The sequence below is a fragment of the Chroicocephalus ridibundus genome, chromosome 19, assembly GCF_963924245.1.
Source record: "Chroicocephalus ridibundus chromosome 19, bChrRid1.1, whole genome shotgun sequence".
Lineage (NCBI taxonomy): Eukaryota > Metazoa > Chordata > Aves > Charadriiformes > Laridae > Chroicocephalus > Chroicocephalus ridibundus.
The window spans coordinates 7,254,818-7,392,999 of NC_086302.1; the positions used below are offsets into that span (position 1 = coordinate 7,254,818).

The following is a 138,182-nucleotide window of genomic DNA, read 5'->3' on the forward strand; positions in this document are numbered from 1 at the left end:
CTTGCACTCCTCGCTTTGCACAGCCAGGATTTGCCCTAATTTGGTGCCAGCCAGCTCCACCAGCAGTCCTGTCCCTCCCACGGTGGGTGCCAGCCCCACGGCGGTGTCCAGGTCTCCCAGCAGCAAGCTCAGGGGCCAGCCAAGCCATGGGGAAGGCACACGGGGCTGGCCGTGCTCACAGAATCACACAGAATCACAGAATCATAGGGTGGGAAGGGCCCTCTGGAGATCATCCCGTCCAACCCCCTGCCAGAGCAGGGTCACCCACAGCAGGTGGCACAGGAACGCCTCCAGGCGGCTTTGGAATGTCTCCAGAGACAGAGACTCCACCACCTCTCTGGGCAGCCTGTGCCAGGGCTCTGACACCCTCACAGCAAAGAAGTTCCTCCTCATGTTTAGGTGGAACTTCCCATGTTCCAGTTTGTGCCCGTTGCCCCTTGTCCTGTCGCTGGGCACCACTGAGAAGAGCCTGGCCCCATCCTCCTGACACCCACCCTTTCAGTATTTAGAAGCATTGATAAGATCCCCCCTCAGTCATCTTTTTTCCAGACTGAAGAGACCCAAATCCCTCAGCCTTTCTTCATCAGAGAGATGTTCCAGTCCCCTCAGCACCTTGGCAGCCCTTTGCTGTCCCCTCTCCAGCAGTTCCCTGTCCTTCTTGACCCGGGGAGCCCAGAACTGGACCCAGCACTCCAGCTGTGGCCTCCCCAGGGCAGAGCAGAGGGGGAGGATGACCTCCCTCCACCTGCTGGCCACGCTCTTCTTGATGCACCCCAGGATGCCATTGGCCTTCTTGGCCACCAGGGCCCATTGCTGGCTCATGGTCACCCTGTTGTCCACCAGGACTCCCAGGTCTCTTTGCACAGCGCTGCTCTCCAGCAGGTCACCCCCAACCTGTCCTGGTGCAGGGGGGTTATTCCTCCCCAGGTGCAGCACCCTAAGCCTGTGCTGGGCCCTGTGGAGCATTAGACCTGCTCAGCTGAGTAACCCCCCACCAGCAAATTACATTAAATCCACATTTTGTCACACTGGGGCCATAGTTAGGATCCACTGAACCCGTGTCCCCTTAGCAGCAGGTAGGTGCTTCTCCTAAATCAACTTTCAGGCTCTTCCCAGGGGCTGGGACATCAGCACATGGTCCGATCTGTCACCAACACAGGTGGGCATCGATCCAGCCCTAATTGCCAACAGTAATTGGCAGTGGCAACTCCGAGCTGTGACTGCCCAAGTCTCCCTCCTCACCCCCTGTTGGCATTGGATGCTGATTTGATCCACAAGTTGGGGATGTGCTGGGGAACAGAGATTTCGCTCGCAGTGCTGGGATGGGCATAAGGACCTGCCCGGGAAGCCACTGCTGCGGCGAGTTTGCTGGTGCTCAGCTGGCCATGGTGCATGCAGTGGGGAGATGCCCTCAAAGCAAACCAGCCGCCTGCCCCAGTCACTCCCTCGGGAACAGGGGATTTAGTGTTAATCCGGATCATTTCCCTGATCTGGGTCACGGCTCCACAGACACCCACGCTGACGCGCTGGAGGGGTGTCTGAGGGCAGAGGGGGTGGCACCTACTCGCCCCTGGGTGGGCTGCGGATCCATCCAGCCCCCACTGCCTGATGCTGAGCATCCTGCATGGGACTCACAGGCTCTGTGGGACCCCCAGGCGCAGCAACCGCTGCCCAACAAAACCCTCCAGGACCCAAGGCAGAGCCCTCCCTGCTTCCCTACAGATTCCTGGGTTGGGAAACAGAACCCTCTTTTCTTCTTTTAAAGGAGCAAGATTGGGAAACCGCAGGGTTATCATCCTGGCACCGCTGGCTCAGCCCCAAGAGTCTTCCCTCTGATGCTTGGGCATATATTCAAATGAAAACATAAACCCTCAGGGATTACAACAATGTCTAATTAAGCACTAAAAAAAAGGTGTGCCAGCACCCTCTTTGCCCGCCAGCTCTCGGCGAGGGGACAGAGGCACGGTGTCGGTCCTCAGGCGCAGGGCTCCCATGTTGGTGGCTCCGGGGAGGTCCATCCCAACCCACGGCATTCCCGGCTGGAGTCCCAGCTCTCATTTACATGCGTTTCAGGGCACGTTATTTAATACTCTGCAGAGTTAAAAATAAATCTTCCCCCTTCTTCCAGCTCTCTCCGCCCGCCTGTTCAGCTGAAGGGTGATTTGTTTGCGTTTAGAAACATCCATTCACCGTGATCCGGCGACGGGTCTTCCTGTGTCTGCACCATCACCTCCCCGACGCCTGGCTCCAGCTGTGCCCGGGTCCCCCCGTGGGGACAGACGGATGTTGAGGGCAGTGGGACAGGGATGACCGTGGAGTCCCAGGGCTGCAGCAGCCATTCCTGCGGGCTCCTGCCTGCCATTCCCGCTGGGAGTCGCGGAATGATGGGAGGTGGATGTCGGCAGCAGATTGGGACTAGACCCGCTCTGGTGAAGCTGATCTTCCCTAGATTTGAACCCGGAGTTCTGCTGTGTCCGAGCATTCACACCTCAGGCTGGAATCCACCACCCACGGATGACGAGGATCAGCGAAGGAGACACAGTTGGGATCAATGGTTTCCCGTGCTCTCCATCCCCAGCTGCCTGCTCCCAAAGTCACTTTGGCTGCGATGATGCAGGAACGAGGAGCGGAGACCAGCTCTGCTCCAGCCCCAAGGGCTTCAAGAGGAACACTGTGCTGAGTGAGGTCCCGTGTCCCCACAGGATACAGACAGCCTGCAGCCATCTGCTGACAGGACATGGCTCAGGTGAAGAGGACTGGGGACAGTGCCACACACCCCAGGAGACATCACCCTGCCTCCCAGGGAACACAGCCACATCTCCCTGCCTCCTTAAAAGCTGTTTTGGCCCCAAGAGTGCCATCCTCCAGCTTTTTTCTTCTGCCCACAGCAGGGCAAGACACGCTCTCAAGGGGACCCTGCGCTTCTTCCCTTGTCACTGCACAAGCCGTACCCATTTCCCACCTCTTAAATACCTGGCGGCCGCAGCAGAGTCCTCCTGGTCAAACGCTGTCCATGACTGCGCAGGACAGTCCTACGGCACGGCACCGCTGGGGTGGGAGCATCGCGTGTCCACGCTCCATCCTCCCAGCTCGACTGCAGCCCTCTGGTTTGGGGCAGAAAGGCAGCAAGAGGTGAGAAACGCTCGATACAACCTGAGCCAAGGCAGCAAACGGGGTGGGGGGAAAAAAAGGATGAAAAGTCTAACAGCTGAGATGGACACAAGAGAGACATGCAGCATGTACTCTTCATAGCAAGTTAATTAACATCAGACAACGAGCTGTGGCGTGGGGAAGCCCCCTTGTGTGTTCCCACAAAGACCAGCTGAAGCTCAGCACCGAGTCACGGGCTCGAGGGCAGTTTCAGCCTTGGCTAAAAAAGTCAGGGCAGAGCATTCCCTTCTGCAGGAGCGCAGCAAGCAGAGTCAGCCACGCAGCAGGTACAGGGCAAGATTTGGCAGAAGCAGCCCCATAAACCACCCCCCTGAAGCTGAGGCAGGGTGCGGGCACCCTTGTGCTGTCCCAGCAGTCGGACACGGGTCTATGAGGGACAGATCTAACCCGCCCGAGGATCTGCCACCAGCTCGTACCACCCTCCTGCCAGCCTGCTTCGGGAGAGGGGACACGCAGCCCGGCCGGTTCCCCCACTGCCGAGCACCGAATACACTGTGCCCGTCACAGAAGACTCACTCCCTTTACATTTATTTACAGCAGGAGGCTGGATTTTACTCAAAACCATGAAAATAGGATTCAGCAATAGCCCAATAATTATTTCAAGTGTGGTCATTTTTATTGCCATGAATAAAAAATAAAGCTGCTCTTCTGAAGTTAAGGTCTATGGTTTCCCCGGGTTATATACGAGGGAGGGCCTTGATTTAGGATTGTATGATAGAGAAGTAAAACAGAACAATAAATCCCATCCACACAGTTCTTGTAAAAAGCTATCTATTTCAGTTTTGACCGTATAAAAAAAACCAACAAGAGAAAACTCGACAGGGAATATACAAGACACATGTGGAATTTAAACAGATTTTACCAATTTCAAGTGATCTGGGTAAGGGTATACTAGTCGGTGGTACAGCCAAAATTAAAATCTTTTCAATTCTAAGTTTTCCTTCCTCCCCGAAGAAGGGGGGGGGCGTGGTGGAAAAAAGCTGTACAGCGAGACCACGCAGACACCGCAGCCTGCGAGAGGGTGGCTTGTCTCATCAAGCTGCTTCAACATTTTCCCACTGCTACAAGGGCGGGGGGGGGCGGGCTGGCACCAGTGAGAAGAAAGTCAATCCGACTTCTGTAAACCAAAGACTGCGAGGGCACGAATCCCACCGTCGCCTCGTCGGCTTCACTGGATCTCCCCCATATACAGTCTTTTGTCGCTGGATGCGGAGAGTACTGTGGGAGAGAGAGAGAGGGGGGGGGAAAAGGGAGGAATACGAAAATTAACCGCGACAGTTTAAGACCTCCACTAACGACACATCATTTGAATTGAACTACTCATTTCGCTTGCTGTAAGTGATGTAGAAAGCCAAATTTCATGTGCTGCCCAAAAACACTTCACGGAATTACTACTCCGACACCTCATCACACGCTGTGCGTCGTGGCTGCCATTCCCCTGTCCCAAGACAGGCATAACGGCGTACTGCCTGTAATGTCTAAGCATTAAAATGGTAAAGAGAGGCGTATAAACACGCTGTTAACGCTCTCAAGCATCCTGAAGTGTTATCTCCATCGCAAACGGCGTTCAGATTGCAAACCGGGCACTGCCGTCGGGACCGCGTGCCGCTAGAGGGCACAGGCTGGCCAGGAAAGCCTCGCCGGGACCACATTATTTTATCAGAACAGGCAAAATGCAGCTGGCACCCAACTACAACAAGCCAACGAACCACCGTAACTCAGAAAAGGCTCTTCAGGCAGACACAAGCGTCAAAATGACGACCCAGAAACGCTGCTCTTGACACTGCCAATGGTTTCAATGAAGCCCAGGAGAGATTTGGGGGATTTCTAAATGAAGGTGCAGACTGGTGTCTGTTATCTTGCTGCATTTTGCCTCCCCATGCACCCTCCCATGCAGATGAGTACTGCGGAGCGGGTGCAGCAATTTACAAGATTAACATTCCCAGATGTTAATAGAAATCAATTGCATAACTCGCATGCAACGCCCGGATAGGTTTTTAATTTTTATTTTAAGATGAGTGATTGATTCACAAAGAGGAGCTCAGCGGATACAATTGCAAACGATCCGCTCCAAACCAGAGAGGAGAGATCGCGCTGCTCTTCCAGCACAGGCTCCGATCTGAAGACAGGGCAATGAATAACCAAGGAACAAACCCATAACTCACTGCCCTGCTGCAGAGACTGTCACCCTCGGCGCAACTGAGCTCTTGGCTTCACTTCGGGGTTGACTCTTGTCAATTTTTGGCTGGAGCAATGCGGTGACCTGGCCGATGGTGCAAGTGTTTCCATAGAAACAAACAGCACCCTGCGGTCCTGCCTGGGCCGCACACTGCACCAAGGAACTGATATGAAATCTGGTCTCAGCTGATGCACGGTGGTTAAAAACATTCTGAAAAACACCACCACAAGCATTGTCTCACCCAGCCCTGATACGTGGTGCCACGTGCTGGACACCTCTAGAATGGGGACAAAACCTGCTGCACAAAGAGCTGCCTTTACTTCCTACTTTGCATAAGAGATCCCGGGCTGGAGACATGCTCCCAGGTGGTCACTGTCCTCATCTGACCACTAAATGTATGGTTATATCCCTGGTGTCCAAACCAAGGTACCCCCAAATCTTTTTTGCACAGCCCTTGGGAAGTCTGGACGAGCCCTAAGCAGCGGCAGCCAAGCCACGGCTCATGGCCACCCACAGGTGACCAGCAGCCCGGACCACCAGCCACCCTGCTGCTATACAGGTGCCCCCACCCAGGTCTCCGCCTGGGCAGGACACAGCAGAGCCCCTGCGCTCAGCCCAGGACCCCAGGGTACACCCAGCCCAACTCCCGTCTGTGGGAGAGCAGCAGGCAGGAGTCCGCTACCCCTACATTTGTCTCTGATACTCGGGGCTCCAGGTCACAGGCAGTTTTGGGGCTGTTTTCCACAGGATTGGCAGTTCAGACAGCCCTGAAACTATTTCCCCGGCTGACTTGAGGTGGGGAGGACTTACTGATGGGTTCCTCCGGATGGAAAGCCAATTCGTTCACCGACCCGGCGTGACCTGGCAGCTTGTACAAAATCCTTCTGGATGTGGTGTCCCACACGTAGACAAACCTACAAGAGAGTCATTATGAGCGCAGGCATTTGAGAAGGGAAAGCAGCTGCCCCCCACACCAACGGCTTATTCCTGCAGCGGTTCACCGCCCGGGCTGAAACAGATGCAGCTCCCAGTGAGGATAAACAAGGAGCCTCTCAGGAGCAAAATGCTGCACTGCCCAATCCAGAAGAGCAGCAGTTTTAGCAGGTAGGAGCTCACATGTCAATTCGGTGTCAAAAGCCTCATAGCACAGTAGCCCCGTTTCACCTCTCGTGAAACGGGATTTGGAGACGGATTTGAAACCGTGAGGCCGTAGAGACCTTCAATACAGCCCCAACACAGTGGGCTAAGGGAGAAAATTAGTGTTGGGAGTGGGGTTCTCGCCCCTGCAAATACCTGCCTGCACGCCCGGTGGTCACCCTTGGTTTGGGCTGGCTGGCAAGCAGCGAGGAGTAGCCCAGGTCCTCGCCCAGCCCCTGCGACAGTGTAATCCCTCACAGCCAACAGCCTTATATACGGATTTCTTCCTGCTGTGCCATTAAAGTCATAATCCACCTCCCAGCTTTTATTATCAGATTGCGCCGAGCCCTTTGATTAGCCTCCTGCAGGCCTTGCCGCGGGCCCCCACCGCTGCCGGGTCCTGCCTGAGCACCGCACCTTGGCTGAAGGGCCAGAAGCCACTGGGATCCTTCAAGCAGGAGGTCAGAGAGACGCTGCTGGCACCAGGCACAGACGAGCTTTCAGATAACTCTCATAAAAGATCTCAGAAAGTGGGGGAAACGGTGCCTTGCTATAAACCACACTGTAGCCGAGATCACTGGTTGTCCCCCACGGGTGTCGACTGCTGCCTGCACGGTGGGGTGGCTGCGCACAAGCTCCGCTGGGAAGCAGAGCGATGCTTTGACCCCAGTTACCGTGAGCACCCGCGGGAGCGACTGGGATTTTTTTAACATATCAAAACGAGAAGAGCCCTGAGCGACACCCTACAAGGCAGTCAAGGCAATGCTGCACCCCACCTGCGCAGGGACGCCGCATCCTTCCCTTTCGAACACAATGGCCTTGCCACATGAAGTGGCATTTGTTATGAGGTTCACAGCTCCGCAAAAACACTCAGGCTAGCTGCCAGTTCTGGACTACACTCACTCTGCCTTCTCGTTTTACTCTGCAGGGAGGTGACTGGCAGCTAAAACAAAATCTGATGGGTCAGAAAAGGGAAGCGTGAGGGCAGCTCTGCTGCCTACATGCCCCAGAGGCATCACTATGGCTATTTACAGGGGACTGCAGAGGGTGAGGGCCCATAAAACACATGTAAAAATCAACCTACTGCATTACAGTCCTCCAAAGGAAGGTCACTGCGAATGCCACTGTGCATCCCCATGTCTCACCTGCACAAATTCAAACATGCTGGGGGTCAACAGCCCTTTCATCAGCCCCACACGCAGCCCAAGCTCTGAACACCAAGGCCAGACTGTTTCAGGTTTATGCAACACTACCAACAGCGGGTTCCTCAGCTTCACCTGTTCCTTTCTGTTTGTCAGGGCTTTGCAGACCGTATGAACAACATTTGCTTGTACAATTAGCCCGCCTTTTAGTAGAAATAGAACTGAGCTTCTTTTCCCCCCAAAAAAGCACTGAATTATTTATAACACTTGCTGGCTAGATAGAGAGGACACTGGATACCAACACAGGGCAGACCTGCTTTGTCAGGAGCGTTCATTTTTTAGGCTGGTGCTATTCTTCGACTTATTTTCTTTAAACACATGAAAGGGAAAAATGCAAACCCGCAACTTAAGTCGTGAATGTTACTTAAAGCAGCATTTCTTTAAGGACAACTGTTTTATCTAGCAGGCAATAGCTGTATTGAATGCTTTCTCAAAGCACTCTACTGTTCTGTTTTTAATTTGGTATTGCAAAGCAGGCAAGCACTTTAAGTAGTTGATTTTACTATAACCTGAAGAGCTCAGCGGCATTGTCAGGTAATTGTCCCTCCAACATACACAAACACTCCACATAATGCAGAAGGAGAGAGTAATCATTGGGGAACACTTTTGTACTCAGACAAATGAAACATTTGTTTGATCTGGCTTTGCTTTCCCAGCACATACTCCTCAAAAGAAAAAAATTAAAAGCTCAGAGACAGCAGAAAGATTTGAGTGGCCTTGTCTAACCTGCCCCGGGGTCTGGCTCTTCCCCACGAATGTCACAACAAAGTTGCTGTCAGACCACAGAGCTATGTCAGCATCTGCAGAGCTAACCTAATGGCCTACGACTTCCAGCCACTCTTTGCCACTGACTAGATCAGCCACAGCCTCGGCAGACCAACACGCAGGCGTTCCTCCACCGCCAGTGCTGCCCAGCAGGACCGGAGGGTCACGTCTCAGCCACTTGCTGTGACAGCTGGCCTCACTATATCTGGACGGTGAGAGCTAAAGTTCTCCCTATCCTCTATCAGAAACTCATTAATTTGCTGATTACTACTGCTCCATGCCCTGGACTCCAGCCTGCAGGAATTCCTGTCTCGATGTCACTGAGAGTGTGTCTGGATCTGCTCCAGCGGAGGTTGGTATCCTTCACGGTGACCTTCAGGGTCTGGCATGGACCTTCTGCTGGCTTCCTCCCTCTACCCGTTTTACTCCTCAGTTGCCTTAGTTTATAGAATATCTCATTTAAAAGTCCAATATGCGCTAATTTAGTCAGATCTTTATTTCTTCTTACTCATTAATTAAAGTAAGGCACAAGAATGACCCCTGGAACACCACTGGTGCCTCCTGCAAGCTGCCACGCAGCAATTTAACCGGTATTTGTGGTCCTTATCAGTATAGCCCCTCACTACACGCACTTCCCCAGACTCCCTGCTTCTCAGAGACTCTCACAAGCATCTGCTGATATGACTGCAGGGTCCTAGTCCACCAACAACCACGCTCCTGTCACCTGCTGGTCCTAGTGTTGGATCCTGCGGTTGAACATAAGCAATAATGTAGATCTCTACTCAGCTTTTGACAATAATAATAATAAGATTTTACAACTATATGGTGTTCCTCCACTGTCACAGTATAAAGACACCGCTATTGCAATCAGGGCAGAGAATGAAGGGGGTTGTTCGGGTCTTCACACCTCTACGCACAACTCTGAGGCTTCATTTTAGACATGATCCAACTCATTTCAGGAGTGCTTGCAAAATGGTTTGGGATTGATGGTAACAGAGAAACGCAGTGGCAGCTCACCTGTCGGCAGATCCCCCTGCGATTTTACTCCCATCCGGGGACCAAGAGCACCTCAGGAGATTCTAAAATGAAAAAAAGAAAAGTCCACAGATCTATTTCCAAAGAAAGATTTAGTTTTCCCCTTCTACTTGAATTAAAATCGCCATGAGACTTTAAATATCGTGAGCACCACTTTAATGATCTTCCTTCAGAAGTGAAGATGGTAATTACAGTTTTTATTTCATTGCTGGAAACATCCAGTGCATTGTTATTTTACACAAAGTAGATAGTAAATGTAGAAAATACTTAATTTACAGCTAATTATAGCTGAACCGAGCAAAGAAATCTTGTTACTGTGGCTTTAATTGGAATCCCACTTCGTGCATTAATCTTTCTTTGAATTCTTATTAAAGCCTTTCTGGTTTAAACTTGAACTTAAAAAACAATTTACAGAAAAGTTAACAGCAGCAGCATTTTACAAACAATCATGTTTTAGCCTGCAGTCCACTCACCTTTTCAAAATTATGTACGTTCCCCTGGAAAATCTTTACACATCTCTCTTTAGGGGCAAACGGTCGCACATCCCAGATGCGAACTGCAACAGAGAGCTCACAGTAATTAGCTGAAGATGGCAGAGGCACGGGGGCAAGGTCAGCTTCTGGAAACCTTTCTTTTCCTAAGACACGCTGCTAATGAGCAGACCTGGTCATGCTCCTTCTCTTTATACTTAGCTTTCCTCAGAAGCAAAAGGAAACCAGCAGCTTTCCCCCACAGAAAGCTTTGATATGAAGGGTCAAATGCAGAAATTTATAATTACACCAAGACCACTGCCAACGCGAGGGGAAAAATCCAAAACAACTATTACACAAACGAGCCACCGTCTCCTTATATGAGCATTTGCTTTATTCTAACACACTCCCTGATCGCGCTTCTAATCAGATCAGCTTCGCTGAGCACCTCCACGCAGGAGACAGGCAGTTTGGAAACTGTGCTGTCATTCCCTGCTGCCGGGAAACAGCCAAACCGCCCTGACAAGAGCCAGACCGAGTGTGCGTTCAACTGTCTGCGCAAATAACGTGTGCCATAGCATGTGTCCTCACTGCCCTTCGGGAGATGTGACAAACCCTTCTGATGCAGCTGCTCCCTCCCTGCAAAGGACGTGACTGTCACCGGCATAACAAGAATTCAAGCTTTATCTCTGGAGCCAAAGTCCCTTCAGCCTATCCCCATGTCTGGCTCTTGTTTTCCTACGTCAAACAATTTGAGCTGTTCCTTCCTAAACGCCATGCCAAGCTAGCATGAGAGAGCAGCGCCCCACAGCTGTGCTCTCGCATCAGGTAGGACGTACCTGTGTTGTCCATTGCGTTGGAGAGCAGGTAGGAGCCTTCCGAACTGAGACTGAGGCCTGTCACCGAGTCCGCGTGTCCTCTCATCGTGTAAGTGAGCTTGTTCTGGCGAAGGTCCCACACCTTTCAGACACAACATTGCGGTTTAACAAAAAGACAGCCAAGACTGTTGGAACTGCTGCTTCTGAAGCATTTCACGCTGGTAGTGATCAGTCATCTGACAACATCAGCTTTCAGTTTCAGTTAGTGGAGTCTGAATGGCTAAAATATGAGGCTAGAACTGTATTTGTGCTGAAGGAAAAATGGAATTTGCCCCTTCTAAGACTCCTTACCGACCGTGTCCAACCACCAAGGAGCGAAATGTCAGCAGCCTCATACATGCAGGAATCTCTCTCTACCTGACTATAGCTTCCACAGCTCCCAGATTCCACTGATTGATGGCACAGAGCCAAAATCCCCAAATTTCATGCTGTTCTTTCCCCGAAGAGGGGCAGTCTTTCAAGGGGCAGTCGGAACAGATCTCATGTCAGTGCTACACCTAGCGATGGCTCTCTTGACAAGCACATGCTCCCCATGCCTAGGTAATGCTGGAGCCCAAGGCTAAAAGGACAGTAAGACAGACTGAATCATACGCCTATCAGGAGAATCTCAGTTACCAGCTGAATGAAACACTGAGCTCGCTCTTAAATAAAATCTTTCCACACTAGCAGGTGATAAAGTAAGTTGCAAACTAGAGCAGAGGGCAGAGAGCGCGGATGTGTCACCACATTTTCTTTAGTTTACCTCATATATGGCTCTAGAGCCTCCGCGACAGGCACAGGCTGCCAGGAGAGCCAGCATACCGTATCGGCTCCAGCGGGTGACAGCAGTGCTGGGACGCCTGGCCAGGAATGCCAGGGCTGCCCAGGCTGTCACGTGGCAAACAGCCCTGGAGCAACTCCCTCAGAGTTTATTGGCCCTACATCAACAGCGAGGTCAGGCACAGCACATCCGCGTGGCTCTCGTGACTGTAAAATTAACCAACAGGCTTCCACATTTGTCCTTGACCAATGCGAGACGTGACGGGATGGAAAAGGCGTGTGCAGTCAGAAAGGCACATGGGGAAACAGGCATCCTACCTTAATGTCGTTGTCGATGCCTCCAGATATGATCTGATCACTGGTGTCATTGAAAGTCACAGCCAAGACCTGGTACGTGTTCTGAAACGTCTGGACGGCAGCTTTTTTCCTGATATCCCACAGCTGAAAAGACACGGCAGTTGTAGAAGTTGCACAGAGACATTTAATGATAAAATTACAAGAAGTTGCACAGATGCTTGGCAAAGACTCAGAACCCTCTCCTGAAATTCCCTCTTTTAGGTCTCAGGAGATCTCTATAAAAAACATAATAAAATTCTGGTGTGGTCGGAGCACAGGAGCGCAGGGGAGGGAAGAAGGGGCTAATGTGTGAGATTCCATTAACGGCTTGCCTTTCTTGTGCTTTGTTAATGCAGCTCAGTGGAAAAAGTACAACTGAGCGGATGAATCTTCTTCATCTCCCAAAAGAATTACAGAAAAATAGCAGCAGTCAAATTTTATTCCAAATTTTTTATTTCTGAAATCAAAGTTATTAGATAATGAAATTCTAAGGGTAATGAAAGGCTGAATTTAACCCACTTAAATCGGAAGACCCCAAAAATTCTTTCAAAGATCCTCTCTTACTTTCATTCCAGACTATCTCTTTATGCAATATACTGACCTTCACTGTCCCATCATCGCTGCCTGTACAGACAAGCTGGGGTCCTCTCCTTGCTGGGTAACAGGAGTTAACGAATGATGTATGGCCCTTCAGTCTCTTCACTCTCTCTCCAGTCTCACTATCCCACACGGCCACGGTTTTGTCTGTGGATGCTGAGAAGAGCATGCTGCGGAAAAGAATCTCCGTGAGGTTCAGCATTTTGGCAATATTTCTCCCCTCCCACCTTTTTTACTCTTAAGTTATGTGATCAAAACTGGAAATAATCAGTGGGAGAAGAATCTCCCCATATACCGAGACAAAGCTGGCGTTTCGGAACAGGCTGACTGACAGTGGGGCAGCTACACTGGAGGCACTCCCATTAAACCCCATTTCTAGATACATATAAATTCGTTTTCTGCCTCCTCAAACACTATCTGGGATGAACACAGGAAGGAAAGCTCAGTGGCAACAGCTCAGATACAATAGTGGAATAGCCTTTTATATTAACAAATATCTCACTTGGTTTCTTTCCCTCCCCAGTGCCCCCCAGATGACTGAGACTAACTTTCTGCTGTTCCTCAAGATTGAAATCAAGGGCTCTGGTGGGTCACGGGTGACTCCAGATCCTTTTTCTTAATCTCAAGCAGGCACCACTCTCATCTGGGAAAGCCACACCACAAGCATTCGCCGTACGTGGACCAAGCAGGGGCACCAAGGTGCTCTGAAGGACTCAGGCCAAGAGAAAGCACCTTCCTTCAGGAAGAGCCAGGCCTGAGGCCAAAAGCCATCGGCACGCCACTTACCTGCCATCCGTGTTATAGTGCAGCTCCATAACCGCCCCGCTGTGTCCCTTCAGGGTGGCGTAGTTATCGCAGTCCCCGTAGACATTCCACAGCACTGGGAGAAAGAAAGGGAGAGGTAAGTCCAGGACACACCTCCGGGCTGCGGATGGAGCGATTCTCCGGGAATTCAGCAGAATGAACTGTGTACTGTCACCACTGTCATCTCCAATCTCGGCTGACGTGTAGCCATGAAGAAGCATCATACGAGCCCCAGAAGGACAGACAGCTGTTTTGAGCTGTTTTATGCTTTCAAATCAAACTGAATTTTTAAAGGAAAGTAATAATCTTCACCTCAGCAAGCCAAAGCATTAAAAGTTGCACGTCTGCAGACTGCTGCAGTCCGACACAGGCAGACGGTAACCTGTGTGAGGGACCTGGGAACACAGGGCTGTGACCAGCAAAGTGTGTTACCAGTCCCGTCTGAGGATCAGCAGAACAGTGACCTGCCAGAGGAGCTGGAAGAAGCTTCTTCCTCCCCTCCTTGTGAAGCACTTCATGCTCAGGACTACACAATGGCCTGAAATTGTATGAGCCCCAGCCCCGCGCAGTGCTGGCTGGGCCAGGGCAGCCTGGTACTCACAGATGAGCCTGTCGAAGCCAGCGGAGGCGAGGGTGTTGCCGTTGGGGTGGAACTTGCAGCAATACACCTCTCCTTCATGCCCTGACAGCAGCATGATGGGGGCCTGCAGGGAGGAGCAGCGCGGTGGGCCCTGCGGGAGGCAACGGAGGAGCTGGGTGAGGTGATGCCATGGAGAGGAACAAGGGGCAGCCCTGGGGGCATATCCAGTGTGCCAAGACACCCTGCCCGTTCTCATGAGCCATCTCCCCCCACTTTTTCACACCCCCTGTCCCCCGGGGCTTCTTCCCCCTACTAATCCCCACACGGGCCTTTTGCCCCAACACTCCAAGCCCCACCATCCCCTCAGAGGCTTTTTTCCTCTCGCCTCTTCACCCCCGCCCAGGCCTTCTTTCCCCCGCCATCCCCTCACAGGCCTTTCTGCATCCCCAAAACCCACCATCCCCTTACAGGCCGCCTTTCTCTCACCCCTTCAGCACCCCCATCACCCCCCCCAGGCCTTCTTTCCCCCACCATCCCCTCACGGGCATTCCACGTCTGCCCCGAACCTCACCATCCCCTCATAGGCCTTTTCCCCTCATCCCTTCACCCTCCCTGGCCTTGTCCCCCCGCCATCCCTTCACGGGCCTTTTCCCCTTCTCTTCCCCAGCCTTTTTCCCCCCGCTATCCCCTCACAGGCCTTCCCCCCCCGCCCGCCGTACCGCCTGCAGCAGGGCCCCGGGGGGGGGTTGCCCCGCGCCGCCGCCGGCGCCCGGCGCCCCGGGCAGGTCATGGCGGGGCCGTTTGGCCGCTGTGGGGACGAGCGGGAGGTCGGGGGCGGGGGCGGCCCCCGGGGCGGCGACGGGAGTGGGGGTGGGGGTGGGCGCGGGGCCGGGGCCGGGGCCGCCGCCCGGGACCTTCCGCTTGTGCTGCTCGATCATCGCCGCCGGCCGCGCGCGCCCCGCCGCTCCGCCCCGCCCTCCCGCTCCCCCATTGGCCAGCAGTCCCGCTTCCCGCCGCGCCGAGTGGCGGAGCGTGACCGGATGGCCCGCCCCCCTCTGACCTACTTCTGGCGCGCGGGTGACGAGTGCGAGGCGCCGGTCTCTCCCCGCGCGGATTGGCTGATGGCGCTTGGAGGGCGGGCTCCACCTAGCACAAGTAACGCTGATTGGCTGGAGGCTGCCACTCGCTATTATTGCCCTCGGCGATTGGCGGAGTGAAGAGGTGCCGCAAGGTGAGGGGGTGTGTGGAGGGAGCAAAATGGCGGCGGCCGGAGGGGGCGAGTGATGGCGGCGGTTGGGGGGTGCCGTGGTGGGCGCTGACGGGCCCCGGCTTCCCCGCGGCCACCGTCTGGTGTCCTCCGGCCTCGCCTACCAGGGTTGGGCCTGTGCCCGGCACCGCGACCTCCGGCCCTAGGCCGGCCCAGCCGCCCCCCGAGCCGGTGAGAGCCGCTGGACCCCGCGGCGTATGGGCAAGGGGCGTCGGGGCGGGCTGTAGCCTAAGTCCAAATTAACTCCTCGCTGTTGGCTGCTAATAAGCCTGGCCGCAGGTGGCTTCCTGCGTTAATGAAATATTTCTTTTTAAGGTATCGCTCTGCACTCGGGTGGCCAACGTGCAGGAGCCCGGGGTGAATTCAGGTGGTGTTGGCTGGACCGTGTCTCGCCTGGAGCCGGCGAGGGCTGCGGGGATGGAGGCGCTGCCCGAGCTCTACGCCATCTTCCAGGGAGAGGTGTGTGGGGCTGCTGCCTGCAGCCGGCCCCTGCAGGCGTGCTGTCTGCGGCGTGCTGCTTTAGCTCTTTATTTTGTTGTTTTAGGCACGGCTTAGTTCAGTGGCAGTTTGGGTAACTCATGGTTCTGTTCCACGTATGTGCACACGTATACTTGTGTATTTGTGTGTTTATGTACATAAGTATATGTATATACACACACATGTAAGAAAGATGCTTATCTGAGTAGTGTAGGAGCGGTTGGCTGAGCGCACGTATCGCACCTGCTCCGGAGTTATCAAGCATGGCAGTGTCTGACCTGCTTTGAAATCTAGAACTGAAGGAAAGCAGACGGTGTAGTCTTTTTGTGCATGTTCTTGCCCCATCCCTGGAGGGGTTCAAGGCCAGGTTGGACGGGGCTTGGAGCAACCTGGGCTGGTGGGAGGTGTCCCTGTCCAGGGTGGCGGGGTGGAACTAGATAATCTTTAAAGTCCTTTCCAGCCCAAAACATTGCATGATTCTAATCCATGTTTTATGAAGGGCTTTTCCTTAGGTGGTGCGTTGATTTTCTTTGCAGGTTGCTACAGTGACGGAATATGGGGCATTTATAAAAATTCCAGGCTGCAGGAAGCAAGGTTTGTTTCTCTTACTTTGTTCAGACGTTGTTTCATGTTGGCATGTTCAAGCCAAGCAGTCATCCTCTGAATTAAAGGCCTGCTAGCTTTTAGAAAAAGCTCGGAGAATGGTGGGTTTTTTTCTAAATTAGGAAGGAATTGAGGTTCTCGGAAAGTATTTAGAATATGATGGTAAGTTTACATGAATGCCAAAAAGACTCAGAGGGCTTTAGGATATTTTAGAGAATCATTTTAAGGCCATAGAAACTTTCTACCGTTAGGTGATTTGTCCAACTTAATTCTTTTATGACCGATACAAATAAAGCTCAAATAAAAAAAATAAATCAGAAACGCTGGCTTAAAGCTCTGTCTACGTTTCTGGGAAACCTCCAGTCAAACTAATTTATTTTACAAAAGAAGCAGCGTAGGGTGGCTGTTCTGCCAGATGCTGGTACGCCACAAATAACCCCTTCTCTGCTCTCCCCTTAAAGTGCCCAGTCACTGGAGTGCCAGTTCTAATAAAAGTTTGTGGGCAGACGCGTGGCTGCTGGAGGGAAGTCGCTTTGAGACACAAAACGAGCCCTGAAATACGAGCTTGAACAGCAAGGTGTGTTTCCATATTTATCCTCCCTTGTGTAACCCTGTAGCCCACGTGTCATTTGTGCAAATTAAAAATACAGTCTTGGGGCTGTGTCACCTTGCAATTACAGGAGATCAGGGCAGCCTTGGTGTTTCATGCTTTCGACTTTGCCAGCAAAGTATTGTGTTGCTGATGCGTGAAATGGACTCTGTTCTCCAGTGCTTGGGGTGGCCTCAGAGGACAGGCAGGAAGGGAGAGGTGTTAGTGCCTGCTATGGTTTTCCTTGTGGGCGTCTGATATTTTGGGTAAAAAGAGAATGCTTTGGGGGCCTGCTTCTCTGAGTTAATTTGGAGCAGATCTTGATGAACTTTTATATGTTTGATTGATGCAACTAGTTGATTCTCAGCTGCATAATGTACTGGAGGAAAGAAGCAGTTAGTTTTGCTTAGGGCAACTGCTGAATGTGTTCCCTGTCTCCCACAGCAGTGGTCTTCAAATGCTTTCGATTCTCCACCCCCAGTGCACGGTCAGTTAAAATCAGTTAACCCTATCAGTTACAAAAATTTTTGAACACGCACCCCTCAATGTGTGTATATTTATTTATAAATTGTAGACATGTACTACTGTCCTAATGTTATGTACATTATAAAACATGTTCCTAAACAGAAATTAAAAAGAGGTGAGCTAAAGATGAAATAAGCACTATTACATTTTCTTTATTTATTAATGGTATGAAAATAATTTCTTCCCGCACCCCAAAGGATAGTCTCGCATCCATCCCACTTTGGAGACTGCTGTCCTATAGGGCAAAACTGAAATTCAGGGAAGATTTGTCTTTATTTTTTTCCCTTTCTTCTCTTCTAACCCCCTGACCAGGCCTTGTCCATAAGACTCACATGTCCGCCTGCCGCGTGGATAAACCCTCAGAGATAGTAGACGTTGGAGACAAAGTATGGGTGAAGCTTATTGGAAAAGAGGTAACATTAATTCTTGTTTTAGTGCTGTGTAGGTAAAATACATTGCAAAACCTCTGAGAGCTTCTGCAGACAGAGGCTGTGTGTTCCTGTCGCATTGTCAGGGTTTGACGGGCTCTGTTTTACGGATGGGTGAATTCTCTGTACCTCCAGACGTGACTTCGGGCACACGGCTCGTCTGACTTGCAACAATGCAGTTCAGAAAAAGGGAATTCGTAAAAACTTTTCGCTTGAAAGCATCAAAACACCTCCCTTTCTTCCCCTGTGCTGCCCTTCGCAGCTGTATCACTGTAACTGTGTGATTTAGTGGCTAAATAAGCAATTTGAGATGCTTCAAAGATAAGAACTGATATAAACACAGCTCACTGTTTTGAGAGACAGGTGCATTCTCAGAAGAAGCCGAGATTTATGTTCGTTTGTTTTGCTTTCTAAAAAGTATCAGTGTCAGTGAATTATGCCCAAGAGAAAATACAGAGGCTTTTTGTTTGTTTTGAAGTGAGAGGACTATACGTTATTTTTCCCCCCCTCTACAAGATACATTGCTTTTTCTCCTGCAGAAAACGTGACGGTAGGGTATATCATCTGTATTTAAAGATTACTTGGAACAAAAACTGAATGCTTGCTTTGGTGAGCCGTGGAAGCAAAGCAAGCTGACTGTATTTTGTTGGGATCAAGGTGGAAGCATTCAGTTCAAAGTTGCATAGGACTTGGCCATAAATGCTTTGCATTTTTTTTGGAAGAAGATAATCGGGTTGGTGTACGAAACAAGGATTCATTCTGTGTGAGATGGGGAAATGGATTGAGAAACTTTGTCTTATTTACGCAGTGTAGAAAAACTATGAAAGACTTTACAGCTTCTTTTTAGACATCTGTGGCGTGCTTTTTAAGATTTTGTGGTGTGGTGTTTTTTTTTTTCTAATGAATTTTTATTAAGCCACTGTTTTCTTTATTTGGAATGCAGTTGTTGGCTTCCTGGCTTCCTTGCTTTAGAGGCAAGGGGCAGAAGAGTGTTGGAAAGGTGGACAGCAGAACAGTTCATTGTTAGATTGCCTGCAAATAACTGCATAGATGTCATAAACAGACAAAACGCCTTCAACAGCAAACCCCTTCAATAGCAACACTGGTGAAAATGCAGAAAGTTGGAAAAAAGGCTTAAAAAACCCCCCAAACATTCAACTTTTGCTTCTAAAGTGATAATGTGGCAATCAAGGACTTAGGGGCTTACTCTTTTGTGAATCCTAATAATAGAGATATTTAAAACATTTTTAGTCTCCTAAGAGAATCTAAATGGGAAAAAGGATATAAAGTTTTATTTTTTTTAGGATGCAAGTTGGCCAAAGTACTGGTCCAGGGAACTGCATTGGTGGATGACTTTGGAGTTACAGCCAGGCTTCCAAACGTGTACTTGGGTTTGGTCATGTTGAAAGCAGAATATTGACCTGAACGTGTCTTATTACTGACATAGCTGCTTAACAGAGGCTATTTTATTAGCTAGAACACTCTCAAATGTAAATTCAGCTATGAAGTAGTAGAAGAAAAGCACGTAGTGTCTTGTAGTGCTGCTCTTCGCTATCTGACAATTTCCTTCCTTCTCTATGGGCCTCCAGGCACAGTGTATTGATGAACATCGTTGTCATTTATTCTTCTCATTCCATACCTTTCTCTTTCAGATGAAAGATGACAAACTGAAGCTTTCCCTCTCCATGAAGGTTGTGAACCAAGGCACAGGAAAAGACCTTGATCCCAACAATGTTTCTCTTGAGTAGGTACATCTACTGAACAGAACAGATCAGACAGGTCGCTACTGCCTGCCTTGCGTTCCTGGCTTTCCTGCCATACGTATTCCCTAGGTCCCCCCCCCCTTTGGAGGATGAGGGGGGCTCAGAGCCCCCTGCTGATGCACTGGCTGGCTTGAGGGTCGATTAAAGGCTCTCCCTTGGTTACGCTGCCGAGAGGCAGGCAGGAGCTGGTGGAGGGCTGCAGGGAGTTGCAGCCCTTCACACCGCAGCAGGACTTTCATTCCTGCACTCTGGCCGTGTGCTTGTGCTGGAAGGACTGTTCATTCCAGCTGGGATTTGTCTTACCTACACGTACTACAAAATCAAATCTTAACTGTTTGGATGTTGCAGAGCTTCTTCTTTGCCTATCTCTTTTTTTTTTTTTTTTTTTTTGGTTATCGCTTGCAGGTCAAATAAAATTGCTTTATTTTCATACTGGGCAAGTGTATATATGTGTGTGTAATCACGTACAAAATACAGATATTAGTATAAAGGGTGTAAGTGATTCTGTGAAGTGCAGCTCCCTGCATTCATCTGCTCTGTGTAGGGAATGCTCACGTTAATCTCAAAAGTAGAAATGGCAGGTAATACGCTGTTAATGATGTGGTTTATTCTAAGGAGCAGTTCGTCAGCTCCGTTCTTTGGTTTAGCTAATGTCCTGGTTTGAGGTAAAACAGAACCAATTTTCTGATTTGTAATTTTACTTTTTAGCTGGGCCTCTTCTAACTGACCAAAGGCTGAAATTAACAGCATATTGTTCAGAAACTGTTCACTCTCAGAGTGATAAGTGGTATTTTTAGAGCAACATTTGCGAAAACTTGTGTTTAGGTTCTGTCCGTATAAATATACAGGGTTAAAGATGCAAGTGGATTAAAAATGGGACTGTCCTTGTCTTTCTAGTCAGGATGAGAGGAAAAAACGCATGTTCAGAGACTACACGAGTCAGAAGATCACGCTTGAAGCTGTCTTGAACACTGTGTGCAAGAAATGTGGTTGCAAAGGTACGTTCATGCAGCGTTGTCTTGTTCTGTTGATGTAACCTTGTTCTAACCAGGTAGTGACCTGAAGGTAGGATTGTATGGACATCTGTCTCGTGGCTGCGTATAAGGACTGAATTTTGCTTCCACGTGTCTGTTTTAGAGGAGAGCTACATTTTCTGTCGCTTGTTATGAAATGGAAGCACTTAACTGATCTCCTTTTATAAAGGTTTGTTTCTTAAAATCGCATCCCTTTGAGCTTCCTGTAAAGATCCTTCCTCCTGAGTACGGGTCCAGTACAGCTTCCCTTCTTGCAGTATTTGTGTTAATGTGTCTTATAGCAGAGGTCCTGTTCCAGTTTTGCATTTTAGGAAACAAAAAGACTTGAGATGCCCAGAACATATCAAATAAATCCACAGTTGTGGCTTGGTGTTCTCACTAGTGATGAATGAGAGCAAAGAGAATATCTGTGACCCGTACGCTCAGCATCAGGAAAGTGGCGTCAAGGAAGCAGCTCTTTCTGTGCTATTTCAAGGCTTGTTTCCTCTCCTTGGGCACACCACGTAGCACAACCTGCAAAAATAATGAATATATCCATCATAAACAACAAAACGTTCAGCTCCTGTGGGAAGGTGCGTGTTCAGCTTGACCTTGCAGAAAGTGTGCTTATAATAGTAAACACGGTAGAAATAAATCTATGCCTCCACCGGATCCTTTCATTCTGAAGAACCATCAGTGGAAATTACATTACTGATCAGCTGTTGGGAGCACAGTGTTAGCTTGTGAGCAGTGTCTTAGAGCTGAAAACAAGCGTGTGGGGGTTTTTTTTTGGGTGGGGTGTGGTGAAATGTTTGTGTTTTGCCTAGTTCAGCAGTAGGAAGCTGGCTTAGGTGGTGTCTTTTCAGTAGCTCTACGCAAGTTGCTGAGGCAGTGTTTTGTACATGGACTTCTTGCTGCATCCTACTTGTCTTATGTTATTTAGCTGTACAGTAAGCAGTTAAGCTGGAGTTAATGCTGTTCTGGAGAAGGTTAATCATGAATATGGTTCTCTGTAGTGGTAGATAACTATCTTTAAAATACAACCCCCAAAGGTTTAAGCTGGATTCTGTGTATTTCCAGTCTGATTTTTAATGATGATGTCTACTCCTCATGGGCAGGCAGATGCTATCTCTCTGCAGTTTCCACTACCACTGTTAGTAGGTCAGCTTTGATGTCTCCAGAGCAGAAAGGGTAGAACCGGAGTGAACTGATTTCCTCTATATTTGTGGTTTTGATCTCATTTACCAGGTGCCTATCACACCAATTTACTCCTTTTCCCATACACTTTTCCGTGCTTTTTAAGCCCTTGTGCAGACACGTTTCTACCAATTGCCCTGTTCAGACAAGAGTGTCTTAGTTTTTGCCTGACTAATCTTTCCAGAATGCCCTGGGTTGCATTTGCTCACCTGGCCTGTTTAATCAGGCCGTGTTAAACTAGCTGAAATGCTAGGACAAAAATGTACAGTGTAGATTCTCTTATTGTAACTAATAATAAAAAGATCATTGAGGCACTTCATGTGTCTGAAATGCAGTTGTTTAAAAAGATTGCTCCTTGAAACACTATTTTACAGGTCATTTTGCCAAGGAGTGTTTCGTGCAGCCTGGAGGTACCAAATATAGCCTCATTCCAGAAGAGGAGGAAGAGGAGGTGGCAGCAGCAGGACGTGAAAGAGATAAAAAGACCAGCCTGGCTGACGAGTCTTCAAAAAAAAGGAAAAAGGTACGAGGTGCCCTACTGCTAGCCTGGAAAAGTGAGCCAGATAATTTGTTCTGTGTCGTTACACCTGTAATTTACTACAGCAATGTGGTTATGAGTAGCCGGTTCTGGGCTGAGAAAGTGGCTCAAGTTTGTGCAGGCTTTGTAGAAAAACCAGGAATCTCCTCTGCAGACTTTTTAGTAATTCTTACACTTTCTCCCTGTATTCTTCTTAAAGTGTCTTTAAGATGCGCGGTCTCAAAAGATATTCCTTACAGTGAGAAATTGTGGTTGGTTTGTTGTTTTTTGGTTTGTTTTTTTTTTTTTTTTCCCTGGGCTTTGTGAGGCTCTACAGAAATTGCTGCAGTTTCCTGAATTTCTGTGGTTCTTGCCAATAACCCTGTTTCCCTGCCCTTCCCGCTGTTCTTGCCCTAACAACTTTCTTTCATCGAAACTAAATGCCCTGCTGCCTTGCTACAGGGGGTATCCTGACCCAGCCAGTGCAACGTGAACTAGGCTTATCTGCACATGGCAGGGGAAAATCGCTGGTTGTATTTGCACAGGGACCATACTCTGTTTCCAGGCCCTAAAACAATTTTTGTCTATGTGAAAACGTCAAGAGATAAGAGACCTCTTCTGTCCAGTGGTTGAACTCTGGCTTCAGTCCACGCTGCTATAAAATGTGGGGGAGACACGAATCCAAAATGGGTGCGTTTGGTGGTCAGTCTGTTTATACAGCAATGAGTATTCCAATTCTAGACTTCAGTAAATAAACTGTTTCGTCACCCCCTTTACAACTGGAGTCCAACTTTGATTACACTTTCAAAGCCCCTTTTTTCTTTTTTTTTTTTTTCTTTCTTTTTCTTTCTCTTTCCAGCTCTGTGGCCTGTCTGTATCCGTGGAGAGGGGCAATGGGCCGGAGAGGTGGTGCGTTTCCTTTTTACAGGAGAGGGACAAGGACGGTGTTAGCAATTGCATAGTGAGAACCAGCTTCTGAGGGCTTAGTTCTCCCAGGCTCAGTGGGGAGTTGCAGCAGTATTAGCGCTATAGGAGAGACTGCGGGTGGTGGTGACAGGGAATGGAGGAGTCTGGTTTCATTGCAGTACTTGGAGCAGTCCAGAGCGACACTGGTAGCTGAAGTCTGGCTTCCAGTCACATTTTTTCACTGTTTGTCTGGTTTATGGCACTTCGATACGCTCTTATTTGAGTAAGAGAGGAGTAGCTGGGGCTGTTTGGGGGATTGTAGGTGGCGACTGCACTACAGTGGAAGAGCCAGGTGTGTTGTGACTTTCCTTGTGTCGCTCTCTGCCCTGCGGCATAACTGCTTCTGCCCTACAGTCAGTACAAAACGAAGTTGGTGTTAATTTGGTGTCTAATCTGCAGTTCTCGCTTGCCCAGTGGTGCTCTGGATAGCTGATCCAGTAGCGGGAACAGGATCTCTCTTGGCTGTAGATCCTGTTGCCTGGTCCAGTCCTGAGATGTGCTGTGCTTTGCTTCCCCGCTAAGTAGGCTCTCACTCAAGAGTATCTTGGACTTGTCTGCCAAGTGTTGTTACGCTGCAATAGAAAATACACATACTCTTCTTTCTATTCTGATCTCGGAAGCACGCGATTGAACCAAGCCGTCTCTCAGATCCCGGGCTAGCTGCGACTCTGACCTTTCCGGGCTTCAGGCGTTGGGCTTCTCTCTTGCCGCAGAGCAGTGTGAGGGGCCGTCGGTAACACCCCAGCAGGGCTGGCTTCTCCTGCCTTGGGTTCTGTTCCCTCTAGCAGTGAGGATGGTTTGTCTGGTAAAGGCTTGTGTAACTGTTATTTAAATGCTGTGGGGAAAAATTAACACTAAGAGGTGTGCAATTAGCTCGTTATCATATCGGTGCCCATCCACGGGGCGGGGAATCCCTATGGAGTCTTGCCCTGCTGAGACTACAGGATATGTGGGTCACTGTCCTGAATTTGTCACTAATTTTTTTGGGTCTGTGGATTAACAGCCTTCCTTTAAATCTTGCTTGTTCCTTTGATCTTCCTCCCTCCTCAAGGAGGAGATCAAAAGTTTTCAGATGTTTTTCAGTGCTGGAAAATGAAACTTTGAGCTTTTTGGAGGCAGGATGTGGGATCCTCGAAATGAATAGCTCCCTTGTTGTCTCCAAGTGCCTGCTGTGATCTTGTCTGGGAGCCACCATGTGCTTCCCCGCTTGCCTGGAGCCCCAGCGGGATTTACACAAAGTAGAAATAGCTCAATCCACCTAGTAACGATTGCCGTGCTGACCCCATCCCATCTGATGTTTGTAACAGAAATGTAGAGCTTATATTTTTAAGGATGTAGGGAACTGCTATCTACCAAGCATCTGTTTAGTGTCATAGCAATGGTATTAACATTTTTCGTTGTTCTTGATCAACATCTTCTGTTTCTTTGATCCGATGCTTCCTTGCAGTCTCCACGTGCTCTTCGCTCCCCCCAGAGACTCCTCTCCCTACAGAAATATGCCAGGGTCCTCACTCCCTTTTTTTCTCAGCTTTCCTTCCCAGTGGTTTCCTCGCTTTCTTCCTGCCTGAGCCCCACAGCATTTACAGGATTAAGAGGAAGCTGGAGGCTTCGAGTCTCTGCACTAGCCCAGGCTTCTGGTGTGACCGAGGGCACAAGTCTTTCTAGTGAGAGATCCCCCTGTTAGTGCTCTGCACACGAGAGCACTGTCCTGCCTCCCGTCATCCCTGAGAAAATCAGTGACTTGAGGGAGAAGCGGGGATGCTGCTGTCGCGGCACTGTGCGGGAGTACCGGGGATCATCTGAGGAGTCGCTGGCAGCTGCGCAGGCACGGGGCTGTGTCCCTTTTGCTTTTACTCCTGGGTCGCAGGGTGAAGCAGCTCCTATGGGAACGCGGCAGTGTGCCTGTTCTGAGCCTGTGTGGGAGGGAGGCGTGCTGAGAAGAAACGGACCTTTGGAATTTTCTCTCCTGTCTGTCTTTCAGGAAGAGATCTGCTGTTTTGACACTAGGAGTAACCCCTGTAATTTGAATTCCACAAAAGCATCCCATGTTCTGCTCAGACACTTCCTTATCCCTGGGGTAGTTTTGTGACGGTCATTGGAATCGCGTAGTAAATGTGATGGCTCTTTTGGCAGACTTTGCTGCTCTTTCTCCTACTGTGTAGAAGATTTTCATGCTTGCAGATGTTGTCTCTTCATGTCAAAACCACACCTTCTTAATTGTTGTTTGTTCAGTGACCTGTAGTTCATCAAGCCTTAATCCATCCTCACTTGTACCTGGTACTTGTTTTACAAGTTCTTAAATGGCATTAGCTTAGGGCACAGCTCTTCACGCACTGTGCTGTTCTCTTGCTGTTCTTGTCTGTGCTTTTCTGAACTTCGCTATATGTATTTAATGACCATAGACCAGATTCCTCTCATCAGATTAATTCCAACTGGTCCTGAAACAAGGGATGCAATAATACTTTCAGATTTACGTAATGAATCTTGTTTGGATTTAAATTAGATGGTGGAATTTTAACTTTTTTTTTTCTTTTTAAGAATTAAAAACCCCTAGAAGGAATACTAGCACCTCTCTGGAGATGCAGAAAGACACATGTCTGGAAATCCGTTCTAATTTTTCACAAGGACAGACATAAAGTCTCCAAATGAGACCATAACACCAGAAAAGGGTCTGGTGAAAAATATTTAAACTTCTTGGAGAGTTCTGGGCACTCCCCTCTTATCTAAAAAATCAAATACCTTTAGAAGGAATGAACTGTTGTAACATTCTTAAAGCGTAGCCCCGAGCAGCTTTGCTTACAAAGGACAGGAGGGAGCCTGGTGTGCTAATGTGGTCCCCTCTTAGTGTCGGCTTTTTAAAAATAAAGTAGGAGAAACCAGCACTATCAGGATCTAGCCCAGCCTGTTGCTCTTCCGCATGCCAGCTCCCAACACGGGTTTTGTAGATGAGAGATTTTGAAGCAAGTTTGTTCTGTTTTCGTTACGTAAATTGGCCAGGGTGTGCAAGGAACCGTAATGTGCAGGTCTTCATCCTTGTTGGCCCTCTGTATCTTTACGCTGAGAGTCTGCTTGGGCAAAATCCGCTCAAAATGTTTACTCAAATGCGGTGTTTGCAGTTTTGGGGGAGTGCCTGGGTGTGCCTGAGAGCTGAGCTGAGCTTCATCCATCAGCAGCCATTGGTTCCGGAGACCAGTTTGAAGCTCTGGGTGCGGCAGGGCTTTGCTGATGTTGCTGGAGGCAGAAATCTGGCCTTTGCCTTGGCGCTGCCCTCGCCCATACCTGAGCTAGAGAAACGCTCCTGCTTGCGCAATGGTGAGGCTACTGGTGAGCAGCAGAGTGCTTGTCTCCCAGTACCAAGATGCTGGAATTTAAGGAAATCTGCCGTCCAATAGAAGGATGCTGCTTGTGCAGAATGATTTCACAGCAGCACTCCCTCCTGCTACAGAAAATGTTAAACTCTTTTGTCGCTGGCTTGCGCCCTGCAGCATTTGCAGTCTGGTGTGTGCTTATGCTGTGGTGGTGCTTGCAGTATTGCACTGAAAGTACTTTTTGTCTGTTGGTGTGAGCAGTTTGGCTGTTAGACGTCCCCAAAAAGGAGAGCGTGAGGTTTGGTTGTGTGGGGTTTTTTTGTTTTGGTTTGTGTGTTGTTTTTTTGTTTTGTTTTGTTTTTTTTTTTTCCAGCCATCACAATGTCCACGTGTGTATTTTTATTTCCCCTGTAATCCTGAAGGGACTGGTGTGACATCCTGTCCTGTCTTCAGCCTTCACGTGCTGAGAAAGTTTCCCAAGCTCCGGAATGAAACTCTGTTAGTTGTTAAGGTCTTGTCAAACTTTCTCACCATGTGCACAGGCTGGAAAAGCTTGAGAAAGTTCTCCTTGCTGCATCCCTTTCTCTAGAAGATTTAACTCTTCACCATCCTCTTCTAAAGACAGTTATGATTTGTTTCTGCCCTTGGTCTGCGGGTAGGGGGACCTTCAGCCTGGTATTATCTCGCAGCAAATTGTAAACACTCAAATTTTGGGTGACATCAATGATCATAGGGCTGTTGTGAAGCTACAGAAAACTGATACCTGTCCAGGGTCTGCTAGGTGTGGAGTGAACTCAATCGTCTGCTCTCTTCCCTGGAGTCCCGGAGGACTCTGCTTGATGTTTCGCTCCAAGCCACGTGTTTTCTTTGCTCTTCCACCTCCCTAGAAGAGTTGTTCTGTTTCACATTAAATAAGCTGCTAGCTCCCTTCCTTTGTTGGTCCCTAATTGATAGCCTGTATCTGGTGCTACAACACACAATCAATGCTAAATTGATGTCTTTAGCTGGGCCTTTTGTGTCCCCACTCTTACGGGAGAATATGTTGGTTTAAAATGAAATGTAGACGGGCTCGGCCTGTCTTCCCGTAAGCCAGTGTATTAATCTTCACGGGGAAACTGCTCTTGTCTGGAAGTGGCTGAAGCTAATGGAAGAAATGTCTCGTGGGGAGGAGCCTTCTCAGTGCTCTCCGCCTTGGGGCACTACTTCTTCCCCAGGCAATTTTAAGACAATTTATCCTTCAGGGGAAGATTGTGGGTGGCACTGGAGGGCTACCAGTAACCCCGTGCCCTCGCTGTTAATGCATACCTAGATACAGGGCTGGGCTCTAACATGCTGGCCTGCCTTGGTGAGCTACCTGAGCACCTCCAAGCCTGCAGCAGATGATGCAGAATTGGGATGTAAAAGTCAGTTACTGCAAGGGATTTTTTTTTTTTAACCCCTCTTTGCCTCATTTTTCATGCTGTGCTTAGCAGCTCCTTCTGGCTTCTGTTTCAAACAGATGAGTGCTGGTTTCAAAGCTTGGAGTCGTCTGGGTGAATATGCACATGCTGCAGTGTCTCAGGCTTCCTTCTGTGAAGCGAGTTTTCTTTCCGTGGATGCTTTCCAATCCCTTTCCAGCCAGGCTTGTTCTTTTCCCCTGGGGAGGGGTGGGTGCGTAACAGGCCTAAGGCAGCACCTGTGGGTGCCCAAGGGAAGAGTGAGGATCTCATGTCGGACCCATGAAACCGGTGTCAGCCCAGTGCCGCGCTTGGTTGCGTTGGAGCAGGTGGAAATACTTGCCCACACCAATCATTCTGGTTTTGTACAGGTATCTGTGGCTGATTGCCGCTGTTCCCTTCATCTAATTGTGCATTTTCTATCCCTTGGCTTAGCCTCTAGATGTCTGCAGCAACTGGCCAAGGAGGGTGTCCTCCCTCGGGACTTGTCCTGCCTGTCCTGTGACTGACATAACTGTGCCCTTGGGCTTGCTGCTGCTTTCTGCTTCCTCCTGAAATGAGTGCATGGCACCAACAGCCCTGCCAAGGCGGGGGTGACTTACAGCAAACCTTTCCCAGTAAAACTCTCTGCAAGCCCAAGAGTGGCCTTGAGGTCATTTAGAACACTCTTGGCAAAGAAAATAAGTGGAGTTGTTGGCTTGGGGGCTCCAGCCTTCTCCCATTACACTCCCTTCCATAGCGGAATGTAAAACACGTTTATGTGTTATGTTTGGGGCTGTCATTTGACCACTGTCTGTCTCCCATTGTGCTGCTCCCCAAAGCCTGTGCACAGCCACGCTCTGAACAAGGCGTCATTCAGCCTCTTTAAATTGGGGGAGGGGGAGCCTGGGACACATGGCTTTTTGTCTGGCTGACCAAGAGCCCTTCTCCTGGGCTAGTGATGCCAGGAACTGAATGCCCTGGGCTTCTCCCACCCATTGGCGCAGGCTCAGCAGACTCATTACCGCTGCTAACGGAGAGCTCAGCCCTCCAGAGGTGGCGGTCAGCATAGAATTGCCTGGGTTGGAAGGGACCTTTCAGATCATTGAGTCCAACCATCAGCACAACACTGACAAAACCCATCACTAAACCACGTCCCTCAGCACTACGTCTGCCCGGCTTTTAAATACCTCCAGGGATGGCGATTCTACCACTGCCCTGGGCAGCCTGTTACAGTGCTTGATAATTTTTCCTACTGTCCAATCTAAACCTCCCCAACGCAACTTGAGGCCGTTTCCTCTTGTCCTGTCGCCTGTTACTTGGGAGAAGGGACAGATCCCCACTTCTCTACAACCTCCTTTCAGGCAGTTGTAGGGAACAATAAAGTCTCCCCTGAGCCTCCTTTTCTCTAGGCTAAACGTCCCCACTTCCCTCAGCAGGAGGAGTTAGGAATGCTCCATGAGAAGCGTTTTCCAGGAGGAATTGGAAAGGCCCATCTCGCTGCCTGCTGCACGGGCAACTGCTGGACGCACAATACCTAAAATAAATGAGTTTTCTTTCCTCATTTTGCTGTTTAGTAAACAGCTCCTCTATGCCTTTCTACTATGGCAGTTGAGGTGGTGCCAGTGAATCATAGAATCATAGAACTGTTAGGGTTGGAAGGGACCTTAAAGATCATCTAGTTCCAACCCCCCTGCCATGGGCAGGGACACCTCCCACTAGATCAGGTTGCTCAGAGCCCCATCCAGCTTGGCCTTCCAGGGATGGGGCTTCCACCCCCTCTCTGGGCAACCTGTTCCAGTGTCTCACCACCCTCACGGTGAAGAACTTCTTCCTAACGCCCAGTCTGAATCGACCCATCTCTCGTTTTGATCCATTCCCTCTAGTCCTACCATTACCCGACATCCTAAAAAGTCTCTCCCCAGCTTTCCTGTAGCCCCCCTTAAGATACTGGTAGGCCACTATGAGGTCTCCTCGGAGCCTTCTTTTCTCCAGACTGAACAACCCCAACTCTCTCAGTCTGTCCTCATAGGAGAGGTGCTCCAGCCCTCGGATCATCCTCGTGGCCCTTCTCTGGACACGCTCCAGCACGTCCATATCTCTCTTGTAGTAGGGGCTCCAGAATTGGAGGCAGTGCTCCAGGTGGGGTCTCACGAGAGTGGAGTAGAGGGGGAGAATCACCTCCCTCGCCCTGCTGGCCACGCTTCTCCCGATGCAGACCAGGATACGACTGGCTTTCTGGGCTGCAAGTGCGCGCTGACGGCTCATGTTGAGCCTCTCGTCCACTGGCACCCCTGAGTCCTTTTCTTCAGGGCTGCTCTCAAGCCAGTCACTGCCCAGCCTGTATCGGTGCTTGGGATTGCCCTGACGCAGATGGAGGACCTTGCACTTGGTCTTGTTGAACTTCATGAGGTTGACATGGGCCCACCTCTCCAGCTGATGAACACAGTACCCGGGGTGAGGGTCCAGCCGGGGGAGCCCAGCGAGCACCTGAGCCCGGCTGCCACGGCCATGGCTCCTGCCCTGCTTCAAGAGCTCGCTTTGACCCCAGCTGCAACGCTGCTGTGCTGTCTCAACCGAAGGGCACGTTTTTACAAACCCAGGATGACACCAGTCTAAAGTACGTGTAGGGGGAAGGGAGCTGGGCTGCGACTGGGAGATGACAAAGCCTCATCCAGTGCAGCTGGCAGCAGTGTGTGTATCCCTGGCACCTGACTGCGTGGTTAAATTATGGAAGAGAATAGGATGCTGGTTTGCAGCAGGATTGGGAAAGATTGTCTCCAGTCTTATGGGTGCACCGGTTCCAGAGCAGCGAGAAGGTGCAGCTTGTTTTAAGCACAAATGTTTAAAAAATGGCTTAGTCAAAGCAGCAAGCTCTGCTCGCTGGGTTGCGTCCCTCACTGGTGGTGTATCGCAGGCAGTCGCGCGGGCTCGCGTTGCCTTGCTGGGGCATCTCTGCTTCTTGCAACCCTCTTTTGCTTCTTTCCTCTTGTTCTCTTTCTGGCCTTGAATGGGATGAAGGTTCACGATAACCGTTTGCGCTGGAAAGTCTCTCTGGTGTTGATGTGGCCATGGGAGAAACTGGTGGATCCTCATTGGAGGCCAGGGTTGCTGGACTTAGATGGAAAACTGGGGCTTTACGTTGAAGCATATGCAAAATATTAAAATTATTTTTAGGGCCTCACTCGCCTGCACGCTGCTTTCCTTTACTTCCCAGGTCCAAGCAGTGTTAGGGAAAATACCACATGTTTTTGCAGGACAATTGTTTTTTGGTTTTGTTGTGGGTTTGTTTTTTTTTTTCTTTTTCCAAAGCATCTTCCTATAAAATATACCTGAAAAAAGAAAAAAAAAAATCTCCCGTCTTGTTCTGAGAGTTGGTCTACGCGATAATTTTGTGGGTATTCAGGCAGTTGTAAAGGTGAGTTGAGCTGGCAGCGGATTTGGGTGTTGGTTTATTCATGCACAGAAGCTGACGACGCTGGCTCATCCCTTCTGAGCCGCTTCCAGGACCGCTCACCCTGGCGCTGGCTGCCCAGTCTGCCTCCAGCACTGGCCGGAGGGTGGTGTTTTACCCAGCCGTGGGCTCGGAGGGCACGGCCGGCTCCCCAGAGCCGCTGTCAGCATTTTTCTCCTCCTGCTCCTTGCTGGAAGAGGGGTGAAGCGACGGGCAGAGCGGGGCTAGGGGCTGGGCTGTGTGTGCCGCCGGCACGGGCGGGTCAGATCCCCTCCCCCAGTACTGCTTCCTAATTAAATATACATCAGTTTCTGTACTGCAGCATTAAAGTCTTTATCTGTTGTGGGATGCTGTGCCCGATGTGATTCCGGTGGAAGGTGTACTGCGGTACTGATCTCAGGGTAATCTCTGCTCGGGAGTTACTGTCAGATGCCTCAAAATGGAGGGTTTCGCTCCCTTTCGGAGTTCCTTAGGAGCTTCATTCCAGCACCAGCTGTTCTTACCCTGCATCTAAACGTCAGGTCTTGACCTCTGCGGAGCTGTTGCTTCAGGGCTTTGCAGAAACCCCAGCCCGGGGGGTTCAGCGCTGCCCCCGCACTCTGCCTGTGCGGGGCGGAGGGTGGGACGCTGCGAGGGCAGGAGGGTGCGCAATCTCTTTGGAGATTGTGCAAGGAGCTGCTGCTTGCAAAAGGGCGCTTTCCTCATCCCCGGCCCGGCTCCTCCCTGGGGACGGCTGTGAGAAACCCTGACTGGCATCGCTTGGGCTTTCCTGCAAGGAGAAGGGTGTGTTGTCCTTAGCGCTCCAGCGCATCAGCGTTCGTTTCCTGGCACTCCGGGGGCTGTTGATGGGGTGGGGAGGCAGGGATGGTGCTCGCATCCAGCTGCCTATTCTAGAAACCCATTTTGTTGGCAAAAAGGCTTCATCCTGCCAATCTCTATTAATAAAGAATAGCCTTAAATAATGGAGTACGCTCTGCCCGTGGAGGGGACGGCAAGGGCTCTCTTCTTGTGATTTGACTAAAACTTTCAGGCCTGGATTTCCATTTTGTCTTTTCCATTCCCTGTGCTCTGATAGCTGCCGTACCCTGCGCGGCGCAGCTGCGGACCGACAGGGGTGGGTAAATCCTGACGTGCCGGGGCAGAAGCTGTGTGCACCTTCCGTGTCGGAGCAGGCTCGCTCCTGTCACAGCTTGTCAGGCGCTCCTTACAGAAAGTGTCTCACTGCCCTGGTTGAGCTCAAGTGACAGTTTTCCCGCGTGCAGGGCTTTTCATTTATTTTCCTTCATTTGCTAGGAGAAGAAGAAGAAAAAGAAGCACAAGAATAAGCAGTCCTCCGAGTCGGACACGGACAGCTCAGACTCAGACAGCGATGGGGCTCAGCCGGCCAGCAAGAGGACCAAGCATTCAGGGAAGCCCAGCAAGTCTCAGAAGAAGAAGAAGAAAAAGAAGCATAAGAAGAAGCCCCGGGACTGAGGGGCGGGCAGGCGGGGGTACCGGCGTCGTGAGTCCCTGCCGCGCACCACGAGGAGCGCACAGCACTGAATCAGCGCGTGCCCCTTGCTCCAGGGACAAGGAGTTTCCTTCTCCCGAGAGTAACGCTCGGCGTGTGGTGTTACAGGTGTTGACTTTGAGACAAGTTGTCCTCTGTTACCTCAGGCGCGGGGTGACGTTTTCTCTCACCAGTAGGCTCTCCTGCCAAAACTGGCTAATTACACCCCTTCGTCGGCACCTCTCCCATCCTGTAGCCTCATGTTTTGCTGGGGAAGCTGCCAGCCCTCGGTGGCCGCCCTGGCCGGCGCGGCCAGCTGCCCCTAGCCTGCATGACATCAGCCCCCGGCCCGTTGCCTGTAAAAGTTGGACCTGCACAGCCGCGCTCTCCCTGCCCGTCCCCGCACCGCGCTCGGGGACAGGGGTGGCTGTTGATGAGCCCCGCGACGGGGCTGTGTCCTCCCAGCCGGTAACGGCGCAGAGCCTTGCCTTTGGTCCGCAGACTCTTCCCCCAGCCTCACTCGTTTTGTCTGCAAACCTTGGGAGTGGAAGAGTAAGAAGCAAATGGGGGAGTGGAGATATTTTAAGTAAACATTAGCTGTGGTGTGTTTGCCGCCTTGGTAAGTGGTGGAAAATAAATCTCTCCGATCTCCAGTTGTACTTTGTACTGGGTCTTTTCTTTTTGTATGCTCCACGCTTCGTCTTGGGCCGTGGAAAGATAAGGCTAGCTGCATGGGAGGGGGTGACCTGCATGAGAGGGTTTTGTAGGGTGGTTTTGGTTTGTTTTTTTTTTTTTTTTTTGAAGTCCTGGTTGTTTTCAGAGGTTCCCCGGGGCGGAAAGGGGGTGTGTGATGAGGTGACCCCTACGAGAAGCCTGGTGCCTTCTGGTAAGGAGCAACTGGAGCATAAATCTTGTAACTGGAGCTGAAGGTCAGGGGGAAGGGATGGCAGACGGCCGGGCTGTGCTGCACCGGCTGCGGGGTTGCTCGGGTCCGCAGTGACCGCAGAGGAAGTCTGCGGGGAGCAGCTCATCACGGCCAGGGCAGATGTGCCGAACGGGGGGAGCTGAGTCACTCCTGGTGCCCCCGGCTCTATAGGGAAGCGAGAGTGGGGCTGGCGACTGCCCGTTGGCGTGGCGGGGGAGGACTCGGTGTTGCTGGAGGCAGCCTGCCCCTTCTCCCTCCCCTGGGCCCTTCCCAGTGCTCCTCCCCCTAGTTCCCCATGGCCGAGTCCCCTCTTTTGGGACGGTTCCCTTCCCAAACCCAGACGTGAAGTGGTTGTGACCTTGATTCCTGGCTCGTCTGCTGCCGGGCGTGCTCCATCAGCTGATGCTTTGGCAGAGAGCGCCCGCCCGTACTGGTGGCGGAACGGTCGCTCTCCCCGGGATGGAGCGTGCCTGCGTGACCCATGGCAGAGCTGCGGCGGGAGCAAACTCACATTCCCCCCCGGAAAAGCACCTTTCGAACTGTAACGAACTCTTTTATTTCCACAGCTCAGAGAACCAGCTGAGATGGGCTACTGGGATCGCTGGTCATTTAACCCCATCTCTGCCGGGGTGTCCGGGCTGGATTTAACCCCCATGCTGCTCCCCGCAGCCTGGCTGAGACCTGTGTGGCTCGACGCTATGGGTGAGCACGTGCCGAAAAAACCTTTTTCCAAGTAAACTGATCCCAGAGTTGTAACAACAGGGCCTTTATTCTTTTTCCGTGTGGGTTTTCCCATTATTTAATAAAAACAAAACAAAACAAAACAACCCCAAACCACCACCCAAGCCCCAGGCAGCTCCACGAGGCGATGGGGGCAGCGGGCAGCCCCGGCGGGCGCAGGGGGCTCCGAGCCCATGGCAAACTGTGCCCGGCACGGGGCGAGGATGGAGGCGATGCGGGGGGCGCACGCGGCACCGGGTGACGGGCGGGGGAGCCGGGGACGGCGTCTATGTCGCCTTCTCGTAGGTGCGGGTGGAGACGACGTTGCCCATGGTGAGAGTCTGGTGGCAGAAATGGCGGTGGGGAGGTTAGTCGTGCCGAGCCGGTGCGGCTCCCGGCTTGCCCTGTTTATGGGCTGATTCAAAACCATTTTTAAAACCATTTAAAACCATTTTTATTTCCTTACCAGAATTAACTTCCCGTCCTTCAGCTCCCGGACCAGCGATGTCTCTTTCCCCTCCCACTTCTGCACATGGACAAGTTTGCCTCCATCCAGCGTGACCACGGACTGCGGGGAGAGAGCAGGACCTGCCGTGACCCTCCTCCCTGGGATTTCATGGCTCTGGGGGGCTTTGTCCCTTGGAGGGGACAATGCTGTGCTCTCCCCAGAGCCCCACAGGGCTCAGGGTCAGGCTGTGGGTTGCCACCGTTGGGATGCCCACCTGGCAGCATCCCATTTCATTTTGTCAGCCCGGTTCAGCCCAGGCCGGATCCTGCTCTGGCTGTCCCCCAGTAACCCCACCGTGGCCACCGTCACGGTGACCTTGCCCCCCCTGACCCAGGGCCAGTGCAGGGAGCCCTGCCCAGGGCCGCATCCTGCTCCGGGGCTACCGGCACCTGATCCTGGCCGCTCCCAAACTTGGCTCCGGAGCCGGCGGGGATCAAAGAAGCGGGGCAGGTATCGGTGCTTGAAACCAGAGGGCCCGGCGAGGGTTTTCAGAGGGGCTGATCCGGCGAACACGCCTCTGCTCGCTGGGGCCGCTGTTTGCACAGCCGTCGCTGTTGACTCAGCCCCAAAAGCCCGGCCGGTGCCAAGGTTGGTGTGACAGCAGGCAGGGCGCAGCCGGGGGCGGGGGGCAGGCAGCGGCGCTGGCTGCCCCCCCCCCCATCCTGCCCTGTGCCCCCCACCCAGCTCCTCCAGAGCCGGCTGCTGCCCCTCGGATCCCCCCATGGCTCAGGGGTCCCATGGGTTGAGACCTCCTGTGGCTTGGGTGCCCCCGTCGGTTTGGTGCCCTCAAAGTCCAGGACCCTACAAGGTTTGGGTGCCCCCCGTGGTTCAGGGTGTCCCCCCCCCCGGCTCAGAGCTCAGGTCTTCCCATAGCTGGGATGTGCCCACCGCTCGGGTGCCCCGCAGCCAGGATCTTTGCACACCTTGGGTCTCCCTGCACAGCTCAGGTGCCCCACGGTCCTGATCCCCGCACATCCTGGGTGCCCCACGTGCCCCATAGGGTGGCAGACCCCTCCTGCCCCATCCTGGGCAGCCATCCCGGCCCTGCTGCCCTGCCGTGTGCCCTCTGGCCACCATCCGAGGGGCGGCTGAAGGGCACGTCCCCGGGCTGCCCCAGGAGCTGGCGGCAGCTCACGCGTCTCCTCTGGACATAGTTTCCAGCAGCCCGGGGGGTCGGGGCGGTGGCAGGGACGTCCTGCCCTGCGTCTGCCCGGCACTACCGCCTTGCTCGCGCTCGTCCCGCTTCAGCCCATCCTCGCTTTGTGCCCAGCCCTTGCATTTGCTCCTTTGGGGCCGGGAAGGCGTTTTGTGTCTAACAAGCCCCGAGGTCCCGCACGAGGTTCCCCCGTGGAGGCAGGGGGCTGCCGGCTTCTCCGTGCATGGTGTATTTCATGGTGCATAACAGCTGGAAACTAGGAAAAAACCTCGCATCAGTCCTGCGAGGGACTGCGTGCAGGTTGGGAGAAGCCATGAAAGAAGCCCTGACTCTTCTCCAAGCCCTTTTTCCTTGCTTTTTAGCAGGGAGGAACAGCCCAACTGGGGAGGTGTTGCCCCCCTCTGCAAGGGACCCCCGGGGAGGCATCAGCCCCTGGGGTGGCGTTGGCCAGGCAGGGTTGCCCAGCCGCTCCATGTCCCTGCCTGCGGAGCTGCCTGATGCGTAGGGTGAGCAAAGAGGGGGCTCAAAAGTGGGTCTCGTGTCCCGCTCCCCAGCCGGAGTGGGGACACCACGTGCCGCCACCCCACCGCGTCCCCTCACCTCCTCTTGAGCAAGCCCCCAGGCGGGTAGTTGGTTTGCGAGCCGGGTTCTTGCACAACCTTCCCGGCAGCTCCGGGCCCCGGGGGTGCTCCCTGGGGGGAAACCCCACTGCGAAATGGGGCACGGGGAGGGGGGGTGGCTCGGTGAGACCGGGCTTGAGCACCAGCCCCAGCGGGCAAAGCGGATTTAGCCTTCCGAAGGTAAAAAGGACGGAGCCTCAGAGCCAAGAGCTGATGGCCGGATCCCGTAGAGCCTACAAACCCTTTTTGGGGGGGGTCCCATGGAGGGGGGGGGGGCAGGCGCTGGGGGCTCACCTTGACATGCCTGTCGTCCGCCGTGGTCTCGTCAAACTCCTCGCCCAGCTTGAAGCTGATCTCCGTGCTCTTGAAGGTGCTTTGGGTCTTCACCGTGATCTTGTCACCGTCCACCTCGATGATGGTGGTGGGTTTGGTGAGGCCGGCCATCTGCCGGGTGGCGAAGCCCACGCCTGCGGGGTGCGAGGTTTGGGGGGGAGGGGGGGGGGGCTGAGGGTGCGCGGCGGGCCAGGATGCGGCCATCAGCCCTGTGTCACCCCGGAGCCCGTCCTCCCCCTGATGTTGGGGGGGCAAACCCCAAAACCGCTCCCCACCTGCAGTTCCAGGGTCCTGTGTGTGCCCACCACGCTTGGGGGGGCTCCGGGGCAGGAGCAAAGCGGGGGGGGCTGAGAACGCTGCTGTTGCTCGGGGATCGATCCTGCACCAGCACCCACCAGCTCCGGGGCTGGGCGGGGTGGGGGGGACACCGGTGTCACAACCCCCCCCCCCCCCCACCAAACTGGTCTTGGCTGGGGGTCCCACCCTGCCCAGGAGCTGCACAGGGGTGGGTGCCGGGGGGCTTGGGGGGAGGGATGGAGGCCGGAGGGGTCCCTGGGGCTCCCTGCACCCCGGCGGGGGCGTCCCCTCCCTCCGCCGCGGGGTGACCGCGGGGGGGGGCAGGGGAAGGACGACACCCCCTTACCCAGCCCAAGCCCCCAGACAGAAAGCCCCAGAGCCCCCCATAAACCACCCCCCCCAGGCAGCAGCGACCCCTCCACCGCCTGCACCCCCCCGCAGCCAGAGCCCCGTGTGTGGGGAGTGGGGGGGGAGGGGCTCGGCCAGGCAAACGGGGGGTAGAAAAGAAGGGGGGGGTGATGCCCTGACTCCATCCGCCCCCCCCACCCGCAGACCCCCCCCCACTCACCCAACGCCTTCATGTACTCATCGAAATTGGCCGTATCCACCAGCTTCCAGGTGCCCACGAAGGCGTCGACCATGGTGAGGGGGTGTCGTTGGGGGGGGGACAGACACACACACAGCGACACACGTGTAACGGGGGGGGCCCGGGGGTCCGGCCGGCTGTGAGCGTGGCACTGCGCCGCCCAGCTCGCAGCTGCCTGCCGGCCTCGCAGCCGCCTTAAATAATGTCCTCATCACATGATTGGAAAGAAAGCGCACAACCGCGCTCCAGAAATACTCCTCGGCAGCGCTGCCAGCGGCCACCTCGGCCCCGGCCACCCTGTCACCCCTCACCGGCCACCCACCTCTGCCCGGCCCCCCTGGCCGCCAAGGGTCAGGTCGGGTCGAGTCAAAGGTGGGGAGAGCAGAGTGGGGTCAACGGTGTCGTGAGTTGTGTACGGTCTCTGCGTCGGCGGTGCGGGGGGGGCGAAGGGTGTGGGATATGGGGAAACTGAGGCAGGGCAAGGGCTGGGCATGGCAGGTGTGTGCCCACTCCATGGCAGCCCCAAGGTGGGGGGGTTGTGTGGGTGGTGGGGCATGGTCGGGACGTGGGGACACCAGCAATGGCAGTGTCCTTCAGGGTAACGTTGTCCTGGGGACAGGAAGTTGAGCTGGGGAAACTGAGGCACAGGGAGCAGCCGGGGCGGGGGGGGGGGTGGGCGGAGGGTCAGGCATCCAGAGGATTGTGGGGACACACGTGTGACCCTGTGCCTGCCCTGGGGGTGTGTGGGGACACACAAGTGCACCCCCAGTGATGCTCTGTGCGGGGGACACTGGGAACAAGGACAGCCATGGGGCCATGCGACCCACAGCATGTCCCCCCGCCATGCCTCCCCTCACTTTGCGCTCCAGTGGCAGCGGGGTCAGGGCCGGTGTGTCTCCTGGTCCCTTCCCACGTGGGATTCAGTGTCCCCTGTCCCCCGGCTCCCTGGGGACGTGCCACTGCCTCCCCTGTCCCCGGGCGGAGCAGAGTCCCAGCTGGGGGAATCGGGTGTCCCTGAACCCCGTGCATCCCCCCCACCTTAGGGACATCTGGATCAAAGCGACCGGGTCCGGGAGGGACACGGGGACACTTTCTCCCTCTCCCTGGCCCCAAGGTGTCATCGCAGACACCCAAAAATAGCCGGGAGCTCGTGTTCAGCCTCCTGCCGGCACCGCTGTGAGCGGGACCCCCTCACCTTGTGTCCCCGGGGGGGACAGGCACCGGACCCCGCGGGGTGGGTGTCCCCCCGCACTGACACCCCACAAGGCACGGCTCCCCAGGGAAAGATGGAGGATTTATTCCCCGGGCAGCCAGAGCCCTCACTCGCACCCACCCACGTGGCCCTGGAGGGGACGAAGAGGGAAGGGGCTGTCCCCTGTCCCCCCACCCTCCTGGGTGTGGGTGTCCCAGCTCTGCAGGTGCCCCCCCGGGACAGCAGGACCATGAGATGGCGACGTTCACACGTATGACTGCCCTCGCACATGGACACCCCCCGATCGGAGCACCCACGGATGGGCATCCCCCGATCGGAGCACCCACGGATGGGCATCTCCGTGCTGACAGACACCCACCACGCACACAGCTGCCCACGCACACGGACATCCACCCACAGGAGCACCCGCACACCCATGTACACGGGTGTCCATGCACGCACACGCACACGCGCGTGTGGATGCCCACACGGACGCCCACGCACACAGACACCCTCCCCCCCCCCAGAAACCCACCCGCAGGAGCACCCACGCACATGGACACCCACGCTCACAGAGACCCACCACACGGATGGGTGCCCATGGATGCGGCTTCCCAAGCACGTAGACACCCACACACGTGGACACCCACCCACAGGAGCACCCATGCACATGGACACCCACGCACACGGATGGGTGCCCACACCATGGACATGGCTTCCCAAGCACGTAGACACCCACACACGTGGACACCCACCCACAGGAGCACCCACGCACATGGACACCCACGCTCACAGAGACCCACCACACGGATGGGTGCCCATGGACATGGACCCACACGCACACGGATGCCCACGCACACAAGACGCTACGTCTCGGCTGGGGCTGGCCCCCACACCAAGGGCTGAGGAGCTGCTGTCCTTGCCCAAAAGCCCAGGGGCAACCAGGGCCACCCTGGGGCGTTGGGCACGGGTGCTGCCGGATGTGGTGGCCCTGCGTGTGGCCCAGTACAGCTCTCCTGGAGCCGGTCACCACCCCAACAGTGGCCACAATGGACCTGGGCTTTGGGATTTGTTTGCTGGTCCCACAGCGACAACTATAGGTGACCGTCCATGATGGAGCTGGGTCCAGCACAATGTCCAACCACCTGCCCGGTCCCGGCCTCAGGCCAGCAAACCCCAGGCTGGGCAACCAGCCCCCGGCTCAGGCAGGATGCGGGCAACCGCAGTCCTTCCTGGCCCCTCGCCTCCCTGAGACCCCCCGGTGTCCAGGCAAGAGGGTCCCCATGCCAGGGTCTCCATCCCAGAGTCCCCATCCCAGAGTCCCCATCCCAGGATCCCTGTCCCAGGGTCCCCGTCCCACCGCCATCAGGAGTGGGGGTTTTGGGGAGCGTGGTCAGAGCCTGGAAAACCCCAGCCCCACTTGGCGCACGTCCCCCCAGCGCTGCAGGCCCCCGCGGGCCCCGTACGCTGCTGCCTCCCCCCCCACCGGGGTCTTCTGCGGGGACACGGAGTGGGGGATCCCAGTGCGGGAGGGGAGCAGGGATGGACAGCCATGGGTGGCCCCAGCACGGGGGGCTGGGGTGATGCGTAGGGCTGGGGATGCCTAAGGCAGCATCCCCCTCCTCACCCCCCCACCCCGAATCCCCCGCACCCCCCATGGCAGAGCTGCCTCCTCCCGCGGGGGACCCGGGGCCAGCGGAGAGGGTGACAGGGGACAAGGAGCCAAGACCCCCGCGCCCACGGGGCAGGGACCACCCTGGGGTGCTCCAATCCATGGAGGGGGGGCCCTCAGCACGGTGCTGGCTGCTGGGGGGGGGGATTTGCTTGGGGGTTGGGGGGGGCTGTTGGAGGTTCTTCTTGAAGAAGGCTCCTGGTCGCGCAGGAAGGATGGCCGGGAGACGGCGGTGGTACCCAAAACATCACAGTGAACATCACACTCAGCCAGAAACACCCGCGGGCTGCTCCTGCCATGAGGAGGAAGCCCCCCGCAACCCCCCCCTCCCCCAGCCCCCGGCAAACCCCCTGCGCTCGGCTCTGCCAAACGCTCCGGGAGAAAAATATTCCTCCCCCCGGCCCCCAACCCAGGGGGAGGCAAAAAAATCCCATCCCCCCCTCGCGGGTCCTCGCCCAGGGCGCGGGTGGGAATCGCCCCTTCGTCACGGCGGGTGCCCGCCATGCGGTGCTCCCCCCATGGCGGGGGGGGATGACGCCCGGTGGTCTCGCCGCGGTAGCACCGAGGAAAACCCAGCGGACTCCGGCTGTGCCAGGAAAGCTGGGCTGATGCTCCGCAGCCTCCTCTTTCCTCCGCTGGTCAGCAATGTCCCCCCCCACCGCCAGGAAGGGGGTTAGGACGTGTCCTTCAGCTCGGGACTGGGGGGCTGCGGAGGGGGCACCTCCGCCGAGGGCGACTGCATCTCCTGGGCGCTGCCTGCGAGGAGAGACCAGGGTATGAGAAACACAGAATCCCAGAATCCCCAGACTGGCAGGGGTGGGAAGGGCCCTCTGGAGGTCATCCCGTCCAACCCCCTGCCAGAGCAGGGTCACCCACAGCAGGTGGCACAGGAACGCCTCCAGGCGGGGTTGGAATGTCTCCAGAGACGGAGACTCCCCCACCTCTCTGGGCAGCCTGTGCCAGGGCTCTGCCACCCTCACAGCAAAGAAGTTCCTCCTCATGTTGAGGTGGAACTTCCCATGTTCCAGTTTGTGCCCGTTACCCCTTGTCCTGTCGCTGGGCCCCACTGAGAAGAGCCTGGCCCCATCCTCCTGACACCCACCCTTTCAGTATTTAGAAGTGTTGATAAGATCCCCCCTCAGCCGTCTCTTTTCCAGACTGAAGAGACCCAAATCCCTCAGCCTTTCTTCATCAGAGAGATGTTCCGGTCCCCTCAGCATCTTGGCAGCCCTTTGCTGTCCCCTCTCCAGCAGTTCCCTGTCCTTCTTGACCCAGGGAGCCCAGAACTGGACCCAGGACTCCAGGTGTGGCCTCCCCAGGGCAGAGCAGAGGGGGAGGATGACCTCCCTCCACCTGCTGGCCACACTCTTCTTGATGGACCCCAGGATGCCATTGGCCTTCTTGGCCACAGGGGCCCATTGCTGGCTCATGGTCACCCTGTTGTCCACCAGGACTCCCAGGTCTCTTTCCACAGCGCTGCTCTCCAGCAGGTCAGACCCCAACCTGTCCTGGTTCCTGTCCTGGTTCCTGCCCCACCCCACATTGTCGTCCATCTTCCCCATCACCCACCTGCACTCAGGGACATCTCGGCCAGCTTGAGGGGCAGGTCGGAGGGGCTGACGCCGGCTGGTGAGCCCAGGATATCGGGTAGGGCATTGCGCCGGCCCGTTCTCCCGGAGGATGCAAAGTCCAGCACGGGTTCCACCTCGGTCATGCTAACCCTGGAGAGACACGGTCCCCTCCCCATCAGCCCCTCTGAGCATGGAGGTCAAAGAAGACCTGGCGCCGGTCCAGGCAGGATGCTCTGGCTGGGGGCACGCAGGACCCCCTGCCTGCAGCTGCCCTGGGAGTGGGGCTGAGTCCCCTGCCCACCCTGACTGGGCTCTCTAGGAGCGGACGCAGGGCCACCCTGCCTATGGACTCTCCCCTGCCCAGGGTCCATAGAATCATGGAATGGTTCAGGTTGGAAGGGATCCTAAAGCCCATCCAGTGCCACCCCCTGCCCTGGGCAGGGACACCTCCCACCAGCCCACGTTGCTCCAAGCCCCGTCCAACCTGGCCTTGAACCCCTCCAGGGATGGGGCAGCCACAGCTTCTCTGGGCAACCTGGGCCAGGGGCTCACTGACCTCACAGCCAAGAATTTCTTCCCAATATCTCGCCTAAGTCTCCCCTCTTTCAGTTTGAAACCCTTCCCCCTCGTCCCATGGCTCCCCTCCCTGCTCCAGAGTCCCTCCCCAGCTTTCCTGGAGCCCCTTTAGGGACTGGCAGGGGCTGGAAGGTCTCCCCGGAGCCTTCTCTTCTCCAGGCTGAACCCTCCCAGCTCTCTCAGCCTGTCCCCACAGCAGAGGGGCTCCAGCCCTCCCAGCATCTCTGGGGCCTCCTCTGGCCCCGCTCCAACAGCTCCGTGTCCTTCTGCTGTTGGTGCCCCAGCGCTGGAGGCAGCACTGCAGGGGGGTCAGAATCATATGGAAGGGCCCTTTGAAGGTCTAGTCCAACCCCCCAGACCTCCAACTCTGGTCTCCCCTGAGCAGAGGGGCAGAATCCCCCCCTCGCCCTGCTGCCCACGCTGCTGGGGACGCAGCCTCAGGCTGCAGGGGGTTTCTGGGCTGCCAGCGCAAGTTGTTGGGTCGTGTGGAGCTTCTCACCCACCAGCACCCCCAAGTCCTTCTCCCCAGGGCTGCTCTCAGTACAGCACCTTTGGGTGCTGTGATCTCTGCTGGTCACAGCACCATGGAGGCAGGGGGTGTCCTCAGGGGTCCCAGCAGCACCCCCCCCACGCCCAGCAGCCTTACCGGGCACCCTCCAGCCTGGCCTGCCGCTGTGTCTCCCCTGTGCCCAGGGTCCCACTCCGCTCCCCGGGCTGGCGGTTCCCCCTCCCGACGTCTCCCGGCCAGCAAGGGACCCCACGGGGGACGGGGGCTCCGGCCTGGGTCCCCTCTGGCTCTGACCTGGGGGAAGGCAGAGCAGGGGGTCAGCGATGGCTCCTGGGGCTGGAGCGAGCGGGTGGCAAGCCCGTGAGAGGGGGAGGCTGTGTCCCCGTGCAGGGCATCCTTAGCACCCGGGGGGGGCTACACCAAGCCAGGCTGTGAAGGGCAGGGCCCCCAGTCAATGGTGGGCAGGCAGGAGGGGGGGATGGCAGCCAGGGATGGATGGAGAGCAGGGATGGGCGCAGGGAGGTGGGACAGGGCACAGCGGGACCAGCTGCAGTGCCAGGGGACAAGGACATGTCGCCCCCCAACCTGGAGACCCCGCCACGTCCCTCTCTCCGAGCCAGGGCAGGCGGTGGTGATGCTGGCGACCCCTGGGTGGGTGGGGGGCTCTCCTGGGGTGCCCCCGTCACCGTGCAGATCCCACGGCGTGGCGCCGGCCCCGGTGCGCGGCGCTATGGGACCTCAGTGGGCTGTTTGCTCAGCGCTAGTAAAGCTTTTGGAGGTTTGCAGAAGGGTTTTGGAGCTACAGGCAGGGGGTGGCACAGGGTGGCACAGGACCTTGCAGGGACAGGGGTGGCCTCCACCCTCCCCAAACCCCCTCCAACCCCTCATGGGGCACAGGGACCCCCCCCCCAAACCACCACCAGGCTGGATGCTGGTGGCAATGCTGGGACTAGTGTCCCCAAACTGGTGGCCGTGGGAGCTTGTCCTGCTGCGGGGGGGGGGCATGAACTCACCAGCGTCCCCCTGGGAATTGCTCTCCGGCAGAGGACGAGTCAAGGTCCCCAAGTCCTTGGGCGCAGGTGCCGTGCCGAGCGGGACGAGTGACCCTGGCTGCATGCGAGGAGGAGAAATAAATGATTAACCAGGAGGTGATTAGTCACCGGGCAGCTGCTGCGCACGGGGCAGGACCCAGGCCCTTTGCAGGTGGGGAAACTGAGGCAGGGAGCGAGGCTCAGGTGGGTGACAAGGGCAGGGTTGGTGGCACTGCCAGCGGTGGCTGTGCCGTGGCAAAGACACAGTGGAGGCGTGATGCTCCCGGCGCGGGGGTGTGTACGCACGTGCAGCGCCTGCGGCACTCGGGCACACGTGTGTGCACGTTCGCCTGCATCACCTCTGGCTGGGCCCTTGTGTGTGAGCGTACGTGTACACGCAGCCGGAGCGGAGCCCCAGGGTGTGCATGTGTGGTGGCCACCCATGTGCGTGCATGGTGACCTATGGCACGTGTATGTGCATGCTTGGCGTCCCTTGGCACAGGTATGCGCAGAGGTGGTGCATTGTAGCATGTGTGTGTGCATGCACGACACCCTCTGGCACACGTCTGTGCATGCATGGTGTCCCATGGCACATGTGTATTCATGCATGGTTTCCCATGGCACGTGTGTGTGCATGCATGGCTTCCCCTGGCACACGTATGTGCATGTGTGGTGTTCCATGGCACACGTGTGTGCATGCATAGTGTCCTATGGCACACACGTGTGCATGCTTGGCATCCCTTGGCACATGTATGTGCATACGTGGTGCATTGTAGCACACGTGTGTGCACGCATGACACCCTCTGGCACATGTGTGTGCACGCATGGCATCCCCTGGCACATGTGTATTCATGTGTGGTGACCCATGGCACACGTATGTGCATGCGTGGTGTCCCATGGCACGTGTGTGTGCATGCATGGCTTCCCCTGGCACATGTATGTGCATGTGTGGTGTTCCATGGCACACGTGTGTGCATGCATAGTGTCCTATGGCACACACGTGTGCATGCTTGGCATCCCTTGGCACATGTATGTGCATACGTGGTGCATCGTAGCACACGTGTGCATGCATGCATGATACCCTCTGGCACATGTGTGCACATGCATGGCATCCCTTGGCACATGTGTATTCATGCGTGGTGTCCCATGGCACACGTGTGTGCACACATAGTGTCCCATGGCACATGTGTGTGCACACATGGCATCTCCTGGCGCATGTATGTGCATACGTGGTGCATTGTAGCACATGTGTGTGCACACATGGCATCTCCTGGCACATGTATGTGCATACGTGGTGCATTGTAGCACATGTGTGTGCACACATGGCATCTCCTGGCACATGTATGTGCATACGTGGTGCATTGTAGCACATGTGTGTGCACACATGGCATCTCCTGGCACATGTGTATTCATGTGCGGTGTCCCATGGCACATGTATGTGCATGCATGGTGCATTGTAGCACGTGTGTGCATGCATGGCATCTCCTGGCACAAGTGTGTGCAAGTGTGGTGTCCCATGGCACACGTGTGTGCATGCCTGGCATCCCCTGGCACACGTGTGTTCATGCGTGGTGTCGCATGGCACATGCGTGTGCGTGCATAGTGTCCCGTGACACGCGTGTGTCCATGCAGGGCGCCCCCTGGCACACGCGTGTGCAGACATGCTGCATTGTGGCACGTGTGTGCATGCATGGCATCCCCTGGCACACATGGTGCACGCCGTGTGCTCTGTATGCACGCCAGCACACGCGTGCACCCCTATGTCAGCGTGAGAGCTCCTGCCAGCTCCCGTTAGTGCCGGCGCCGTGTCACCTCCTGGTGACAGAGTTTCTCGACACAGAGCACACGTCCAAGCTCACGTCCCTGCTCTGGCACTGAGCGCCCCACAGCAACGCCCGCTTGCCTGCAGGGAGTCCCTGCTTCGGGCACCGGGACGTGGGTGGGCGGCGTGTGACATCCGTGACGGCAGCGGAGCCCCCGCCGTGTCACCCTGGCAACCGTTGGGGGACAGGGGCTGGGGGGAGCCGGGGCTCACACGCCTGGTGTGCGTGTCGGCGTGAGCACGCGAGCGTGCACAAGCGCACACGCATGTACGTACGTGTTCACACAGGTGTACATAAAGTCATGCACGCACACATGCAGCCACACATGCACACAGACGCATAGAAGCATCCGTGCACGTGCGCAGGCATGCATGCGGAGATGCACGTGCGCATGAATGCACATGTGTACACACATGTACACACACACACACACGCACACGCACAGATGGGCTCTCTGCACACCCCAGCAAGAAGGATTCCGGCGGGGCTGGTCCGAAGCTGCCTTCCCAGCAGCCCCGGCCGCTCCGGCTGGCTCATGCGCTGGAGAACTGGGCAAGAACCAGCCGTCAGGACCGGGCTGGATCCTGCCCATCTCCTTCCCGCAGCTACACATCTCCGGGGACGCCGGGGACGGGGTTCCTGGGACATGGGCAGGGGCTACACCCCAAACGCTCACCCCACGCCCCGAAAAGCCATGCAGAGGGATCAGGACTTCCGTGCTGGCACAGATGGAAAAGCTGCTGGGACCCCCGAAGGGACCGAAACCCCTGGGGGGTTGTCACAGCGAGGGGGGAATCCCGAGCACGCCTGGGATGAAGCACCGCTGGCCCAGGGAGCCCAGCGGACTGTCCCCTCTCCCTCTGCGTCCCTGGGCTCCCTTGGGAGCCAGGTCCGAGGTACCAATGCCCACCCCGTGCCCAGCACTGCCGCGTCCCCCCGGCCCCACAGGCACAAATCCAGCCCAACGCTGGGCAAATAACGTTGCATAAACCCTGGGTCTCTGCCGGGCGAGAGGAGATTTCCCTCCTAAGCAGGGACCGGTTCTGGGAGGCTTAGTGTGGTCTCAACTTAAAAAAGCTCCTGGAGTCACATGGAAGGTCCTCGGGGCCGCTGGCTCCTGCTTTAGTGCCCCTAATGGGATATCGGAAGGTAGGACAGAAATAAACCTTAATCCCTCCCGAAGATGGGCTGGGGTGGAAGATACCAGGAAGAGGTGGCAGGAGGACATGGCACGGGGACATGTCGTGTCCCTTTGGTCAAGTCCCTTGGGAACTGAGCCAGGCCCCATCATGGCAAAAGCTTCCTCTTGCACAGAGGCCACCAGGAGACCAGAAAATGTCCTACAAGGCCATGTCCAGGCTGGGATGCCCCAGCCCTCGGGCATCTTCACGCAACGCAATGTCCTCCCAACACAAGAGCTCCATCCCCGGGGTGCTCCTGAGCCCTGACGCTCTTGTGCCACACGGGCAAGAACCATGGCCACACGCTGAGCTGCTGCTGTGGCCCGGGGGTGCTCAGTAACACAATTTGGCCGTGGCGATGATGAATTAAAGCAGAAGAGAGGAAGGCGATGGTCTGGCTGAAGTCCAGCCGGGCGAGATGCAAAGTGATCACGAGATGAAAGAGAAGAGGAAACGAGGTTTTGCCATCCCACCCCATCACGTGCTGCTGCGGATCCCCACCCCACGGCCCAGCATCCAGGCTGCCTGGGCAGCTTGTGCAGGATTAGACCTTGCCTTCACCAAGCTCCTTGCAGGATGATCTGCAGGAAACATCTGAGCCCTGTTTTGGGTGCTAGTGTTTGGAGCCCGGAGCAGCCTGGGGAGCGCCGGTACCTGCAGGCAGTGGGAAGGAGGGCTCCTGCCCCAGCCCCTGCTCCCTGCGTGCCTCCTCTTTGCTCCAACCCTCCTCATCCCAGCCCAAAAAAACCCAAACCCATGGCTTGTGAAGGAGGTGCTACAGCTGGACACCCCTACCGAGACCTGGAGCATCAGCCCTGGGAGGAAGACTCGTTTGGCGTGAGAAGAACCCAACTCCTTCTTCCTCTTCCCCCTCTTCCTCCTCCTCTCCAAGCCGTGGGCCAAGGAAGCTGCAGGATGGACCCAGCCCAGGGACTGACCGGGGTTGGAAACAGCCACCCCTTCCCTTACCATCAGCAGGCAGGGACACCAGGCGCAGGCAGGAACGGGCAGGGACACGCTACGGCCACCCTGAGCCAGACTCGGGCTTTGCCGTCAAAGGAAGGAAACCAGCCAAGGGTGTTTGGACGATCTCGGTCCCGTCCTGCCAGGGTTTGGGTGGGCTGGGAGCAGGGTTTGGTGGTGGAGGTCATCCGTCTGCCGTGGCATCATTCTTGCTCGAAGGTATGACCTAATCTCCCATTTCCTTGGATATAAATGGCCCGGAGGAAGGAAGATGCTGAGAAAGGTGTGAACCGCCCCAGGGATGGAGCAGACCACGCTGACGGGCTCACCTGAAACAGCATCGGCGGCTGCTGCCAGAGCCAGCACCATGGGGACCATGGGACATCTCCTGGTGCCCACCATGGTCCCACAACACTGGCCAGCTTTGCCCAACGCGTTCCCCCTCCCAGGGCACCAGAACCAGAAATGCTCCAGGATGTTTAGGGCCGGGGAGATGTTACAGCGATGGCTGTAAAGTTTTCTTAAGGATTCATTTAACCATAGGCATAAGGATGTGCTTTTCCAGCTTCAGAGAGGTTGATGGGTCGTCAGCTCATTTGGAAGTGTGGGTCGGGACCATTTAATGTTCTTGGCTTTCGTTATAAAGGGGGGTTCTTCATGCTTATTTAATTCAACGTATTACAGGGTCTGTGCCGTGCCCCGCCAATGACAGGCTGGGAAACGCTGCAGCCCAGCGCGAGCCCTCTGAAAATCCACGATGTGGATGTTATTAAGAGATGACGAACGTGATGAAAAATGGGAAGGATTTACCAAAGTGTAACCGTAATGTTGAATTAAATGAGTGTTGCAAGCCGGGAAGGAAAGAGCTGCCCCAGATCAGAAAAGAATGAGAGCATCATCCAGGAAAATCAACGATGAGTCCACACGGGAGGAAAATCCAACGAGGCTGATTTAACCAGAGACCGACAGCCACCAGACAGACCAAGCAGCCCCTGGAGCCTGGAACAGCAGATGGCAATAATTAAACACAGGATAAAATCTGGAGAGCCACGAGATCTCCCACGGAGGCAGCAGGTTTAGTCCTGGCGGCTTCATAGAATCATAGAATCACAGAATGGTTCGGGTTGGAAGGGACCTTGAAGACCCCCCCCAGTTCCACCCCCTGCCCTGGGCAGGGACACCTCCCACCAGCCCAGGTTGCTCCAAGCCCCGTCCAACCTGGCCTTGAACCCCTCCAGGGATGGGGCAGCCACAGCTTCTCTGGGCAACCTGGGCCAGGGGCTCACCGCCCTCACAGCAAAGAATTTCTTCCCCAGATCTCATCTAAATCTCCCCTCTTCCAGTTTAAAACCGTTCCCCCTTGTCCCATGGCTCCCCTCCCTGCTCCAGAGTCCCTCCCCAGCTTTCCTGGAGCCCCTTTAGGGACTGGAAGGGGCTGGAAGGTCTCCCCGGAGCCTTCTCTTCTCCAGGCTGAACCCCCCCAGCTCTCTCAGCCTGTCCCCACAGCAGAGGGGCTCCAGCCCTCCCAGCATCTCCGGGGCCTCCTCTGGCCCCGCTCCAACAGCTCCGTGTCCTTCTTGTGCTGAGGGCTCCAGAGCTGGACGCAGGACTCCAGGTGGGGTCTCACCAGAGCGGAGCAGAGGGGCAGAATCCCCCCCCTCGCCCTGCTGCCCACGCTTCTTCTGATGCAGCCCAGGCTGCGGGGGGTTTCTGGGCTGCAAGTGCACATTGCTGGTTCATGTTGAGCTTCTCATCCGCCAACTCCCCCAAGTCCTTCTCCTCAGGGCTGCTCTCAAGCCATTATCTGCCCAACCTGTATTTGTCCCTGGGGTTGCCGTGACCCAGGTGCAGGACCTTGCACTTGGTCTGGTTGAACCTCATGAGGTTCACACACGGCCACCTCTCCAGCCTGTCCAGGTTCCTCTGGCCGCGGGCAGCAGGGCTCCTGCCCGACCTGGTGTAGCGCTGATGGTGCGGGAGCCCAGGAGATGCTGAGCAAGTGCCCGCTGCCATGTAGAGATGGGCTTTGTCAGCTGTCAGCAGCCCATAAACAGCTCCCAGGATCCAAGTGAGAGGGAAGGATGGGAATAAATATTGTCCCAAACTCGTCGTCTCCAGGGCAGGGGGAGAAAATGAGAAGGGAAAAGGCCCCAGGGATGTTGGCTGGTGCAGGAATATTGAACGTGGAGATGCAGACTGAGATGGAGAACGGGTTTTGCTTCAAGCCCAGCACATGGGAAAGTCCCAACCCAAGTGCCTGGAGATGATGATCCCCGCGGGAAGCGGTGCCGGGAGGGAAGCAGCTGCCAGCGCCTGCCCGCGGTGGGATGCGGGCACCCCGCTGCCCGCCCTTGGCAGCAAAACCTCTCCGACCATGGACCGGCACTTTTGTACCTAAATCGTCAGGTTTCCAGGCAGGCTGGGAAGGTGCCTGGGCCAGCTCGGATCCTGCCTGGCACCGTTCGAGTGAGGGTGACACCACACGGAGCGAAGCAGCGGGGGGACCCAAGCGAACCTGCGCCCAGACACTTGGATCGTCCTTGAGGCCTCACACTGTTTTTTCCCACACTTTTCCTTGGCTCCTCCTCACTGCGTGGCCTCAGCTGCTTCCCAAAGCTTTGAGGAATCGTCCCAGCAGGTTTCCAGACAGGGGGGGTACACTGGCAGCACCCCAAATCCTTGGCCCGTCCAGCACATCCCAGTAGTCGTGGGGTTGGCCCCTCCATGCGAGGCATTTTCCAGCAAACACCGTTGCCCAAAAGGCGTCCGACACGTGGGCTCACACCGCTTCCCCTCGCCGCTGAGCAGCAGATCTTCCTCGTTAGATTAATGTACTTACAGCTGTCGTTCTCGTTACCCTCTAAGCCCCTTCCCGGTGTGTCCTGCTTTGCGCTTTGACCTTCCTCCCTGCTCTTGCTCACCCATCCTCCCAGCCTGACCTGCTTTCCCTCTTCTCCAGGGCTCCTGCTCGTGCTTGGATCGCCTCATCCATCGGTTTGGGGCGCTTCGAAGTGTCTCTTCCTCCCCTCCCTCATCCTTACGTCCCTCCCATCATCCTGACCTCCCTCTTCTCCCTTTCCCCTGCTCCCTCCCTGGTCCCCATCACTGCCCTGGGGGTGGGCAGGACCAGGGCTGGGCTCAGTCCTGCCCCTGCTCATACCCCAATCCTGAATTATTCCACCCAAATCTCTCCCCGGGTTACAAGGATGCTTTTAAAGATCATCCTTTATTCACCCTCTCTTTCCTTTTTGCGTGCTTTCGGGCAGATTTATTTTTTTAGGGTTTTTTCCTCCAGCTGTAGGACTTAGAAATTTCTTTTTCCTGCTAAACCCTGAGGCGTGCCCTGGCTAACGCCAGCCTAGAGGGAACAAAAACTCTTCCCTTCACTCTCCGGTGGGCCTCCTCCGGGCTTGTTGGATATCGGTACCTAAATTCCCATTCAAGGCAAAGAGTGAGAATGAAGGACCCCAAAATGGGACACCGATAATCTTCATTCCCCCCAACTCCTGGGCACCGCTGGGGAGATGAGCACCAGAGGTGGGTTTTGCTGCTGACATCCATGGGGTGGGAGAAACGAAGGGTTGCGTTATTGCTCCATCAATCCCGGTCTCGTCACGCTCGGGGATGACGGCAGAGTTCAGCTGTGTTTAATACCCTCACGAAAACCAGGGGAAAGAAACATAAAATCCAACCTGAGTCTCTCCAGACAGGATTTCAGGCTGTTTGTATAAACTGTCACTTGGGTTTATAACGCTGCAAACACAAATCAGAGCGAGTCCTGCTGGAGGGGCAGAGTGAAACCAGCTCATGCGCTCGCTGACATCCAAACCCAAAGTTTCCTTCAGCATCTGCAGGGCAAACCCAAACGCTGCCGGCCCCAACCTGGGCGCCTCCAGACCTCCGGGTGCTCACCACGTCATGGCTTGCCTTCCCCAAAGGGCAGTGACCGCAGAGAAAATCCCCTTTTTGATCCCACAGACCTGGATTGGGCTGGGAAAAAAGGTGCTCCGGAGGACTCGGCAGTTTAATCCCAACACAGCCCCGCTGAGCGTCTCTGATAAGTCCATACATGGAGAAAACCGAGACATTTTTTTCCCATGGGAGTAACGCATGGGGCACCCTGGGCAGATGCTGAAAGCACCGGAGAAACCTGAACGCGTGTTGGCTTCTGGATTGTCTTCATTTCATTCTTGGACAAGCCCGAGTTGCTCTTATTAAAGAGTAAAGCGCTAAAAGCTCAGTGGGCAGAGGCACCAGGACGTGGGCTGACGGCGCAGCATCGCTGCGGGCTCTGCTGGGGACTTACCCTGCACCCGAGAGCTCCCAAATCCCGGCGCAGGAGGGAGGGGGATGGACACCCTCGGCTGCGCTGGCCATGGGGTGTGCATCGGGTCCTGCTCACCCGGAGAGGGAACAGCCATATCCTGGGTCCTCTTCTCCGTCCTCCTGGAGCCCCAGGACACATCACTCCTCCCCATCCTGCCCAATCTCCCCTGGGTTCCCCCATCTCCCCTGGGAAATTTAGAGAGGACAATTTTTCCTTCTCTTTGTGCTAATAACAAGCACCTCCAGCTTTCAGCGTCACACAGAGCAGGGGTCCTGTCCCCGGCACCTGGGACGACCCTGTGCAGAGATGCAGGCAGGACTCCGGGAAAGCCGCCCTTCCCAGGGATGGAGCTGCTTTGCAATACGGCATCTCCGAGGACAGAGCCGGCAGGTCCCTCGCCGGGGGCTGACACACAGGCTGGAGGGGCAGGAGTGGCTCTGGGATGGCAAAACAATCCCATCCCTGTGCCGCAGCCACCGCCTTCCTGCCAGCCCGTCTGCTCATCGGCATTAGGAAAGAAAAAATCACTCAAAAAATCACCGGCGATATTCCGGTCGTGGCTACTTGCTGTGGGAACATGGCAAATCCTTAGGGCCAGTGGTGCTGGCAGCTCCTGGCTTCCTGGTGACAGCGGGGAGGTGACAGCTGTGTGACCCAGCTCGGCTCCGCCACGCAGGAGGATGCATCCAGCATGAGCACAGCAGTGAGCGGGACCCTCACCCACGCGTCAGCTTGGGATCACCCATCAAACAGCAGCTCCCCCGGCTCGCACCCGTCCCCCTGCCCACGCACCAGCAGCCTGGACCACGGGCCTGTGTTCCCCTGCCCAGACCTCCCAGATGGAAAATGCTGTCCCGCATCCCAGGGAGGGATGGGCGCATCCCAGGGAAGGATGCAGGGAGGGATGGAGGCACAGGGAGGGATGGAGACATCCCAAGGAAAGATGCAGGAAGGGATGGAGGCATTCCAGGGAGGAATGCAGGAAAGGATGAAGGCATCCCAGGGAGAGATGCTGGGATGGATCCCAGTGCCTCTCAGGGAGGAATGGAGGCATCCCAGGGAACTATGCAGAGAGGGATGGAGGCATCCTAAGGAGCGATGCCAGGAGGGATCCCACTGCATCCCAGGGAAGGATGCAGGGAGGGATGGAGGCATTCCAGGGAGGGATGGAGGGAAGGGTGGAGGCATCATAGGGAGAGATGCCAGGAAGGATCCCACTGCCTCCCAGAGGAGGATGGAGGCATCCCAGGGAAGGATGCAGGGAGGGATGGAGGCATCCCAGGGAAGGATGCGGGGAGGGATGGAGGCATTCCAGGGACGGATGCAGGGAGGGATGGCAGCATCCCAGGAGGGATGGAGGCTGCTCCAGCCACTCCCAGGCCAGCCCACTGTTTGCCAGCCTGTGGGCTGTGACCTCTTCCAGGGCTTGTGAACACCCCTGCCTACACCCCCCCTCAGTTAATTACTTTTAATTGCTGGTGTGGTGGGAGGAGAAGAGGAATTTCCCTTGGGGGGTTGAGGTGCCCATGGGGGATCCCGCAAGGGTGCTGGGTGCTGCATGGGAGGGCTGACCCCGTCTCCCCTGTGCTTCTTGCCCTGTGGCTCTGCTCAGTCCCATCATCTGCATTCAGGTCCTTTTTGTGTTCAAGTCCAAACGCGACAGCCCCTTTCGCGTGGGGATGATGGAAACCCGCCCGCAGCCCCCACGGAACGGGACCTGGCACTGCGGGTAAACCAGCGCTTGCTCCCGTAGCCAAGGGAGGTAAACAGGAGCTTCCCCTGCCGCACGTCTCAGTTGCAAAGTGGGTGATCTAATGGGAGGTAATTACGATGATTGAGCCCTGGGTAATACAGCTCCCACCGTAACCTTTAGTTAGCTGCTCCAACGGCGGCACAAACTATAATTTTGCATAATAAACGTGTCACCCACATCTAAATCGGTTTCATTCTTTAGCGGTTGCAGGCTCCCTCCTCCCCAAAGGGCTTTTCGTCAGCTGCTCCAGCCTGAGCATCCTGGGTGGGAGCCGATGGACCCAATCTGAGATGCTGAGAACAGGGACATCCTCCGTTCTCCCGGCTGCGGGGACGGAGCACGTGGGTGGCGCGGAGATTTGCGCCAGGGGAAACCCAAGGAGCTGTGAGGATGCTGTGACACAGGCCGTGGGCTGCTAGAGGCAGGGGCTGGGAGATCTGGGGGGGCACAGGGTGCCAGCTGGGTGCCACCGAGCTTGTGCCGGGCTGTCCCATGCCAGGAGCACCGTGGGCTGGATGACATGCGCCACCAGGCATTTCTGAAATGCCCCGGGCTCGGCTGTGCACTGTGGGATGCCTTTTCTCCCAGCTCAAGGTCCCCTTTCTCCATCTGCCACTGGTTGGGACCAGGAGGTGACCGTGGTCCAGCTCCCGGAGTTGGGGGGTGTCTGTCTGCCCCCCGCAGCCCTGTCCTGCTGCATCAGGTTGGGGTGAGCGATGCTCCATGGTGCCCATCCCAGGGCACTGCCTTAACACCACATCCAGGGCCCACGCAGGACCCCCCCCATCTGCCACCCCCAGACTCCTTTTCCTCCAGATCCCCTTCCTCCAGGTCCCCACCTGCCCAGTGAAACCACAGACGGATGCTGGGGGACATTGGTCCCACCACAAAGGTTGGAGTGGTCACACCAAGGAGAGCCCAGCTCAGCCCACGGGTGCCCCTGCGCCCAGCTGGGTACGGAGGAGAGGGCAGCGGGATGCCCTGGGGAAGTGGCGCTCAGTTCGGAGGAGGCCCCCCGGCTCTGCCAAAGCAGGAGGACATGTGCAGGCACCCGGATAATTAATTTTTGGGGAGCAGAGCCAGCTGACGGCTTCCCAGGCCACGTGCTGCAGCTGGTACCTCCGGCTCCCTGGGGAGCCCCGGCATGTGCCTCCCCCCAGCTCCTGGCAGCCGGCAGATTTGCTCCTTCCCACTGCAACTCATCCGAGAAGGGAGGTGGGAATCTTCCAGGGTGTCCTGCTCCCCAGGCAGTGTCCCCTCGGGAGGGACAGATGGGCTACCCTCGTGGTGAGGACTTGCACGGAGGAGGTCCAGATGTTTTCCCCCATCCCTGAACGGATGCTGGGAGCACCATCGGGATTCCCCGACACAGTGGCTGTCACAGCACCTTCCCCGCCACCCAGCGACACCTGCCTGGCCCCTGGGGAGCTGATGGGGAAGGGACTAAAAGCCAAGGAGGGAAGAAATCTGTGCAGGCACCCTGGAATCAGAGGCACGGCTTGAAATCCCCAGTCCTGATGGAGCAGAGCCGGATCCATCGCCCTTTGGCTGAGCCAGGTGCTGGAACCGCCCACCCAAGGAGCCCAAGGAGCCAAGGTCAGAGCAGGGCTGCGGCCCCTGTCGCCATCCTTCACGGTGCTGTGTCCCTGCAGGGGATGGGAGCACCCTGTCCTGCGAGGGAGTGCAGGGCCAGGTCAGGAATGGGTGCCAGAACTTCACTGGCTGAACTGGGAGGGGAGCCTCAAGGCTTCCCCCAAGGGTGGCTGCAACAGCCCCCAACAGTATCCCACGGAGCATCCCCCAGCTCCCAGCCACCAACAGCGTCCCACGGAGCATCCCCCGGCTCCCAGCCACCAACAGCATCCCACCACGCATTCCCCGGCTCCCAGCCACCGACAGCGTCCCACCGAGCATCTCCCTGCTCCCAGCCACCGACAGCATCCCACCGAGCATCCCCCGGCTCCCAGCCACCGACAGCATCCCCCCGAGCATCCCCCGGCTCCCAGCCACCTCCTCTGCCCCTGTCCTCCAGCTCGCCATCTCCCTCTGGGGACACCCGGCACAGTCCCCAGGCAGGGGTTGGCACAGCCCTCCATGAGCCACCAAAGCCCCCGGCGTGGCTGGCAGGGGCAGGGCTGGGAGCGGCAGCGCTTTTAGAGCTGCAAAAAATCCCAACATCCAGTTTAGAGCCTTCTGAGGTCTCTTGCTCCAGCCCAGTCCCCCGGGGCGGTGCGGGGGGGCACAGCTTGGGTACAGCCTCTCAGCAGCCCAGCCTGGGAAGAAACGCCGTGACTCCCCAGTTTAAAAATGTGAGGAGACCCTGGCTGTGCCACCACCTTTCCTCCTTGAAACGTGCTTTTTTTGGGGATGATGCTGCCGAGCAGCTAAAGGGTGGAGACAGTGGTAAGGCCATTCCTCGCCCCCCCGTGCTGATTACATCTCCCACCTCTCCTGCCTGGCCATGACGAGGGGGGACATCCCAAGAGGAGTCCAGGCAGCCCCCCGTGACAGCAAGGGTTGGGGTGTCCCTTGGTGGACAGCCCCAAGGTCATGGGCTGCACATATTCGGGGTGAGCACAGGACATCCTGCCTCTGCCACCTTTTTGGTGGCACTGCCACCCAGCCAGGGGACAGGAGCCAGCTCCGGGGACCAAAGGGACCCGATCCAAGCATCTGCAGGGGCAACCTGCCAAAATAAAGCCCTGAAGGCAGCGAGGAGGGGTTGTCCCTGGGGAAGCCCTTTCCTCTGGAGAGGATGCCGCCCAGGGAGGAGGCACAAGACGAGTGTGGTTCCTGCTCGGAGCGAGCGGGGATCAACCCCGCGCCGGCTCTCGCTGCCTGGGATACCCCCAGCTCTCTGGGCCCTCTGGGAAGCTCTCATCCGGGAAGCCGAGGGTTGAGCTGGGGGGGTCGGGGGGAGGTGGGCGTCAGGTTAGCTGAGGTGAGAATGGGGCAGGGTGGAGGGTGGAGAGGGCAGTGGTGGCCCCAGGACCTGCCAGGGAGGAGGGGGCAGGGGGTGTGGGGGCCAGGGGTGGGTGCCAGGGTAGGATGGAGGTGCCACCATGGGGGTTGACCTCAAATACCCACCCCGAGATGGCGACCGCTGCTCACAACAATCCTTCCCGGGGCCACCTGCCCCTGCTGGGATGGGCAAGGACCCCTCCAAGTCCTCGGGAGACACCCCACTGCCCTGCTCAGCACCACAGCAAAGTTGCACCCCCCAAAACCTGCCTGCCCCCCGATGCCACCGCCATCTCCCGAGCCTCCTGCCTCTCCACCCTCCCTTTGCTCTGATGTGCTGCCATGGAGGTGCCCAGGGTGGCACCTCCGGCACCCCGTCCCCAGCACCCGCGAGCACCGGGCAGCCACCACCGTGGCCGAGGGCCTCGGTGCCACCACGTCACCTGCACCCGCCACCCATCAGCTGCTCACCTGGGCTCTGCTGGAGCCGGTGCCGACGCTGATACCGATGCCGACACCGGAGCTGGCGGTGGTGGCGGTGCCGGTGTCGATGTTGATACCGACGCTGCTGTCGATGCCGGTGTGGATGCTGATGCCGGTGTGGATGCTGATGTCGGTGTCGGTGCTGATGTCGGTGTCAGTGCTGATGCCGGTGTCAGCGTCGGTGCTGATGCTGATGTTGCTGCCGGTGTCGGTGTTGCTGCCGGTGTCGGTGCCGGTGCCGGTGCCGGTGTCGGTGGGGGGCCGGAGGAAGGATGCTCCGCGCTGGGCAGGAGCCCCGGGGACGCCTCCTCCTCGCAGGCAGCCCTTGGGGCACCCGGGGCCGAGCCGCCCGCCGCCGCCCGCCCACCGCCGCCGATCCCCCCGCCCGGCCCTGCCCGGCCCCCCCCCCCCCCGCCGCCGCCGCCGCGCCGCCCCGCCCGCCGCCTCCCCCCGCCGCCTCCCCCCGCCGCCGCCGGGCCCTGCCGGGGGCTGCCGGGACCGGGCCCCCCCCATCCCCGCCGCCCGCCCGCCGGGGACCCGTCCCCCCCCACAACGAAACCCTCCCCCCGGGCTTGGGGGCTGCTCACATCGGGGGTGCCAGTGTGCCCGGGGGCTGTGTCCCCCTGTGTCGTCGTGTCCCCCACCCCCACCCCCACCCCACCCCGCGCTGAGACATTTTGGGGGAGGGGTGTGACATCCCCGCCCCGGGGGCACGTCTCCCCCCATAAGGCTCCATATGGCGCCGGGAGGACCCACCAGCCCGGGCAGGGGGCTCGGAGCCCGGCGTGGCTAGCAGCTCCGCTGAGGCCGGGAGCCCGGCCAGCCTGCTGGGAAAAAGGTGCCAAAACCCCCAAATTGCTTCTGAATTAGGGTCCCTGGCTGCAGCCCTGGGGAAGGAACCCCATGGCCCCCGCAGGGGGGGGTGAGGAGGGCTCCGCTCACCCGCAGGGACAGCTCGGCTCCAGCCCACACACCTCCCCGCGCATTGATTTCGGCCAAACCCAATTGCCAGGCTCAAAATCTTTGGGAAAAAAAAAATAAATTAAAAATATGTGGCTACAGCCCTGTGGCGTATGGTGACCGGGGGGGTGGAGGGGTGGGGGGGCTGTGAGACCCTGGATCCGGCTGGTAAATCCCCCTGATGGTGTCACAGCCCCATGTTTTGCCCAACACAAGGACTGTCCCCGCGGCAGAAGGACGCTGGGCAGAGCAGATGCCGCCATCCCGGCAGCCCAGGCTGCGCTTGGCCGGACACCAGCATCCCCTCGGGGACGGGGAGGGGGGGACACGGCCAACAGCGACTGTGTGTGCCATGGGGGCTCCCCACCCGCACCCCTGAGCTGGAGCAGAGAGGGAGGGAGGGGGGAGGCCGCGATGAACAGAGCCGCCCCGAGCGTGCATGAAAAGCAACTCAAATTTGGACGCGGGAATGCTATCCCACCCCCCCGGGCTGGCCCTCTTGCCTGCGTGTGCGACAGGGAAACAGCACAATTGTGATGAGAGGCTCCGAAATGTCCCCTCCTGTCTCTCACGGTGCACAGATGATGTCCCCAGGGCTGGGGACGAGGGGTGCGCCCGGGTGATGGCATCCCCGCTCCTCTGTCCCTGCTCCAGGATGCTGTTCCCACAGGAGCGGGACTGGGGGCACATTCCCAAATTCCTGACTCCGGCCAAACCTCCTCTCCCTGCTGCTGGTGAGGGGTAATGCTCGGCGCTGGGAGCAAGGTGCCCGTCACGTCCCTTCCCGGGGGCGCTCAGCACCGCCGGGGGCTCGTGGGCCATGGAGAGAAGCCAGTGGCTCCCCCGGGCCCAGCCGAGGTTGCTGCTCCGGGAAGGAGGATCCTTTCCCAATCCTTCCTCCACCAGCAAGGCGAATTCAGCCGTGCCTCCCCGAGCCGGGGCTGTAGAGGAAGAAGAGCCACTGAAGGGCCAGGCCTTGGGCTGGTCTCAGTGTGATGCTTGTCTCCGGTACCCCAAAGCTCAGGAGGGGGCTGGAGCCAGCCATTCCCGCCAGCCAGTGGGGGGGACATCCATCCTGCCTGCTCGCTCACGCGTGGTGACGGGCGACTGGCAGCTCCCGCGTGGCCGGCGGGGAGGGGAGCCTTCGCCAGCCGCTATTTTTAGCTCCTCACGCTCCGTTTTCTCCTTGACTGTCTCCCCTCTCTGGAGCAGTCTCGGGCCGAGCATCGGCGATGTTTATCCTGCCTGGCACCTGACGGGATGTGACACTGGCTGGCAAGGGGGACGGCTGCCATCCCTCTGCTCCAGAAGATATGTGGAAGCAAGGGAGGAGATGCTGGGGGGACGGGGAGGGAGAGGAGGGAAGCCCAGGGTGGTGGGGAAGGGTCCTGTTGGAGCACCCTTCGGTGAGTCTTGCTTCTCCCGAGGGATGCTCTGCCCTGGGAGAGCTGGGGGAGAGCTACAGCGTGGTCCCCATTTCCACCAGGGCTGAGCGCTTCCCTCTGCCAGTGTGATCCTTCGGGGATGGCTGGGCTATGGGAGCTGGGTAAACTGAGGCACGCGAGAGGTGCCTGAGTCCCTCCACGTTCAGCCAGAGCGCTGCTGGCACCGAATCGCCTCTCCGAACCTGCCTGCATCCAGGACAAGGTGAGCATCAGGAGCCGAAACTCCCAGCTGAAGCTGGTAAAACTCCTGGGTACAAGCCCCAGCGACATAAAAGCACGGCAGCACGGCCATGGGGAAGGGGAAAACTATTCCCTTCTCAGGCAGCACCCGCCTGGCGCTGGCACAGGGCAGTGCCACGGTGCTCGGTGCTGCACCAAGACGGGAGCAAAGGTTGCTCGGCTCTTCCTCTGCTCTTCCCGCGCCTGCTCTCGGGCTCGGCAGACATTGGGATCCTCTTCCCAGGGTGCTCCCGGCAGGGTGAGCATCCCTCATGATGGGGGACCTGAAATATACTGTCCGTGCCCTCCCCAGCGCCGGGAGAGCCCCTGCTTGATCCATCAGGGAGGTGAAGCCAGCGAGGACGGGGTGAGACCGCTCCCTGCGCTGCTTTAAATCCTATTTTCTCCTAAAAAAATGGGTCTAGAGCTGGGAGTAAAAGGGCTCAGGAGAGTCTATTCTCCTCCTGCTGCCGAGCTGCTTTATTCCACTTGCGCAGGAAGGTCATTACAAGCCACCGACCCTCAGCTGCCGTGGGGCTGGGGCAGCCCCCCGGGGATGGAGGCAGCATCCAGGGCAGCAGCAGGGCTGTTTTCCACCCGCCTGCCCAGCGTTGCGGGCTCGGATCTGGGCTAAAAGTCACCTCCGAGGGAGAGCAGCGCTTTGCTGTTCCTCTTTTAGATGCATCTTCCTAATTTCCAGTCCAGTTTAGACCCTGAGATCTCGCCGGGTACGTAGGTGACGTGGAGGAAAGGTTATTCCTGAGCCGAGCTCGCCCCTGGGCTGCGTCAGTCCCTCCGTTAAGGTGCTATTTCGGGACACGGGTCACAGGGTTTGGGGACCTGCAGGTTGTTCCCTGGCTGGGGACAGGGGACTTTCCATGAGCCTGGGCAGGACATGGCCTGGGGGCCGTCCCTGCATGGCGGGTACCAGCCCTGGAGGGATGGAGGTGGCTCCTGCAGGAGGGATCAGCGGAAAACATGCTCAGGATCCATCCTGCCTGTGAGGTCTCGGAGGCCAAAGGCAGCGAGAGCATCTCATTGCCTGGAGGATTTAAAACAAGAGGGAAAATGCCAGCAAAACACCTCCCAGGGAGGCAATTTGTCACCGGGCAGGGTGGAGAGTCACGCTGAGATGCAAGTCTGGCCGTCTCTGCCTCGACGGGAGGCGTTAAGGTCACGGCAGATAGAAATGCCCTTCCCGGGCATCCGCTTTGCTCCAGGTACTCAGCCATCTGGATCGGAGCTTGCTGCACTGTCCTGCGCGGGGCACATCCATTATGGAGCACCGTACCCCACTCCTGAGCACGACGTGATGGAGGTGGTGGAGATCTTCCCCCCCCGAGCATGACGTGATGGAGGTGGTGGAGATCTTCCCCCGCTGAGCATGACATGATGGAGATGGTGGAGATCTTCCCCCCTGAGCACAACATGATGGACATGGTGGAGATCTTCCACACCCCAATCACGACGTGATGGAGGTGGTGGAGATCTTCCCCCCCTCAGCCCATGCCATGAGGTCGAGCAGCCCCCGCGCATCCCTTCCACGATGGGGGACAGCGAGCTGCTTTTCGTATTTCTGTGGGTCAAGGCGGCTTGAATACCTGCAATGAGTTGCACAGGTCTTTGCAACTCAGCTGCAACTTTGCCGTTCCCAGCAGAATGGGAAATTTCCACCAAAAGAGTGGTGTCTTTTTTTTTTTTTTTTTTTTTTTTTTTTTCACCAGCAGAAGCTCTTTCCTGCCCCAAAGACACGGTGGATCACGCAGGCAGATGCGGCCACAGCTTGGGGCTCATCCTGCTGCCAGCTCGTCACGGGAGCTGTGGTCCCAGCGGGGAAACAAGGTCCCAGCCATGGGAATACGCCCCAATGGACAAGCAGAACGTGCACATTATTTCTGGGACAAAATACCTGCCACTTGGGAAACCACCTTTCTTATGGATCGACTCCTATATTGGCTTAATTCCGGCTGTTCGTGGGCAGCAGCTGGTTTTACAGGGGCAGGAGGTGAGCCCAGGCAAGGTCAGGGTGGTGAAGAGCCAGGAGCAGCACAGGAGGGTTCGGGAGGAGCTGGGACGTGGTGGGATTTGCCCGGTTTTTTGCTTTAAGAGACGAGATCGGGGCGGCGAGGCGAGCCTTTGGCAGCAAGGCGTGTTGGAGTTAACCGAGCATAAACAAAGCATCCCCAAAAGATGTCTTTGTGGGCAAAAAAATAATAAAAAAAAAAAGCCCAAAGCTGTTGTTCATGCTCCGGTAACTTCCAGATGCTTGGCTGGGGATGCGGGGAGTCTCGCAACCACCTCCTGGCCCCGGGGAGCAGGCTGTCCCTCCTGCCTGCCACTGTCCCCTGCCCTCCGAGGGGGCTGCCTGCCCCAAAAGCCCCGGGATTTAACCAAAACCACCAGATTTCAGGCCCCGTTCTCCCCCGGCAGACCTTCACTGTCCCGCTCAACTCCAGGATGCTGCAAACCAGCCAAAGCAGCCAAAAATCACCAACCGGGTGGACAGTGAGTGGCCATCACCCGGTGCTACCTGGGGGGGCGGGGGGGGGGGCGGGGGGATGCGGGTGCTGCCTGCAGCCCTGCCTGCAGCCCTGCCTGCCTGCCTCCGCCTCCAGCAGCCAGAGGGATTTGTGCAAAGCTCCCGGCGCCCGGGTTGGGCTTTTTTTATCCCTGGCTGCTCTTACGTTGACATTCTTAGCTGTGCCACTGGCTCCGGCGCTGCTCGCTAACCCCTTTTACAGGCAGCTAAATATAGCCCAGGCAGCTAAGCAAAATCTGCTCGGCGGGGCCACGTGGGGCTCGGCACCGCTGCCGCAGCCACCGGCGGGGCGTGGGGGACAATGAGGTCCTCGCCTGGGTGGCATCTTCCACCCCGCGGTGTCTCATCCCCATCCAGGTGAGCACCATCGCTGCTTTGATGCTCCCAAGGGCATCTCATGGCTTCTCCCCGCCGTGGTGGCCCCGGGGCCTCTCCCACCGCGGGGTCTCCTCGGGTCCTTCCGCCCAAGTCGAGATCATAGAATCACAGAATCATAGGATGTGTTGGGTTGGAAGGGACCTCTAAAGGCCACCTAGTCCAACCCCCTGCAGTCAGCAGGGACATCTTCAACTAGATCAGGTTGCTCAGAGCCTCATCCAGCCTGGCCTTGAATGTCTCCAGGGATGGGGCCTCCACCCCCTCTCTGGGCAACCTGGGCCAGTGTCTCACCACCCTCAGTGGAAAGAACTTCTTCCTCATGGCTGATCTAAACCCACCCTGCTCTAGTTTAAAACCATTGCCCCTCGTTTTATCGCTACAGATACTTTATGCTGGAGAGCATCTGGACTTCATTAGCGTCCTTCATCCCACAGAACCGTGGTGTAAAACCCCAGCTGCTGCCGTGCTTAATAAAACAAGCCGGGCGGCTCCGGGGATCCATGTGGGTGTTGTGCGAAGCACCCGGTACAAGGAACAAACCTGACACCCGGCGAGGCACCCTGCGGGCTCTCCTGCACCCCACAAAGGGTCTGCAAAGGGGGGGGACACGGCTCCCACCCCCACCCCATGGCATGTTCGTCCATGGGTGCAGCTTGGTTTCTGCCTCTTCTGACAAAGACAGATATTTCCGCCGGAGCCATGAACTCATTAAGGAGACACTGATCTAATTGTCTCCACTCCGGCGCTTGTGGGTTTTTTTTTATTTTTCTTTTTTTCTTTTTTTTTTTGCTTTTGAATGGCGAGGAACGAGGCGAAAGGCTGACTGGAGAAATCTAATTGAGTCCCCACGGCTCATTAGCCATTCCTCCGAAAGGAAGAATCGTTAAGGCTGAAAATGAACAGGCTCAAAAACCGCCTGCGCCATACGCAGCTTTCCACGGGCATCCCGAACTTTCAATCCCCCGGCATTGCCCCGGCGGGGACGCCCCGGTGGCACTGGGGACACCCTGTCACCCAGGGGATGTCGGGAAATGCAGGCGAGGGGCTGGGGGAGGCTCCTGCTGGCGTTTGGAGGAAGGCTGGAGCCTTCGGGTGCCGGGAAAGCAAATTGGGGGGGGGGCTCAAACCCAGAGCTGGGGTGAGCGGCAAAGCAGAAGCATCCAGCAACGTGGAGGCTGCAGGCTGGGGGTGAAAGAAGAAGCAGATCCTCCTGCCAGGTGGACCAAGGACACCTTCAGATCAAGGTCTCACCCTGCTTCTTCCTCCCCCAACCTCCCCACCCCACCGCCACTGTTGGCTCAGGTCCCGGTACCTTGGGGAGGACATTCAGCTCGCAGCGGAGTCACCTCCTCCCCAAATTTTCCACCCCACGAGAGACCCAGCAGTTGTGACAGCGCAGAAACTCCCGCGTGACACTCCCATCCATCACCGGCCAGGCATCTGGCCACCGCCACCAGCAAGACAAACAGCGTCTGTCCAAACTCAGCAGGGAAATGCCGGTGCTTTTCCAGCCAGTCGCTGTGCCGGCGAGCACAGGCTAAATCGAGCTTCAAGGACGGAGGGTGGCCGATGTTTCTTGGTCTCACAGCCCTTCGTTCTTCTGGCTGGGAGCGGCTCTGGGGAGAAGACCCCCATCTCCTGGATGACAAGCGATAGGTTTGGTGATGGCCCATTACGGAAACCACCAGCTGTGTCCGCTCCACATCACCCCACCGGCCTTTAAGACATCTCAAACTGGCCAAAGGTCCTCGAAGAGGGTCACAAATGCAAATCCCGGTGCTCAGTGGGTTTCCCAGAAGCACTGCCAGCAGGTGGGATGCCCATCACTAGATTCAGAGGGTTTGCTTGGTCTCCATCAGGCTCCCGTGTTGGGCTGGTCTCAAGGGCTGATGCTTTTGAGGTGCATTGGGCTGCCAAGCCCGCGGTGTTGCAGGATGGGAACGTCCCGGCAAACAAAAGAGACAAATTAGGAGCTCAAAGGCAGAAAGTCACTGCAATGATCCCCCTGAAAATCATCCCCTTCCTTTGCACTGGGTTTGAATCCCGGCTCCCATGACCCTGAACACCCTGCCTCTGCCCGTAATTAAAGGCCGTGCAATCACCCATTGTCAGTCCTCCCGTGTCTCTGCTTATTGCGGAAGAGCTTAGCGGAAAACTAATTCCCTGACTCGAAGGCATCCCTAGACAAGGGAGGGGGGGAGATGCTTCGATCTCAGGACTTTTGCATTTGTCCTTCCCATCCCAGCCTGGCTTTGTGCTTGTCCCCCTTCTCGTCGCGGGGCTGGGAACGCCAAGGGAGGCAGCGCAGCTGAGAAAATATGCTGCTGGCAGTAAAGGGGGGCAGCTTCACTCCTGGCCCCCCTTGTGGACAGCCCCCCCTCCACCTCCCAGCGTGGATGAGCAGCACCCCGAGATCTTGGGGTAGTTTCTCCAAGCACCCAAAACGCACGGCTGTGACGTGCTTGCTGGCAGCTGGGGGCCCGGGGGAAGGGCCCTGGGTGCCCCAGAAGCCCCATCCAGGAGCAGGGACAGCCCCAGGGCACCGGAGGTAGGACAAGCCCACGGACCAGGGCTTTGTCAAACCCCAAATCATCACGCCAAAAACGCACCTCACGCCACGCCTGCACTCGCCTGCGCTAGAATGATGCTCTGGAGGAAAGGCGCTTGATGGGCTTAGATGGTTTTCCAAATACAGACTTGATTATTAATTATTATTAATTACTGTAATGTAGGTTTATCCATGAATAGCATCGCTCGGGCTCAGCAGGAACCCTTCTGGCTGCGCCCATGGCTAAGCCGGTATTGTCCCAGATACAGTCACATGAGATCATTTGTTTTCCCCCCCAGGTCCCCGGGCATCCCTGGCAAGCTGCACTTGGCCCCGCTTGCCACCAGTCTGGTGTCACCCCCTGCCCTATAATCCCCCCACGGCCGGCAGAAAATGATACCCTGACCACGAACCAGGCACTGGGGGGAGGAGAAAGAAGATGTTCCCTCGTGCCCCAGGGATGCAGGAGAAGGAGCGGAGCGGGGAGGCAGAGCAGAAAAAAGGTGTTTTATGAGGGGTACCCAGGATGCTCCCAGCCCTGCTGAGCAGGGGGACAGGGGTGGGGGGGGTCTGTTGTGGGGGGGCTGGAGGCAGCCACACATCCCTGGGCTGTGGCAGCATCCCTCGCCTCCCATTCCTCCTCTTCTCCACCTGTAGGGCGGTGTAAAACCAGTGTGTCCTTGGTGCACCGGGGACTGTCACAGCGCTGTCACGTTGCTCTCTGCCTTGCTGTGTCCCGCTCCAGGCCAGGGCAGCCTTTGCTGCCACCAAGCCACCTCCCGAGACGGGGACGGTGAGGAGCTGATGTTCTGGGTGGTGGCAATGGCGTGGCCTCTGCTCGCCAGGCATGGGGACATCCCTGTGACACGCTGTGGGGGAGCCCTCTCCCCGCTGGCAGCCGGGGCCCTGCTTGGCCACCCAGGAGCCGGCAGGGACCCAGCCCAGCCACCGTCCCCATGCCCGGCAGCTGTGTGCACCGGTCTCATACCGGCACTGCCATCTGGCGGCATCATCAAAGGGGACGAGGGGACAGTGCGGGGAGGACTGGTCCCTCCAGGGACCATGGAGCCAGTGGGATTTCTGCTCCGGGCATGCCAGCGTGCTCACATCCCTGCAAGGCAGAGGGGGACAGCAGGACCAAGGGGACAAAAACCCCTCTGTCTGATTTGCCCTTCCTGGGAGGACACTGAAGGACACTCCTGCTGTGGGTGTCACAGGCTTGTGATATCCAGCCGGGAAACGATGGGAGCTGCCAGATCCTCCAACCTCCCACCCGGGGGGCTGTGCCCGGAGCCAGCCCATCATGTCCCCGAGGCTGCTGCCTGCCCCGTGGGCGCTGGCAGACCCGTGCCCGCACACAGCCAGGCTGGGCACGTCCCCAGAGCCCACCCCAGCCACCTCCTGCAAGGAGAAGCAACCCGAGACAGCTGAGATCAGCGAGCGATTTATGGGCGCTGACCTCTCCTGCGGCGGGGCTGCAACCGGCCGAAAGCATTCAGGAGCCCACGGAGGCTTAGAAAAAGCTCTTTTTAATTTGTGCCAACCGCTGATCAGAGGCCAAACCCTGGAGCTTTACCTCTGGAGCAAGAAGCGTGACACCCTCCTCTTCCTCAAGGACACAGGGGGCGTGTTGGCTCCCCATCTGCCCCAGCCCTGTGCCCCCCAAAGCCTGCCTGCTGCCGCATGCTCACGTACATTCCCCGCTGTCTAAATTTAGGGTCTGGAAGTGGGCTAGCGCGTCCCAGCTTATCTCAGCCCCTGAATTATGCATGCCAGCAGCAGAGCAGCACTCGCCGCTGTGGGCGGACGTGCCAGACTCCGGTCGGGCAGGGAAATCCGCTGCCTGCCCACCCCCGGCTCCCACCCTCTGCTCAGCATGGGCACATGCCCCTCGGGCCCCTCGCCCGGGGTCTGGCCCCACAAGGGGTTCAGGGGTAGGTAACTGTGCTAGAGCTGGTGGGTCTGCTGGATTTGGAAGGTGCGTTGTCAAAACCAGCAAGAAGGGCTGCTATGGGCGAAAATAGGAAGACTGTGGAAAATACGGGTCCATTGCTCCATGAGATGGGGGAATCTGGTGCCACAGGACATGGGAAAGGCTGAGGAACCGAATGCCACCTTTGCTTCTTCACTTGCAAGACCAATCTTCAGGAATCCCAAAGGTCCCAGAGACCATGGGGAAAGGCTGGAGAAAGGAAGACATACCCTTGGTGGAAGAGGATCAGGTCAGGGGACACTTCAGCATACTGCACATAATAAGCCCATGGGCCCTCCTGGAATCATAGAATCATAGAAAGGAGGGTGGTGAGACACTGGCCCAGGTTGCCCAGAGAGGGGGTGGAGGCCCCATCCCTGGAGACATTCAAGGCCAGGCTGGATGAGGCTCTGAGCAACCTGATCTAGTTACAGATGTCCCTGCTGACTGCAGGGGGTTGGACTGGGTGGCCTTTAGAGGTCCCTTCCGACCCAACACAGTCTGTGATTCTATATTAAAAAAACATCCAGACATGGTCCTTGACGACTGGCTCTAGGTGGTCCTGTCTGAGCAGGGGGTTGTACCAGATGATCTCCAGAGTTCCCTGCCAGCCTCAACAATTCTGTGATCCTGTGATTCTGAGATGGCGGGTGTGCTGGAGCTGGTGGATGTGCTAAGCTGGTGGGTGTGCTGGAGCTGGGTGGTATACCGGAGCAAGTATGTGTGTTGGAGCTAGTGGATGTGTTGGCCTTGTAGGAATTCATGGCCAGGAGTAGCCCAGGACTCTGCTCTTCCCAGGCCTCAGGTGCAGTTACTGATCCCGTGCCTCCCCTCAGCAGCTCTCAGTAAGGCCACGTCTGGCTGCACACTCAGCATTCAACCGTGAAGAATCACAGGGCTTCACTAATTTCTCTCTGGTCCCAGGTGGCAGGTGACCCCTGACTCCCCGCAGCATCATCACCTGCTCTGGGGACAAGCGTCAGTGGGGATCCAATCTGGCCTTTCCAAGGGGACTGAGTTTGCAGCAAACACCCCTAAGGACCCTGAGCTACCTTCAGAGGAGTCGACCCCTTCCTGCAGGCTGCTTCAGGGGAGGGAGAGCCCCGGCAGTGGGGGCCTGGGCATCCTCCCAGACCCGGGGGCATCCCAGAGTCCCCGCTCCGGACTGGGCTCATGGTGTCGGTGGGGTCCCCTCAGTGGTAAATGGTGAAGGAGGGTCCGAGGGTGCTGATTCCCCAGTCTGAGGGGCTCAGGCAGGGATGGAGGGGCTTCCCTGTGGTCATAGAATGGTTTGGGTTGGAAGGGATCTTAAAATTCATCCGGTGCCACCCCCTGCCCTGGGCAGGGACACCTCCCACCAGCCCAGGTGGCTCCAAGCCCTGTCCAACCTGGCCTTGAACCCCTCCAGGGATGGGGCAGCCACAGCTTCTCTGGGCAACCTGGGCCAGGGGCTCACCACCCTCACAGCAAACAATTTCTTCCCAAGATCTCATCTAAATCTCCCCTCTTTCGGTGTAAAACCGTTCCCCCTCGTCCCATGGCTCCCCTCCCTGCTCCAGAGTCCCTCCCCAGCTTTCCTGGAGCCCCTTTGGGGACTGGAAGGGGCTGGAAGGTCTCCCCGGAGCCTTCTCTTCTCCAGGCTGAACCCCCCCAGCTCTCTCAGCCTGTCCTCGCAGCAGAGGGGCTCCAGCCCTCCCAGCATCTCCGGGGCCTCCTCTGGCCCCGCTCCAACAGCTCCGTGTCCTTCTGCTGTTGGTGCCCCAGCGCTGGAGGCAGCACTGCAGGGGGGTCTCACAGAGCGGAGCAGAGGGGCAGAATCCCCCCCTCGCCCTGCTGCCCACGCCGCTGGGGATGAGCCCAGGCTGCGGGGGGTTCTGGGCTGCCAGCGCACGTTGCCAACACGCCCAAGTCGTTCTCCCAGGGCTGCTCGCCAGCCATCCTCTCCCCCCTCCCTGTGCTCGGCAGGGCCCCGGCGCTGCTCCCCCCGCCCCGCCGCAGGGGCCGCCCCGGGGGAGGCGCGGCGGCAGCGACGCGCCCCGAGCTCTGTGTCCCGGGGCCGGCCCGGGCGGAGCCAGCGCGGCGGAGGCGGCGGCGGAGGGCAGCGGGGAGCCGGGAACCGGCGGGAGCCGCGGCCGCACCATGGGGGCCTGTCTCGGCGTCTGCTCCCTGCTCAGCTGCGTGAGTGCCCCCCGGCCCGGGCACCGGGAGGGGAGCGGGGGGACCGAGAGGGGACCGGAGGAACCGGGAGGGGGGAGCGGGGCTGCGCCGGTTCCCAAAGCCGCAGCGGCGGGCGCGGCCCGGGGGCGGGGGAGTCGCTGGTGCTGCGGAGCCGGAGGAGGGTTCAGGGGAGGCCCCGGGAGGCGCTAGGGACACCCCCGGGATGTGCACCGGTACAGCCGGGGGGGCGGAGGAGACGCGGGGGATCCCAAGGGAAGGCCGGAGGGTGCGCCCCGGGGGTTGCAGCCCTGTGTACATGCAGGGACCCCCGGGGGGATGCGCCCTGGTGTATGTGGAGGATGCAGGAGACCCCCCAGGGGATGCACCCCTCTGTGTCTGGGGAGATGGAGGGGGCACCTGGAGTGATGCACTCCTGTGTACGCAGGGGATGCAGGAGACCCCCCTGGGGGATGCACCCCTCTGTGTCTGCAGGGATGGAGGAGACACCCGGGGAGATGCACCCTTGTGTACGCGGGGGATGCAGGAGACCCCTGGAGGGAAGCACCCCTCTCTGCCTGGGGGGGGTGCAGGGGACTCCCCTGGGGATGCACCCAGAGAGATGCAAGAGGCACCCGGAGCAGGGCATCCCACTGCAGCCGGGGGTGCTCAGGGGAGACCCAGAGGGTTCACTCCGGGGAACTGGGGGGCTCATGAACATTATGGTTGGGGGGAACCTGGGGTCTGAGGGTGCCCAGAGTGGTGCACCCCAGTGCAACTGGGGGACAAGGGCAGCTGGGGGAGTTATGCCCTATAAGGGGGGGGTCCTGGCCACCCTGCCCTGACACATCCATCCCGCTGCACCAGGGGGAAGCAGGGGCTGACGCCCCACAGCACCCACACGATGCCAAGAGGCCGGGGCTCCTGCCTGGCTCTCACTGCTGACCCCCAAAGTGGGGAACAGAGTAAGAGAAGGAGCTGGGAGCAGGGGGTGCGGGTCCGCAGGTGGGGGGCTCTGCGTGGGGTGCCGTGCCCAGTGACGCAGGGTGCGTGACTCACGGTGCCGTGCCCGGTGACGCCGGGTGTGTGACTCGCGGTGCCGTGCCCAGTGACGCAGGCAGCTGCCCACGGCCGGCGCTGCCGTTCCTGGCGTTGCCTCACCTGCGGGCACGGGGCCAGCGCAGGGCTGCGAAACCAACCCGGGAGCCGCCGGCCTAGAAACCTGGAAATGGGGCCGGTTTCACAACTTGACCTCAAAGTTTGGAGGTTTAACGAACAGAAGGTTTTGAAACGTAAGATCGGATGGAGGGTGGTGTGTCTGCAAGGCCTCTGTCTGTAATGCATGTCCCGTGCTTTTCCTTATGGGCAGGTATCAGAAAAGCTGGGAGCTGCTCCCCAGAGCAGGGCTGGGGAGGCTTCTGGCCTAATTCTCTATTTTTTCCCCCCAAATTCTGGCCCAGGCTGTGGTAACGGACTAGAGTTGCTACATAGATGTAGTTCTCCTATTCCTTCCAGTGGAACTGGTTGACTAAAGGGGTGTTTTAGCTCAATTCTGAACTGAAAAACCACAACAGAGGAAAAAAACCCCACCCCCAAAATCAAACAAAACCTCCCGATCTTTGTATTTTTTTACCTTTTTAACAAGAGAATCAGAACTAACTCTGGTCAGCCCGCATCATTTGACTCGACGCGGCATCAGATTGCCAGTCCCTTCAGCGCTGTCCCGTTGAAACTCTACAGTCTGTTCCCGAGTGGAATTTTGCACGCCGCAAGAAGAATTTCCCTTTCCCCGCCTCCAGCGATTCGCCAGACTCTGCCCACCGCTGCCACGCGTGCCGCGGTCGTCTCGAGCTGCCTTCCTTGGGGGCCAGGGCTGGTGTTTGCCAGCAGAAGCTTGCCCAAGCCAAAGCAAAGCCCGGGGGCGCGTGCAGCCCCCTCCACGGTTTGGGCACCTCGTGGGACCTATCAGCCTCCTTGTCCCAGTGCGAAGCCACCTGCCAGACCTGAGAGTCACCCGCCTCCCAAGCCTGTGCCTGGCCCTGGGGGTTTGGTGCTGATTAACCGGCCGGGTCATTAATTTAACAGGAGATAAAGACTGGTTGCTCGGCATTGCTTTTGGTTGACTCAGTCTCTGCATCCCTGGGTTTGCGGGGGCGAGGGCAGCTGGCAGGAGACGTGGTGTCGGGCTGGTGGTGTTCAGTTGGTGTTGTTCGGCCGGTGTAGTTGGGCTGGGGGTGTTGGTGGGGTGGTGGCAGGCTGGTGTGGTTGAACTGGTGTAGTTGGACTGGGGTAGTTGGGGTTGTGGGGTGGAGTTGGTGTAGTTGGACTGGTGTAGTTAGGGTTGGTGTAGTTAGGCTGGTGGTGTTGGGCTGGTGTAGTTGGACTGGCATAGTTGAGGTTGTGGGGTTGGACTGGTGTTGTTGGGGTGGTGTAGTTGGGGTGGTGTTGTTGCGGGGCTGTTGTTGGGGTGGTGTAGTTGGGGTGGTGTTGTTGCGGGGGTGATGTTGGGGTTGGTGTAGTCAGACTGGTGGTGTTGTGCTGGTGTAGTTGGGCTGGTGTAGTTGGGGTTGTGCGGTTGATTTGGTGTAGTTGGGGTGGTGTTTTTGCGGGGCTGTTGTTGGGGTGGTGTAGTTGGGGTGGTGTTGTTGCGGGGGTGATGTTGGGGTTGGTGTAGTCGGACTGGTGGTGTTGTGCTGGTGTAGTTGGGCTGGTGTAGTTGGGGTTGTGGGGTTGATTTGGTGTAGTTGGGTTGGTGTAGTTGGACTGGTGTTGCTGGGGTGGTGTTGGGGTGGTGTGGTTTTGGGGCTGTTGTTGGGTTGGTGTAGTTGGGCTGGTGGTGTTGGGGTTGTGGGGTTGATTTGATGTACTTGGGTTGGTGTAGTTGCACTGGTGTTGTTGGGGTGTTGTTGGGGTGGTGTGGTTTTGGAGGTGTTGTTGGGGTTGGTGTAGGTGGGCTGGTGGTGTTCAGCTGGTGTAGTTGGACTGGTGGTGTTGGGATGGTGTTGTTGGAGGGGTGTTGCTGGGGTTGGTGTAGTTGGTCTGGTGTTGTTGGGATGGTGTTGTTGGGGGAGGTGTTGTTCAGTTGGCGTAGTTGGACTGGTGTAGTTGGATTGCTGTAGTTGGGATGGTCTTGTTGCGATGGTGTTGTTGGAGGGGTGTAGTTGGGGTTGGTGTTGTTGGGATGGTCTTGTTGGGATGGTGTTGTTGGAGGGGTGTAGTTGGGGTTGGTGTTGTTGGGATGGTGGTGTGGGAGGTGTTGTTGGGTTGCTGTAGTTGGACTGGTGTTGTTGGGGTGGTATTGTTGGAGGGGTGTTGTTGGGGTTGGTGTAGTTGGGTTGGTGTTGTTGGGCTAGTGGTGTTGATTTGGTGTAGTTGCGTTCATGTTGTTGCATTTCCCTGTGTTGGACTGGGTGGGCAGTGCTTGCCCAGCTCCGGCCGTGCTCTCCCAGTCACCGGGCAGGGGAGACACAGCAGCCCTTAGGTGCGAGTCGTGCTGGAGGTGAGCTGGATTTAATGAGGAAGTCGATAGTGAAACTGGAGAGATTAATGTTTCATCTGCAGCGGCTGAAAACCGATGCTTCCTCATTAATCCACTGCTCTCCCGCTGCAGCCACTTCCCTCCGTTGGCTTTTTCCATCCTGCTCTTTGGCCGTTGGCCACCTTCATCCTCACGGGTGTCTTTGAAAGTCTTTGAAAGGAGGTGTATCAGAGTGTTTTCAGCGCTGCCTTAGCGTGGGAGGGTTTTCCTTCCTCTTAACCCTCACTTTTTAAAGAAAAAGACTGAATTCGAGCGGTGCCCGGGCAGCAGGTCACGTTAGCGCATGGCACAAGGGATCCACGTCCTTTGCAGAGGTGCTTAGAGGGGATGCCCTGTAAGAGTCCTCCTTGAGAATAAACCTCCGGCAGGCTCCAGGGCTGCTGCGGCCTCCCAAAAACCTCATGCTAGAAGCCACCTCATCCACCTGCAGCTTTCCCAGCGGTCAGCCACAGGGTTTGGAGGCTGCACCTGGAGCAAGGGTTTCCCTTCAGCCCCGCTCCATCACGGACACCCCTCCACCCGCCCCCACCTGCCCCGGGCCCGAGGAAAATGTGATACCCAGGGCTGTGCCTCCCGCAGGTCTTAAGTGATGCTTGGACGTGGGGCTGAACCCCCAAATCCAACAACCTCCTAAACAACAACAAACCTCACGGTTTTCCAGGCCGGTTTCAGGGATTTTGGGGAGTGGTGCTTTTTGTTTCAGTTGGCAGTGAGAGGAGAGAGGAGTTGGAGGAACCGTGTGCTTCAAGTTAAGGGTGCACTAAGGTGCTTTGCTAAGTCAGGTCAAATAATGCAGTAATTCTGCATTAAAAAGGATTTTTGTTGTTGTTCTCTATTTATTTTTTTTTTATTTGAAGGGGAAATACGATAACGCGGGCCCATTTTAAGTGCGTTCTTGTGCAAGTGGTGCATTTAATGAGCCTGAAAGGAAGCAATCTCTAATTGAAGGCCATTTTTTTCCTGCTTTCAAGTGGAAAACATGCAGTGATGTCCCTTGAGCAGCTCCTGGAGAGGTGGGATGAGGGTCCCTGTGGGATGCGAGGGCGCCCGTGGGTACCGTCAGCTCAGCACAGCCCCTGGTGGGGTTGGGGTATGGGGCTGGGACGTGGGGAAAGAGGAATAAATCAGGAAGGAGGTGGGTTTTTCTCAAATGATGATGTGCTTATGTTTAAAAAAGAAATTCAAAGCCACCTCTAGCGATTCGGGGGCATGAAAGTGATCGCGCAGGAGCATCCGTGAGCGTCCCTGCTGAGGGAGCCGCAGGTTTGATGTCCTGCTCACACAGCAGCTCAACATCTGGCCTTCTTTTCTGCCACGTCCATTTTTTCCGCTAAATTTAACAATGAGAAACATATATTTGAGTTGCTACTGAGCGATATTTAATGAATATCGATTGCTGGGCATAATTAGGAAGGACATAGCCATAATGAACACCCAAAACATGTGCAATAGTGGGAGAGAGCTGAACCCTTCTGCTTGCAAGCGCATCTGGCCGGCTGATGTGTCTCGAGTGCAGGAGACGAAGAGCTGTTCAAAGGGAAGAAATGAAGTATTGAAAGCAAAAGAAATCAATGAAGTTTGCTTGTAAAGAGAGGGAAAGTAGTTTGCTGAGGAGCAGAGATGGTCGCAGGATTTCTTGGGAAGAAGCTGGCTCTGCTACAGGAGTTAAAAATGCCCGGTGCTGTAAATTTTGAAATAAGTGGATATGGGAATGCACTTGAGCTAGAGAAAAATATTTGGAAAGCGAAGCTGTAGTGTCTTAAACAAACTCCAAATATTGAATTCCCGTTGGTCTCTAGGCGGTACCTGTAGCTGGGAGCTTGCCAGCACCTGCTTGGGGATTTGTCCTTGCTCCCTGGGCCGGTGCGTGGGAGTGGGATGGGGTCGGGGCGGCTGTGGGCTTGTGATGGCTTCAGCGAGGCATTAAAAAGAAAAGGGAAGTAGCCTCAAGTTTCCTTATTTTAGAGGACCTTGGGGTGTATTTTGCTGTTGCGTTGCTTGGGCTGTGTGTCCCGGGAGCCCCGCTGTTCCTGCTCACACTGTGGGGAGTGGGGCAGCGTTGGGTATTTCATTTTAATTTAGTTTTTGGGTCCTTTGAGGTTTTATTTAGCACTTTAGCCCATCTGTTCGTTTACTTGGGGTCAGCGCTGGCTCCTGGTTCGGTGGCCGGGAGGGCTTTGCTTTGCCTTGATGGGACATGTTGATTTTACCTCCCCAACCAACCCCGAAAATTCCCGAGAGTGCAGCATCTTCAATGCAAACCCGAGAGACACCTTATTCCCCTATTTTTTTCCCCAAATATTTAACATGGGACCTTCTGCTCGCATGACGTAGTGGATTAGTGACCCAGCAGTGACAGGCCATCCCCAAAAGCTTCTTCCATTCTCTTGCCTGAAAAAGTCCTGTTTATTCTCCGACTTCACCCTGTTTTGGGAAAATAGGGATTTCAGGATGTGGCAGTGAGCCGGGAGATCCCCTGGACTGACGTGGGTGATTAAGAGGCTGAAAATCTTCCCCATCCGGATCAGGGATGCCACAGTCAGGGCTGGCTACGGCCCTATCCTTCATTCCTGCCCCATCGTGGGCTGTCAAACCTGTTATGCAAAACCCCTGCAGCCGTTCTTCCACTAAGGCGAGGGATTGGAGCACTCCCACACCTTGTAGGTATTAAATAGAGGGTTGAATATCCAAATTGTTGGACAAATTGGTGAGAACAGTGTACAACCGAGCAGTAAAAACTCAACTCAACTCAACTCAACTCAGCCCAGCCCAGCCCAGCCCAGCCCAGCCCAGCCCAGCCCAGCCCAGCCGCTGGGATGCAAGCAGCATCTCCCCAGTGTTCCTCTCATGATGGCTTGCAGGAGCCAGGGAAGTCTAAGAATATAGTTTAATAAAAATTTCCTTTTTCCTCCCTGCAAGCCTTATTCTGCACAACCGTCGTGCAGGAAATCCCCGCTGACGTTTTGCTGGGCAGTAAGGTTGGGTTCCGTTAAGCTGGCTTTTCCCCAGTTCCCAGCTCTGGCATGGCCATGGAGTGAGGAGTGAGGGTGCACCCGGCAGCGCTGCCGATGCTGGGTTTGGGAAGCCAGGACCCACCACGGAACTCCCAGGGATGCCGTGCCTCAGTTTCCCCACCTGTAAAGCGGCCTTTGGTCAGGGGGAAGGATGGCAGAACAAGCGAATTCCCCCATGATGCTGATGTCAGTGTTTTCCCCATCCTGTATTAGATTGAAAAGGCAGCCTGAAATTCTTTTGCAAACTCTTCTATTTTGTAAAGAAAGGAGGCTCCTGCGGGGTGGTGCTTTGTTTGGACCAGACCCTTTTTGTACGTGCAGTTCCTGGGGACCAAAAAAGAAGATGAGGGTGTCTCCAGGACCCTTGGTGTCATTTTCCAAGTCGGTTGGTTATTGCAGTGAACCTGTTCCCGCGGCTCTTTCGGTTTTCAGCAACTTTTTGGGGGGATTCAGGGCCATTTCCACGAGGTCCCGCGGGTTGCAGGTTGCGATGCTGGCTGGCGAGAAGCTGTAAGCAAAGCCCCTGGCACAGCGGTGTGGATTTCCAGGCAGATCTCCCTAAGGGTTTGACCTGAGCACATGCTTTGGGGCCAATTTCAACCCTTCTGACGCAGGGATGTTCTTGTTGCAGGTGTCCTGTCTCTGCGGCTCCGCGCCATGCCTGCTCTGCGGCTGCTGCCCCTCGACCAAGAACTCCACCATCTCCCGCCTCCTCTTCACCTTCTTCCTCTTCCTCGGCACCCTCGTGTCCATCATTATGATAATCCCCGGTGTGGAGAAGGAGCTGCACAAGGTAAATAACTCCCGGAGGTCGCTGGGCTTGGTCACCAGAGGGAAGAGGTTTAGCTCATGGTGGGTACGTGAGGCTGAAGCCCGAATCAGAAAGTGAATTTTTGGGGCATGGTGTTGCTTCTCTTCGTTTTTCTCTGAGCATCGCACTGGGAGAGGGTGTTATTGAGCCTGGTTTTCCACGGAGGGGAAAATGCAGTGGGATAACTTCATGCATTATCTAGTTTTCCCAGATGTCTCCCAGGAAAGTTTCCTACATCCCGTTTTTGGGGTTCAACTGGCCAAGTGACTTGCAAGACATGGAGATGGGCCTTCAGATGCAGGGGACTAATGCTGAGCTAATGCGAAGGCTGGGCTAGGCTTTTTGGGAAATGCTGGTTTCATCCCAGCTTTCCACTGACCTGCAGGGTGGCTTTGGCTGTGTCACCCCACCACTGTCCCCAAGCAGGCCAGCCTCTTGCTTTACGGGTGGCATTGGAGCAGTCATGGGCTGGCCCACCTTTGGTGGCACCAGGGCTCGTGGTGGGTGCGAGATGCTGGGGTGATGCTCACCCTCCTGTCGCCTTTGCAGCTTCCCGGCTTCTGTGAAGGCAGTGGGTCAGTCCTGGGGGTCCAGACCCACGTCGACTGCAGCAGCTTCCTGGGCCACAAAGCCGTGTACCGCATGGGCTTTGCCATGGCTGCCTTCTTCTTCCTCTTCGCCATGATCATGGTGTGTGTGCGCAGCAGCAAGGACCCGCGAGCTGCCGTGCAGAATGGGTGAGCGTTTGTCCCTGGGGGGATGCTGGTCTGGGGGCAGACCCCCCCCTTCCCCACTGGGTTCCCCCTTGCAGACCATGCCTCCTCTCTTCTCCTACAGCTTCTGGTTCTTCAAGTTCCTGGTGCTGGTGGGGATCACGGTGGGGGCCTTCTACATCCCCGACGGTGCCTTCACCTCAGGTGAGGACTTGCCCCCGTCATCTTCTGCGTCTCTGGGTTAACCCTCAGCACGGGATTGAACCCGGGGCTGGAGTCGGCATCCTGCCGTGTGCCCCTGCCATTGCCAAGTTCCCGTTATCCCTGCTTCTAACTGGTTTTTCTCTTCCCCTCAAGTCTGGTTTTACTTCGGTGTGGTTGGCTCCTTCCTCTTCATCCTCATCCAGCTTGTCCTCCTCATCGACTTCGCCCACTCCTGGAGCCAGCTGTGGCTGCGCAACGCGGGCGAGAGCAACGCCAAGGGCTGGTACGCAGGTCGGTACGGCTGACGCAGAGGGTCTGGGGATGGGGACGCTCATCCTGGGGGTGGGTGACACTGAGCTGGTGGGGACTCAGGGCTCCGCTCCAGCCTCTTTCCTTTTTGCTTTCTCCCCCAGCCCTTTGCGTCGTCACCTTCATCTTCTACGCCGCCTCCATTGCGGCCATAGTGCTGCTCTACGTCTACTACACCAAGCCCGAGGGCTGCATGGAGGGCAAGGTCCTCATCAGCATCAACCTCATCCTCTGCCTCGTCGTCTCTGCCGTGTCCATCCTGCCCAAGGTCCAGGTGAGGCGGCAGGGGGCAGCCGGGAGGCCGGTGGGCATGTCACCGCGGGGTGTAGGACCAGCCCTGAGCACCCGCCGTTGTGTTCACAGGATGCTCAGCCGCACTCGGGGCTGCTGCAGGCGTCTCTCATCACCCTCTACACCATCTACGTCACCTGGTCCGCCCTGGCCAATGTACCCAGTAAGCAGGATGCGGCCTCGGGTTCGGGTTCGGGGTGCACGGGACAGGACCACACACTGGGGTGGGTGCTGTGCCCCCCTTGGGTCTCTGGGGGAATGTGCTGAACCCCCTGCGTGTCCCCCCCCAGCCCAGACCTGTAACCCCACGCTGCTGGTGAGGAACAGCACCGGCTCGGCGATGGCCAGCCAGCCGCTGACAACATGGTGGGACGCCCCGAGCATCGTGGGACTGATAATCTTCATCCTCTGCACCCTCTTCATCAGGTGAGGACGTGGCTCATGTCCCTGGGGTCCGCACCGTCCCTCTGCCTGCCCGGAGCAGGGGGACGTCAGGTGGAAAAGCCACACTGGAGGGAAGGTCACAGCTTGCTCCAGGGTTTTTGTCACTAAGTGCCTCTTGCAAAGCCATCCCGGTCCCCAGGGACAGGGCAGGCTGCCCTGCGTGTTTGTGGTCGCAACTTTTAGGGTTTCTGCACAAGCTGCGTCCCCCAAATGCCCTGCTTGTCCCAGGGATGGCTCTGCAGGGCACCCTGCTCTGAGAGAAGAACCTCATGAAATTCAAGAAGGGCAAGTGTAGGATGCTGCACCTGGGGAGGAATAACCCCCTGCACCAGGACAGGTTGGGGGTGACCTGCTGGAGAGCAGCGCTGTGCAAAGAGACCTGGGAGTCCTGGTGGACAACAGGGTGACCATGAGCCAGCAATGGGCCCCTGAGGCCAAGAAGGCCAATGGCATCCTGGGGTCCATCAAGAAGAGTGTGGCCAGCAAGTGGAGGGAGGTCATCCTCCCCCTCTGCTCTGCCCTGGGGAGGCCACACCTGGAGTGCTGGGTCCAGTTCTGGCCTCCCCGGGTCAAGAAGGACAGGGAACTGCTGGAGAGGGGACAGCAAAGGGCTACCAAGATGCTGAGGGGACTGGAACATCTCTCTGATGAAGAAAGGCTGGGGGATTTGGGTCTCTTTAGTCTGGAAAAGAGACGGCTGAGAGGGGATCTTATCAACACTTATAAATACTGAAAGGATGGGTGTCAGGAGGATGGGGCCAGGCTCTTCTCAGTGGTGCCCAGTGACAGGACAAGGGGTAATGGGCACAAACTGGAACATGGGAAGTTCCACCTAAACACGAGGAGGAACTTCTTTGCTGTGAGGGTGGCAGAGCCCTGGCACAGGCTGCCCAGAGAGGTGGGGGAGTCTCCGTCTCTGGAGACATTCCAACCCCGCCTGGAGGCGTTCCTGTGCCACCTGCTGTGGGTGACCCTGCTGTGGCAGGGGGTTGGACGGGATGGTCTCCAGAGGGCCCTTCCCACCCTATGGTTCTATGATTCTATGATACTATGATCCCCAGGCGGGTGGGCATGGGGGGCTGAGCTCAGGCTGGGGGGCAGCCCTGAGCCTGCCATCCCTCTGCCCACAGCATCCGCTCCTCGGACCACCCCCAGGTCAACAAGCTGATGCTGACGGAGGAGAGCGGGGCCGGGGCAGGCAGTGAGGCGGGGGCCGGGGAGAGCGGGCTCCACCGCGCCTATGACAACGAGCAGGACGGCGTGGCCTACAACTACACCTTCTTCCACCTCTGCCTCCTCCTCGCCGCCCTCTACATCATGATGACCCTCACCAACTGGTACAGGTGGGCAGAGCCCCCGCGGGGACTGGGGACTGTCCCCCTTCCTCTGCATCCCCCTCTCCTGGCGCCCTCCCTGCTCTTGTGCTGGGCAGAGCTGTTTGCTTGCGATGCGCCTGGGTGCAAGCCCACTTAACATGCGCTCTAATCAGCGTTAATTATTTTTAAGTGGCATAGGGCTGCCTGTGGCAGGTTGTGCCTGGGCTCATCAGCTCCCTGCTGCGGCATCCTCGGCTGCAGCCTGGCATCCCTTGGGATGTGGGGCGCTGTAGGCTGCTGCAGCGGGGAATCATGCTGTGATTCTACAGGAAAGCTGGGGAGGGACTCTGGATCAGGGAATGTAATGATAGGACGAGGGGGAACAGTTTTACACTGAAAGAGGGGAGATTTAGATGAGATCTGAGGAAGAAATTTTTCACTCTGTGGGTGGTGAGCCCCTGGCCCAGGTTGCCCAGAGAAGCTGTGGCTGCCCCATCCCTGGAGGGGTTCAAGGCCAGGTTGGACGGGGCTTGGAGCAACCTGGGCTGGTGGGAGGTGTCCCTGCCCAGGGCAGGGGGTGGCACTGGGTGGGCTTTAGGGTCCCTTCCCACCCGACCCATTCTATGATTCTATGATCCCTGGGGCGAGCTGAGTGGCTGCAGGGATCTGCGTGGCTGCAAGCACAGGGCGCCTCCGCTCTCTCCTCCATGCTCTTTGCCTTGCACCCATGGCTTGGTGCTCACAGCCCCCATCCTTCCCCAGCGCGGTGGCTGCCCGCCGTGCTCGGGACACAGAGGGGGATGCCACCCCGCCGGCGCAGCGCAGTGATGGGTGCCACCCGCGTGTTTGCTGTTTCAGGCCGGACGAGAGCTTGCAGGTGCTGACGAGCCCCTGGACGGCCGTGTGGGTGAAGATCTGCTCCAGCTGGGCCGGGCTCCTGCTCTACCTCTGGACGTTAGTGGCTCCACTGGTGCTGCCGGACCGGGACTTCAGCTGAGGTGGCCTCAGGCATCCCGCTGCCAGGTCGGAGCCACCGCATCCTTGTTCCTCGAGGCTGGGGACAACCCCAGCTCTGCCTTAGCCTCGGGTTTTGTGCACAGGAGCAGCTGTGCTGGGTTGTGCCTTCTTGCAAGTCTGTTGTTTTATTTGGCAAGGGATGAAGTGCCAAGCAGGGAAAATCAGCAAGGGTTGAGAAAGACTTGAGGGTGTTTTTAAACCTCTTATCATCTCCATGTTTGTCTAGTGCCTTTGGCGGTGCCTCCATACCCTCTTCTCCTAGCGGAGACCACTGCCGTGCCTTGGGAGGGTTTGGGTTTCACTAGCTGCTGTTGTCTCGCTTGGTGCCCCGGGACCGTGGTGCCTTTTGGAGGGGCTCTGGGGACCAGCCGTGTATCGGGACCCGGGACCCGACCGGTGTTGCCTCCCCAAACAGCCTAGAGGAAAATGAATCTTGGGGGTTTGTGGCTGGAGGCAGACGTCCCGCTGCATCCCCCCAGCCTTGGCGGTGGCCCCAGCTCCTCCAGGGCTCTCCTGCCCAGCCGTCCCCGCGGGAGGACGGGTCCCTGGGCCTCGCTGGAGCACAGCTCGGGCTTCCCGCAGGCTGCGCTGGCCTGGCCCCTCGTTAATAAAGTCTTGTTTGGAATAAACCTGTCAGATTTGTCGTTCTGGGGTTTTTCCTGACACGTGTGCTGGGTGTGCGGGAGGGGGAGGAAAGGGGCTGTATTAAACAGCCCTAACGCCGGGGTGAGGGCCCAGCTGGCTGCCCTGTGGGTGCAGGCAGGGGTGGCAGCGCTTTGGGGCACGGTGGCTTGGAGCCCTGCACCCCGCTGCCAGCCTGTGTCACCCCGAGAGTCGCTGCTGGAGGAGGGCACGTCGCTTGCGGGGCAGGAGGTGGTGGCAAACATGGGGTGCACACCACGGGGTACACAACCTATTGGGGTGCTCGCACCGTGCCCGGGGGCACATGGGGATGGGGTGAGCATGGCGGTGGGGTATGCGCTGTGCTGGGGTGTGCATGTTGCACGTTGGGGTGTATCCCGGGGGGGTGCGTGTTCTGGCAGGGGGTCCCTGCCCCGGAGCAGCCGTGGGAGGCGATGGGTCCCCGTCGTCTGCCCCCGCTGGGGCTCCCCGGGATCGGGCCCCCGGCTCAGCCCTGTGCTGGGGCAGCGATCCGGCCCATCGCCGTGGCCGGGCCCGCTCCGGGCGGGAGAAGAGGACTGGGAGGGGGCACCGGAGCCGCCCGCGGGCACGGGAGGAGGCAGGAGCGGGCAGGAGCGGGCGGGGCTGAACGGGGCCGGCGCAGCCACGAGGTGGTGCTGGCAGCACGCGCTGCGGCACCCTGCATCCCTCTGCCTGCACCCTGCATCCCTCACCCTGCATCCCTCTGCCTGCACCCTGCATCCCTCTGCTTGCACCCTGCATCCCTCACCCTGCACCCTGCATCCCTCTGCCTGCACCCTGCATCCCTCTGCCTGCACCCTGCATCCCTCTGCTTGCACCCTGCATCCCTCACCCTGCACCCTGCATCCCTCTGCCTGCACCCTGCATCCCTCTGCTTGCACCCTGCATCCCTCACCCTGCACCCTGCATCCCTCTGCCTGCACCCTGCATCCCTCTGCCTGCATCCCTCTGCCTGCACCCTGCATCCCTCTGCCTGCATCCCTCTGCCTGCACTCTGCATCCCTCACCCTGCACCCTGCATCCCTCTGCCTGCACCCTGCATCCCTCTGCTTGCACCCTGCATCCCTCTGCTTTCTGCTTGCACCCTGCATCCCTCTGCCTGCACCCCGCATCCCTCACCTTGCATCCCTCACCCTGCATCCCTCTGCCTGCACTCTGCAGCCCTCATCCTGCATCCTTCAGCCAGCACTGTGCATCGCTCAGCCTGCACCCTGCATCCCTCATCCTGAATCCCTCTGCCTGCACCCCGCATCCCTCACCCTGCATCCCTCTGCCTGCACCCTGCATCCCTCATCCCACACCCTGCATCCCTCTGCCTGCACCCTGCACCCTTCATTCCTCACCCTGCATCCCTCTGCTTGCACCCTGCATCCCTCTGCCTGCACCCTCCATCCCTCACCCTGCATCCCTCAGCCCTCGCCCTGCATCCCTCACCCTGCACCCCTCACCCTGCATCCCTCACCCTGCATCCCTCTGCCTGCATTCTGCATCCCTCATCCTGCATCCCTCAGCCCGCACCCTGCATCCCTCACCGTGCATCGCTCAGCCTGCACCCTGCACCCTCCATCCCTCACCCTGCATCCCTCACCCTGCATTCCTCTGCCTGCACCCTGCACCCTGCATCCCTCACCCTGCATTCCTCTGCCTGCACCCTGCATCCCTCACCCTGCATCCCTCACCCTGTACCCTGCATCCCTCTGCCTGCATCGCTCACCTTATATCCCTCAGCCTGCACCCTTCAGTCTGCATTCCTCTGCCTGCACCCTGCACCCCTCACCCTGCACCCTGCATCCCTCACCCTGCATTCCTCTGCCTGCACCCTGCATCCCTCACCCTGTACCCTGCATCCCTCAGCCTGCATTGCTCACCTTACATCCCTCAGCCTGCACCCTTCAGTCTGCATCCCTCAGCCCGCACCCTGCATCGCTCACCCTGCACCCTACACCCCTCAGCCTGCATCCCCCATCCTGCATCCCTCCTCCTGCACCATGTCCTGCCTCCTGCACCCCTCGCCCTGCATCCTGTGCTCTGCACCCTTCGTCCTGCACCCTTCATCATGTCTGCTGCACCCTGGATCCTGCATCCTGCCTTGTGAGTCCTGTATCATGGTCCTATCCAGTCCTACCCAGTTCTATCCGGCACCCTGCATCAGGTACCCTTCACCCTCCGTCCTTCATCCTGCACCCTGCACTGTGCATTCTTTGTTCTGCACCCTCCACCCGTCACCCTGCACCCTGCACCCCACATCCTGCACCCTGCAGGCAGCCTGCGCTGGGCTGCGAGAGCAGTGCTGAGGTGTGCGGCCTGGGCAGAAACTGGGGGGGGGGCAGACGCGCTCCTAGCAATGTGTTTGCAGATGCCCTCCCACCTTTGCTGCTCCAGCGGAGATGCAGGAGCCCCCACTGCATCCGGGCTGTGCAGGGCAGCAACGTGCCAGGGAGCTGACGGGGTGATTCGTACGTCCCCATATGCACCTTTGGGCAAGCGACACTTGCCAATGCAAGACGGTTCCCAGGGTCTGCTGGGACATGCTGAAACCTTTCCCCTGATGAACTCTGCCTTTTGCATTTCCCACCTTTGTGCAGAGCAGAAAACCGCTGCCCCTGCTGCGGCTGTAACTGCCGGCCGCGGTGCCTCATCTGCACCAGCTCCTCCTGGAGTGCCGGTGCCCAACCAGGGCAAGCCAACGGGAGAGAAACCCAACGCACTGGCTGCCTGAAACGTGCCCTTGGCTCCCGAATGCCAACCCTGGCCGAGGAGCCCCTGCGAGGATGAGGATGGCTCTGCAGAGCTGGCAGCACCCACTCTGGTTCCAGCAGTGACACAGCAGCAGGTGGGTGACACAGGGACAGGGTGTCCCACTCGGGACATGTGTCCGGCTGAGCCAGCAGCAAGCCTCTAGCTACCACCAAAACGCCACGTCCCTGGGATTTTCTCTGAAAAAAGAACTCCTTGCTCTTTCTTTCGGCTCTCCAGCCATACCCAAACAGCTCCAGTGTGGCACTGCCGGAACAACCCAGTGGCGAGTGGCAATGTCCCCCCTCCCCTGGATTGACTCGGGAAGGTCTGGATTGCACAAGGGTCCGCTAACAAGATTTATTTTCACGTCATGCCTCCTTGCCATTATTTATCTAAATAAGAAAAATCTTCGCTCACCGTTTTCTTTAGCAGATGTTTCAAACCACTAGCAAATCCACCTCACTGTAATGATCGTTGCACCCCCAAAACAACTAGGGAAACTGAGGCAGGGCAACTCGGGGTGACTCCGGCTGTGCCGCTGTGGCTGCCAAGCCACGTCGCCTCCGGCATCCTTTGATGTTGGGTTTCAGTGGAGAAAAACCTCCCCGTGGTGGGTTATTGTCTGTATGAGGCCACTGTCCCATCCCAAATGTATTTATGTGTCCACGTTCGTCCAGCTGCAGAGCACCCCGAGCAGGAGTTCAAGCCATGGGGCAGCCCGGCTGCTATATTTTCATGCATATAAATAAAAAACAATGGATTGGTGGCAAAAAAAATCCCTAGGCCTAAGCATGACGTGAGTGCGGCTCCCGGGCAGGGATGCCGAGGTCAGTCTGGGCATCGCAATCCCCTCTCTGTCACAGGAGCGGGGAGCTGTGGCTCTTCTGCAATTGCTTGATAGCGAGTGAGATCCATTTCTGAGTCCAAACACCCTTCTGTTGGCTGGCAGGGGGACGGGCAGCAGCCCCCCCCAGCTGGGCATCGCCCCTGAGCTCCCCCAAGGCTGCAGGGAGCACCCCATGGGGGCTGTCACCTTCCCGCTCGGGGTGACAACCTGCTGCCGGACAGCCCAACGTTACCCCTGGGATTCCCCGACTGCGGCTTTGCTTCACGGGGCTGATGGAAAAGGGATGCACCAAGGAGAGGTTGCACACGTGGGGGGTGCATAACCACCACAGGGTCAGTGAGGGTCTAAAAATTTCCTTTTTTTTTGGTGATTGTCACTTCCAAAGGGAAATGTCCCCATGCTGTGTGTACACCCTGCAGCGGCAGCTCTACTTTTGGGAGGTTAGCTGGGTATTTAAGAAATATACGGCAGGATCTGGTTGCTCCAACTCTGCCAGTGATGATGAGCTACAGGCTCTCTCCAACATGTGCCCGGTTTAGGGACCATCATCCACTCTGGAGAGCAGCGCAGTGGAAAGGGACCTGGGAGTCCTGGTGGACAACAGGGTGACCATGAGCCAGCAATGGGCCCTTGAGGCCAAGAAGGCCAATGGCATCCTGGGGTCCATCAAGAAGAGTGTGGCCAGCAGGTGGAGGGAGGAGGTCATCCTCCCCCTCTGCTCTGCCCTGGGGAGGCCACAGCTGGAGTGCTGGGTCCAGTTCTGGGCTCCCCGGGTCACGAAGGACAGGGAACTGCTGGAGAGGGGACAGCAAAGGGCTGCCAAGATGCTGAGGGGACTGGAACATCTCTCTGATGAAGAAAGGCTGAGGGATTTGGGTCTCTTCAGTCTGGAAAAAACACAGCTGAAGGGGGGATCTTATCAACGCTTATAAATACTGAAAGGGGGGGTGTCAGGAGGATGGGGCCAGGCTCTTCTCAGTGGTGTCCAGTGACAGGACAAGGGGTAACGGGCACAAACCGGAGCATGGGAAGTTCCACCTAAACATGAGGAGGAACTTCTTTGCTGTGAGGGTGTCAGAGCCCTGGCACAGGCTGCCCAGAGAGGTGGGGGAGTCTCCGTCTCTGGAGACATCCCAAACCCACCTGGAGGCGTTCCTGTGCCACCTGCTGTGGGTGACCCTGCTGTGGCCGGGGGTTGGACAGGATGGTCTCCAGAGGGCCCTTCCAACCCCTGCCTGTCTGTGATTCTGGGATTTGGCCTCCAGATCCTGGTGGCTTCAACTAATGGTCCACGTGGGGGCATGGGCCAGCCCCTGGCACCCGCAGCCACCTGGTTTCAGAAGCGGAGTGGCCCTTTTCCTTCTCATTTTCTGGGTGAGTAATCCATCAGCCAGCATCTGCCATCTTTCGCTCAGCAGAAGACACAGCCCTGCATTGGGTGGCCCCCCCAGCCTGTCCCTCCCCATCCTACACCCGGGTCGCAGCCCCAGCCCGGAGAGCAGGATCAGACCATGCACTGCTGAGACATCCAGATACCGGCACCGGCGCTATCTACCGATGGGGCTTTAATTGCTCTAATTTTCTCTCCCTGGGGGGGCACGTCAGAGTGATGGATATGGGGGGAATAAGGGTAACATGGGAAATGGGGGAACCCAGGCAAAGTCACTCAGCAGTTTGCTTTACCGGAGAGGGCCGTGATGGCTGCGCTGCCAAATTACGCTGAATTTAAACCCAGGGATGGGGACGGCACCCTCCTGGGGTCATCAAGGGGTTTAGGACCGCGCAGAAGCAGGGGACCCCCCCAATAAACACCCAGCTCCAGGGTGATGGGGCCAGTCGCAGTCCCAAACTGTTCCCCTGCCCGCCCCGGTCCCCAGGCGATGCCAGCGCTCCACGACACTGCTTTATTCTCTTTAATGCATGGTCTGCCTTGTTTTTTATTTTATTCATGGGATTAACACATTGGGCAGCAGCCGGACTGGCTTTTGCTCAAAAGAGGAGGGGAAAGAGTTTACATAATTCATTTAAATGAGGCACCCGGGGAAATCCAAATTGGACTTCCAGCGTATTTACAGTGCCACGCAGAGCCCCATGATCCGCATCTGGAGCCATTAATGCCTCCCAGACGGACCACAGAGCATGTATAATTAATTGTGGAGCAAAGCCATTGCCCAGCCTCCGAAGATAACGCTCAGAGGCAGAGGCAGCATCTCCCAATGCCGCCTCCCCCCCGGAGGCGTGGATTTAGTTCACTTGGTCTTTTTTTCCTCCCCAAGAAGTTCACCCCAACCTTCCTTGGGGTAGGAAGGTGCTGGAGAATCAGCGGGGTTAAAGGAGCAGGAGGAATAAGCCAAGCACGGCCGCTTGGGTGGGTTTGTGGGCGAGCATCATCTGCGAGGGCTCCTTGGGGTGTGTGAGCCCGGCGGAGCCCCACGGCGATGGGCAGGCGTCAGGGCTGAGCCCTGCCCTGGGGAGGGGGCGAGAGGGACCCCACGGAGGTGAAAAATCCCCCTTTACAGCGGGGAGCAAACAGCCCCGGTACCAGTGAGCCCCAAATATCCCCATTCTGCTTTGCAGGGGCATGGACCTAGCGTCCCCTGGTGCGACGCATGGCGGGGTTTGCTGCCGGGGGAGGCACGGGGGGGTGCCCCAGGGGGCCTGGCCCCACGCTCAGCCCCCTCCCAGCCCTCGGAGGATCACTCCCAGTGGTTTCCACCCGTTGAACAGGAGCTGATATCGCTCCCTTGGGTGCTCTCCAGCTGCGGTGCCCGGAGGCAGAGCCCGCTGTGACCCGGGCCGGCCGCCAGCCGTGGTCAGGGTGAGGGTTTGTGGCTTTCTGAGAAGGTGCCCCCGTCCTCGCGCAGGGACACGGGGGCACCCCAACCCACTGGGACACTTTATTTCTAAACCCCCGGAGCAGGGAGCGACTTCTCTGCCTCCCCACTGCTTTCTGTCTGGAGCTGCTTTGTCTACCTTCAGCATCACTTTGAAGAGCAAAGGGTAGACGCAAAGGAAGACAGGGAGTAAAAAAAAAAAAAAAAAAAAATTAAATAAAAAAATCAAGCTTGAACCCTGCTGCTAGAGAAACATCTGTATCTATAAATATCCACCGACGTGAGTGGGAACAGGCTGTATCTCCAGCAGCTCCCTAAGGCAGCGGCGCAGCCTCGCCCCGGCTAACCTCATTCCAACACATGCTCCCGCACCACGCACGAGTCACCGCAGCTTTGCAGGCGTTTTCTTGGGGGATTAAAAAAACCCCAAACCCCAGGCTTTAGAAATAAATAAATAAATGATTTAAAGAAATAAATAATTTAAATAAAGACATAATTTAAATAAATAAATAAATGGATGTTGTCTTCTTGTTTGCAGCTCAGTCACGGGGTGGTTGAGCCATGACCCTGGGGGATGTGTCCCGCTGGTCCTCGCTGGGACATGATGTCCTGCTGCTGGTCCCCACCCTGTTGTCACTCCTTTTGTTGACCTTTCCATCCCACCAAAGCCTGGCTCACGTGTGCTCAGAGAAACCCACATCAAGTGCAGGCTCGCTTCTTCACCACGCACGGAGATGCTTCCCCAGCTGGGAAACCACTGAACTCCTGGGTGGATCCAGCCTTGCCCTGACTCTCCACGGGAGCCCAGCGCCAGCCCTGGGGCAGCAGGGTGGGATGGTGGTCAGGAGGACACAGCTGGGGACACAGGTCACGTGGTCTCGAGCTGGCCCACGGACACGCTGGTGCTGAAGAACTTTCTCAGCAGGGTTTTGCTCTGCAAGTGCTGACCATCACCACCCCAGGTTGCTCCCTCCGGGGAGATGTCCCTCACTGTCCAGCCAGGGACAGGAGGGGGTTGTTGGAGGCCACCGCCGCTGTCGCCTGCAGGATTTGCCATCAGAATTACTCTTAAACAGGTATTTCTCACACCCTGAACAGCTCACATTGCACAACGCTCAGCGGCTCCTGGGAGTCTGAGCCCTCTCAAGAGGTGTTCGTGACCTCCTGCTGCCCACGAGCCATGTCTGCTGGTGCAAGAGAGGGAACGAGACAGGGACCTTTCCTGGTGTGGGAGCTGCTGAAGCCTCAGCTGCAAAGAGGTCCCTGCAAGCTCTTGCTAGTGCTGTGGCAGGTGGTGGGTTTCCACATCACACCTTGAGGTTTTCCAGATCCCAAACTGGAATTAACACTGGGCCCAGAGACACGGAGCCAGCTCTGAGCACCCCCAAATCCTTGTTGAGACCACAGGGGATCAGCAAAGGGGGAGATGAGTTTGCTTGGACTCTGCAGTCCTCCCCGTTGCCCATGAAGCTGGCTGGGGAACGGGGTACTTATGGGGCACCCCAGAGCTTCTCCAGGCCACAGAATCATCCCGTAAAGCAAATCCCACCTTTCCTCTCTCCTTGATGGTAGGAGCCTCCACCCATGTTATAGGGTGTCTCCTTTCCCATCTCCAGCAAAACTACTCTCATCCAGCTAAATCCCGTGGTCCCACTGCCTGTTCTGGGGCTGCCCAGCTCCCTGTGACACTCCATGGGGTGGCCCCACCAAGCTGCTCATAGGAAGCCATTTCTCTAAGCCACACAGCACTGCTGTTGTGCTTTTTTCCTTGCATCACCTGTGTTATTTGTGCTTGGAGAGTGGCCATAAGCCCTCAAGCATCCCTTCAAGCACAGCGTCATTTAGCTCAAGGAAGGGAGGGGGCTGAGCCCCCCAGCTGAGAAGATCCCAAGGAGCTGCACGAGGAGTGGAAACATTTGCTCTGACAGACGCTTGCACCTTTGGCTCTTTCAGCTGTGTCCCATTTCTGCTTTTTTTCTGGCTTCCCTCCTCCCAAGATGCTGGTGAGGTGACACGCCATGTCCCAGCTTTGCAAAGACTCAGCTCACTCCAGGTCCTGGAGAAACCCCGTGCCGGGGAGCATCCTCCCACCCATCCCGGGGAGCATCCTCCCACCCATCCCGGGGAGCATCGTCCTGTTTGTCCCAGGGAGCATCCTCCCTCCTGTCCTGCTGCCGGCTGTCACGTAGGGCTCCGCACTGGCTTGTGTCTCAGCAATGAAGGCAGCGGTGTGGGAAGCACAGGCTGCCCTTACGTCACCCTCCTCCATAGGGTCTTCTAGGGAGCACCGAGCAGTTCTGGTTTGTTTTTTCCTTTTTTTTTCTTTCTTTTTTTTTCCCTCCCCTTCTCCCCGTAACAACTAGGACTTTTCATAAGCCACCTCCCTCCCCCTCTTTCCCTCTCTGACTCATTCCCTCCTGCCCTTGCAGCCGGGGATGTGCAGCTCCCCACGTCCTGCGGCAGTGCTCTCCCCGCGGTGACACCAGCAACGCAGCCCAGGAGGGGCAATCCCCGGGCAAGGGACAACAAGGGACTTTAACGCAACAAAACGAACATTTCCTTCCCTTTTGCGCTAATTCTAGCAGTGAATTGCAATACAAGAAATAAACAACTTGCTCACCTCGAAGATGTTGATAAGGAGGAATCCCCCCGCTCTGGTGGCAGAGGGGGCTTTCATGGAGTAGTGATGCGGCTGGGAGATGTGACAGGGTGAGGACAGGCTGGTCCGGCCACCAAGCCAGCCTGCCGCTCCAGCCTGCCATACTGTCCTGTGCCACCCCCGACAGAGTCCCGCTGGTGGCTGGGGAGGGCACGGGGTCGGTCACCCAGGGTCCCACGGTCCCCGCTGGGCTGGGAGAGGGGTTGGCTGCTGGTACCTGGAGTGATGGAGATGGCTCCATCAGCCACACTGTTTGTCCCCAAAATGGCAGCCTGACCTCACTGGCAAGTGCTGTCACATGGCAGCCACGTGCTTCATCCGTTCCCCCCGTTAGTGACATGCGCAGCCTATGAAGTAAAAGCAACTGAAGGTGGCTGGTCCTTTTTCTGTCCCCAGGGCCCTTCAGCCACTCTTGCAGCAGTTTTACTTGGGCAAAATGGCAGGGAACAAAACCTCTCCTGCCCCCAGCCCCTTCCATCCACCTCCCCTTGGCTGTAAAGGATGAGCCATCACAGAATCCCAGAATCCCAGACTGGCAGGGGCGGGAAGGGCCCTCTGGAGATCATCCCCTCCAACCCCCTGCCAGAGCACGGTCACCCACAGCAGGTGGCACAGGAACGCCTCCAGGTGGGGTTGGAATGTCTCCAGAGACGGAGACTCCCCCACCTCTCTGGGCAGCCTGTGCCAGGGCTCTGCCACCTTCACAGCAAAGAAGTTCCTCCTCATGCTGAGGTGGAACTTCCCATGTTCCAGTTTGTGCCCGTTACCTCTTGTCCTGAAATCCTCAATCCCCAAGCCCAGTACCACACCCCATCCCCACCTCTAATTCCATCACCCCACACCCACTAGCCCCGTTAAGGGGAGTTCATGCCCCATTAAAGGGGGTTAAGCAGCCTGGAGAAGTGGCCAGTGTCCCAGAGAAAGCCAGGCCAGTGCTGGGGTTATAAACTGGTATTTGTGGCACCCCAAACCACATGGGACACCCCTTTGTTGTGGCGTAGCCCAGCCTGGAGCCACGGCAGTGGGAATGCACTGAACTCTGCACTGAAAACATGTGGGTCCATCATTCCACAGGCCCATCCTGGCCTCCAAATACAGGTGGGCTGTTAATAATCAGCACAATTTGGGTCAGTAATCAATAAGGTAATAACACAACTAGCTGGGCTGCCACAGGAACACTTTGTGGCCAGCAAACAGTCCCCGTTGTGCTCGGGGGGACATCTGCAGCACCATTCAAGATTCAAAGGGAACTGTTGCACCTTCACTAAGTTGGAGGAAATATGATTAAATAAAGAAATGAAACGGCCTTTCAGCTGAAAGGAATCTCTCCATAGGCAGAGCTCCTGCCAGCCGGGCCTCCCAGCTCCCCCATGCAAGGGAGAGAAGGGGCCGAGCGTGGGCTGGTGGCATCTCGCCATCCCACTGCTCTCCATCCCCACATGGACCTCCAGGACTGGGAATCCCCTTGGACTGTTCCGTGCTGCTCATGCTTGCAATCAGACACAACCTGAGCTTGCGCTTAATCAGCACAATTTGTTGCTTGGGCTGAGTAAGGCAACGTCACCAGTCCATGCGAAGGAGCAGCTGAGCACACACAGCCTTGCCTCTGCCTTCTCCCACTGGCTGGTTTTGTCACCTGCAGGGCAAACCCCAGGTGGCAGAGCTCTTCAAACAGAAGGAGAGGGGCAGCTGGTGGAGAACTACCGTACCATGGGGACATTGATGCCCGAGGGAGGTGGGGCGGCTGCTGTGAGAGAGGTGTATTAGCAGAATCATAGAATCATAGAATCACAGACTGTGTTGGGTTGGAAGGGACCTCTAAAGGCCATCTCGTCCAACCCCCTGCAGTCAGCAGGGACATCTTCAACTAGATCAGGTTGCTCAGAGCCTCATCCAGCCTGGCCTTGAATGTCTCCAGGGATGGGGCCTCCACCCCCTCTCTGGGCAACCTGGGCCAGTGTCTCACCACCCCCAGTGGAAAGAACTTCCTCTTAATGGCTGATCTAACCCTGCCCTGCTCTAGTTTAAACCATTGCCCCTCGTGCTGTCACTCCATGCCCTTGCAAACAGCCCCTCCCCAGCTTTCCTGTAGGCCCCCTTCAGGGACTGGAAGGGGCTCTGAGGTCTCCCTGGAGCCTTCTCTTCTCCAGGCTGAACCCCCCCAACTCTCTCAGCCTGTCCTTACAGCAGAGGGGCTCCAGCCCTCGGATCCTCTTCGTGGCCTCCTCTGTCCCCGCTCCAACAGGTCCATGTTCCTTCTTGTGCTGAGGGCTCCAGAGCTGGACACAGGACTCCAGGTGGGGTCTCACCAGAGCGGAGCAGAGGGGCAGAATCACCTCTCTGGATCTGCTGCCCACGCTTCTTTTGATGCAGCCCAGGATGCGATTGGCCTTCTGGGCTGCAAGCGCACATTGTTGTCTCATGTCCAGCTTTTCATCCACCAGGACCCCAAGTCCTTTTCCGCAGGGCTGCTCTCTATCACCTCATCCCCCGGCCTGTATTGATAACGAGAGTTGTCCCGACCCAAGTGTAGGACCTTGCACTTGGCCTTGTTAAACTTCATGAGGTTTGCTCAGGCCCACCTCTCTAGCTCGTCTGGATGACATCCCGTCCCGCTGGCCTGTTGACCATACCACTCAGCTTGGTGTTGTGGACAAACTTAAGTACTGGAGGTTGGCTCAGGGCAGGAAGGGAGCACGCAAGTGCCCAGGGGCTGTGACTGATTTCTTTGCAGCTCTGTGCCCTTTCCATGATTTATACGGTTCGCAGGGGAATGGAGAGGGGGCACAAAGGCAGGAGATGAAACAGGTCAGGCTGGAGGTTCACATAAAAACATGGACGTATCCTAGTGTGATGCAGTGACACTGAATGTCCAAAAGGTTTTGGGGACAAATGCAGTAGGGTGCTACAGGAACGTGGTTCAATCCCTGTGCATTTGTGTCAGGAGATGTCTTTTTCTGCACTGAAGTCTATTCTGGTACTCTGGAGACAGCAGAGCTCCGGGCTGTGTTCTCCGGTGTGCAGGGAGGATGAACCTTGGTGCCACTGCAGTGCCCGCTCCTATGAGAGGACACTTACAGGGGCTCCAAGAAAGCTGGGGAGGGACTTTTATCAGGGAGTGTAATGATAGGACGAGGGGGAACGGCTTCAAACTGAAAGAGGGGAGATTTAGATGAGATCTTGTGAAGAAATTGTTTGCTGTGAGGGTGGTGAGCCCCTGGCCCAGGTTGCCCAGAGAAGCTGTGGCTGCCCCATCCCTGGAGGGGTTCAAGGCCAGGTTGGACGGGGCTTGGAGCAACGTGGGCTGGTGGGAGGTGTCCCTGCCCAGGGCAGGGGGTGGCACTGAGTGATCTTTAAGGTCCCTTCCCACCCGAACCATTCTGTGATTCTATGATTCTACAAGATTGCAGCCTGGATTTGCAGAAGGATTTAAGGGCTTAAGTTCCACTGCTCAGGCACCAAACTGCCTTTGAGGGTCTGGGCTGCAGGATTAACGTGCAATTTGCCACTGTCATTTTGTTTCTTCTAGTGGAAACAGCCGGGAGGTGAGGAGGGATGAGGGCTCACCTCCCAGTGATGCCCTGAGCTCTCTGACCGTGCTGCAACGATGCCCACCATCGCTCCTGGGGTGCTGTGTGTGTTGGTTTTGCATTGCTCTTCCTCGCTGCCAGACTGCTTTGCCTCCTGGATTTTGGGTGGAGGAGGAACTTTTTGCCAAGTTGCTTAAAAACCTGCAAACGCACGTTTGTGTGCTAGAGAATAAGAAAGCCCTGAAATCTCTGCTGCTGGGACCCAGTCGTGTGGGTGCACGAGCAAGCTGTCACCCAAGGAAATGTGTTCCGGTGGGACCCGAGGTCCTGGGGGAGTGACACATGCAGTGCCCCGGGGGCAGCAGCATCCCCTCAGCCTCTGCCACCCCACTCTTGTCGCCTGCTGCCAGCCCTGGGCACAGTGCGGGCAGCAGCGGGGAGTTGGGGTGGTGAGGGGGGGTTCATCCCCACCCACGGCAAACCATCTGGGGCTGGGATGAGTGAGGCTCAGCTGATAGTGAGCAACGCTTCCAGAGACGGTGGGTGTGGGGACCGGGGCGAGGACGGCTCGGCTTTGCAGCCCCCGCTTCCAGCGATGCTGCTGGGGGTAGCTGGGGCTGGGAAATGAGCAGACATGTGGGTTTTTTTCCAGGAGATAAGAGATAAGGAGGAGGTAGGGGAAGGTGCTTTATTAAACTGTTTGCTCCAGAGAGGGACCTGAACAGGGAAAGAATTCTGCTGGAAGAGCCTCTTCCCTGTGCAGGGCGCCCGGGTGCTTGTCCCTGTGTCTCCCCGGGGACGGCAGCTGCTCCTGCAGCCTCTCCCTTTCTCACAGTCTTGCGCTGTGGTTGTCATGAGGATATCAAAAATAAATGAGCAGCTCAGGCTCTCGCCTGGGGAGTTGCAGCCTCCATGGCTGGATGCGGCCATGGCCACGCTCCGTCTCCCACCGAGAGGCTGGTCCAGCGCAGCCAGCGCCGGAGCGTCCGACTGCCGGTGATGGAACACCCTGAGTGCACCCACACCCCTGGGGTCCTGCACCCGGACCCGGTCCTAGATCATGCCCTGTGTCACCTCAGGACTGCCTGTGGCTACAGCAGGCGCAGGAGCACTGTGGGCATGCAGGGTCCCATCCTGCTCGTGCTCAGCCATCCTGGGCCATCACCTGGTGTTTCCTGCAGGAGCTGAGGGGTGTATCTATAAACCCGCGTGAGCCCATGATCAACCCTAAATACATCATTCCTGACAGATGTTTCTCTCTCTCTGGGCCTTAAATCCCCTGGAGAAAAGTTAAATCCCTCCATCCCCGGGGATGCTGCATCCTCCCCAGGCAAACCCCTCCGGTGCCGAGCCCCACAGGTCCCTCGCTGCAGCCGCCATGCCCGTGCTCCCCGTGCGGCTCCGCGGGCAGGCAGCACCCCCTGCCCCTGCCGCCCGCCACCCACCGCCCAGCAGCCTGGCACCCTCAGCTGCCTTGCAGTTATTTTCCTGTTTACACGTCCCCAAGCACTGTTTAGCGGTTGTGACAGCTTGACACGGCTGACTCATGCTCAGCTTGTGATCGGCGCTAACCCCCGGCTCTTCTTCTCACTGAGCTCCCACCAGCCCCTTGTGCCGGCCCGTGTTTGTCCCCCCCTCAACAGCTCAGCCCGGGCAGGGGGGGCTTGTGCTTGTTCCTCCTGTGGGGCTGCTGCTTTGTCACGTCAACCTCCCCGAATTTGCAGGAGCGCTGTGAACGCCAGCCCTGTCCTCCAGCGTGTCGGTGGGACTGCTTGGCTGCAACCTGGAAAATGGATATATTCCTTCTCTGTTCAGAACCTGTAGTCAGGAACAGGAGTGCTGTTTAATGGAGGGCACTAATGAGCATTATTTAATCAAGTTTGGGTTGTTCAGCCTCGAGAAGAGAAAGCTCCGGGGAGACCTTATAGCGGCCTTCCAGTACCTAAACGGGGCCTACAGGAAGGCTGGGGAGGGCCTGTTGTGACAGGATGAGGGGTGATGGCTTCAAACTGCAAGAGGGGAGATTTAGATGAGATCTTGGGAAGAAATTCTTGGCTGTGAGGGCGGTGAGCCCCTGGCCCAGGTTGCCCAGAGAAGCTGTGGCTGCCCCATCCCTGGAGGGGTTCAAGGCCAGGTTGGACGGGGCTTGGAGCAACGTGGGCTGGTGGGAGGTGTCCCTGGCCAGGGCAGGGGGTGGCACTGGGTGGGATTTAAGGTCCCTTCCAACCTGAACCATTCTATGATTCTATGAAGATATTGGGCTTTTATTGTCTTTCCTTTGCCATTATTTATGGTTGGAGACACTGAGGCATGCGGACTTTCTCAAGGACCTCAAGGAAGCCCATGTAGAGCAGGAATTAGAGCCTTTTGGTCCCAGACCAATGCTCTGCCCTCTCTTGCATGCTGCCCTCTCAGCACTCGGCTTCCTCCTCTCCGTTCCACATTGCACTTCTTGGCCACGGGTAGGACCAGAAACCAAACAAAACTCATCCATTTTCTGGGCCCCGGGGGGCCTTCTTCTGGCATCCCCCCCAAACAGCTGCATAAACCCATTTTTCTTATGAAACCATACTAACAGAGTTCACCAAAGAGAAACCTTCAGTAGCGTTGCAGCCTGACATGGGAAAGGTTCCAGGTGAAGATGGTTTAATGACTGTTTTCCAGGATTTGCCCTACGCTCTGCCCCGTGCTTTGGTAACCAGGCAGCTTCAGGGTGGGAATGTGCTTTCCCTGATCTGTATGAATCGAGCAGCTCGATCTGTGCTGAATTGCAGCTTTTCCTAAGCTGGTACGAGCCATAGTCTCAGTGAAGTGAATCGCAGAGATTTCACCCCAGAAACAAACTCCCGGGGCTGTGAGCGTCAGCCGCAGACTGCCAGTTCCCAGTCTGCGGTATTCCTGATGTGTGTTATTTTTAAGGGAGGGTGAGATGGGCCTTAATATGGTTTTGAAAAAAATGATGCAAGCTGGCAGGTGGGACCGCTGCATCTTATTTCCCCTGGGACATTGTGAAAGGAGCATGAATGTGGCTGTAGCAAAGCTGTTCTCCTTCCCAGGGACACCACGCATCCCTCGGCAGAAGTGCCTTGGCTGAGCCGTCCAGCCTGGGGGGGAGAAAGATGAGAAAGGTCTTGAGAGCAAAGGAGGCTGAGTGGAAAATGAGACGCAGGAGGGACTAGAAGGTACGTGGGAAGAAATCCTTAAGGACTCGCATAGTCGATAATTGGGCTCATCAAAGAAAGGGCTTCGTTAAAATGGACAGTGGAAAAGACCATAAAGACACCACTTAGAAAAGCTTCGTAAAGGCCAAGTGTTGTTAAATGAGCTGAGGCAATATAGAAATCACCCCTTCTTAGAACAATAAAGGGTTTTCTATGTACAGGGACTGTCGAGAGAAGCAGAGGGCTGGATCCAGCGCGATGGGTCAACCCAGCAAAGCTCTCCTCGAACACAAGCGCACACCTCGTGGTGGGATGACTTTGTGGAAGCTGGGGTGCAATTGAACCTGCCAGGCTCCCTTATGGGCACCTTGTTGCAATCAAAATAATTTCAGTATCATGGCTTTTTTTGCTTCCTAGGGAATGTGGCTGCAAGATCTCCTTTGTTCGCCACATATTTTCATGTTCTAAAGCACTTTGAATGTAAAATTTGAGGGTGAATCATATTTTTGCTTTAAATAAAACTCCTTCCATACTTAAGAATGTGTTTGTCATCGATTGTGTGACTTCTGTGATTGAACAGTGGTTAGAAGAAATAAGGCAGCCAATAATTATCCTTAAACTCCACCAAGAAGTGCTTTATTGAGGAAGACATAACGAAAGAGGCAATGTTTGTGGGAAGAAATAAGTTTTTTTATTAAATCAAATGATATAGCCGGAAAACAAGGACTAGCTTTTAACCACAAATCAGAGTGTGGCCATGGACAACAGCAAGTGTGGCCATTTTTTTTCGCTATCTGCTGTTTAATCTAATGATGGTTGTGAGTCACCCCCGCAGACTTGCCTCCCTCCCATCCTCACGCGGGCAGAGCTGTCGCAGCACTGTTACACCGGGACAATAAAAGTCATGTTCTCATCTGCCAGCTGGATGAATTTGTTAAATGGTTTTTGGAACAGGTCTAGACGCAGTGGGGAAAAAAAAAAAAAAAAAAAGAAGTTACATTTACTTGCTGCGTATCCCACCTTCAGCTGGTTGCTTTTCTGCTTACTCCTCAGGATGCTGTTCCAGGAGACCAGGAGAGCATCGGGTGGTCCCTGCAGCTCGGGATCTGCTGGTGTCTCGCACAACGTGCCCTTTGGTGGCCTTTTCTTCACTAAATGTCACAGTCCTTTTTAGGCAAGAAAAAGCACTTCGGGGAGTTGGCTTGTAAGTCAGAAAACTTTCTGCAGCGCTCGTCTGTCAGATGCAGGGCTCAGCATTGCTAAGTCCAGGCTGCGAGAGCCAGCCCCTGGGAGCTGGGTGCTGGGGATCGTGTCTGTGGGAGACCCTTCTGCAAAATGCACTGATGGGCAGAACCTGTTTTTCCACTTATCTTCCCATTTTATGCTGCATATTTCCTTTTCATACCCAGCTGAGCTGTGCCCAGGGGCCGTGCCTGCCCCCTCTCTCCTCAGTGGACCTGTGGAGGAGGAAGAAGTCAGGCAGGGAAGGAGTATTTTGGGTGACACAGCTCACACACAGTTTTGGGATCCCCTCCTGGGTCATAGGGGAGGGTCAAAGTGCTGAATGAACCAGCCAGGAAGAGATTAAAACACTCTGTATCTTCCCCTAAATCCCTGCAGTCATGGGCACTGGAGCCACGACCGCTTCAGACTCTACGCAGCGATGGAGAAAAGCAGAAAAGTAAGAAAAGGCTAAAGGTGCCTTGTCAACCCTGCAAGGATGCTCTGACCTAAAATTAGATTTCTCTCCCTGGTTCTATTCTATTTCTTCCCCCAGTCGTTAGTAGCATGGACACCCATGACTGCTGCAGCGAGCTGGAGACGTGCTGGCTCTCTCCGCGTAGTGCCTGTTTCTCTTCCTACCGCCAGCTGCTGGCCGATGGGAACCTGGGAGGGCAGCGGATGCATCCTGCCTCCCCCTCCGGGTGCTGCGAACAGTGCACAGATGTGCCGAGGCACGAGTGCTGCATGGCCGAGGGGTGACGTGCTGTTGCAGGACCAGCCCAGGGCTTGGCTGCGTGGAGATGTGGCTCTGGGTGCATTTGCTCACACAGAGCTGAACCAAGTCCACAGTGCTTTGCTTTGGGAAACTGAGTCAATGCTTTGGGAAACTGGGTTTCCATGGTTATCTGCTGCGTCTGCAGGGACCCAAACTGCACTCCGCAGACCTCCTGGGTCATAGGAGAGGGTCAAAGTGCTGAATGAACCAGCCAGGAAGAGATTTTTGCCCCACCAGGTGGCTGGTGGGGCAAATATTGTGTCCTACCACAGCTTATGGGACTCGAAGACGTGCAGTGATCTAATAACTACCCAGTATCCCTCCCCCCACGTCTGTGAATACAGCTGTAATTTGCCCCTGCTGTTTTGAAGCTCATGTCAAGCATAGAGGACACACAGCCATGAATGTTTAGCAGAGCCAAGAAAATGACCGAAGTGTCTTTGAAAACTGACTGGAATATGAACTGAAATTACAGCAACTTATTAGGTGTAAGCCTGGTGGCCAGCAGCCTTGACAGAGCAGGGATTTACCATGGACACCTGTTGGGGAGCAGGGAAAGAGCAGCCTGGAGATCTCCTGACATCTCATAGACAGACAGGAGATGATCTGCTGGCACGCTGGGATGATCTGCTGGTACACTGAGGCCAGCTGCGTCGGCCAGACCCCATTTGCATGACCGTCGCTTGGGACAAGTTAAAAACAAACCCAAAGAAATGTGTGCTTGCAAATTGAGGGAACACAGCGTTTGTATTGGAAACATCTGGAGGAGCAAACAATGTCTGCCTTCCCTGGGTGCAAGGGGGTGGCAGGCAAAATCTATGCAAGCCTGTGCTACGTTCCTTGCAAGAAGAGGTCATGGGGACCCTCTGGAGAGAGCAGAGATCTCTCCCTGAGGAAAGAGAGTGACAGCAAACATTTGGGAGCCTGATGAGGTCTTGGCAGCTCCGCAGTCCAACTGCTGAGGGAAGGCTCTGGAGCTTGTTTAGTCGAGTGAAGAGGAGGCCAAGTTGGGACCTAACAGCAGCCTACAGCTCTTTGAAGGGCAGATAGAAATGACAGATGATGGAGCCAAATTCTTCTTGGTATTGGCAGATGGTAAAACAAGGAGCAGCAGCCACAGTTGTGACTTGGGAAGTACAGGAGGTCCTTCACTGGGACAGTGCTGCAGCCCTGGGGTAGACTGGTGGGGGCATATCCGTCCTTGGAGGTTTTCAAGGCTTGGCCAGACAAAGCTATGGTCGACCTGCTCTAAGGATGGTGATAGTCCTGATGCAAAGAGGAGGAGGGACTGGACATCTACATTGTCCCTCCCAACCAAGGCCTCTGCGATTCTATCAGGAGGAAACCCAGGGACCTGAACCTCACCCGGTGGCAATGCTGAAGGGACAATGCCCTGGAGTGTCTTGCTATGAGGCGAGGACATAATACACGGCAGAAGTTGCTCGAGATCTTCAGTCAGAGCTATGCCCATTTAAAAAGCAGATGTCACCTGGACCCTTGAGTAGGGGAGAAGGCTGAAGGCTGGCATGGCAGGAGCCACCAGTGGGGCTGCAGGGGTTGGGGCTGGTGGGCTGGTGGGGTCAGCCAGAGCCTGCTGTGACCTGTAACGTCCTGGGAACAAAGTTGTTCATGAACCTTTATTTCTGCTTCTGGACTAAGCTGCTCTGTGCATTCTGTATTTTTAAGCAAAGAAAGATAATTGTTTCGCATTTAAAAAGAATTTTTTTTTCCATTTTTCCTTTCAGCTAATTTAAAATCCTTTCACTCACTTTGGGGAGCTCTCAATAGGAAACGGTCTAGACAGAGCCCTTGCAAAGACTCCCCCTTCCCACCACCACAGCACACAGTGGAAGGCTCAGTAAGGAGAGGGAAAGCTAGGAATGTCTCCTGGTGGCTCCAAGCCCTCAGTCAGCTCCTGCAGGACACTGGTTTTCCTCTGGAGGAACTGAAATCCAATGTGGTCGTCTGTGCCCTGAGCAGTGATGGACATGTAAGGAGGGAATAGACTGAAGAGTGATTGTTTGGCCTATAGCCACCAAAATCCACGGCCTGGAGTGGGACCACACCTTCCTAGCCAGCACTGGAGACAGATAAAGCCATGGCCGACCTGCTCTAAGGATGGTGATAGTCCTGATCCAAGGAGGAGGAGGGACACAGAGGCCCTAGAATCCCTAGAAATTGCCTGCACTTGAAGAGAGACCAACCCATCCAGCAGCAGGACTCCTCCAATCTTGGACAATACTGGGAGTGGTGGCCATGGTCAGGGAGATGGGCAGGACCTCTCTGGTATCAGGCAGGCAGTGCACCCTGGGGTGATGTTTGCTGCACTTGTCCTCCCGACCCGGTGGAGCACGGGGCACTGCACAGCCCCGTCTACTCAGGCTTACGGGTTGTCCTCTGGGTGGGCAAATTTCACTTGGAGCTTTTAAAATCCAAGCAGATCTTTCCACTGCTGAAGAGTGTTGGGCAGAAGGGAAGGAGGAGCTGTACCACAGGGGACTGTGCAGCCACCTATACAAACACACGCCCATAAATATATATATATATACACATATATATGGATACGTACGTAGTTGTATAGGTATATAAAGCAAATAGCCTGCTCAGTGAGCACATGCTTCACCGGGAACTTTCTTCCAGCAGCCTCAAACCTGGACATTAGCAAGGGCTGAGTGACCCATCCCTATGCCCCCCTCTCCGGTGGGGGTGACAGATATGGATGATGGGGTCATGGATATAGGGTGATGGAGGGCCTGCAGACAGGGAGGGGGGCCCAGGCTAGGTCCCGGTCTGGTGCATTTTTGGGAGCTGGCAGGATGCAGGGACATGGTGCTGTGGTTGACTTCTGGAACAAAATGTGTTGAGACACAGATGTTTGTGTTCTCAGTGCCATGGTCCCTTCCAGGGCCATGTGTGTCCTTTCCAGGCCTCCTCCTGCCTTCCAAGTTATGGATTTGCTCAAGGAAATCTCCTTTTCACCTCCCATCTTCATTGTTCCAAAGTTCTCTGGACATCTCCTCTCCCAGACTCGCATGTTTCCCTCGTCAGCATTCTGGTGAGGGTGACACCCAGGTTGTCCCAGCTGTAGCACAGCTGGATCTAAGGGCAGGACGACCAAGCTCAGTACTTGTCTGTAAACCAGAAAAAATGAATCCATTGTTTCTCAGACAATTTTGGGAAGTGGTTCTGGAATCTCCAGTGCTGTTCAGTGGTGGGAAAAGGCTTTGGAGTCTTGCAGAAGGTGGGAGGCTCATGGCTGGAGGTTGTCTGCACCCAAGCAGGATGATTTTCTCCTCCCTGCCTGACATCGCTCTGCTCATGGCTTAGGAAATTGATTGGATTTGGGACCATCCAAAGCTCCCAGCACCCTTTGTAAAGACTCTGCTCAGCCCAGCGTGTCCAAGCCATTGTCCTTGCGCCTGCCGCCATGCAGAGAGAAACCGCCCCCATCGAAGTGGTGACATGTGGAGAGGTGGCTGGCAGAAGGAGGTGACCTGTGAGGAAGCATCCTTCCTGGCTGCCTGTTTTCCTGCCTGCAGGCAGCTCAATCAGGGCAAGCCCTGCCCCGTCCCCTGCCCTTGCCCCTGCCCCGGCTCTGCCCAAGGCACACAAACCACTTTGCTGCACAGGGTTAACAACCACCTCCTCATCCTTCCTCATCCTCTCTCCTCCTCGGTCCTGCTGCCCATGACCTCCATCACTATGTGATGCAGGTGTCCCCCCACATTCCCCCCGGGAGGCTGCCGTGCCCCATGCAACGCCTAATTAGTCCTTATAAACAACATCCTAATTTCCTTCCAGTTTACTCTGGTTTTTGTCACTGGCGTGTTTTTAAGCTATTAATGACTCCCATTTGGGGTTATTCTTGGCTCTTCTGGCGGGAGCTGGGCTGTCAGGGAGCGACCAGACCTCAGAGGCAGCCGTGCCAACACCACGCCATCGCCAGAGAGGAAATCAAGCAGAACCCACTGTTTTTAACAAGTTATTTCAAAAGCAATTGCTTTGCCCCATGGTACTCTTTTTCCTGCTTTTTCTGCCCCTTGAGGGACTCTTCTGGCCTGCTGGAGGCTAACTACTGACTGGGGGAAGGCAGCTGCAGAGCTGGGGACAGCCCAAGTCCCTTAATTCCCTGGCCAGACCTGGGAAAAAAATGTCTCTTCCAGGAATAGACTTTTCAATCTTATCTAAATCAGGTTGTTCTGGGAGAATAAAAAGGGTATTTCACTGCCATCCTGCAAGCCCTCTCCTAGTGACCTGCAGGGGATCTTCTCCTAACTGCTCGTGGTGTAAGAAATCATGGACTCCCTGATCCCGTGCCTTCACCTGAGCTGTCAACACCTAGTTGGAGGTCACGGGGCCACCCGGCACCTTTGCTAACATTTTGTTGTCATGTCCAAAAGCAGGGCAAATCTTTCTCAGTGAGTATCTTTCTCCCCAGGTCAGTGGGAAAGGGTGATTGGGTGGGAATGGCTCCTCCCTGCCACGGCTCAGAGCTGAGAGCTCTGCAGCAGGAACGGCTCCTGCCCAGGAAATGGGGAGAAATCATAGAATCAGAATGGTTTGGGTTGGAAGGGACCTTAAGCATCATCCAGTTCCAACCCCCTGCCATGGGCAGGGACACGTCCCACTAGACCAGGTTCTCAACCATGCGTTTGAGTGACTTGCTTCACCTCGCTCTTTCCTGAATAGACATTTTCCACGTGGCAGAAAACAACCTGGGATATGTACAGAGTTCCTCCAAATGTGATTTTCTCTGGCACGTGCCACAGGCACCCTCATTTCAGTCACTCTGGGCCAGATTTTCCCTGCGGAAGGGACAAGGAAGAAAGTACACAGCTATTTTGCCAAGAGATGAACCAAAAGCTTGATGTCTCTCTATACTGTCGATCTCCATATATATCTTTCTCTCCCCATACTGATCTACCCACATGCAATCTGCCACTCTGTGAGCTATCTAGGTTTCCATGAAGTCCCTGGGGCAATGGAGAGGGAGCTGTTCTAGTTTATGAGTGTGCCGAGAGCCTCTTTTATAGCTGGGTTAAAATCTTTGCTGCTCCTTTTCCCTTCCCGACTCTCCACATCCTCCAGGGACACTGGGGAAACCTTTCCAGCCAGTGAGGAATTTTCCACCTAAACACTTTTCTGACCTAAAATCACTTCTTATCTTTCCAGCAGAAAACACTATTTCCATAGAAAATGACTGCTCACTCAACAAATAAAAACCTTGAGTTCTCGGCTTCCAGAAAAGAGAGGCTTTATCCTGCTTGCTGAGCACTAATGAATATTTTTAATCAAAAGCCTTTTTTTTTTTTTTTTTGCAAATAAACTTCCCCATTATCTGTCCTGAGGGGCCCATCCCCAGCATTTCCAAACCCCCCAGATGAAGGCTGGGGGCCAGCGGCACATCAGCTTCCTGCAGAGCTGCTCAACTTCTTAAAACCACCAACACTAAGAAGGAAAGCCAAGGAACCCATCTGACCCAGCCAGCAAGACTTGGCTGACAGAGATGGTTGAATGCTGAACACACTTCTGACGATGTTGTTGGCAGCTCTGCTTCCCTGGGCTTTGCGGACCCATCCTTGGAAATGCTCTTGCTGCTTAATGGCAAACACGTGGGCATCTCGGCCCCTTCCCCTTCCAGTGCCGGGGTGCAGAGCAGAGATAGAGGGCAGTGATGCTTCATCTCTATCTTCTGCTAGAGCCGCTCATCCCAGCAGGCAGCACCAACTGTCCTTGCACTGGGCTTGGCAAGAAATCCCAGCCTGGCTTCAGCGCTAAGCTGGCGGCAGAGGGGCCTCTTCTAGGCCAAATGAAGGGAGAGTCAGTGTCTTGTTGCGGTGCTGACGGCTACCATCAATGAAGGGGATAAACCTGGAGGAGAAAACCACAAAAGCTTTTCCTTTGCATTTGCCCCACTGCTATATCCACCTTCAGACACTTCTTGTGCCCCTGGCCTTAGAAGAGGGAGTCTCCTGGGGCCGGGAGGGATTTCCCTTGCAGATGGATATCTGCTCCGTCAGTGCCTCCCTGCATTGCCTCATTTTTGCCCGCAGTCACAAGGACTGGAATATTTCCAGGAAGACTGTTCCTGTCCCAACAAGTGCCTTGAAAAATCCCCGGAGGAGCTGCCATGGGGCCTGCACAGTGACTGGGGACATCCGAGGAGGGATGGCTGAGGCGCGAAACCTGGCCACAGCTTTCACAGCACAAGCCCTGGCAGCATTCATAGGTTGTTTTCTCTGGATTCAACAGGGAAGTTCATATTGCTAAAAATTTCCAATGTGGCATGACGGCAAGGACTGTTTCTAATACATTTTGCCCAATCCTTTCCCCAGCCTGCCTTAGCTTGGCTGGTAAATCCCAGCAGGAGCACAGCAGTGCTAAGGCTGCTGTGGTTCAGATGCCTCATCCTGTAGACCCAAATCCTCTCGGCAGCAGGTTTGTGACCTCCCACAAACACCAGGGACGACATAGACATTTCTGTACTCCGTGATGGGTTCCTCAAAGGCAAACCAAGCCCTCAACCCTAAATCCATCTGCACAAATCTTTGCACCTGTGGTTGTCCAGAGTTTAAAAGTTCCCACTCGTTTTCCTCTTAACTGGAGCCAGGTAACCATTTTTCCCTAACACACCACCTGTGGTGCACTTAAATGAAGGAGAAAAGCTATAAGACAGTTTCAGAGATGAATTTGCGAAAAAGAACCTGACTACTGGAATGGGGTAGATGAGTGCACCCCCCAAAGAGGTATACGGGGAAAAGCATGTCTCTGAGATGCGTGGCAGCAAGTTGAGCTGGGAGCGGGACGCGGTGGATGTGTTCCCCCCAGCAGTGTCAGACCATCCCTGCTTCAGCCACACTGGGGTGAGCTCAAGCGCGGAGACAAGGAGCTGTACTCACACTGCTGAGACGCTGGGGAGGGAGTGGGGCTTTTTCCAGTTAGTTTTTTTACTTTGAAAGCAACTTAAACAAAAAAGCAGAGATGGCCCTGACCTCAGCTGGGAGCTGCAGTGGAGCAGGGGGTGCAGATCATGGTGCCACCAGCCAGCCTCCGAGCTGGCTTGAAACAGCTTTTCCTTGCACCTTAGTGCTGGTCTGTGCTGGATGAGGACCTGGCAGAGGAGTTTGCAAGACAGGCATCTATATCCAAATTTCCATATTTGGAAAAATGGTTGCTCTTACCTGCCCCATTTCTGTAGGAATTGCACTTATTTTCCATAGTATCTCAGCACTCAAATTCCTGAGTTATCCCTTTTCCCCAGGTAGCACTTGGGAGGAGAGAAAGCCAAGTGATACTGAGTGCAGAACAACTCAGGCCTGGTGAAATGCAGGGAGATCATGGCTTTACTCCTGAATGATCTGAGGAGGATTGGAGGGAAGGGATGCCATCCAGAGGGACCTGGACGAGCTAGAGAGGAGGGCTGAAGCAAACCTCATGAAGCTCAAGCAGGTCAAGTGCAAGGTCCTGCACCTGAGTTGTGGCAACCCCAGGCACAAACACAGGTTGGGCAGATAATGGCTTGAGAGCAGCCCTGAGGAGAAGGACTTGGGGATGCTGGTGGACGAGAAGCTCAACATGAGCTGGCAATGCGCACTTGCAGCCCAGAAAGCCAACCGCATCCTGGGCTGCATCAAAAGAACTATGGCCAGCAGGTCGATGGAGGTGATTCTGCCCCTCTGCTCCGCTCTGGTGAGACCCCACCTGGAGTCCTGTGTCCAGCTCTGGAGCCCTCAGCACAAGAAGGACACGGAGCTGTTGGAGCGGGGCCAGAGGAGGACACGAGGATGATCAAAGGGCTGGAGCCCCTCTGCTGTGAGGACAGGCTGAGAGAGCTGGGGGGGGGGTTCAGCCTGGAGAAGGCTCCAGGGAGACCTTCCAGCCCCTTCCAGTCGCTAAAGGGGCTCCAGGAAAGCTGGGGAGGGGCTGTTTGCAAGGGCATGGAGTGACAGCACGAGGGGCAATGGTTTAAACTAGAGCAGGGCAGGGTTAGATCAGCCATTGGGAAGTTCTTTCCACTGAGGGTGGTGAGACACTGGCCCAGGTTGCCCAGAGAGGGGGCAGAGGCCCCATCCCTGGAGACATTCAAGGCCAGGCGGGATGAGGCTCTGAGCGACCTGATCTAGTTACAGATGTCCCTGCTGACTGCAGGGGGTTGGACTAGATGGCCTTTAGACGTCCCTTCCAACCCAACACATTCTGTGATTCTGTGATTTTGTGATTCTATGATTCTATGATCACAGCAGTCTATACATTAGCAGAGAAGACAGCTACGCTCACGCTCCAAAACATCTGCAGAACACGCTGACCATGGCTTATAGGAATACAATATGGGACTGATTATTTGATTGGAAGCACAGAGATAATATGTTTAAAGGGTTGTAAAATCTGACCTGAATTGCTTTTTGATTATTATTGCAAGTGGATTTAAGCTTGGAGTTGCTGATATAAAAACATAAGTAACATAATTAGTAACAAACATCAATGTGGTGAGGTTTCTTTTATTACTTCATAATTTGAAACAGAAACTGTTTGTGGTATCTTCTGGGATAAAAAAAATGCACAGAACGTCTGCTCCAGACGGTTTGAGACGAATCTGCTGGATTTGATGAAAATGAAGGAACAGACTCCAAGGCCTGAAGTTTGTTGATTTCTCTGCTGCTGTTATTTCCAGTTAAAGTGTCATCTCACTTGAATTTTCTATCAAAACTTTTTTAGACAGATTTGGAAATGTGTGAACCTCAGTCCCACCAGGATCTGTCTTGCACAGTGTGTTCCATGTAAGGTAGCAAAACCCAGCAGTGTGAGTGCATGTCTCACAGCTTTCCCTGAGACAGCTGCTGGAAGTGGGTACCATCCTCGGTTCATTTTTTTGCTGAGAAAGAAACCATCAGCAAAACCGGGCAACCCCAAACTCAGCACACCAGCACGTGCTCCTCCAGATGACCCCAGCGTTCCCGACCACAGCTGGCTGCTTTCTGTGATGGCATTGGGTTGTAATGATCTCATGTCTTTAAAGGAAGAACAGGGATTCCCATATCCCGAGACATCTGCAGGGACATCCATTTGCCCTGATTTAGTGCCTAAAAACTAGACTACCAAATGTTAACCAGTCCCCTTCGCTTCCTCCGAAGGCAGTGGAGCTCCTCTACAGAGCAATTAATCTCCTCGTTGTGGCCTTCTAAAGCAGGGCAGGTGACTCCCCATCTGGAGGAGATGACTCCTTATCTGCTGATCTCTACAGGCTATCTGGGGACTTTAAGGTGACATTTAAAGCTTAAAGCTAGGGTCAGAGGACTCTCACTTTCAGTATTTCTCATCTATAGGATTTAGCACAAGAACCCTGCATTTTCCAGCCACTGTTGTCTCAGTCAGCTGAAGGAACGGGAAGGAGGAGCAGGGAGCTGGCAGTTACTCCCATGCCCCTGCCAGAGCGTTCTGAGGAACATCCATGTCAGGGAGGAAAAAATGGCTCTAAAGAAGATACTGGAGCTGATGAGCTAATTGTTGGCTTTTTCAATGATTATAGAAAAATCTAGTGCCAGTGTGTCCTCTGTGTGAGGTACCAAATGTGGACAGATGCAGGAGAGCTGGGAGGATGCGGAGCAGTGGTTTCTTGGAGGACTGTTCCTTGGGAGAGACACGGGGAATATAAAGCTCACCAGGAGCATCCAGGAAGATATTCCTGGAGACTCAAGGGCACAAGTGTCTGGAGTAAAAGCCTGGTGAAGGCTCAGTGAAGCCAGGCTGAACATGTTTGGTAAGGATCCTTTCCATGAGTCAAACCAGTGGAAGATTATTCAGGCAAATAAATGGTATGCGAAACAGAAGGCGGCATGGATAATAAAGGGTATGGCAGGAGCCAGTGTTGGACAAAGTCATCAGAGCAAAACTCATCTAAAAACTTTCAGCAAGTGAGTGTGTTCCAGTATTGTGAGCTAAAAGCGCCCATGAAGATGTGAAGGACCTTGGTCAGCTGCCATCCATCACAGGGAAAAGAAGCAAGACCTGGTGGCAGTGGGGACTTGGATGCTACGGCTGGAAGCAGTGACCTGAAGGAGGAACATCTCTTGGAGTTTGGTGCTCCAAACAGTTTTGCAAGTTAGCAAAAGTATTCAGTATCTGCGAGTCACATCAGGACAGCAGCGAGGATTAGGGATGCAGCTTTATTTGCAGGTCTATCAGGGAACTTTCACTTTAGTAATGTTGGTTTCTCTGCTGCTCACCAGCACCCAGAGGATATAATGTGTCAAACTGGAGGGGTTTGTAGATGAGAGATAGCAACTGTTGAAAAATTAAATTAAACGTCCTTAGAAAGTGTTAGCCGAAGTGCAGAAACAAAACAGCTGTAACTGCAACACCTGGGAAGCGGAGTGTGAACTTGGGGAATGCAGGATGGTGATAATATCTTGCTGTTTCACCCAGCAACAGGTCCTAGAGGTAAATTGTCACCCAGCCAGGGAGAAGGAACCGGCCCTTGGAGACATAAGAAAGCATGCGGGCAGGTTTCAAGAGGCACATGTGGTCTTGCCAGTCCTTTTATCTGTGTTTTCAATGCATGTGCTAACAGTTATGTTCCCAGGGCCAATTATGCCTTCGTTTAACCCTTCTGTCTTGACTCAGGTGCTTGGAGCATGTCTTTCAGCTCAGGCAGAGGGAACGGAAGCCTTGATGCTTGGACCAGCACTTCTGGGTCCCCCATCCTGGTCAAGCCAGGCGGGTGCAGGAGGAAAGTGTCCTCCACACATAAGCAAACACATGCCAAAAAACCCATGCATTTGGCTTCTCTGGAGTGGATGGAGAACTGACAGGAAATTCTGCTTCTACAGTCCAGCTCCCTGTTGGCCAAATGATGGAGGTGCAACGGGAATGGAGGCATGGGATGCTGCGGGTGGTGTGTGCTGCCATGGATGCAGGGCATCCTGGCTTCATCCAGAGCCCAAACATGTGCTACAGACACAAAGTCACATCTTTGAGGTGAAGGTTGGGTGAGGTTGCAGGGTTTGTGAGGATGACCCAGGCCATAAAGCAAACACATGGCCTACACCTGGGCTGTGACAATGGCCGGAGAGACATTGGAGAGTCTGAGATGCTGGAGCTCCTTCAAGAATCTGGGATTTGGAGTGCTCTTTGCACTCACACTGCAGATCTGCCCACACTGCTGAAGACATCTCCAGATACTCACCCCTGCAATGCTGAATTCCTGCCTATCCAAAGGGAACTGGCACAACCGACACAGACGGGGTCATTTACCTTTATTTCTCAAATGGAAGCAAAAAGAAAAACTTGTTCTTTCACTTTTTCCAGGCAGCCCAAATCAGGCTGTTATAGCAATTGCAAGACAACCATCCTCCCAAGTGATTCTCAGCCTCACAGTCTTGGCCAAAGGGCCACACAGCAGCCTGTACCAACAGCGGTTAAAGGAGCTGGCGAGGAAGCTTCCATGTGCACAAATTGCTGGTAGACAGCAAAGCTAGTATCGGTTTTTAACTCAGCTCACTTGGGTAGACAGCACAGAACAAACTTGACACCTGGAAGTGTGTCATATCAGCTCTGTGCTGCACCAACACATACAACACGCTGGCTTTGCGCCGATGAGAGAGCAGCGTGTGATCCTGCCCAAAACCAGAGTCTCGCAAGCAACGTGATGCTAGTTGTAGCTGGACTTGCAAATTCTGCTATAGCTGAAGAAATAGAGGCCCATGATGTCTCAGCTTGGGATGCCTGGTCCCGGCTTGCTGGAGTGTTGGGAGATTGATGTAATAAATGTGAGTGTTGTTTGCAGAGCGCAGATTTGGAAAGGAAATCTTGGAAAAGCTAAACCCAAGGCTGTCAAGAGAGAAGTGGTTTCCTTTCCCTCTTTCTATCCATCACACCTGCCAAACACTAAAGGCAACCCCAGGAGAACATCCCGCATTCACTTATGGAAAAAAGTTTCAGGTTTGTAAGGGTTCTCCACTTGCTGCCAGGGGAAACAAAGCAACGAGAGGACTTTTACTTTTGCAGAGTGTGAAATGTGTGGCACACTGCACTTTAATTCTGGCCATGTCGGAGCAGTGGCTGAAGGAAGGCTCAGGCTTGCGCTGTGTTGGTGGGTGGGTGGTTTGAGAGGCAGCCCTGAGCTCTGGGAGACGGATGGTTTGTACCTGCGTCCTGCCTCTCCTGTCTCACGTGGTCCAGGGAAAGAGCAGGTAGCCTGTAAATCTCTGGATGAGGGATGGATGGAGCATTTCTCTCTGGACACAGTATCCATCAGGACAAAGCTCCCACCCTTGATGGGGCCTCCAGATGCTCCTGTAATTAAAGCAGCTCTTAAGAAAGCTGTGGAGTGGAGTATGTTCATGCCATGGTATAACAGTCGGTCGGGGCTGATGAGGGAACAGTGAAATTGCCATTCTGCAATGGCTCCTCAGCCCTCCCCAGCCAGAAGATGGACTCGTGGCCAGGCGTCGGTCTCTTGGGCTCCTGCTTCTGCCACCAAGACTGATCAACGCTGGTGCCAGTGACCACGTGGAGCCAAGTCCTTGTTCCTCACAATCTCCAGGTCGAGTCTGGATATTTTTCTGGCCGAGATGCTTTAGTCAAACAGAGGTAACTGGGTGAAATTTAATAGCCTCTGGTTTCTGCCCGAGGCCAGATGAGATGAGCTAGTGGTCCTCTCTGGCCGTGAAGTTCACACCTCCAGGGTGGTATCATGCACAGCATCCAACCGTGAAAAGCACAGCGGATGGAGATCCAGACGCCAGCTGTGCAGTGTTGTGTCCAGAGAGAGCCTCTTTGGACATGATCATCCCATGTTACGCATCCGGAGAAAAAGCTGCCTTTCCCTTAGTATATAACCAGAGAGAACAACGCTGGTCATCGTCTTGGCCAGCCCCTTTCAATCAGCGGTGTCTGTCCCTGGTTTCTGCTAACAATGAATTTCAAATGCTGGATCCATGCTGTGTGCAGAATTATTTCCTGATACTTTAAGTTTACTGGCAATTGACTGTCACTGCCAGAGTTGAGGATAAGGGGAATGTGAAAATGATCTTTGGAAAAGATCTCTTTGCACTTTGTGTTTAACCACACAAGCAGAGACCCCTCGGATGGGCAGCATTATGCCCTCGGGGTGGCCATGCAGAGCCCCTCCGCTCTCCAGACCCTGCCAACAGGATCTACCTCTGTAAACCCAAATCAACCCTACAGAAATAGTTGTTTTTGTGGGTCACATCACTGTGAGGTAGGTACACGTCAGGTCCTGCATCAGCAGAAATCAGTGATTTACTTCTGCAACTGCCTCCTTCTCCTTGCTCCTAATAACTCCCCCAGGTAACCCCACTGGCATCTCTCTCCCCAGGAATTGCCCAAAAAGCCACAAGTGGCCCTGTCACCAGGTCACTGTCTCTGGCATAGGATGGCCCATGCCATGGGCACTTCCCACCTTGTGAGCAAGAACAGGAAACAAGCCCTTGGATTTTGTAAATATGAATTTAACAGAAATATGCCTTTCCTTCAAATGTTTATTTTCATGACCTGGTGGGTCAAATGGCCTGAAAGTACAGAGATGTTTTCTCAGTAGGCTTCGATTTGAAGCAATCCAAGAATGCTGGGAATCTTTCATGGAGTTGAGTTTGACGTCTTGGTCCTGGGCTAACAATGCAGGACGCAGCCGAAGGTCTGCGTGAAACATCCACCCTCCACATCTGTTTGGTTTTAATCAGAGATTTATTATGAACAAAGGCAGCTCTTGGAAGAGTTACTCTTCTCTGACATGCCTGCCTGGCCTGTTGGACCAGATGGACAGAAATAGTTTCACATATTAGTCAAATTCTGGATGGCTACTCACCATAAACTACAGGCAGGCATGAGCAGAATGGACATTATATTGTCGTTGATTTATAGACAACCACAGAAAATAAATTCTAGCCTTGTATGGGGATGTTAGCCACTTAAGTTTCAGTATTGATCTCCAAGCCAAGAGACTGAAACTCCAAGTTTTCATAGCCCCAAAGCCAGTAGCAGTAAAAGTTTATATTATCCCCGGTGAATTTGTGCTGCACATTGAATTGGAAAACTGATCTGAGGAGCAGAATAGCAGATTAAAACGTTACACTGGAAACCAGGGGATATATCTTCTAGGCTGCAGTTCCAGGGCTTTGCTTCTTACTACCCGATTTTGAACAATAAATATTTAACAAGGCAAATTTATCCTCCTGCACTCATAATTAAGGGGAGATAAATTGCATTCCTAATTATTCCTAACAAAAGGAAAAGCAATTTCCTCCAAGATCAGTGAGAATTCCCATATCTCCTCAAGTGAAATAAGAGCATGCAATGAATTAGGTGAGGTACTGATCTAAACCGAAAGAGGACATTTAGCATCTGATGGAAAATTAAAGGCAGTGCTCATCTCTACTGGATAGTCTTACCCAGGGACATTGGGTTAACAGAAAGGATTTCTGGGCTCCATCACTAACTTACTAATGGATTATGGGAAACTCCCCATCTCTGGGCCTCAGTTTCCCATTTATAATACGAGGATAATATTGGCTAGAGCTCACAAGGACTTTGTTGCTGGAACACTTTTTTTAATGCCAAGATATGAATTGCAACATCTCGTGGAAAAATACTTTCAGAGCATATTTGTTGTTGGAAAACATTAATATTTGAGTTTGGAATTGTCAAATATTGCTTCATATTTTATGAGAATTTTTTTCCCATAGTTACTTTTATTACTTTCAAGGATTTTTCCTAACATGCCCCAACTATTAACTAAGTGCTTTATCAACATGGCATAGCTGGTAGCAAACAAAGGAAAAAGCAGATTAACAGCATTCACACTCACAGAAGGGGCATCCAGCCTCTGTCCCAACGTGGTGCTCGAGTAGCGCTGCCCCTAACAAGAGTAGAAATGCTGCATGTTGACAACCTCTGCTGCCCTTAGACAGAGAAGGGATAAGGCTTGGACCTTTCCTGGTCCTGGCTTGGTTCTCTGCAGCATCATTTGGGGAAGCCCACCCAGTTTCCCACTAAACGATCCCGTGAAGCTCCAGCTCCTCCTGCCCACCTCTGCCGCGTGATTCCTGCCCTGTCCTCTCCCCTTGAAGCTGGAGCAGTCCCTGCAGTCCCTGGCACCATTTGCACCCTTCGAGGAGGATTGCTTTCCACTGGTGTTCCCTCCCTGCGCCCTGGCTCCCACTCCTGGAGCTTCTCCTGGCACACAGCCTTATCTCTCCACACCCTTTTGCACAGCTGATCCTGGGCATCCTGTGAACCTCTGGGCTGCCTGTTCCCTGCCCCCCCCCCCCCCCCCGCCCCAGTTCCTTGTCCATCCCCTGCTCCTATCCTACTTTCAAATCCTTTTGGCTTTTCCTCTATCTTTAGCTCTGTTCCCAGTTTCCATGCTCCAGCCTACCCCTAGCTCTGGCTCTTGTCTCCCCTGGATCTGACTGAAGAAGTTTTCACATGCAAGACCTCAAACTAGTGAATGCTTGAGGGCAGGGGGAAGCCGTGGCTTTGCTGTCAGCTGCAGATTCAGTAAATCCCACTGGAGCAGAGAGATGAAAATACAGAGGGTCCTGCTCACACCTGGACCAGTGGTGGCCCGTGCAGTTGAACCTATGGGGGCTGTATCCCTATAACGTGCAGCTGAGATTTGGTGTTAAACACAACCTAAGGTCAGCGTGGGCTGCTGGCAGCCTGCTTCCCCTCTCCACACCCCGGCAGAAGATGAGTGCCCCTTCCTCGTGTTGCTCTGGTCATGGACCACCATCATGCAGCTCAGGTCCCTGATCCGGTGGAGGACTAACCCCAGCCCCACGACGGCTGAGACCAGCACGGTCGGGGGGGAGCTGGGGCACAGGGAGCCCAGGGAGGTGGCAGGGACACATGGCCAGGATGTGGCATAGAGAAAAGTTCTCCCTCTGCCAGCAGCATCCAACCAATTCAGTTGATTGAACAAAACCGCACCAAGCTGCTTTGCTGGACCCAGCCCTTGCAGCAATTTTTTTTCCATACAATTACAAGTTGGATTTTCTAGGTGGTAACAAATGGCATAAACTTCACCCAGAATTCACCCTTCGGTCCCTGTTGTGAAGCATGGGGGGGGGGTCACAACTTTTCGAACAAAAGTTGGCCAAAATTAGCAGGCTGGGGAAAACAATACGTTTTTTCCCCTAACTTTGTTCTTAGAAACTGCTGAATTGTTTTGGCTGAAGTTCACTCCCTCCCTTGCCCCTTAAACAGAAAATCAGCCTGAGGTGGATGCTCCATTATAGAAAATTTCAGCACAAATGATTTAAATTAAAATTATAACTCCAAGCAGTCTTACAAGGGGAGTTTCAGACAGCCTTAATAGGCAATGATGCTATAGATGGGGCTAGTGAATCACTCCTTTTTACTGGATAATATTAATAGGCCTCTTTGCACAATTACATCCAGAAAGAGCAATTAAAGTAAAAATCAGAAAGGGTATAAACTCTAGGCCAGATCCTCAGCCAGCACTAATTGGTACAGCACACAGAAAGCAACAGTCCTAAGCAGAGTTACACCAGTTTAGGACTGCTCCGAGGAATTAGTGATTTCCTGCCACCCGCCTCTTGCATTTATCTTTTTTTCTCTTGAAGAGCCAAGGGCACAATTAGTTTAACCCTAACCATGGAGACAAAGGAACTTCTTCTCCACTAAAAATGAAAAATAAGGCAGCCTGGGATAATTGCTGATTTCTTCCAGTAGGGTTTGGTAGGGTTTTTATTAATAACATTTTTTGGTGTTTTTTTTTTTTAAATAATTGTAAGAGTTACAACTACATGCATCCTCCAGGACCTTTGCTCTTCCTTGTATCTTTTGAAGAAGAAAAAGAAGGTAATACCGAACAGTTTAAAAATGAGATTTTTGTTTCAGTTAAAGAACAGGCATAATGTCCTGGCTGCTTTCCCTTTAGCTCTGGGAAGCAAAGGACTTCACTTGCTTCATGTGTAGAGAGATTAAGGCAGGTGAGAAGCATCTCATCGAAGAGCCAATATTTCACTGTTTATTAGGGGTGGTACCTGCTTCTCTCTAAACCCTTCCCTGAGCACATACGAGCAGAAAGAAGAATAAAAAAGCAGATATGGCTGTTTTCCCATCTCCTTTTGCTTTCTCTGGGTCCAAAATCTACATCTGTATTTAATCCGTTACCAGAAGACAAACAATTTGGGAATTTCTTATGAAGGTGTTGTTCTTATTTTGTGCCACTTTCTTAGCAGGTGTTAGATAACGTCATGTCATCGGCAAATTTATATGGCAGTCCTGGCAACTGGGAAGTTAAATGGCCCCTAAAGTGCCTTAAGAAAATAATCTTTTTCCTTCAAAATTGGATTACGTAAAAATAAGCCTTTTTTTTTTCTTTCATCTTCTAAAGAAGATAACAAACAAGCACTGGAGAAATAAAGGGGATGAGGCAAGTTTTAAAATGCATATTTTGAAGTCAACATCTGAATTTGGAAATGCCTGGATCCGCTTACCTAGAGACACACAAGGAGGGTTACCATCTTGGCCAACACGTGAAGACCTGGGCCATGAACTGCATTCCTTCATCTCAGAGCCCTGGAAATTGGGCAGAGGGGATAGAGCTGATGCTGAAACGCCTGGTGAGATTTGCAGACACACACTCCCCTGGAGCTAGTGAGCAACCGAATCGCTGTGAAGTGAATTCGAAGGGAAGCTCGTTGCATCCCCATCTTGCAAACACCTGCCAAAGGTTGACCTTGGGGTAACGCCCCTCTGAGCCCCCTCTAGCACTGTCAAGTAATAATCTCTGACCTCCATGTGTACATTCATTAATTTTTCTTGTTCAATGAGTGAATAACGAGTTGTGTAAAGCCTGGTTAGACCCACCTGTGAGTGGAGAGAAACCCCCTGAAGCTCAGGGGGACGTCAGCTGTCAGGGGGAGGTTGAGGATCTGCAGTTCTGTATCCTCATGGGATGGCTCTGGCTTGATGTCCCAGCCCAAATTAACCCCCTGCCTCCTCTACGCAGGCTGGCAGGGTGCAGAGATGCAGGAGCCGGCGGTGCTCACAGGGATGGACCTGAGGGAAAGCAGAGACACAGAGCAGCAGGAAAGGTGTGCTCTGATGTCACCATCATCTGGGATATTTGTTGGTGCCAGTCAACAAGAGGCACTTCAGGCCTGTTGCGTAAAAGGCCGCTTCTTCCCCTGGGGTCCTGCCTCTTCTTGGCTTTAGTGAGGACGAAAATAGCCCCTTTTAGGCCTAAGGACAAGAGGCTCTTCCTCTCTGGCCACCTGCTTTCTGCTCACCCCTCTGGAGCGTGGGACTCCAGGGAGACAGTCTGGGAGGTGAAGGCCAAGGGTGTTAAGATGCTAAAAACATCTTAAGAAATGAAATCAACAGGGGAGAGAAGAGATCCTTGTGAACATCCTCAAGAAGGGAATGGCAGCAAGAGACACTGTTGTGGTTTGGGCTGGGCTGGCCACTGAATGAATGACAGATGCTGTCTTTACCTCTCTCTCTCCTTTCCCAGAAGAGAAGGGAGAGAAAATAAAGGAGATACTTATGGATTGAAAAGAAAATTAAACTACTTTAATGTAGTATTAATAATGAAGAGAAAAGATAATAATATCACAAAGAAAATAATGAAATATATGTAATATATACAAAACTGTATCAAGCTCCCAGGATGACATCACCGGCAGGCACTGGGAAAGTCCCAGACTGAACTCAGTGATGGATGGGAACTGGATTGGGGAACTGGATTCAGGAATGCTAGGATCGGGATCAAAGGCAGATGAACAGACAGGGTCCTACTCGGACACTGGTCATTGAAGAAAGAGGGCTGACCCTTTGATCCCTCAGCTTTTATACTAAGCATGGGGCAGATGGGATGGAATACCCTGGTGGTCAGTTTGGGGTCACCTGTCCTGTCCCCTCCTCCCCGCAGGTCCCCTACACTTTTCTACTTCCGACCCTCCAACAGGGCAAATAACAAAGTGGGCTGACCTTGGTCGTTATAGCAATTAGTACAAGCAAGACCCTCTCTACATACCATTCCTTGGTGTTCAATGTAAACATCAGGCGTTATCACTCTGGAAGCAGACACTGCTGAAGAATATGCTGTTAAATTCAGAGAGTGCAGACAGTTAGAACAGATGTAACAAAAAAGTAAAATTATTGAAAAAAAAAATTGGTTCTGTTTTACCTCAAATCAGGATATTCCACCCCTTATTTCATACCATTAACGTCATGCGCAGGTCACTAAAACCAGGACAGACACCCTCTCTACAAACCAGCCTTTCCTGTCCCGGACTCCTGGGGTGATGGTGCTGCCGTCACCCCACAAAGCTGCGGCCTTGGAGTGCCCAGGTCCCGTGCTTCTCCCCGCCTCATGCACAGCCAGCTTGGCCGGTCCTGGCTGCAAACTGCTGCTGGGGCCAGCACAGGGGGCACGAGGCTGGGAACAGTCGACGGATCCAGCTTGACCCACTGGAACCAAATTATGGATGACCCACGACTGCTGTTGCAGAGACCTACAGCATCACACAGACACCGGCCGCCACCTCCTGCCCGCACACTTCACGCCTGCGAGCTGGTTGCCTGGATCCTCATTCAATGCACAGCTGGAAGGGATTGCCAAAGAGAGGGACAGGCTCCTTGTTTTTTATTTCCTTGTCGTATAAATGATTAAATATAAATTGAGACAGGGTTTTCACCTTGCGTTATACAACCCCCCAGCACCTGTGGAACTTGTCTACAGAGAGGGATGGCTTCAATGGGATGGATCGAGGACAACAACAAAACCTGTCTGCCTTCTGCTTAGAGAAGAGAGGTAAAAACAATCCAAGCTTCTAACCAGACAGAGAAAAGATTCAATCTCAGGATTTCCGGTCCCACTGGGTTTGCTTTCCCCAGGGGAGAATGGGAGCAGCTCAACTCATGCAGACATCTTTCAGGATGAAGAATGACCTGGTTTGGAAAGGGGTCACATCTTCTGGACCCAGCTGGGGAGGGCAGCGCGGCTGTGCCCCATGGCAGGGTTTCTGCATGTGTTTTGCGTGTGTAACTTTTTGCTGCACTGCCGCAAGACAGCGGCGCCAGGCTCTGCTAATGGCCACGGCGCGGCTGGCCATCGCCAGCCAGGCATCACCTCCTCCTTTTCATCACAGCACATAGTACTCTCGTGAAATACAACGCTCAGCTCTCTTGCTGACTCTCTTAAAGCCCTCTACAAAGTATTTAACCCTGCAGTAAATTCACATCAGGACACAAGTTATGAAAATTTTCTTCCTCTTGCCTTTCTGAGGCAGAAAAAAGTGAAAATTCAATTTTTAATGCCAAAAATTCAGAAGTAATGAGTGAGGCATCCCCGCCTCCCTACTTAAATATAGTAGAATCAACTTAAAAGTCAAGAACTTTGTTGCTGTTAAAAATAGCTAATGAAGTGACAGTATTTGCTCAGAGGCTGGCTCTCCCGTGTGAGCGCGCTGCCAGCCACTGCCGAGTTGCAGATCATCAGGAAGTTTAGAAGCGACATGTACAACGGCAGAAACCAAGTTTTGTAAGCGCAATCTGGGAGAAAACAGTGATTAAGCAAGAAAATATGGCAAAAACAACCATCTGTTTTATTTTCTCCTTTTGTTTGCCCATTGGGTTTTGAGTCTGTGAGGCTCAAGTTTTCCACATTTTCTCCAAAACAAATAATTGGCTTTTTCAATGGAGCTTGAGATTATCACATAATCACCTGCTTCTTAGAGGTGAGGCTGGGAGGCAGTGGCACAATCCCCAGCATGGCCAGAAAACCCAGCGGTGCTCAGAAATGAGGTGTCTCTGGACACACAGAGAAGGAAAACTCCAACCTCCCCATTTCGAGACATGTGTGAGAACCAATGAACCTTCCCCTTCTCTCTCGAGACTTGCAATTGCAGAGACTTGCCTAGTAATTAATGTAGCGGATCCAGAGAAATAAAAAAAGCCCCTGGAAAAAAAAAAAAAGAAAGAAACGTTTTCCCTTTGCATGCCAAAACATATGCCTTTTGTTACACCTCTGGCTTGCGCATCCCCCATGTGCTGCAGAAGGGGAAATAAACTCCACTGCTATGCCTTGGTCATGCTCCTGTTCACGTTTGAGGAGTAATCTCCATGCAGATAATGCTGGCTTGGAAAGCATCATGTGTGCCTGAGAGCCACATGGTGAGCGAGAGGGGAAAAAAGCCCAGCCTTGCTTTTCACTGGTAGTAAATTCTCCTTCCTGGGAGACGCCGGCATTTTTGGGTGCAGTTTGTCTTCAAGGCAAGTGTTTTCTCCTTTCATCTCAGAGGTGCTGGGAGCAGCAGGCAGCATCGGCTGCTGCCTGGTGAGGGGCTCCCTTTTATCAGGCACAGCTGCTGGGAGATTCCTGTGCTTCACTTTCTTATAAATCATATTTAAAGACCAACAGATCATTCTGCACACACACACACACACACCCCCAAACTGGAGAATGGAAAAAGATGTTGCATTAAGAAATACGCAGCCTGGGGCAGCTTTTTAGATGTTTCCCCATTAAAGGGAGATCTTCCCCAATTTCAGGAAGAAATTTTTCACTCTGAGGGCGGTGAGCCCCTCGCCCAGGTTGCCCAGAGCAGCTGGGGCTGCCCCATCCCTGGAGGGGTTCAAGGCCAGGTTGGCCGGGGCTTGGAGCAACCTGGGCTGGTGGGAGGTGTCCCTGCCCAGGGCAGGGGGTGGCACTGGGTGGTTTTTAAGCTCCCTTCCAACCCAAACCATTCTGTGATTCTATGATTCTATGAAATAGATAAGATAGGGGATATCTCCTATAAGAGAGGGGGTGTTTTCCCACAGGGGGTTAGACAGGGTGGTCAGAGGGCCCTTTGTGACACAGGGCTGCTGGGGAGACCTCAGCTCTCATGGAGAAGGGAGAGGAAGGGGAGCTTGGCAGTAAGTGAGACAGGTGGGACGTCTTAAACCAGACCAGCATTGTGGTGGGAGGACAGATGGCAGCTGCCCTGGGGGTAGAGAGCTCCGGGCGGGCGTGCTCTCCAAGTCCTGCAGCAGCAGGAGGAGGAACAGACTGGCTTTTTTGTTTCTTTCCTTTTTAGCATCTCTGCTGCCATCTCGGTTCCTCTCCCAGCAGCCTGTTCCTGTGGCAGTGGAGGAGGCTCTCGGGGAGGCGTTAATTCTGTGTCTCTGTCTCTGCAGGTCCCGTTCTGCTCGGGTGAGATGCCTGCTGTACTCATCCCTCGAGCTCTCTGCCCAAAGACGACGTTAACCCTTCCTCACACCTATAAACACCCTGCGGAAAGGCAGGGAGACAATGCATGCCCAGAAATGTGTTTTTTTCTGATATTCACACATCAGACTACTCAGTGTCCCAGGCAGGTCTTCAGTGTTATAGGGCCTAATCCCTCACCCAGCTATCTCTATTTTGAGTCTAGTAAACTGTATTTAACAGGGTCATCCTCCCCAGGCTATGAATCTGCTCAGAGGAAAAGGATACCACAGCTGGTCGGCCCCTTTCCCTTTTGCATCTGTTGGTCAGCTGAGCAGAACCTCACAAATAACGAAGGTCCTGAGAGGCCCAGGGAGGCAGAGGAGGTGATTCTGTCCCTCTACTCTGCTCTGGTGAGACCGCACCTGGAGTACTGTGTCTAGCTCCTCAGCACAAGAAGGACATGGACCTGTTGGAGCGGGGCCAGTGGAGGGCCACGAAGATGATCAAAGGGCTTGAGCAGTTCTGCTGTAAGGACAGGCTGAGAGAGTTGCGTTTGTTCAGCTTGGAGAAGAGAAGGCTCCAGGGAGATCTTATAGCGGCCTTCCAGTACCTGAAGGGGGCTTACAGGAAGGATGGGGAGGGACTCTTGATCAGGGAGTGTAATGATAGGACAAGGGGTTACAGTTTCAAACTGAAGGAGGGGAGATTTAGATTGGATATTAGGAAGAAATTCTTTGCTGTGAGGGCCCCTGGCTCCGGTTGCCCAGGGAGGTTGTGGCTGCCCCATCCCTGGAGGTGTTCAAGGCCAGGCTGGATGAGGCTTTGAGCAACCTGGTCTAGTGGGAGGTGTCCCTGCCCATGGCAGAGGGGTTGGAACTAGGTGATCTTTAAGGTCCCTTCCAAACCAAACCATTCTATGATTCTATGTTGCCACTGGGGTAGATGCAGGTCAATTAGGGTTGTAAGATGTCTGACTTGGCAGCAGGTGACCCGTCAAACAGCTCATCTTATCTCCAGAGAAAGGGAAGGCGAATGATTTACACTGCAGCTCCTGGTCACGAGCAGCCGCTATCCTCCTGGCTCTGCTGTGTCCTTCCCAGGCCAAGGCAGCCTAAGGCTGCACTCCCCGCCGTGCCCAAGCTGACCCCAGGGTGTGGGGGTGGAGATGTCCTGGGATACAGAGCTGGTACAAAGCTGAGCTTGGGAGCTCAGGTCTACCTTGAGGCAGCATTTTACTGGCTGTGCTGGTGGGCATCATCCCTTCTGTGGATGAGGGTGTGAAGAGGACAAGCATGCCAGCAGGTGCAGGTAATAATGACAGAGGGTTAAGTTAGTAGTGTTTTAGCTTTAAACCCTAACTAAACCTCTTCAGGCTGCTTCTGAGCCAGGGATAGTGGTGAATAGTTCTTCGTCTTTCAGATGAACGGATTCCATTCTTGCCCACTGCAGAGCTCCAAGTCTGTTAGCAGCCTTGGAAAAGCAGAAGTAAGAAGAAGAAAGAAAAGATGTCAAGGAAATGACTCAGTAAAGACTAAGCCTTGCGTCTGCCACTGGTGGAAATCAGCACAAGTCCATGGCCACCAGCAGAGCTGGGCTCACATGAAAGTCCTCCTAGTCGTCATCGCCAGCCAAACTAACACAAAGCCACATTAAAATATTTCTGGGTGCCCCCATGGCCCTGATCTGCAGCAGAAAGCTCGGGGATGATGTTCCCCCAAGATGTCTCTTCTGGAGGCAGGCTGAGGATAATTAACAAAAACTTCCTCAGGGGACCCATTGTCTGAGCCAGCTCTGGGGCACGAGGGCTCCCAGAGCTGAGTTCTTTGCTGGGGGTGCTGGGAGGACACGGGGGATGTAGTTCTACGCTAACAAACAGTCTCACGTGCTAATCAGAGAAGTGGCTCAGCACGGGGGACAGGGCTCCTCCGTGCCCGCTGGGTCGTGTGTCTTTACTTACAAAGCTGACGCTGTGTTTGTGCAGAAGAAACAACTGCTGCGTGCTTGTGAGTGCCAGCAGCCACGGCCGTATTGATCTAATTAGCCCTGTGAAGCATGGCTTGGCAGCCTGTGACAGTGTCCCCCGCTGTGATACAGTCATCCTGCGACAGGCAGCTGCGGCCATCAGCCGCGGGAGGAGGCACGGTCACCGTGTAGGGTCTGCAGGCTGTTCTCCTTCCCCAAGAGGGGACGCCCAGGCAGGACAGACTGCATCGAGCTCAGCGCCGTTTCAGCAGGTGGCTGTACCTTATTTTTGCCAGTTAAAAACCAGTTATTAAACCAGAGCAGCAAAAGAGACAAGGAGAGGAAGCGGAAGGAAAGCCTCGAAGGGAAAACTCCCTGCTGATGGAGCTGAGGGGTGAGCGCTGCCCTGGTGGTCCCCTGATGCTGCACTGGTAGCGTGTCCCAGCAGGTCTGGGTGCTCTCAGCCCTGTCGGGACCAGGGATGCTGGGCAGAACATGGCAAGTGCCAAAACTGTGTTGGTGGACTCTATCAGGAGCCGACTTGGAATGTGCCTGCAGGTCTAGGAAGGGAGAAAAACTGGTACGGAGCCCAGGAAAACCAAAGCTGTGACCTTTGCTCATACCCTGGTGGTGCCCTTTCCAGAGCTAAGAGCCGTGACAGCCTGAAGCCACCTGTCAGAGCACAGCGACTTGCTCCCGTCTGAGCTCCTCGAACTCCCCAATGCCCCACGCAGGGTGAGAGGGAAGAGCCGGGGTGTCTGGGCATGCACAGCCCCAGGGATGCACGGTGCTGGTGAGGAGGTGGAGGCAGCGGAGCTCATCTCCGGCCGCTTTGCCTTGGTCTCTCTGTTGACGCGGGAGTGACCTGTTTCAGGACTCGGTGGAGCCAGCGTCGGTCTTTGCTCCCCTCTGCCCACGGGCTGTGCAGTGCTCAGAGGTGGCGGGGTAACACTGAGGGACAACTTTAACAACAGGTTGTCATCATCCTTCATGTCTTATAGTGCAACAGCAAGGGACGAAAAGGAGTTAGGAAGGCTGCCCTAGCTATATTCCCCCAATAATTAAAATGTAGAATTTATTCCTTCTTCCAGTGAGCCTCATGCAGAGAATTAAACACAAGATTAATGAGGTGCCTAATGGTTTGTGTAGCCCCACTCAGAAATAAAACAACTGTTTGCTCCTTGTGTGATTGGGTGTCTGAGAGCAGCCAGTTTCTCTCCAGATGATGTGTGCTGCTACCAGTGACAACTGCAGATGGATGTTTATGCTGCTTGCCAAGCTGTTGGGAAAAGCACTGACGCAGATCTGAAAGAAACGCACTCAAACTTGCTGCTTCAAGTCACGGGTTTGAGAACAAAAGCTCGGGGAAGGAGCAATACCCAGGACTCGGCTGCAGCCGGGCTTGCTGGACGCTGCTCGCGCAGCAAGGTTACTCTGATCCGGTCGGGATTGCAGCTTTTAAATTGAGATGCCACAAAGCTGCTGGTGACCCAAGGCACTTTGTTTGCCCAGAGCCACAGATCCATGGGTGGCCGTGACAAGCAGCGTAACCCCGGTGCAGGTCTCCCCGCGTCCCTGACGAGCAATAAAAGCTTCAGTTGTATAACCACAGCGTGTGCTCCAACTGGATGTGTTATCTCTTGCTCTCCCTCATTTATCTTTTCTTCTAAGGACCACCCAGTTAAAGTATTCTCTTCCAAAGCATTTGGCCTCTGCGTCAAAACCACACGCTCTCCCCAGGCCTCCGAACACGGGTTCTCCGTGCTGGCTGCTGACACTGGAGCTTTCTCCCAGTGAGGGCTGGGAGCAAGTGTCCCCCTGCAGAGGTGCCCTGCCATGGCTGGGGTTGATGGAGACGAGGCAGGAATTAGAAATGCCGACCTCTCCCCTTTACAGAAATTTTCAAGGTCTTTTCTTGTTGGTATTCTGCGGTGCATTGTAGTCTGCATAGACAGCCAGCATGGTTTCAGCCATGGCTGTGGGGACGTGCACGGTGACATGCTCTTCCTCTGCAGCTCCTGCTGCCTTCTCCCTGTTGGGACATGTGGTGGGGCTGGGGGTCAGCGGGTGCCTGGTCCCTGCTCCTCTTGTTTGTCCCTATAAATCTGTTCATAGGAGGAGCTCAGGGATCTGTCAGTGGTCTGGTGTTCACAGGCATCACAGTGGGGTTCACCTACCAACCCTTCTGAAGAGGAACTGTGGGCTGAAAGATTTCCATCCGAGAGCACAAGGACAGAGCCCAGGAGGTGGCACCAACCATCGCCTGCCAGATCATGCTACCCTATGTCCCTGGTGGGCACTAACCTGGCCAGGGCCCCCAACCACGGGTAAGACCCTAAACCTCCTTCACTGCCAAACCTTGGACTTCCTACCTTGGACCTTCCCTTGGACACCCATCAGGGTGTTATTCCTACATTACCCTAAATTACCCCTGAAACCAGGACACTCTGGTACCCAGCGACATGGACAACAGTTTATTCCCTTCTCTCTGCATCAACTGCTTGCATAGCTGAGGGCTGTTATCATGTCTCCCCTCCATCGCTTCTAGACTAAACAAGCACAGTTCTCGCAGCCTTTCCCCACAGGTCATGTTTTCGAGACCTCTGATCACGTTCGCTGATCGCCTCTGGACTGTCTCCCGCTGATCATCATCTCTCTTTAAGGGTGGTGCCCACTGGATGCTGTTCTCTGTCTACGTACACAAAGCAGAAAGATTATTTTTCATTTCTTATGGACAAGATTTGGATTTATACCTCCCAGGGGATGGGAGAGAGGAGAAAGCCAGCCTCTCCTTAGCAGCTCCACTAATCACCCATTTATGATAGTGCCTCACAAATCAGGCTCCCGATACCCAGGAATGAGAAGACATAGCATTTCAGGCATTTTATTCCCAATTCTGGTGTCTCAGGAATCACTGGATTGACACTTTCTGGTGTTCCCTGCACCTGGGAAGGCTGGAAGACCCATGATCTACTCCAGCACAAAGCGCTGAGAGATTACAAATGGACAGATAATAGATCTAGGCAGAAAAAATACAACTCCCATCCCCTGGGAGAGGATCAGGAAAAACTTAACATTTTTCTCATAGAAAATAAAAATTCTGTGAATTCTGGCCTGAAAACCAATAGGGGTAGTTTTTTTTGTTGTGTGTTTTTTTTTTTTTTTTTCCAATTCCAGAAATGCTCTGCAGTGTCTCGTGCATCTTTCTGGACCTTGCTCTCCATTCTCCATCCAAATCCCCTCCCTCAGGACACTCCACCGCCTGCCTTCAGCTGACCACGCTGTTCTACCATGGAGGAGTCTCCATCCACCCTGAGCCATCAGAGATGTCATTCTTTGGCAAAAAAAAAATCAGCCTTTTTTAAACAGACAAAGCAATCTGTGATCCAAAAAAACCCCACAGTGTCCCGAAAGTGTCAATAAGCTCAATGCAGAAGATGCGACGCTCGGCAGTAGATAGCTACGTGCACCGAGTACTTTTTTTAATGAGTACTTTGATGAGTATAACATTTTGATGAGAGATGGATGTGTTGATCGCAGAGCCGAATGCCCAGGGAGGTGCAGGCTTCATGAAGGAGCAGTCGCAAAGGTGGGAGAAGAGCATCCCCATCCAGACCTGTGTCCGGCAGCAAAGCAGCATGAGCTGAATGAGCTGCTGTTTGGCCCCTGGTTTGGGAGCTTAAAATGACGCAAGAACTGGGGGTCCCAGCTTTGCCACTTGTCCAAAGAGTTTCAGGGTAGGACAGCGGGCACAAGCTTAGATGGAAACACATCCCCCAGTACTAATCAGCATCTCATCTTCTCCCACCTCCTGAAATGCAACGGAATGGGAAACTGTGTCCAAGCGCTCATGCTGTAAATCCACCAGAAGCTGTATTTCCTAACTGAGGGGCTTTTACAGTCCTTACAGTAAGTAATAAAACTTCAGGAGGATTTTCTTGTGGTTAAACACTGAGGCCTGTTTTGGCCAAGCAAAGTGGGCTCTGCTCTGTCCTCCGGATGGAGTGGAACTGGATTTATTATTATTTGTGTTTCAGTTTAAGCATTACTCAGAAGGTAGCATTAGTCATAAAGCTGGCTCCCTGCATGGCTACCCTTGTTTTCCTTGTGTTTCTCTTCCTGCCTTTAGCTGAATTCTCTTTGACATCAACCATCAACCATTAAACTGCACATAGATCACATATTGTCGGGGGCTGGCAGGGTTTCTGATCTGGCCTCTCTCCGCTCTACAGCTGTTTGGAGAGCTTGCTCTGCTGGAAGGAGGGTGGTCTGTGTCTCCTGTCCTTTGAAGTCTGAGGAGCCCCTAGACACATGCTCACACTCTGATGTGCTCTCAGCTCATCCACGTTCCGATGTCAGCTGGACTGTGGTGGCAGAACTACCTTGTTGCATGAGGCTTTGCACTGGGAGGGGAAGAGGATACACGCAACACCCACCTTAGGTGCTTCATCAGACTCTACCTGTAGCCAAGGGAGAGAAAGAGGGACCCCCAGGGAGCCATTCCTCCCACTCAAAGCACGGCAGGCGAAACGCCTGATGGACCACTCAGGCTTTTGCCTGGATGTGGAGGGAGCTGAAGGGGGCTGGCTCCGACTTAGGCATCTGGCTTTGAGATGCGTAAAATCAATAGTGCAATCCTATCCTGCACTCCCTGCTGTGCGCCTCCTTCCATTTCCTACATAATTTCATTTTCCTGACCACAATTTCTGCTGCACGCTGGCAACTGCACCCACCATCAATGCAGTTTCAGGTCGTTCCTCTTCCTGTTTGCTGGCCTCACTGAACTTTACCCTTAAATTCACTCTTCCACCTCCTCTTCACTCAGAGCCGTCCCCTTGCAAGTAGGCCCATGTGGGACCTCTCTTTTAGCACTGCCACCATCTCTTCTGGTGGGTGCAGTCATGCCTCTTCATCAGCCACAGGTTTGCTCCTACAAGTGCAAAAGACACGGCAGCGTCAGTGGATGGAGACGAAGGTGAGTGATGTGCCCACCTGAGAGTTGTTCTGTGGACTGAAAATGCTCCATCAGATCTCTGCCTGTCACCGTTCCTATCAGACAAAGGACCCTCAGCAGGTCCCTGGGGGCTGCCTGCCAAACTGTGGGGCTGGTGACTCCCTCGGTGGTGCCCCCAGCTCTCCATCTCCAGCAGGTCTCCCAACCTCGGACCTCTTTGAAGATAAATTCAATGTCTGTGTCCACGTGTCCGTCTCAGCAAAGGCGCTCAGCTTTCCTCCCGCAGCCTCTGCGCGAGGCAGTGTCTCTAAATTCATTTTCCAAAACAGATTAGTATTTACTCACCCAAGGCAAAGAAAAATATTCCAACACGAGGCAGCCTCCTGCATCGCTCTTACCCAACCCCTGGCGTATTCCTCTCCGGGTGCTGTAATTTGGGACGGGGAAGGCAGACAGCCTTGATGTGGTTTTTCTTTCTCCTGGAGCTTCTCCAGCATGCTCCTCCCCTCCTCCCCACACCGAGTAGCTCTTCTTCCCCTCTCAGCCAACGTGTAATTGTCCTCTGATATTAGGAAGCTAAACGAAGAAACTGTTAAACTACTCGGAGCTGGATAAATAATATACTTTTTCTAATTAAGGGTCCTAAACCTGTGTCCTGCCAGGTGGGCCAAGCTGCCCATCACTGTTGTGACTGCTAGAGATTTTGGAGGGATCAATCCTGCAATTTAAAGGTAACTTTTCACACAGCACCCACAGCACTGCTGACATCCTCAGGGGTGCCTGGGATGGCAGTGAACTGCATGGGATTAGGAGGTGATCCTATTTTACTGTCTCGTCCCTCTGCTAGCTAAAAGGCCTGATCCCAAACACCAGACAAACCTCAGTGTATGCTATTATTAGTTTTCCATTATAAATTAATAGATTAAAAAGTCATGCCGGTTAATTACAACATGCTAAAGCAGTAACCTGGCTATATAGGAATGTTAACGTGTGATCCAAGGAGTAAAAGCAATGGGCAGGGAAACAAAGTGAGAGTGAGCAGATCACATTGGAGGGTTAGAGCGAAGGAGGTTGCCGTCTTCATGTTTTCCGCTGAAAGCCGTGGCTTCGTCAGCACAGAACACCGTGATTTGGAGCCGAGAGCCGGAGCTCCCATCCCACACTGACTCCCAGAGGACCCGCAATGCAAAACCTCCCCACCTGAGAGAGCGGCAGATCCAGTGGCAGTGCTGGGGCAGAGGGATGGCGCTTCCAACACCTGCTTGCAAACGCCATCCTGCATTCTGCGACCCTCCACATGTTTTATAATTGTTGACAGCAAAGCGTAAATAAGCACACCCCAAATTAACAGTGCCCTCCTCTGGCTTTAAATTATTTTCATGGATTCTTCTCTTGAAATCGCAGCAGGCTTTTGGTTCAAAGCTTTGTGCAAAATAAATCATACAAGGAAGGAGACAGAACAGGCTAAAGTCCGCGCTCCTGCAGCTGAGTCTATAAAACCCTGCTGTGCCACTCGCACACGCAGCGGTTTCTGAGTGGGACGGCTTCTTCTCTCAGTGATGTCTGCAAAAGGCGTCTCACCCCTAGCAGAGCAAGCTGCATCTGGCCCACAGTTTCTCTAATGCTTGCCTAAAACAACAAGCAAGCCCCAGCAAATCGAGCAGTGGCGGCCGAGTCATTAACAACCCCCGTGATGCCTTCTGGCCTGCTGTTGGGTTTCAGCATGTCTAGCAGAGGTGACTGGTGGGGACATGGGGGTGCAGGTCTGTGTCTCAGCAGCTCCAGGATTTTTATTGAATGGGCCTAAGCCCACTGCTGAAGGTTGTGTTGGATTTGGGTGACCTAAGCGTCAGGAGAGTGAGTGCAAACCAGCGCTGGGGGATGCACAGAGAGGAATTTCCCCTCCATGTCTTCTTAAAAGCTGTTGCCCCAGGTTAGGACCGTGCCTTCCCATTTAATGGTCGCCCTTTGGCTGCACCAGAGCCGGGAATTGCTTGGAAGAGAGAGGCAGGGCTGGCTTTTTACTGCTGCTAATGAAGAGTGATCCCTGCCTGACCCTCGCATCACATGAGTCCTGGCATGGTAGGTCTGGCTGCGTTTTACAGGGCAAAGCCCGTTAAAGAGGAGAGACTGAAGTTTATTGCCCTGTTTGAATTCCACATACGTCCAGATGAAAAACAAGCCACTTAAAATGATAAAAGGGCCTGCTTTTTATTTACTGGAGTGGCAACGAAACTCCTAGCTCCATCTCTCTCGTAGGCTGTATTCATGCAGACCAGACGCTACCAGGCACACGGTCTTTCTTGAAATAAAGCAATTGTCCGTTTGCAGGAGAGATGTGAAGGGTGCTGCAGAAATGCCTGCCTGCTTGTCCCCTGCCTCTGGGCTTGAGGTTGACCCATCCTTGAGCCCGACCCATCCTTGAGGCCTTCCCTCCCAGCCCTCCTACCACGCCAACATCCCTCCACTGTGCAGGGCAGAAGCAGGATGGGTGAGAAGGGATGAAATCGATGGCGGGTGTCCCAGAGGAGCAGCCATGCAGGGGAGGGAAGGTGATGAACAGGATGGGAAGAGAGACAAGGTGTACTGCAAAGGGTCAGGTCGGTATCTGAATGGGGTGGAGAGGGTCTGAGACAGGGAAAGACTCTAAAGCAATGAGGAAGAAGAAGGTGCAGAAGTGGAGGAAGGAACGATGGGGACCTGACCTTGAGAGGGGAGAAGGGGGAGAGCAGAGAAGGGACACTGAAGACAGAGCAAGGGAGGAACAGAAATCCCCCAGCCCATCTGTGGGGCGGGACAGGAGAGAAGGGGTGACACCCTGAGGCGGGGGGGAAAAGCAGCCCAAGCCCCACAGCTCATCCCTGGCCAGTCAGAGATGGGGGAGGGAGGGAGGGCAGCGGTGGCAGGGTCTTGTGGGAATGCCTGCCAAACAGGGTGAAGGCAGTTAGCAGGGTAGAGTCAAACCATGGTCTGAGAGTTTAACCAGCTTACCCTACACGAGCCCCTCCTTCAGCTTTGGGGAGTTGCAAAACCCCCCATTTTTTAATGGTTTCCAGGCTCCGATGTCCTACTGATTTCAGCGCGTTACAGACAGACTGTGAGATCCGCAGTCCCCCAGGGACAGGGGCTGCAGGAGCAGGAAAGTTGAAGGTGTCTGAGCAACGAGCACTTTACAAGGCAGCTCACCCCCCACTATCCCCGCACGTGTTCGCGTGATGCAGATGCAGATGTCTCTGTCAGTACATGTGCTCTCTACAGCATTACATCATTGCAGTGAAACAGCACCAGGTAGCAATGCAGCAAACTGCAATCAAGGGCTGGGGCAGGCTTCTGCCTTCTCCTTCCAAAATAAACCACGACAGCACTTGGTGGGAAAGGGGAGGCTTCTGAGTGGTAGGTGTTGGGGTTTTGACCAGCCCCATCACCTGAACGCTTGTGCCACGGTCCTTCAAATATGATACGTCCATCGGATTTAGGGAGCTGGATGGACACATGTGTTGCAGTGGTGGGACCCCACAGCGCAGTCCACTGGTGGGATTTAGAGGCTGCCAGGGGAGAAACAAAAGGGGCCGTTCAACGTGCCATCCTTGGATGGAGAACAATCTGTCATGGCAACCATATCAGTGTCATTCCAGCGTCAGGACATATGTTGTAAAACAGATATGGCTTAAGGTGTCACCCCATGGAGCCAGAGGAGCCAGATGGGAGCTTGAATCCAGATCCAGGGGACAGGCTGTCCCTGTTGGATGTGTCAGTGAGTGGATATTCACCTCTGTGGCCAGCAAACGAAGGTGGTCACATATGAGATTATTTGCAACCCATCCTTGCCTGTACAGAAACCATACGGGGAGCATCTGTCAGTCCAAGAGGGTAGGCATGCTGAAGCATTGACCAGGAGGGGTTATATTGGTATCTGAATGGCAAGAAATAATCTCATCATTTGGGCCAGAGCTCTGAGCTGCAATGTTTGTGTTGTTGCACAGATCACGCCAGCTGCAGAGAAGGTAGCGTGTCTGTTTATAGACACTTCATTATCAAAGTGATGCTGATAAATTGGAGCAAATTCCTCCAGGGATTTTTTGAGACACAGCTTTGCAAAGGAGGCTAAAAGGACTAAATGCTCTTAGGATTTACTGAATCCTTTTACTCAGTTAAATGACAACACGGTGTCTGTCAGGTAGAAATGCTAACTACCTTGAAGGGGGAACATCACTTTGGACGGTTTGCAGTGGTAAAACTCCTTGGGATGAATCTAGTCAAGTGAAAATTTAGGCTGGGCCTTGGGAAGTCTAAAAGGATGTTACAGAAAAACTTGCAGAGGGTTTTTAAATGGGAACTTAATGAAGGACCAAAAAGTGACTTTAAAAGGTAATAAAAGGACTGACATTTTCAGATGAGTTATGTGACTATCACCATATATTTCCTTTCTGTGATCTTTAATGCAACTACAATAACTGCTTTGTTGAATGAAGGGCTTGGCCGTTCTTCTAGACCATCATTGTTCCACACGCATTTTTACTCCCATGAATTTTAGTCAGGCAAATAATTTGCTACGTGCAGCTTATTACAAAACTGAAACCCTTTTTTCCTGTTTCCGTACTGTAAACACAGAGCAATTTATGTGACTTTCTTCGGTCTTCATTTATTTGGCAAGTGCAAACAGAACTTGGCTCTTGTGTCACCCGCAAAATTCTTCCATGATTATTCACAAGGTGTGTGTCAGGCAAGATGCGTAACCGGTTTGCTGAAATCACTGACACTATTTCTGATTTTTGGCCAGCATCCCAAAATTAGCTATATAGGCATTTTTGGCACGACATTTTGGCATCCTTATGCAAGTATTTGCTTTTTGTGAAGAACTCCTACAAACAAAAACTCCCTGCTTCCACGGACGTACATGTATGATGAACAGCAAGCACCAGTGGTATGTTCAAAGAGAATCGACTTCAGAAATCACCGAAAGATTTACGATTCTGTGCTGTTTGTCTGGGCATCTATTTGCAAGTTGGGAACAGGAATGTTGCCATACTGTGCTCAAGGCATGGTCCGATTCCAGTGCGTGATTATATTACAGCTATGGACCACACTTGCATGAACAGGTTAGCATGACTGGCACGATAGAGGATTTTTTTCACTGAATCTGGGGATGGCACCCACTGGGAGAAACTACAAGCATGTTGCAGCACAGGCTTTGAATTCAAAATGATCTTGACAAATTGGAGAAATGGTCTGAAATAACGGAGCTCAATTCAGCAGGGACAAGTGCCAGGGACCGTGGATATGCGGTTGCGCCAATAAGGCGTAAAAAGATCTGTTTGGGCAGCAAGTCCAGGGGAAAAGGGGAAAAAACGAAAAGTGGAAGCTGGTGGGTTGTGAGCTGAACGCAAGTGGTGGTGTGATTCAAGAGAAAAATAAACCAAAGAGAGAGAGGGTGTGAACACGGAGAGAAGCGTAGAGAAGAGGACCTACAGGGACGGCGCGGGAGACCGGAGCTGCTGATGCCCCAGCACAGGTGGGATCCCAGCAGTCTTCAAACACATCAAGTCAACCTGCAGCCTGTGGTGAAGAGCACAGAGATGAGCTCGAACTGCAGCCAGAAGAAGATTCAGATCCACTTTAGCACAAACAAGGCCAGCAAGCAGGCTGGAAAAACAGATATCAGGGAGAAACCTGCACCAGAAAACTCCTCAAGGTCTCTTCCCGGCTGATTTTTTTCTACATTTCTGCAAGCTGATTTGAGCATTAAAGCTACTAGTATGTGGTGCGATTAGAAAAGGCAACACAGTCCTACCCCAAGTGCAGCAAATTCCTCCCTGGATAAATCAGGCAGTAGGCTCAGAGTTTCCACTGCCGGCTAATCCGTGCCCAGCCTGCTCCTGGTACAGCTGCCTCTCTGAGATTAGCTCCAGGATCATGCCCTGACCTTTACTTCTCCTCCCTTAGCCATTTTCGTTTGCCTACTAAAATGATTCAAAATTCCTACACTTTTGAGCACCTTTAGAGTCATGCAGTACCTGGTGAGAGACACCAGCAGCCACCAATGCAGTGGTCGGTATTGCAGAAGCCGCTATCAATTGCTCGACAACCTTAGCTGAAGGGGAAAACAGGTGTCCCCCACGAAATCTGCATTGCACGGGGCAGGACCTGGCCAGGCTTGCAAAACTTTTTCCAGCCCTTTTGCCTGGTGTAAGCCATTTGTTTAGTTGGGTCAGTAAATATTATGTCTTGGCTTCATTTTATAAGATTTTTCTTGCTAAGGAGTGTAAGGACTCTGATGAACGTACCGTTCACCAAGGGATTTTTAGATAAGTTGAAAAGAAAAAAAGGCATGAGTGCACAGGGTTAAACCTCTGAGAAAGCATGTGCTGCAGCCTGGGAAAGTAGCTCACCGGCCTGAAAATGGACTTTTTCGCTTTTCACGTCCTGTTCTGTATTCTCAGGGGGAGAGGTGGCGTACAGTTCCCTCCAGAAAAGGATTAGGTCCATCTTAACACTGGTTTATTTTTTTATTTCCTCCTGCTTGTCTTAAGTTAAGGCTATTTCTGCACTTTGTGCTGAGGAGGGCTTCAACGTGAAGCTTAATTTTTTGAGGGAAAACTTATAGCATCTATAAACACCCACCAGCAGCACTGGGAACAGTTTTCTTTCCTTATCTCACAGGGTTCCCGGCTGGTTTTCCCACTCCCCTGCCCCAATGAAGTTTTGGGGGATGACGTGCCCTGGTGGCTCAGATGTGGGCTCAGTGAGCAGCAGTCCGGTGTGTGACAGTGACAACGCGGTGACAGTCAGCTCCCCGTGCAGAGAGCAGGCTAGCAGGGTGGCAGATGTTGCACTCGTGGAGGCACTTTGCTCCTGCAAGTTGTTCGGGTGCTGAGGTTTTGGTCTGTTTCCAGCTTCCTTGAAGCACCGCATTTCCCACTAACTTCTTTGCACCTCATGTCCTCGACTGTGGGATTGGGGAGGGTCTCTGTGGTCAGCGCGCACAAGAAATGCCAAAAACCTTCTCTCCTGCCTCCTTAGCAGACATTGTGAGGGTTGCCGAGGTAGCGTAAGTGAATCACCTTAAATATCAGGACCCAGAAACTCATTGTAGATGGAGACAGCAAAATATTTGGTCTATAGAATCATAAAATCACAGAATGGTTTGGGTTGGAAGGGACCCTAAAGCCCATCCAGTGCCACCCCCTGCCCTGGGCAGGGACACCTCCCACCAGCCCAGGTTGCTCCAAGCCCCGTCCAACCTGGCCTTGAACCCCTCCAGGGATGGGGCAGCCACAGCTTCTCTGGGCAACCTGGGCCAGGGGCTCACCACCCTCACAGCAAAGGATTTCTTCCCCAGATCTCATCTAAAGCTCCCCTCTTTAGTTTGAAACCATTCTCCCTCGTCCCATGGCTCCCCTCCCTGCTCCAGAGTCCCTCCCCAGCTTTCCTGGAACCCCTTTAGGGACTGGAAAGTCACTATAAGGTCTCCCCGGAGCCTTCTCTTCTCCAGGCTGAACCCCCCCAGCTCTCTCAGCCTGTCCTCCCAGCAGAGGGGCTCCAGCCCTCCCAGCATCTCCGGGGCCTCCTCTGGACCCGCCCCAACAGCTCCGTGTCCTTCTTGTGCTGAGGACTCCAGAGCTGGATGCAGCACTGCAGGGGTTAAAAGTACTTATATAAACCCTATATAAGTAATATAAGTAATTATATACTTATAAGTACTTGTATAAGTACTTATATAAACCCTATATAAGTACTAATCATCATCCACAAGCTGTAGGGGAGCAGAGCAGATGTAGAGTTTGAGCTGTCACATCATCCAAAGAGTTTTACAAGCTGCAAAGTGTCATCCAACAAGTTTGTTTTGAAAAACACTGCTGGCATTTCATTTTGCCAGTGCTAGCCCCCGATGTGGCTTGTGAGGAACAAGACCACGTGCCTGCGCTGCTGCCAGATGGGTGATTGTTGTCCAGGACAAAGCCTGACCCAGCACCCACACGTTTTGGGTGCTGTAAAAGAGAAGTGCTATATTAATGCAGCCCTAGGCTGTGCTGAAATACAAAATCCAGAGACAGACATGACTCAGGAAGCAGATATATTTCATTTATTTCTCCCAGCGGATTCAGAAGAGGACTAGGTAGGGAAAACACTATATTTTTTTCCCCAGACACTGGGCCATGACTTCTCTGCACGCAAGTGGAACCCGAGGGCCCGGGTTTTGGGAGAACATAGTGCAGGTCTGCCACTCATTAAGTGGTGTTGCAAAGACATTTCACCTCCATCCCATGTGTCTGCTTTATCCGACTCAACAGAGCTTTATCGGGGCAGGTTGCTATATTTTTGTGCAGTATTTGGGACACTAGGGTCTCTGGAGCGCTGGTAGATCCAGAGGATCCTGGAAATCAACTGCACTTTCTTAGAGGGCCCTGCAAGGTTTGATCTTTCCTTGAGTCTTCTTAGTGGAGAACGAAGCAGACTCTCTACAACTTCCTGAAAGGAGGATGTAGTGAGGGGAGGTTGGTCTCTTCTCCCAAGGAACAGGCGATGAGACAAGAGGAAATAGCCTCAAGTTGTGCCAGGGGAGGTTTAGACTGGATATTAGGAAAAAATTTTACACTGAAAGGATTATTAAGCATTGGAACAGGCTGCCCAGGGAAGTGGTTGAGGCACCATCCCCGAAGGTATTTAAA

General features: G+C 54.9%; 5 protein-coding genes across 10 annotated transcripts; 2 read left to right on the top strand and 3 right to left on the bottom strand.

Moving 5' to 3' along the window:
* Positions 1–603: 603 nt before the first annotated feature.
* On the bottom strand, positions 604–14,876 carry SNRNP40 (small nuclear ribonucleoprotein U5 subunit 40). Of its 2 annotated transcripts, XR_010073740.1 has the most exons (11): positions 14,633–14,876; positions 13,935–14,064; positions 13,316–13,409; positions 12,534–12,699; positions 11,915–12,037; positions 10,799–10,919; positions 9,963–10,045; positions 9,472–9,533; positions 6,161–6,264; positions 2,974–4,389; positions 607–2,494 (listed from the first exon to the last, which is right to left on the bottom strand). XR_010073740.1 is itself a non-coding variant. In XM_063356005.1 (10 exons), exons 1-10 carry the CDS (start codon positions 14,849–14,851, stop codon positions 4,340–4,342), a joined length of 1,152 nt encoding a protein of 383 aa, XP_063212075.1. In that variant the 5' UTR covers positions 14,852–14,876; the 3' UTR covers positions 604–4,339. The 2 variants fall into 2 exon arrangements, 1 of the variants encoding a protein (XP_063212075.1); XM_063356005.1 differs by having other exon boundaries at positions 604–4,389.
* Positions 14,877–15,137: 261 nt separating this feature from the next.
* ZCCHC17 (zinc finger CCHC-type containing 17) lies at positions 15,138–33,577 on the top strand. Of its 2 annotated transcripts, none has more exons than XM_063356136.1 (8): positions 15,138–15,351; positions 15,496–15,639; positions 16,194–16,251; positions 17,687–17,787; positions 19,455–19,546; positions 20,463–20,563; positions 22,150–22,298; positions 32,729–33,577. In XM_063356136.1, exons 2-8 carry the CDS (start codon positions 15,598–15,600, stop codon positions 32,906–32,908), a joined length of 723 nt encoding a protein of 240 aa, XP_063212206.1. In that variant the 5' UTR covers positions 15,138–15,351; positions 15,496–15,597; the 3' UTR covers positions 32,909–33,577. The 2 variants fall into 2 exon arrangements, with proteins under 2 accessions (XP_063212206.1, XP_063212207.1); XM_063356137.1 differs by lacking the exon at positions 15,138–15,351 and adding an exon at positions 16,722–16,837 and having other exon boundaries at positions 15,557–15,639.
* Positions 33,578–34,599: 1,022 nt separating this feature from the next.
* FABP3 (fatty acid binding protein 3) lies at positions 34,600–38,293 on the bottom strand. The gene is made up of 4 exons (XM_063355897.1): positions 38,052–38,293; positions 37,148–37,320; positions 35,036–35,137; positions 34,600–34,910 (listed from the first exon to the last, which is right to left on the bottom strand). Exons 1-4 carry the CDS (start codon positions 38,122–38,124, stop codon positions 34,857–34,859), a joined length of 402 nt encoding a protein of 133 aa, XP_063211967.1. The 5' UTR covers positions 38,125–38,293; the 3' UTR covers positions 34,600–34,856.
* Positions 38,294–38,456: 163 nt separating this feature from the next.
* Positions 38,457–58,232, bottom strand: LOC134525244 (cAMP-dependent protein kinase inhibitor beta-like). Of its 2 annotated transcripts, XM_063355899.1 has the most exons (5): positions 58,099–58,232; positions 44,602–44,698; positions 43,727–43,882; positions 42,503–42,654; positions 38,457–41,689 (listed from the first exon to the last, which is right to left on the bottom strand). In XM_063355899.1, exons 4-5 carry the CDS (start codon positions 42,645–42,647, stop codon positions 41,607–41,609), a joined length of 228 nt encoding a protein of 75 aa, XP_063211969.1. In that variant the 5' UTR covers positions 42,648–42,654; positions 43,727–43,882; positions 44,602–44,698; positions 58,099–58,232; the 3' UTR covers positions 38,457–41,606. The 2 variants fall into 2 exon arrangements, with proteins under 2 accessions (XP_063211969.1, XP_063211968.1); XM_063355898.1 differs by lacking the exon at positions 43,727–43,882 and having other exon boundaries at positions 58,099–58,129.
* Positions 58,233–70,199: 11,967 nt separating this feature from the next.
* SERINC2 (serine incorporator 2) lies at positions 70,200–82,609 on the top strand. Of its 3 annotated transcripts, none has more exons than XM_063356103.1 (10): positions 70,200–70,349; positions 77,509–77,670; positions 78,238–78,425; positions 78,526–78,605; positions 78,759–78,896; positions 79,019–79,188; positions 79,278–79,368; positions 79,496–79,631; positions 80,780–80,992; positions 81,824–82,609. In XM_063356103.1, the coding sequence occupies exons 1-10, from the start codon at positions 70,311–70,313 to the stop codon at positions 81,960–81,962; spliced, it is 1,356 nt and encodes a 451-aa protein (XP_063212173.1). In that variant the 5' UTR covers positions 70,200–70,310; the 3' UTR covers positions 81,963–82,609. The 3 variants fall into 3 exon arrangements, with proteins under 3 accessions (XP_063212173.1, XP_063212175.1, XP_063212174.1); XM_063356104.1 differs by lacking the exon at positions 70,200–70,349 and adding an exon at positions 73,562–73,824; XM_063356105.1 differs by lacking the exon at positions 80,780–80,992.
* Positions 82,610–138,182: the final 55,573 nt, after the last annotated feature.

Bases quoted from the DNA above. Each gene is read 5' to 3' on its own strand.
- ZCCHC17 (XM_063356136.1), top strand. From the start codon at position 15,598: ATGGAGGCGCTGCCCGAGCTCTACGCCATCTTCCAGGGAGAG. The intron at 20,564-22,149 runs GTACGTTCATGC...ACTATTTTACAG, and splicing joins CAAGAAATGTGGTTGCAAAG to GTCATTTTGCCAAGGAGTGT. The intron at 22,299-32,728 runs GTACGAGGTGCC...TTCATTTGCTAG, and splicing joins CTTCAAAAAAAAGGAAAAAG to GAGAAGAAGAAGAAAAAGAA.
- LOC134525244 (XM_063355899.1), bottom strand. From the start codon at position 42,647: ATGACCGAGGTGGAACCCGTGCTGGACTTTGCATCCTCCGGGAGAACG. The intron at 41,690-42,502 runs GTGGGTGATGGG...CTCTCCTCGCAG, and splicing joins CGAGATGTCCCTGAGTGCAG to GCAGCGCCCAGGAGATGCAG.
- SERINC2 (XM_063356103.1), top strand. From the start codon at position 70,311: ATGGGGGCCTGTCTCGGCGTCTGCTCCCTGCTCAGCTGC. The intron at 77,671-78,237 runs GTAAATAACTCC...TCGCCTTTGCAG, and splicing joins TGGAGAAGGAGCTGCACAAG to CTTCCCGGCTTCTGTGAAGG. The intron at 78,606-78,758 runs GTGAGGACTTGC...CTTCCCCTCAAG, and splicing joins CGACGGTGCCTTCACCTCAG to TCTGGTTTTACTTCGGTGTG.
- SNRNP40 (XM_063356005.1), bottom strand. From the start codon at position 14,851: ATGATCGAGCAGCACAAGCGGAAGGTCCCGGGCGGCGGCCCCGGCCCC. The intron at 10,920-11,914 runs GTAGGATGCCTG...TGTGTCTGAAAG, and splicing joins GCATCGACAACGACATTAAG to GTGTGGGACCTTCGCCAGAA. The intron at 10,046-10,798 runs GTACGTCCTACC...TCTCTGTTGCAG, and splicing joins CAACGCAATGGACAACACAG to TTCGCATCTGGGATGTGCGA.
- FABP3 (XM_063355897.1), bottom strand. From the start codon at position 38,124: ATGGTCGACGCCTTCGTGGGCACCTGGAAGCTGGTGGATACGGCCAAT. The intron at 35,138-37,147 runs GTGAGCCCCCAG...CTCTCCCCGCAG, and splicing joins CGGACGACAGGCATGTCAAG to TCCGTGGTCACGCTGGATGG. The intron at 34,911-35,035 runs GTAAGGAAATAA...TTCTGCCACCAG, and splicing joins AGGACGGGAAGTTAATTCTG to ACTCTCACCATGGGCAACGT.